The sequence below is a fragment of the Salmo salar genome, chromosome ssa10 (genome assembly GCF_905237065.1).
Source record: "Salmo salar chromosome ssa10, Ssal_v3.1, whole genome shotgun sequence".
NCBI lineage: Eukaryota > Metazoa > Chordata > Actinopteri > Salmoniformes > Salmonidae > Salmo > Salmo salar.
The window spans coordinates 39,335,000-39,478,139 of record NC_059451.1 but is presented as its reverse complement, the minus strand read 5'-3'; the positions used below and the strand labels follow the sequence as shown (position 1 = coordinate 39,478,139).

At 43.8% G+C, this 143,140-nt stretch overlaps 6 protein-coding genes across 22 annotated transcripts in view; 2 read left to right on the top strand and 4 right to left on the bottom strand.

The window, feature by feature from the left end:
• The first annotated feature begins 9,638 nt into the window (after positions 1-9,638).
• ileu (Leukocyte elastase inhibitor) lies at positions 9,639-18,424 on the top strand. Of its 5 annotated transcripts, none has more exons than XM_014123208.2 (7): positions 9,639-9,769; positions 11,173-11,355; positions 12,052-12,189; positions 15,698-15,815; positions 16,116-16,258; positions 16,580-16,747; positions 17,274-18,261. In XM_014123208.2, the coding sequence occupies exons 2-7, from the start codon at positions 11,191-11,193 to the stop codon at positions 17,679-17,681; spliced, it is 1,140 nt and encodes a 379-aa protein (XP_013978683.1). In that variant the 5' UTR covers positions 9,639-9,769; positions 11,173-11,190; the 3' UTR covers positions 17,682-18,261.
• Positions 18,425-50,968: 32,544 nt separating this feature from the next.
• LOC100195912 (elongation factor 1-delta) lies at positions 50,969-69,555 on the bottom strand. Of its 4 annotated transcripts, XM_014123239.2 has the most exons (10): positions 69,107-69,165; positions 68,219-68,248; positions 65,127-66,424; positions 60,829-60,949; positions 60,571-60,642; positions 52,470-52,554; positions 52,284-52,372; positions 51,770-51,973; positions 51,372-51,566; positions 50,969-51,221 (listed from the first exon to the last, which is right to left on the bottom strand). In XM_014123239.2, exons 3-10 carry the CDS (start codon positions 66,422-66,424, stop codon positions 51,183-51,185), a joined length of 2,103 nt encoding a protein of 700 aa, XP_013978714.2. In that variant the 5' UTR covers positions 68,219-68,248; positions 69,107-69,165; the 3' UTR covers positions 50,969-51,182. The 4 variants fall into 4 exon arrangements, with proteins under 4 accessions (XP_013978714.2, XP_013978720.2, XP_013978719.2 ...); XM_014123245.2 differs by lacking the exon at positions 65,127-66,424 and having other exon boundaries at positions 69,107-69,121; XM_014123244.2 differs by lacking the exons at positions 65,127-66,424; positions 68,219-68,248 and having other exon boundaries at positions 69,107-69,555.
• A 244-nt stretch (positions 69,556-69,799) lies between these two features.
• pycr3 (pyrroline-5-carboxylate reductase 3) lies at positions 69,800-77,742 on the bottom strand. 5 transcript variants are annotated; one of them, XM_014123205.2, is made up of 7 exons: positions 77,569-77,742; positions 75,210-75,318; positions 74,778-74,842; positions 74,349-74,528; positions 73,859-74,071; positions 71,970-72,062; positions 69,835-70,304 (listed from the first exon to the last, which is right to left on the bottom strand). In XM_014123205.2, the coding sequence occupies exons 2-7, from the start codon at positions 75,286-75,288 to the stop codon at positions 70,092-70,094; spliced, it is 843 nt and encodes a 280-aa protein (XP_013978680.1). In that variant the 5' UTR covers positions 75,289-75,318; positions 77,569-77,742; the 3' UTR covers positions 69,835-70,091. The 5 variants fall into 5 exon arrangements, with proteins under 5 accessions (NP_001134655.1, XP_013978680.1, XP_013978677.1 ...); XM_014123202.2 differs by lacking the exon at positions 77,569-77,742 and adding an exon at positions 75,813-76,379; NM_001141183.1 differs by lacking the exon at positions 71,970-72,062 and having other exon boundaries at positions 69,800-70,304; positions 77,569-77,591.
• On the top strand, positions 75,519-88,540 carry bmb (brambleberry). 5 transcript variants are annotated; one of them, XM_045687757.1, is made up of 13 exons: positions 75,519-75,783; positions 78,482-78,763; positions 79,142-79,270; positions 79,661-79,846; positions 79,999-80,221; positions 80,967-81,083; positions 83,474-83,653; positions 83,860-84,066; positions 84,223-84,370; positions 84,602-84,663; positions 84,775-84,902; positions 86,269-86,366; positions 87,104-88,540. In XM_045687757.1, exons 1-13 carry the CDS (start codon positions 75,589-75,591, stop codon positions 87,231-87,233), a joined length of 2,085 nt encoding a protein of 694 aa, XP_045543713.1. In that variant the 5' UTR covers positions 75,519-75,588; the 3' UTR covers positions 87,234-88,540. The 5 variants fall into 5 exon arrangements, with proteins under 5 accessions (XP_045543713.1, XP_045543710.1, XP_045543712.1 ...); XM_045687754.1 differs by having other exon boundaries at positions 83,860-84,123; XM_045687756.1 differs by having other exon boundaries at positions 83,857-84,066.
• A 2,010-nt stretch (positions 88,541-90,550) lies between these two features.
• Positions 90,551-99,932, bottom strand: LOC106560379 (GDP-L-fucose synthase). Its single transcript, XM_014123251.2, has 10 exons — positions 99,636-99,932; positions 94,181-94,341; positions 93,862-93,976; positions 93,362-93,490; positions 93,133-93,206; positions 92,749-92,882; positions 92,424-92,555; positions 92,229-92,308; positions 92,003-92,102; positions 90,551-91,788 (listed from the first exon to the last, which is right to left on the bottom strand). The coding sequence occupies exons 2-10, from the start codon at positions 94,339-94,341 to the stop codon at positions 91,733-91,735; spliced, it is 981 nt and encodes a 326-aa protein (XP_013978726.1). The 5' UTR covers positions 99,636-99,932; the 3' UTR covers positions 90,551-91,732.
• A 5,834-nt stretch (positions 99,933-105,766) lies between these two features.
• Positions 105,767-143,140, bottom strand: part of LOC106560380 (rho GTPase-activating protein 39) — a 198,374-nt gene continuing 161,000 nt past the window's right edge. Inside the window, exons 3-15 of one of the 2 annotated variants that reach the window (XM_014123252.2) lie at positions 142,773-143,140; positions 142,101-142,367; positions 141,170-141,934; positions 137,427-137,591; positions 137,031-137,216; positions 136,727-136,753; positions 136,383-136,455; positions 135,966-136,106; positions 129,613-129,686; positions 112,639-112,838; positions 111,642-111,733; positions 109,449-109,618; positions 105,767-109,333 (exon numbers count right to left, since the gene is read on the bottom strand). The exon at positions 142,773-143,140 is cut by the window's right edge and continues 2 nt beyond it. In XM_014123252.2, the coding sequence (XP_013978727.1) occupies positions 109,139-109,333; positions 109,449-109,618; positions 111,642-111,733; positions 112,639-112,838; positions 129,613-129,686; positions 135,966-136,106; positions 136,383-136,455; positions 136,727-136,753; positions 137,031-137,216; positions 137,427-137,591; positions 141,170-141,934; positions 142,101-142,367; positions 142,773-143,140 (2,723 nt within the window). In that variant the 3' untranslated portion in view covers positions 105,767-109,138. The remainder of the gene's footprint in view (positions 109,334-109,448; positions 109,619-111,641; positions 111,734-112,638; positions 112,839-129,612; positions 129,687-135,965; positions 136,107-136,382; positions 136,456-136,726; positions 136,754-137,030; positions 137,217-137,426; positions 137,592-141,169; positions 141,935-142,100; positions 142,368-142,772) is intronic. The other variant, XM_014123253.2, reaches the window with a different exon arrangement.

Below are 143,140 nucleotides of genomic sequence, written 5' to 3'. Positions count from 1 at the left end.
GTCTTCTAAATTCTTTAGAAGTTTAGTCTCAAGAGTCACGTCCTGACCAGTAGAGGGTGTAGTTGGGTCAGGACGTGGCAGAAGCGAGTGTGTGTTTTTGATTGTTTCGTTGATTTTGGCCGTGTGACTTCCAATCAGGCACAGCTGTAGAGGGTTGTGGCTGATTGGGAGTCACACATAAGTTGCCTACGTTTCCTTTGTGTTTCGTGGGTAATTGTTCTTGTCACAGTGGTTGCACCTGACAGGACTGTGTTGGCTGTCAGTTTTCTTGTTTTGTGTAGTTGTAAAGTGTTCGTTTAATTAAATCATGTTGAACACTAACTCCGCCACATTTTGGTCCATTCCTGAAGACAGCTGTTACATCAAGGGCTACAATGTCAGTTGTGTTTCATTTCTCTACAGTACTTTAAATGATACAGGTCATTAGAGAACACTCATTGGAGAGAGTCTTATAACCTTGTTGCCCAGTTCTGAGAGAGCATTTCTTTTTTTTTTAAAGGCATAGAGCAGTCCCACTCCTTGTATTTTTTGTTTATTGGATAGGATAGATAGAGAAATAGTAGGAGGCCAGAATCAAACCCACGCTGCAGCAGTGTGTGTTTCAGAGACAGCAGCTGTCACGTCCTGACCAGTATAGAGTATATTTGGTTATTGTAGTTTGGTCAGGATGTGGCAGAGGGTAGTTGATGTATGTATTATGGGGTTTGTCACTGGTCTATGTCTGTGTTTCTATGTCTAGTTGATTGGGTTTGGACTCTCAATTGAAGGCAGGTGTGTTGAGTTGCCTTTGATTGGGAGTCCTATATAGTAGGGTGTGTTTGTCTTTGTTTTCGTGGGTAGTTGTTTGAGAGCACTGCTTTTTGTTGAGCCTGCTGTCACTGGTTCATGTCGCTAGTTTGTTTATTGTTTTCTTCCGTGGTGTTTGCATTATTTTATAAATAAATATGTTGAGCACGAAACCCGCTGCGCATTGGTCCCTTTCTCTCTACGACGACAAGCGTGACAGCAGCTTAGACCGCTGAACAACCCTAGGCCACAGTAATTCAGTTTATAAGTCAAGACAGGAGGCAGCAGGCGCCACTGAGCCCATCAAGGGGCAGGTCTGGCTGGGGCTGTGTAGCATACAGTTAGTTCAAGCAATTTATAGATCTCCATATTAACTGTATGGTATTCTGGATGCATGTGGAACCTGAGATGGCGTGTTAACTGTCTGCATTGCTGCACTATATAAATCACTGAATTTGAACATTAATGTGTGTGTGTGTGTGTGTGTTTGTCTGTGTGTTGACAGATGAAAGACAGTATAACCTGACACAGTATGCTAGTGGTTGTACTTAATCTTGCCTGGAATCTCCATCAGAAGCAGTAGGACAGATTCCCGTGGGATCAATCAGAAGGTCACAGCTCTGTGTGTGTGTTTTATTTTGTATTTTATATAACCTTTATTTAACTAGGCAAGTCAGTTAAGAACAAATTCTTATTTACAATGACGGCCTACAACGGCCAAACCCTAACCTGGATGACGCTGGGCCAATTGTGCGCCGCCCTATGGGACTCCCAATCACGACCGGTTGTGATACAGCCTGGAATCGAACCAGGCTCTGTAGTGACGCCTCTAGCACTAAGATGCAGTGTGTGTGCGTGTGTGTTGGATACACTGACCTGAGTCTGAGCATGAAAGCTGTCTGACCATCATGGGCAATGTTTTGTGCATGCATGCATGGACTAGGGTTTATATCTTCCACAAATACCAAAATGCAGGGATTTGATATCATCTGTGTTGTGAAACAAGACGTGTTTTGATACCGTCTGTCTGTGGTTAAAGATGCACTCCACGAGCGTAAGAACAACAAATTCGTAACATATAGTACAAATTTGATTTGTACCATATCATACGAAATGGATGATGTAGTACACAATTTGATGACGTAGTACACAAAAAACAGGGACCACTTTTGGCTGGTGAGCACCACTTTCAAAACTACTGGCTGAAATTATACAAAAGTTTGATAGGGCATCTTTAAAGACGTCCTCCTGTGATTTTTGAACTTTTCCTGTTGAAGTGATATCCCAGGGCGGCAGGTAGCTTAGCGGTTAAGTGTGTTCGGCCAGTAATCGAAAGGTCGCTGGTTTAAATCCTCAAGCTGGCAAGGTGGGAAATCTGCTGTTCTGGCCTTGAGTTCTGGCCAGTTCACCCCCAACAACTGCTCCCTGGGTGCTGATGATGTCGATTAAAGCAGACCACCGCACCTCTCTGATTAAGAGGGGTTAAATATGGAAGACACATTTCAGTTGAATGCATTCAGTTGTACAACTAGGTATCCCCTTTCTCTAAATCTAGTAAATTACACACTTTAAAGGGTAGAAAAATATTGCAAACTTCAAGGAGTAGGGCATTCAGTGAGTTGGGAAGTCATGATGTCATCGGCCTCCCCCTTGCTTGAGGAACATCAGAGGAAAGGCCCACCCCCCACTGGTGCTATGTCATGACATACCTGGACCACCTATTGAGATGTGCCTTTGTTAAGTCAGGTGTTAATTGAGGTGAAAAGGAGACTGGCGTGCCACTTTAAGTGAGGTGTTGATTTGCCACAGCATTTGATGCTAATGGTTGATATCACCACTCTTGGTTAGGAAAGGCCTACTAGTCTGCACTGACATCATCCGATATGAACTTCAAATGTAGCCTGTGTGATTCTGTGGTAAAAGAGTGTGTATCGTTTCCACTGAATCCGTTGACTGAGGTCAGACTAAACGTTTTGACGCACGGGCACAGAAATCTGAGTGACACTCCACGGCAGTGGCGCACTAGGTGACAGAAATACACGGCGGTCACTTTGCCACTGCAGGATGAGGTCTCGGGCACCACAGGCACCTGTCTCTGGCTACGTCCCAAATGGCACCCTATTCTCTATATAGTGCACTAATTTTGACCAGGACCCGATGGCACCCTATTTCCTTTATAACTGGTGAAAAGTAGTGCATTGCATAGGGAAAAGGGTGCAATTTGGGACACACATCACTCCTGTCACCAGAGAGACTTCAACAGTTGTATCAAACATGCAGCACCTGTTTCAGTTTCTTGTAAAGAGGACATTCACTTCTACAGACCATTAAAGGGAGATTAATTCCATAAACATTCGGTGAGCTGTAGTGTCCAGTGACCCATCCTGAACTATTCCCCTCAAGCACTATTCAGTAACACACAAATAAGCGCGTACGCAGACACAAACGCAAACACACACACACTTGGTGCAGATAACTTAAACCAGAGAGGTTAAGATTGAGGCTGTAATAACCTACCTGTGGTCTAATATAGATGGCTAGCCTGTCCTTACAGACTGATTTTCAGAACAGGTAAGCTGGCTGTTGGCTTTATCTTAACTCTTTCACTGTTATTCTGGAACAAACTGATCATCATGTACTTGTTTATTCTCTTTCAAGGAAACGTTTTGTTGGTTGTTTGACGTAGTAGGTGTGTTTTCTTCCACTATCTAGCCTACTACCTGATTTAGTCTATTATTCCCTCGCTGTGTGCATCTCAAATGGCACCCTCTTCCCTACATAGTGCACTAGTTTTGACCAGAGTCCTAGGGCCCCTGGTCATAAGTAATACCCTATGTACGGAAGAGGGTGCCATTTGAGACGCAACCTATGTCTCGTGGTGTGTCACAGCATTGTGTCAACTCTACAGCAGCCTGATTGCCAGGCTTTAGGGGATAGAGTCATCTGTAGGCCTTTATTTGTTTAGTCATTTGTGATGGGAGCTTATAAGCATGTGTGAGACACAGATCAGGGTGTCCCTAAACGTCCCCTGTTAGAGGACGTTGGGAGTTAAATAACTAAAACAAGGAAGAATCCCAGGTGCTGTCCACATGACCTTATGATAGGCCTGAATTGTATGCATCTCAGCAGGGTCATGCATAAGCCATAATAACAATGAGGACTGTTTCAAAACGTCAGACACTTTGTGAATGGACATGGGATCGTGTTTATATCCTGATGAATCTTCAGTAGTTTCCTCACCACCATACTAGACTGATCCCAGATCTGTCTGTCATGTCATCTCCTTGTCACTCGTTGTCATGCGTTCAGACATCACAAACAGATCTGGAATCAGGCTATCAACATACACCTATCGGAAGTTGATTTTATCCCCCATTGTGAGTATTATTCCTCCCAATATAACATCCCCAAAATTAATTCAAAGTTTTTAACTTTTGACTGCCATTTTTGCAGTGGTAGTGTAGCTGCTGTTCTTTTCAAAGGACCCTGCCCGAGCTATGTGATGTCTGTAGCACTTATCTTGCTTTTACTCATAGGGTAGTTTGCCAACTTTACTCCAAAGTCTTCCAAATGTCTGAGTTTGACAGGTGTTGCTCGCAGTTTGAGCAAGAAAACAATAACTGATTCGATAAATTGAATGAAGTGCTGCGCATAGACTATATGTATAGGGCCTACATGTATCGACTTTGCGAATTAATTGAAAACCGCAAAATGTATCTTAAAAAAAGATTGCGCCTCTGGAATAACGGACATTCTGGGGTAATAAATACATAGCCAACGTTCTCTAGTAATACTAGTCCCGTGCAAATAGGGATATAGCCTTAATAATAACTCCTGCAGAATTAATAATTTATTTCAGTAAAATTAAACACCAAATGTAGGCAAAATTTGGACTTGGGAACAGGAGTGGAGAAATATGTTTTCTTTATTTCTGCATCTTGAGAGAATTAAATGCTCAGTTAGATACCATCTGTAAAGGTGCTGTCTTCATCATATAAGTATAATAAAAGCTGGTAGTATTTCAAACACATTGGGTCGTTTTCACAGCTTTATTTTTCCTTACAACCGGTCAAAGGTCATTTGGACATTTTGCACAGAAACTCTTTCCCGTTTTTTTGTTGCTTTATTGTATTTTCTCCCCAGTTCCTAAACATCTTTGCTCCACGAAAGATGACAGAGAGAACTTGACTGTCAACTAGATTGAATTATTCATTCTATCGATCTATTACATTATTCTGTTGAGCAAGGGTTTATTTAGTCTTCTAGGGCAACATATAATAACAAAAGAGAAGCTACGTGTATCTAATTCTAGACAAGATGACTAACAAATAACCTACCAAAATGTTGGAAATTATAAGCAGAAACATATCTAAATCAGGCAACAACTAAAAATCCTGAACCCCCTGTCAAAAAATAATTCTGCAGTCTGTGGCCTATAGCGCATTTTATTTGCTGGTTGGGGTTGGGCGTAGGCGTCATATTTTCACTTTATCACAGTGTAGTCGGACGGTTGCAGATGGGTTATTAGCAATTGCGGGCAGGGTGCGGATGAACAAACAGTTGATCCGCGCACCGGTAATGTGGATATGCTGTGCTTTAGTCAGAGGGTTTTGTTAATGTACGCTGTCTGCACAAATTCTAAGAGGAACGCACCTCCTGCCCCTCTAACTGATAAAGGGTAAGGGGATCATGTACAATATTCTGACCATCGTCTTTGAAAGGTATAAAGGACGAACCAGGCCATCTTGACCCAGTAGACTGACAGAGAGGCTCATTCATGCATCATGTCCAACAAGGTGTACCAATACATATCACACTCTGTACAGGACTCCCTCTAGTGGACATGTCCGTGGATACACATCTTGAAATGACACTATAGGGGGTTGTCGTCACAAATATCAAGGAAAGAGATACATTTTCAAGTTAAACACATCTGTCTCTCTATACTGTGTGTGGTATGTGTTTAATAGTCACAGTAAGAAGATGGAATGTGGAATATATCAGAAATTACTGACAGGTTTGGAACATCTTCATTCCAGCTTGATCACTCCACACGCTAGCAAACCACAACTGACATGTTCATGGGTTATGATTGATTTTGTTTGGCCGCCTTTGGCCTGGCCTCCCTTGTCTCTCACTCGTCTCTCTCTCTCTCTCTTCCTCTCTCTCTCTCTCTCTCTCTCTCTCTCTACCTCCCTCCCTCTCTCTCCTCTCCTCCCCTTCTCTATCTCTCTCTCTCTCTTTCTCTCTCTCTCCACCTCCCTCCAAACTTTACCCTCCTCTCCCCCTTCTCTACTGCGTGTCTGTGCTGAGTCCTAATTCCTGAAGAGGGCTGACAGTCTAAAACCGTTTTGGTATATTTTCCTTTGGATCTACAGTGAGACTATTGGAAAGCTCCAGTACTGTGGGAGAGCAAGAGTGACCTCAGCTGAGGGAGAGGCGGGAGAGAGGGAAGGAAATAGAGGAGGGTGGAAAGGGAGGGTGGGGCGAGGCATTGATAGAGAGAATCAGCCATGTTTGTTCTCCATTGGTTGCCATCGGTTACCTCCTTTGGAGTGACTGGTAAGAAAGAAAAGGGTGGAGACCGAAACAGGACAGAGACAGAAACTCACATGCCGCTTATGTGTGGGTGTACAAGGAGACAGGAATGTACTAGAAGGGACAAAAGTCACCTGGCTGTACAGTAATGGTGGGTTCTTTCAAGGTGTGGCTGGCCATGGCGTCTGTCTGTTCTGACTGCTATGAAGTTGTGTATGTGTTAATGATTAAAAAGTCAAGACTACAAAACGTAGAAGCCCACCATTTCACATATGCTGATGTTGAGGTGGTCCTTGAGATAATGAATATAAGGTTGAACATTTTGGAATGTCCCTTTAAAAACTCAACCTGGGTGTCAAGTATTCCCTGGGCCATATTCAGGAAAGAGGCTCCTGTTTGGATAATCTGTATCAGAGACTGAAGAGGAAACAACACATGTCACTCACTCCTTATTTCTGGTTCAATTAACTAAGCAGACCAGACCCAGATGCTAATGCAAGGCAGGTCATCCGTGATACAAGTCAGTATTTTATGTTCATCCACGTCTCAGGATGTTGGGAGATGACATGGAAACCGGGCGACAGTGAGCGCTGTTACCTTCAAGTAGGCTTTGGCTTTGTTAAGGTATTGTGGGCAGGGATGGTTTTTGGGTGTAAGCATCTGCCTCTGGTTACAAAGGTTGCATGTTCTAATCCAGCGATAGAAAGTTATTTTAGATTACCTCAACCATTCAGAGTTGATGCCTAATCTTAAGAATTTGGAGTTACAACCTAAACTTAACCTTGGAAGGAAGGGTAAAGAGAAGTAACCTAACACTTAGAAATTTGACGTTTGGAACACCTTCGAAGGTATTTTGAAATTTGACGTTTGAGAAACATGGATGAAAGTCTAAATCTGAAGTGAGAATGTGAGAGCTTGTTGGCTAATGCATTGGTGCCAATGATTTATGTATACACTGGATGACAGACAAGGGGCGCTGTGTTTTCAAGCCATCGCGCCTCCATCTTGGCACTCCCCCACTATTTGAAAAGGTCTGAGGCTTCAAATACGGCATTTGGCCCCGTCCCACACTTCTGGAAACTTCTTACTCTAATCTAAGTATCTGAATCATGTTCTGTGCATGTGTTATTTTACACACACATTCACATTTCTCTTTTTACTCACCTTCTTCTGAACCCTCAACCAATTTGATCGATATGATGATGTAGCCTATGTCTCTGCCTCATATTTCTGAACAGCTGCGATTTGAACGAACGTTCCAAAAATATATATGAAGGCTCCAACCTTCTCTGTTTGTTGTAATGAATATTGCCGTAACACAAGCAAGACTCAGTCTACACATTGCATTGAGGCAAAACAATTAGGGTTCTGTGTGATGATGTAATCTTTATAGTTATGCTGCCATAAAGTCAGCAGGCTGCCCCGTTTAGCCAATGTTTACAATGATGATGAAAAAATTACCTTAAATCAATATTGACTGCCTGTCTCTGTTTTGCTTGTTTGATATGCTGTGTATGCTACATATGTATGATGTGTAGGCTACCGTACACTACATAACCAAAAGTATGTGGACACCTGCTAGTGGAACATCTCATTCCAAAACCATGGGCATTAATGTGGAGTTGGTCCCCCCTTTGCTGCTATAACAGCATCCACTCTTCTGGGAAGACTTTTCACCTGATGCAGGCCAGTCAAGTTCTTTGACACTGATCTCGACAAACCATTTCTGTATGGAGCTTGCTTTGTGCACAGGGGCATTGTCATGCTGAAACAGGAAAGGGCCTTCCCCAAACTGTTGCCACAAAGTTGGAAGCACAGAATTGTCTAAATGTCATTATTCCTCCTCCTGCATTATTCCTCTTCCCCCAAACCTTACAGTTGGCACTATGCATTCGGGCAGGTAGCGTTCTCCTGGCATCCGCCAAACCCATGTTCGTCCGTCTGACTGCTAGATGGTGAAGTGTGACTCATTACTCCAGAGAAACGCAATTCCACTGCTCCGGAGTCCAATGACGATGAGATTTACACCCCTCCAGCCAACGTTTGGCATTGCGCATGGTGATCTTAGGCTTGTGTGCCTCTGCTCGGCCATGGAAACCCATTTAAAGAAGCTCCCGCCTAACAGTTGTTGTGCTGACGCTGCTTCCAGAGGCAGTTTGGAACTCGGTAGTGAGTGATGCAACCGAGGACAGATTATTTTTACGCACTACCGCTCATTATTCTTAGTGGTGATGGCCTACTTTTTGGACACTTATTGCATGCTTTTTTGGGGGGGGGTTCTATACTATGCCCTATGTACAATTATAGAAATTATACAATTCTATAACATTGACATCCTTGAAAAGTACAATGAAGTGCTTGAATAAGTCCCTGAAAGTACTTGAATTTGACATGCCAATGTCTTTATGAACCCTGCATGAAGATGTCTAGTCCAAGGCCTATGTTGTATAGGTGGAGTTATGGGCCAATTTGCATATATTCACTTTTATTCCTCTAAGTACATCTAGAAATGTATGAAAATCCTTTTCATTTTTGTTTCAAACCATTCTGAAATGTTGATCCCAATGTCACACATTGGCCCCATTATTTATAGATAGATCCATATACATCATTGATTGGTGCCAATGGCAGAGCCACTCGGACTGGAACCTATCCATTTTACGGTCTGAGTGGGACATCTGATTCCACAAATATCATGCAGTGAACAGTAACCTTTTGTGCCTGCGCGTGCTCAAGACAAGAGGTGGGCGTTGGAGAGATTGCACAGGGAGAAATGTTTGGAGAACGGGAGCGATTGGAGAAAAGGAAATAAGGAAGAAAGTGGAGCATATTATGAATAAAAATGGAGTGGGGGATTACACGGGTGTTCTAAAAGATCTGGTGAACGAGAAGATAATGGATAAGACAAAAAGGAGAACAGCAAAAATGGTTGAGGAAATATGGAACGAGGGGTTTCACATAACTTTTGGAAGAACTTGAAGAAATGGAGAGGGATGAGAGTAAAGATGAATTAGATGTGGTGGCAGGTGCAGTGTAGCAGTGTGGAAAGGAAGGTTGGCGTCAACTGCAAAGAGGGATACGTGTTCCAGTAGCTCAGAGTTGGAACCTGACGAGAGTGAGGATGAAGTTCCTGCAGTGAGGACCACCTCGGTCTGAGGATGTAAAGGATGATTCTAGACCAGTTTTTATTTATTTTATTTAACCTTTTCTCCAATTTTATTGTACCATTTCACAAAGAATTTAATGTAGGTAGGCCATGAATGGCCTCACACTCCAGTACAGTAGGTGGCGGTGTATGCACCTTAAATTAGACAGATCCGCCAACAAAATCCCAAAGAAGAAGAAGAAGAAGAAGAAGAAAAGTGGGACCTCTTCATTTATCCATCATCTTTGGCCTATATCTCTGTAGGGTTGATACTCCAGAGGAACACACGTCCAGCAGGTAGTAAGTAGTAGCCTGGTGAGAAATACATGTCATTTGTCGCTAACTGACTTTATCAATAGGCGAACTGACTTCCGCAAAGTTATCATGTAATTCAGGACAAGCCTGTCCAGTCCCCACCTCGAGAACCCATGGGGGGAGTGGGCTGAAGGCCAAGTCCCCACCCGGTTTTATTGCACAAGTAGAGCAGTGAGTATGATAAATAAAAGACGCGCTAAATGATTTGGGATTATGCGGCATATTTACAGCGCTTTTTTGTAGTTATCTCAGGAGGAAGGCGTCGTTGCGGTCTTTACTTCTGTTTTGTTTATCTTTCACTTGAACTGCGCATTTTCGAACTTTTCACACAGAGAGAAGCAGAAGGGTTGGTGTATATACTTTTTTCTAATCCCCAAAAACAACACAAATTGTGTGATTTGAAGGCTGAAGTTTTGCTTTCAGCTGATGAATATATTTTTAGTTACGTTATCCTCTGCTTCCTGATTGCCCCCGACTAGAATAATGTAGGCTATTTATGGATATTTTGCCTGCCGATTGTATATTTTCAATAGCAATTGATATGCGATTAAAGAGTGCCAAATTAAAATTGATGATTACATTCTACCATAGCCATTTCACTATTGCCAATGTCATTGAGTAGGTTAAACAGCGCAAACTAAAGAGAATATGATTAGGAGCAAAACTTTTATTTCCTGTATGAGATGTGATGACAGACACCTCAATATTTAGGTCACTAAAGATGCCGCAAAAAATCTTATTGTCACATTCAAATCAGTGTCCGACTAGTCTGCATATGTCCAGTGGTGGAAAAAGTTCCCAACTGTGATACTTGAGTAAAAGTAAAGATATCTTAATAGAAAATGACTCAAGTTAAAGTAACCCAGTAAAATACTACTTGAGTAAATGTCTAAAAGTATTTGGTTTAAAATATACTTAAGTATCAAATGTAAATGTAATTGCTAAAATATACCTAAGTATCAAAATGTTAAGTATAAATAATGTTTTATTCCTTATATCAAGCAAACCTAATGACACCATTTACTTCTTTTTTATTTATTTACTGATGGCCATGGGCACACTCCAACATTCAGACATCATTTTCAAACGAATCATGTGTTAAGTGTGTCCGCCAGAACAGAGGCAGTAGGGATGACCAGGGATGTTCTGTTGATAAGTGTGTGAATTGGATTATTTTCCTGTCCTGCTAAGCATTCAAAATGTAACGAGTACTTTTGGGTGTCAAGGAAAATGTGTGGAGCAAAAAGTACCCTATTTTCTTAAGGAATGTAAAAGTAGTCAAAAATATAAATACTTCTTACGTAGTTTTTTGGGGTATTTTAAAGTATTTTTACCTAAGTACTTTACACCACTGCATATGTCAAACATTGCTTTCATCCGTTCTCCAGACAGACCAGTCATCAGCCATGGCGTCTCTCAGCAGCTCTAACACAGCCTTTGCCTTGGAGCTGTACCGCACTCTGGGTCAGACCAACACAGGGAATATCTTCATCTCCCCATTCAGTATCAGCTCAGCTCTGGCCATGGTCTACCTGGGGGCTAAAAGAGACACAGCCTCTCAGATGGCAAAGGTAATACACAGAGAAAAACAGACTTTTATATATATATATATATATATATATATATATATATATATATACACACACACCCTTATAGTAGGTAACATGAAGCGTTGTACTCGTTAGGCCTATTCTTCAGACATCTGATAACGTGACAGGGTGTGTGTCTATATGTAGAAGACAAACTGATTAGAGCTGCTCAGCTTGTACTTTAGACTGTAGCACAGCAGTATATACCTCTGGGAACACACAGCAACATAGTAACCATGGAGAGGGCTATAAACCCACAGGTTACTCCCTTTTCTGCACCCCAAATCACACCCTATTCCTTATGTAGTGCACTACTTTTGACCATAGGGCTCTGGGCCCGGTTTCCCAAAAGCATCTTAAGGCTAAGTTCATCATTATAACCATTCTAACAATGAACTTAGCCTTAAGAGGCTTTTGGGAAACTGCCCCTTGTCAAAAGAAGTGCACAATGTAGGAAATAGGGTGCCATTTGGGAGGCACACCCTCAGTCAGTCAGAATCCAAGCAAAGCTGTAAATCCACAGTAGCGTACATGGCATCATGACTGTCTGTTTGTATCTGAAAGGTACTCTGCACTCTTACTTACCTTTTATGTACACAGTCCAAGCTTTATTCATTATCATCACAATTATCATCAATGTCATCATCATTATAATCATCTTTCTGAATTTCCCCCCAGGCTCTGTCATTCAACTTCACCAAAGACATTCACACAGAGTTCCAGACACTCAATGCAGATATCAACTCTCCCTCTGCAACTTACATCCTGAAACTGGCCAACCGTCTGTATGGAGAGAAGACCTGCAACTTCCTGACCGTGAGTTTCACTATAAACTATACTTTTCATGCAAGTAACAGTCCCTTTACATGTGTCCTCTTTCATTTTGCTTCGGTATAGCATTGGACAAAATACCTCCAAATCAGACAATTGCTATTATATTATCAATCAATTAATACATTTTACTATTGATTATAAACTGGATGGTTCGAGCCCTGTTTTCTGATTGTCTGACAGCTGTGGTATTTTAGACCGTATACCACATGTATGACAAAACATTTATTTTTACTGCTCTAATTATGTTGGTAACCATTTATAATAGCAATAAGGCATCTCTACAATCCAAGCTTGATGCCCTCAATCTCACACAAATTATTAATGAACCCACCAGGTACAACCCCAAAGCCGCAAACACTGGCACCCTCATAGATATCATCCTAACCAACGTGCCCTCTAAATACACCTCTGCTGTTTTCAACCAAGATCTCAGCGATCACTGCCTCATTGCCTGCACCCGTAATGGGTCAGCGGTCAAACGACCTCCACTCATCACTGTCAAACGCTCCCTGAAACATTTCAACGAGCAAGCCTTTCTAATCGACCTGACCCTGGTATCCTGGAAGGATATTGACCTCATCCCGTCAGTAGAGGATGCCTGGTTATTTTTTTTAAATGCCTTCCTCTCCATCTTAAATAAGCATGCCCCTTTCAAGAAATGTAGAACCAGGAACAGATATAGCCCTTGGTTCTCCCCAGACCTGACTGCCCTTAACCAACACAAAAATATCCTGTGGCGTTCTGCATTAGCATCGAACTGCCCCCGCGATATGCAACTTTTTAGGGAAGTTAGAAACCAATACACACAGGCAGTTAGAAACGCCAAGGCTAGCTTTTTCAAACAGAAATTCGCTTCGTGCAACTCCAACTCTAAAAAGTTCTGGGACATTGTAAAGTCCATGGAGAATAAGAACACCTCCTCCCAACTGCCCACTGCACTGAGGATAGGAAACTCTGTCACCACCGATAAGCCCACTATAATTGAGAATTTCAATAAGCATTTTTCTACGGCTGGCCATGCTTTCCACCTAACTACCCCTACTGCATTCAACAGCACTGCACCCCCCACAGCTACTCGCCCAAGCCTCCCCCATTTCTCCTTCTCCCAAATCCATTCAGCTGATGTTCTGAAAGAGCTGCAAAATCTGGACCCCTACAAATCAGCTGGGCTTGACAATCTGGACCCTTTCTTTCTAAAATTATCTGCCGAAATTATTGCAACCCCTATTACTAGCCTGTTCAACCTCTCTTTCGTGTCGTCTGAGATTCCCATAGATTGGAAAGCAGCTGCTGTCATCCCCCCTCTTCAAAGGAGGTGACACTCTTGACCCAAATTGCTACAGACCTATATCCATCCTACCCTGCCTTTCTAAGGTCTTCGAAAGCCAAGTCAACAAACAGATTACCGACCATTTCGAATCCCACCGCACCCTCTCCGCTATGCAATCTGGTTTCAGAGCTGGTCATGGGTGCACCTCAGCCATGCTCAAGGTCCTAAACGACATCGTAACCGCCATCGATAAGAAACAATACTGTGCTGCCGTATTCATTGACCTGGCCAAAGCTTTTGACTCTGTTAATCACCACATCCTCATCGGCAGACTCAGTAGCCTTGGTTTCTCAAACGATTGCGTCGCCTGGTTCACCAACTACTTCTCTGACAGAGTTCAGTGTGTCAAATCGGAGGGCCTACTGTCTGGACCTCTGGCAGTCTCTATGGGGGTACCACAGGGTTAAATTCTTGGGCCAACTCTTTTCTCTGTATACATAAATGATGTCGCTCTTGCTGCTGGTGAATCTCTGATCCACCTCTACGCAGACGACACCATTCTGTACACTTCTGGCCCTTCTTTGGACACTGTGTTAACAACCCTCCAGACGAGCGTCAATGCCATTCAACTCTCCTTCCGTGGTCTCCAACTGCTCCTAAACACAAGTAAAACTAAATGCATGCTCTTCAACCGATCGCTGCCTGCACCTGCCCGCCTGTCCAGCATCACTTCTCTGGACGGTTCTAACTTAGAATTTGTGGACAACTACAAATACCTAGGTGTCTGGTTAGACTGTAAACTCTCCTTCCAGACTCACATCAATCATCTCCAATCCAAAGTGAAATCTCGAATTGGCTTCCTATTTCGCAACAAAGCATCCTTCACTCATGCTGCCAAACATACCCTCGTAAAACTGACCATCCTACCATTCCTCGACTTCGGCGATGTCATTTACAAAATAGCTTCCAATACCCTACTCAACAAGCTGGATGCAGTCTATCACAGTGCCATCCATTTTGTCACCAAAGCCCCATATACTACCCACCACTGCGACCTGTATGCTCTCGTTGGCTGGCCTTCACTTCATAATCGTCGCCAAACACATTGGCTCCAGGTCATCTACAAGACCCTGCTAGGTAAAGTCCCCCCTTATCTCCGCTCACTGGTCACCATAGCAGCACCCACCTGTAGCACGCGCTCCAGCAGGTATATCTCTCTGGTCACCCCTAAAGCCAACTCCTCCTTTGGTCGTCTCTCCTTCCAGTTCTCTGCTGCCAATGACTGGAACGAACTACAAAAATCTCTGAAACTGGAAACACTTATCTCCCTCACTAGCTTTAAGCACCAGCTGTCAGAGCAGCTCACAGATCACTGCACCTGTACATAGCCCATCTATAATTTAGCCCAAACTACTACCTCTTCCCCTACTGTATTTATTTATTTTATTTATTTTGCTCCTTTGCACCATATTATTTATATTTTATCTCTGAACTTTCTTCAAACTACAAATCTACCATTCCAGTGTTTTTCTTGCTATACTTTATTTACTTTGCCACCATGGCATTTTTTTGCCTTTACCTCCCTTATCTCACATCATTTGCTCACATTGTATATAGTCTTATTTTTTTTCTACTGCATCATTGATTGTATGTTGTTTTACTCCATGTGTAACTCTGTGTTTTTGTATGTTGTCGAACTGCTTTGCTTTATCTTGGCCAGGTCGCAATTGTAAATGAGAACTTGTTCTCAACTTGCCTACCTGGTTAAATAAAGGTGAAATAAAAATTAAAAAAAATCTCTGGGGTTTGTGGTATATGGCCAAAATACCACGGCCAAGGGAGGTATCCAGACACTTAGCGTTGTGTTGTGCATAAGAACAGCCCTTAGCCGTGATATATTGGCCATATACCCCTCCTCAGGTTTTAATGCTTAATTTACATCTGCATACATGAGGCTAGTTAATCTTATGGAACTGTTTCACTCTGCCATAGGAGTTCTTAGAATCCACCCAGACATCTACTAATCTATACAATCATAATACATTTACAGGCATACAGGGGTAATAATGACATACCCAACGTTCTCTAGTAATACTAGTCCTGTGTGAAAATGGTTTTATTGAGACGGACTGTGCTATTACTGTCTGCTGTCTGAGAATCCACCCAGAAGTTGTACTGTACTTCTCTTTACTTTTATTGAACTGTTTCACTCTGATGTAGGAGTTCTTAGAATCCACCCAGAAGTTCTACCGTGCAGACATGAAGGCAGTGGACTTCCTCAGAGCAGCAGAGGAGACCAGAGGACAGATCAACAGCTGGGTGGAGCAGCAGACAGAAAGTATCATCATTTACTATATCAATCAGTTAACCAATCACATGTATTATCCCAGTTGGGAAATGTGTAGTGCAATACACTGGGGGGGGGGGGGACAACAACAAAAATACAACAACATACACTTAACACACACATTAGATTAAAAAATAGCAACCATCACATCTATAACCAGGCTCGGCTAACATGGAACTGAACATGTGATGAATAAATCTGTCTATGCCTACCGACAGCATTAAAGCCAGATAGGACCTCTGGCTTCAGAGCTGTTTTTGTGTGTGTGTGTGTGTGTGTGTGCTTTTACAGATAAAATCAAAGATCTGCTGAAGCAGGGGACAGTCAGTGGTATGACAAGGCTGGCTCTAGTCAATGCCATCTACTTCAAAGGAAACTGGCTGAACAGATTTGACCAGAAAGACACCAAAGAGATGACCTTCAAACTAAACCAGGTGGATATTGGCAGTAATATTTAGATAGTTATTTATGCTCAGTAATGAAATAATGGAATTATAATATAATGATTTACTATATAATAGGATTATATACTAAACTGCTAGAAGATATGGTGCTATTTAAAACCAAAAAGGGTTCAATGGCTCGCTTCACTTGGGCCTTCTTTTTAGCAGTGGTACAGGCATAAGTTTGACACATTTATGCGTCATCCAATAGACCAAACAAACTTTCAAGTTATACTGTATAGGCCTATTGGGAGTTATATGGTTCAGATTAACTCATTCTCCTTGTCTATAATAATCTGTGATTTTTTTCAGAGTGAGAGCAAGCCAGTTCAGATGATGCACCAGATAAAGAAGTTCCCCTTTAACTACGTCCCAGACTATAACCTCCAGATCGTGGAGCTTCCCTATGTGGACGAGGAGCTCAGTATGTTTGTCCTGCTGCCTGAGGAGGCCACTGACGGATCTAATCCTCTAGTGAAGGTATACTGTACACAGCCTCCTATAACTGCATAGTTGATTGATGCGTGGGGTGTTTGCCTTTCACACTAGCAACCAGGGTTCGCTTCCCTGTCCCTCCGTTCCCTACACTACAAGACATTGGTTTGCTTACCCTGTAAGCAGCCGATGAACAAGGTATGACAGCAATCCATGCTTTGGTTTTGTATCCAAATGCTAACGTTTTAGAATTTGTGGCCCAAAACCAATGCAAGTCAGCATTTGTTGCGCATCATTTGCCACTAGGTGGTATACTTGGGTCAGGCCCGGGTAGGCTGCTGAAAACATGACTACAGTATCATTTATCATCTGATGTATGGACTGTTGGATTCTTTGATGAAAGCAAAGTTTGAAGAACACAATTATTATTTCAATTAAAAATAATTATTTATAACCTTGTCAACATCTTGACTATATTTCTATGCTACTTATTCTATATACTGCTACTATATACTGCTACATGCTACTTATTCTATATACTGACTGTGTTTTAACTCTGTGTACCATTTAGCTGGAGAGCGAGCTGACCATGGAGAAACTGGATGAGTGGACCACCAGGTCCAACATGGACACGGGCACAGACATCATAGTTCATCTGCCCAAGTTCAAACTGGAGGAGGACTACGAGCTGAATGATCCCCTGGTCCAGATGGGCATGAAGGATGTGTTCGTCGGGGGCATGGCCGACCTGTCTGGGATGAATGGGAAGGGGGGGCTCTTCCTGTCTACGGTGGCCCATAAGGCTTTTGTGGAGGTGAATGAGGAGGGGACGGAGGCTGCAGCCGCCACTGCTGGGATGATAGCGTTCTGTATGTTCCGAGAGGAACACTTCATGGCTGACCACCCCTTCCTCTTCTTCATCAGGCACAATAAGACCAAAAGCATCCTCTTCCTTGGGAGGTTCTCCTCTCCTCAGTAGAATAATAGTTAAAACGTGTAGAGGGGATTTAACATAATTTACAACATTTATTTGACAGGGACATTTAACATCAACATTTCTGTAAATGTGCCAGATTTAGCCAGCTAGCTAGTAGCTAGTTCCATCAGCACTTGATTTAATCCACTATAAAACCAAATAAAGGAAAATGTCTAAGTTACTTGTCTGTTTGGACAGTATCATTGTGTGCGACCTTAGTTCCCTTCAACATTGTTATGATTCTGAGATTCAACTAACAAAGTGGTCACCACCCTACTTTTTTTTTCTTTCGGCGGGGGGGTTTAAACAGCTGATAGTAGGGTCTGGAGAAATGTAGTAAAGTAAGTAGCCTTGCACAAGCCTTGACTTCCGGCTCACAGGATCATGAGCCTATCTCCTGTTTCTGTAGCATGAGGCAGCTTGATGTACAAGTCCCCCCACTGGACCGGACCAATGATGTGTATAAACCCTGGATTGCTGATGCTGTGTATTGGCCAATGAGAGGCTTTGAAGCCCCGGTTGGCCATATTGACACTCCTCAGAAGAAGCAGTTACATTAAATCTTGTCTTTGAAACATTTAAATTAAGTATTTTGTTGTTGTTGTGGGGACAGTAACAGAACTTTAAAAAATTATACTTTAATGAAAATGTGTACATTTTTTTATGTTTGTTTAGCTCACATAATATAATAATATAAACAAGATGCATGAAGGTGTCTGTAATAGAATAAACATGTCAAAAACAAATGTAGACATTCATAAATTAATTGTATAGCTTCCAAAATATTTTTTACAATGGGGGGGTGCCAAAATCTAGTGTGTATACATAAATCATTGGACCGGATGCGAGTCTATCGCAGGGCCTTAGCCCCAATCTATTTCCTTAATGCTGAGTGCCAAGTAGAGACGCACCGGGTACCATTTTTACAGTCTTTGGAATGACTTTGCTGGGAATCGATCCCCCAACCTTTCAATCTCAGGGTAGCCACACAAAACACAAGGCCACTGAAATGGTTGAAGGTGAAAAGCTTCAAGTTCCTCTGCGTACACATCCCTGACAATCTGAAATGGTCCACCCACACAGACAGTGTGGCGAAGAAGGTGCAACAGCGCCTCTTCAACCTCAGGAGGCTAAAGAAATTTGGCTTGGCCCCTAAGACCCTCACAAACTTTTACAGATGCCCTATGTCCTGTCTTTGGCATCATTAATTAACCTCTAGGGGCTAGGGGGCAGTATTTTCACGGCCGGATGAAAAACGTACCCAATTTAAACAGGTTACTACTCTGGACCGGAAAATTTAATATGCATATTATTAGTAGATTTGAATAGAAAACACTCTAAAGTTTTTACAACTGTTTGAATGGTGTCTGTGAGTATAACAGAACTCATATGGCAGGCAAAAAACCTGAGAAAAATTGAATCAGGAAGTGGGAGAATTTAGAAATGTAGTTTTTGTTTAGAATCCCTTGGAAAATTACAGTGACATAGGATTTACGTTACACCTCCAAACTCTTCCATTGGCTGTCAACAATCTTTATGAACAGGTTTCAACCGTCATCTGTTACCGGGCAGATCATTTTGGTTCAGTCAATCATTGGCCAGTCTGAGGAGAGGTGTCTTATGATGCGTGTACACGTGACGTCATCGTTTTTATATTTTTCTTCTGGGATGAATAGCTATTGCCCGGTTGTAAAATTATCGCAATTTTACGTTAAAAAATACCCTAAAGGATTGATTGTAAACATCGTTTGACGTGTTTCTACAAACGGTAATGGAACTTTGAACATTTCGTCTATGGATTTGCGTCCACGCCACATGGCATTGTAAAGTGTTCTGCATGGGTCAACAAAACGGACATATTTGGACATAAATGATGGGCTTTGCAGAACAAATGAACATTTCTTGTGGAAGTGGGTGCCCATCTGAGTGCATTCCGCCGAAGATCAGCAAAGGTAAGTAAATATTTCTAACATATTGTTAGAGATTTGTCGACGCCGTGGTTGTAGGCTAACTGTATAGCTTAGCATTGAAGGCTAAGTTCTGTACTCAGAATATTGAACAATGTGATTTTTCCGTAATGTTATTTTGAAATCTGACAAAGTGGTTGCATAAAGGAGTAGATTATCTCTAATTCTTTAAATAATTGTTATAACATTTTTCAACATTTATGAGTTCTTCCATAAATTTAATGTGCCTATTCACCGGCAGTTATGGGGAGAAAACATTTTCTGAACGTCACGCGCCAATGTAAAAATTGGGTTTTTGGATATAAATATAAACTTGATCGAACAAAAAAATGCATGTATTGTCTAACATGATGTCTTAGGAGTGTCATCTGATGAAGATTGTCAAAGGTTAGTGCTTAATTTTAGCTGTATATCTGGTTTTGTGATGGCTATCGTGCTTGGAAAATTGCTTTTTTTTTGCTGAGATGCTATGCTAAAATAATCGAATGTTTTTCTTTCATCGTAAAGCCTTTTTGAAATAAGACAAAGTGATTGGATTAACGAGTAGAGTATCTTTAAAATGCCGTATAATACTTGAATTTTAATTTTGAGATTATTTTGTTTTGAATATCGTGCCGTGCTATCTCACTGGTTGTTGTCCAACCAATCCCGTTAGCGGGATTATATCCTCAAGAGGTTTTAAAAGGAAGACTGCTATTTTATCAAATCAATTCTCTGTAATTATTATTACATGATTAAACTAATCATGTAAATGTAATTAACTAGGAAGTCGGGGCACCAAGGAAAATCTTCAGATTACAAAGTTATAATTTTCCTAATATGACTTTCAGATATTTTAATATCTGATCAATTAGTCTTATAATGAATGAATTATTCTTTACCTCACGTTAGTCTCATTCCAAATGTGGTAAATTGTTGGTTATCTGCACGAACCCAGTCTTCACTATGAATCATCCATACATCAATTGTCTCAATCATTTATTTATTTACTAACTAACTAATCAAAGAAATGCACAAACAAACAAACAAAGTATATATAGTTACAAGGAAATAATAGGGGATGTGCCCTATTGGGCTAAACCGGTATGACGGCTTGGTAGACAATGGGACTGAGAAGGGCGCAAAAGACAAGAGTCACTACACAGTTGATAATTATAATAATTGTAATGCTAATCCTTTGCACATGAACGCTCACTCATTTGGGAATAATTGCAATCAATATATATATTTACACTCAGTGTGTCGTCGTGATCTCTGTTGGAATCGTCCTTTTCTGTTGAAGAGTTCATCCGGGATTCTCTCTGCGTCCCTGGAGTCTTTGGTTAGAATGGATACTTCAGAGTAACATTCAGAAATGTTCTTATAGAATAGCTATTTCAGCGGTTGTCAGTCTTCGCATTCAATGGTATTAAATTCCTAGCTGCAGACTAGTAATTAGTATCGAAGAGTTGCTCTTATTCTGTCGGTATCGATAGTATCAGAGTTTAACCATGTGGTATGGTTAAGAATTCAGCAACGAGGAATGCATGGTCTCTACTCAAACCTTAGCCCTCTCGGTAATCGAGGTAGCTTGGTCTGAAGGGAAATTCCCAAGGTGGGGTTATATCCAGAACAGTAGTAAAGGGCTGTCCCATGACACCAGATCAATGTCTGTGCTTATGGGGTGGGCCTCTGACTTAGTTAAACTCCAAAGGGAATTGGAGCTTCCTTCATTAAACTGTTTAAAATCACATTACATAATTTCACAAATAGTTTCATCTTTACTCATTCATTTTATACAACAATTAGATGCAAGCCTCACAACTGAGACTCTTGTATACACAGAGTTATGGTAATGTGGCTGTATTGTCTCTCATGAGTTTCACAAACATTAAACGAAATGGACCGGTCATAGCTGGATTCTCCCCCGACCGTGTACACATTCTCCAAAGCATGAACATTGTTCAGTTCTCAAGTTCTGTGATGTGGAAGAGGTTCCTTTGTTCTCCTGTGAAACTCTCTCTCTCTATACTGCATGGCCATGTCTCCTCATGGAATTTACGACCTGCAATAACAGAACCTGGGTGGGGGAGACAGAGAGAGAGGGGGGGATGGTAGAGAGAGGGGATGGTACTCGCAATCACCAAAGAAGGCCACGTCATGACAACTATTGAGAGCATCCTGTCGGGCTGTATCACCACCTGGTACGGCAACTGCACCGCCCGCAACAGCAGGTCTCTCCAGAGGGTGGTGCGGTCTGCCCAACACATCACCGGGGGCACACTGCCTGCCCTCCAGGACACCTACAGCACCCGATGTCACAGGAAGGCCAAAAAGATCATCAAAAACATCAACCATCCGAGCCACGGCCTGTTCACCATGCTATCATCCAGAAGGCAAGGTCAGTACAGGTGCATCAAAGCTGGGACTGAGACACTGAAAAACAGCTTCTATCTCAAGGCCATCTGACTGTTAAATAGCCATCACTAGCCGGCCTCCACCCAGTACCCTGCCCTGAACTTAGTCACTGTCACTAGCCGGCTACCACCTGTTTACTCAAGCGTGAACCCCAGAGTCTGCAGCCCTATGTACATAGACATGGAATCACTGGTTCCTTTAATAATGTTTACATCATGTTTTACTCATTTCATGTATACAGTATACTGTATTCTAGTCAAGGCCATCCTATTCAACTATTGCTGAATATACTGTATAATATTCTATCCTACATATCTTACAGATATACTAAATATTCTTTCCACATACTGTCCATAATGTCTATACATTCCATCACGTATATACACTACAGTTAAAAAGTTTGGGGTCACTTAGAAATGTCCTTGTTTTTGAAAGAAAGCTATTTTTTGGTCCATTTACAATAACATCAAATTGATCAGAAATACAGTGTAGACATTGTTCATGTTGTAAATGACTATTGTAGGTGGAAACGGCTGATTCTTTTTTAATGGAATATCTACATAGGCGTACAGAGGCCCATTATCAGCAACCATCACTCCTGTGTTCCAATGACACGTTGTGTTAGCTAATCCAAGTTTATAATTTTAAAAGGCTAATTGATCATTAGAAAACCCTTTTGCAAATATGTTAGCACAGCTGAAAACTGTTGTTCTGATTAAAGAAGCAATAAAACTGGCCTTCTTTAGACTAGTTGAGTATCTGCAGCATCAGCATTTTTGGGTTCGATTACAGGCCAGAAACAAAGACCTTTCTTCTGAAACTCGTCAGTCTATTCTTGTTCTGAGAAATGAAGGCTATTCTGTGAAATTGCCAATAAACTGAAGATCTCGTACAATGCTGTGTACTACTCCCTTCACAGAACAGCGCAAACTGGCTCTAACCAGAATAGAAAGAGGAGTGGGAGGCCCGGTGCACAACTGAGCAAGAGGACATGTACATTGGAATGTCTAGTTTGAGAAACAGACTCCTCACAAGTCCTCAACTGGCAGCTTCATTAAATAGTACCCGCAAAACACCAGTCTCAACGTCAACAGTGAAGAGGCGACTCTGGGATGCTGCCCATATCTCAGACTGGGCAATAAAAAGAAACGATTATGATGGGCAAAATAACACAGACACTGGACAAAGGAAGATTGGAAAAAAGTGGTATGCACAGACGAATCTAAGTTTGAGGTGTTCGGATCACAAAGAAGAACATTTGTGAGACGCAGAACAAATTTAAAGATGCTGGAGGAGTGCTTGTCACCATCTGTCAAGCATGGTGAAGGCAATGTGATGGTCTGGATGTGCTTTGGTGGTGGTAAAGTGGGAGATTTGTACAGGGTAAAAAGGATCTTGAAGAAGGAAGGCTATCACTCCATTTTGCAACGCCATGCCATACCCTGTGGCTTCATTGGAGCCAATTTCTTCCTACAACAGGAAATTACCCAAAGCACAGCTCCAAACTATGCAATAACTATTTATGGAAGAGGCAGTCAGCTGGTATTCTGTCTATAATTGAATGACCAGCACAGTCACCGGATCTCAACCCATTTGAGCTGTTGTGGGAGCAGCTTGACCGTATGGTACGTAAGAAGTTCCCATCAAGCCAATCCAACTTGTGGGATGTGCTTCAGGAAGCATGGGGTGAAATCGCTTCAGATTGTCTCAACAAATTGACAACTAGAATGCCAAAGGTCTGCAAGGCTGTAATTGCTGTAAATGGAGTATTCTTTGATGAAAGCAAAGTTTGAAGAACACAATTATTATTTCAATTAAAAATTATTATTTATAACCTTGTCAACATCTTGACTATATTTCCAATTCATTTTGCAACTCATTATATGTATGTTTTCATGGAAAACAAGGACATTTCTAACTGACCCCAAACTTTTGAACGGTAGCGTATATTTATACTCCGGACTCCGGCATTGTTTGTCCTAATATTTATATATTTCTTAATTCCATTATTTTACTTTTAGATCTGTGTGTATTGTTGTGAATTTATAGATATTACTGCACTGCTGGAGCAAGGAACACAAGCTTTTTGGTACACCCGCAATAACATCTGCTAAATATGTGTATGCGACCAATAACATTTGATTTGATAAATGTAAACACTATCAAATTCATAGACAGACTTACAGATGCAAAAACTGACCATCCATTAGATGAAAATTATTGTTATAACCAACCCAGCAAACATGCCCACATTGGCACAATGCAGGCTAAAATATTGGTCCCATGTGCATTTGCTATTTCATAGGAATGTATTTATAATTAATTTATTACAATTTAATTCAATGCATAAATTCTATAATTTTCAAGCCTTTAAAGGTAATTTGGGAACGTGATACATTGTATCAGAAAGACAACCAAGTTATTACTATCATTCATACATACTGAACAAAAACATAAACGCAACATGTAAAGTGTTGGTCCCATGTTTCATAAGCTTAAATAAAAGATCGCAGAAATTTGGGCCTGGCTCCCCAGTGGGTTGGACTGGCTCCTCAAGTGGATGGGCCTATGCCCTCCCATCCCTCCCAAAAAAAAAATAAAAAAAAAATAAAAAATAAAAAAAATAAAAAAAATTTGATCCCCACCCATGGCTGTGCCGCTGCCCAGTCATGTGAAATCAATAGATTAGGGTCTAATGAATTTATTTCAGTTGACTGATTTCCTTATATGAACTGTATCTCAGTAAAATCTTTGAAACTGTTGCATGTTGCATTTATATTTTTTTTCAGTATATATTTTTTACAAGAGAATCTGTTATGTTTCTCATACAGTACCAGTCAAACGTTTGGACACACCTACTCATTCAAGGGTTTTTCTTGATTTTTAAAATGTTCTACATTGTAGAATAAGAGTGAAGATGTTAAAGCTATGAAATAACACAAATGGAATCATGTAGTAACCAAAAAAGTGTTAAACAAACCAAAATGTGTTTTATATTTGAGATACTTCAAAGTAGCCACCCTTTGCCTTGATGCTTTGCACACTCTTGGCATTCTCTCAACCAGCTGCATGAGGTAGTCACCTGGAATGCATTTCAATTAATAGGTGTGCCTTGTTAAAAGTTAATTTGGGGAATTTCTTTCCTTCTTAATGCGTTTGAGCCAGTCAGTTGGGTTGTGACAAGTTGGGGGAGGTATACAGAAGATAGCCCTATTTGGTAAAATACCAAGTCCATATTATGGCAAGAACAGCTCAAATAATCAAAGGCAAATTACAGTTCAACATTACTTTAAGACATGAAGGTTAGTCAATCTGGAAAATGTCAAGAACTTTGAAAGTTTCTTCAAGTGCAGTCGCAAAAACAATCAAGCGCTATGATGAAACTGGCTCTTATGAGGATCGCCACAGGAAAGGAAGACCCAGAGTTACCGTTGCTGCAGAGGATAAGTTCATTAGAGTTAACTGCACCTCAGATTTCAGCCCAAATAAATGCTTCACAGAGTTCAAGTAACAGACACATCTCAACTTCAACTGTTCAGAGGAGACTGCGTGAATCAGGCCTTCATGGTCAAATTGCTGCAAAGAAACCACTACTAAAGGACATCAATAAGAAGAAGAGACTTTCTTGGGCCAAGAAACACAAGAAATGGACATTAGACCGGTGGAAATCTGTCCTTTGGTCTGATGAGTCCACATTTGAGATTTCTGGTTCCAACCGTCGTGTCTTTGTGAGACACAGAGTAGCTGAACAGATGATCTGCATGTGTGGTTCCCACCATGAAGCATGGAGGAGAAGGTGTGATGGTGCTTTGCTGGTGACACTGTCAGTGATTCAAGGAACACTTAACCAGCATGGTTACCACAGCATTCTGTAGTGATACACCATCCCATCTGGTTTGTGCTTAGTGGAACTATCATTTGTTTTTCAACAGGACAATGACCCAAAACAAGTGCTCATCATATGTGGGAACTCCTTCAAGACTGTTGGAAAAGCATTTCTCATGAAGCTGGTTGAGAGAATGCCACAAGTGTGCAACGCTGTCATCAAGGCAAAGGGTGGCTACTTTGAAGAATCTCAAATCTAAAATATATTATAAACACTTTTTTGGTTACTTCATGATTCCATATGTATTATTTCAATGTTTTGATGTGTTCACTATTATGTAGAAAATAGTAAAAATAAAGAAAAACCCTTGAATGAGTAGGTTTGTCCTAACTTTTGACGTACTGTGTCACATTCATTTATTTAAGTCTTGAGATACTTCATTGGCATTTACAAGAACAATATTTGGGCATCACACAACAGAACACTTAAACTGGAACAACACTGAGTAATGGTTGCAAAGAAATAAATGTGTGCAAACCACCCCCCAAAATATTTGGGGGCTCTAGCTGGGCTTGGTGTGGGCTAGTCTGTGCTGGGCTTGGTGTGGGCTAGTCTGTGCTGGGCTTGGTGTGGGCTAGTCTGTGCTGGGCTTGGTGTGGGCTAGTCTGTGCTGGGCTTGGTGTGGGCTAGCCCCTGTTGGGCTTGGTGTGGGGTCAATCGATGTTGCACAATTAATTAGGGCTTCCTGTAACTGACTGAGGGGAAGGTGTAAGATAACTTTTACGCAAAATGTTACTACTTCTTTGAGTGAGATGTATTCCTTTTTTTGGGGGGGGGCTGGTGTGGGTTAGCTTGTGTTGGTCTGGTGTGGGCTAGCCCCTGTTGGGCTTGGTGTGGGCTAGCCCCTGTTGGACTTGGTGTGGGCTAGCCCCTGTTGGGCTTGGTGTGGGCTAGCCCCTGTTGGGCTTGGTTTGGGCTAGCCCCTGTTGGACTTGGTGTGGGCTAGCCCCTGTTGGGCTTGGTGTGGGCTAGCCCCTGTTGGGCTTGGTGTGGGCTAGCCCCTGTTGGACTTGGTGTGGGCTAGCCCCCGTTGGACTTGGTGTGGGCTAGCCCCCGTTGGACTTGGTGTGGGCTAGCCCCTGTTGGGCTTGGTGTGGGCTAGCCCGTTGGACTTGATGTGGGCTAGCCCCTGTTGGACTTGGTGTGGGCTAGCCCCTGTTGGACTTGGTGTGGGCTAGCCCGTTGGGCTTGGTGTGGGCTAGCCCGTTGGGCTTGGTATGGGCTGGCCTGTGTTGGGCTGGTGTGGGTTAGCTTGTGTTGGTCTGGTGTGGACTAGCCTGTGTTGGTCTGGTGTGGGCTTGCTGTTGTCTAGCCAATGCTGGGCTGGTTTGGGCTTGATGTGGGCCTGCCCATGCCCACCTTTCCAACTGAATACCCACATGGGGCTGCTACTCTCTGTTTATCATATATGCATAGTCACTTTAACTATACATTCATGTACATTCTACCTCAATTAGGCCGACCAACCAGTGCTCCCGCACATTGGGTAACCAGGCTATCTGCATTGTGTCCTGCCACCCACCACCCGCCAACCCCTCTTTTACGCTACTGCTACTCTCTGTTCATCATATATGCATAGTCACTTTAACCATATCTACATGTACATACTACCTCAATCAGCCTGACTAACCGGTGTCTGTATGTAACCTTGCTACTTTTATAGCCTCGCTACTGTATATAGCCTGTCTTTTTACTGTTGTTTTATTTCTTTACTTACCTATTGTTCACCATACACATTTTTTTGCACTATTGGTTAGAGTCTGTAAGTAAGCATTTCACTGTAAGGTCTACACCTGTTGTATTCGGTGCACGTGACAAATACACTTTGATTTGTGTTTGTTTACAATACCGAGAGTCAAAATAAGCTCTTGAGTATAATGTATGAGTTATATTCTTCATGAATCAATATCATTAACTTAAAAGTCCAAAAGTGGATGTAACAATCCTTGATTTCCCCTTTAACACAACCTTCCTACCTATGAAAATAGCCAAACAATGAAGCTTACAACATAATCTCATTAAGGATGTTGTGGTATATCAAGTATCAACCATTTGGATGCATTCAGACTTTGCGTCCTTGACAACAGCTTTGGCCCATTAAGTTCACATACCTCCCTCCAACTACAATACACACAGGATTGATAGTATTCCCCCTATTAAACAATATGTTTGGCTTGGCAAGGACAGCAATGGAGTTGGCAAGACCACAAACAGATATGGGACCAGGCTAGTAATACACAAGCCCCCCCAAAAAATGGTACTGTAACGTATACACTGGGAGTCAGGAAGCAGGTGCAGAAAGTGAGTTTCATAATAAGAATCATGAAGATAAACAAAACAGGAGAAGTGTACAGGACGTGAACAATACCGCCTGATAACTGAGGCTACATAAAGGCAAAGTAATCAAGGTGGTTATGAAGTCCAGGTGTGCGTAACAATGGGGAAGCAGGTGTGCGTGATGATTGCCAGGACCAGTGGTTAGTAAACCAGCAATGTTGAGCGCCGGTGCAGGCATGACAGTACAACCCCACCGACTGACACGTGACTCCAGCCACAGGGCGACGCCGGTCAGGGGGACGACCCCGAGGAGCGGGCCTATCAGCAGAGATGGAAATCCCGGACAATGTTGGGGTCCAGGATGTCGGCCACCGGGACCCAACAGCGCTCCTTTGGACCGTACCCCTCTCAGTCCACCAGGTCCTGGAGCCAACCCCCATGAGGTTCGGAGTCCAGTCGGGACCTGACGGCATAGGCGGTGTTCCCATCGATGTCCAGGGGAGGGGTGTTGCAGTGGACAGCACCAGCCAGGGGACCAGGAACCAAATGGCCTGAGGAGGGAAACATGAAGAGGGTGAGATACGGTGGTTGATGGGGAGTTGCAGTCTGTATGTTACCTCATTGACCCTCCAGGGGACTTTGAAAGGCTCCACAAACTTGGGGCTAAGCTTCCGGCAGGGCAGGAGGAGTGAGAGGTTCCTGGTGAAGAGCCAGACGCAATCACCAGGATGGAACACGGGACACTGCGTTGGTGGTCCAACCTGCTCCTTCTGGAGGTGGACGACATGTTGGAGGCTCACGTGGGCAGTGTTCCAAACCTCTGTGCACCAAACCTCATACACCGTAGGGGCTTCAGTCTGTCTCGGGGTCCATGGGGCCAGCTGATAAGCAGTGAAAGGGAGTTAGCCCGGTGGAGGAGTGAAGGAGGGAGTTCTGGGCGTACTCCACCCAGGGAAGGAACCGGGCCCACTACACCTGCCGTTCCTGACAGTGACTCGTAAGGAACCTCCCCAGCTTCTGGTTGGTCCTCTCCACCTCCCCGTTGGACTGAGGCCGGTACCCGGATGTGAGGATGGCCGTTGCCCCCAGCTTCTCCATGAAGGCTCTCCTGAATTGGGGGCCACAGTCAAATTATGTCCTAGGGAAAGCCATAGTGCCAGAAGACCTCCCGGAACAGTGCCTCAGCGACCTGGAGAGCGGCAGGGAGACCAGAGAGAGGGATAAAACGTCAGGATTTGGAGAATCTTTCCACAACCATAACAGTGGGGGAAGATCAGTGACAAAACCTATGGACAGATTGGACCAAGTGGAAAGAGATTCCCTGCTGGAGCATACCGGCGAGGGTTTGGGCACATACGGAGTAGGAGTTGATGTAGCGGGCGACGTCATGCGTACTTAGTGGAGATGGATTGAATGGTGCAGGTAATACCTGGGTGTCCAGCAGCAAGGGATGTGTGTGCCCAGGTCAACAGCTGATCCCTTACCTCCGTGAGAAAACAGGTGCGCTCTGGAGGGCAGGTAGCAGTTGTGTGTTCCCTCTCCAGAGCCTGCCGGATGTCTACGTCCCAAAGCGCAGAAGGTCAGAATGATGGGCACACTCAGTAGCTCTCCCGAATCATGGAGACGGGACATCGGCTTTGATGTTCTTTGAACTTGGCCGATATAACAGGATGAAGTTGAATCTAGTGAAGAAAAGGGCCCATCTTGCTTGGCGCGGGTTCAGTCGCCTCGCTGTCCATATGTATTCCAGGTTCCAATGGTCAGTGAGTATGAGAAATTAGTCCTTGGCACCCTCCAGCCAGTGTCTCCACTCCTCTAGTGCCAACGTCACTGCCAGGAACTCCAGGTCGCCGACGGCATAGTTCCTCTCTACAGGGGACAGTTTCTTAGAGTAGTATGCACATGGAGGGAGACAGGTGGCACAGGTCTTGAAGAAAACCTTCCTGAGATCCTGGTAAACCTCTGGGATGTCAGGCTGGAGGGCAACTACAGGACTCTCAACCGACGTGGAACCACAGGGTAAGGGAAAGCAGGTCTTCTAACATCCGGGTGCCAAAGTAGTGATTTACATCCTTGACCAGGAGATGGTGGGGTCATGACGTTGGAGCCACGGGAGGCCGAGGATGCCTTAATGATGAGGAAGGGAAGGCTTTCTTGGTGTAGGGGTCCCACAGTGTCAGTCTACGTCCCAAAGCGCAGAAGGTCAGAATGATGGGCACACTCAGTAGCTCTCCCGAATCATGGAGACGGGACATCGGCTTTGATGTTCTTTGAACTTGGCCGATATAACAGGATGAAGTTGAATCTAGTGAAGAAAAGGGCCCATCTTGCTTGGCGCGGGTTCAGTCGCCTCGCTGTCCATATGTATTCCAGGTTCCAATGGTCAGTGAGTATGAGAAATTAGTCCTTGGCACCCTCCAGCCAGTGTCTCCACTCCTCTAGTGCCAACGTCACTGCCAGGAACTCCAGGTCGCCGACGGCATAGTTCCTCTCTACAGGGGACAGTTTCTTAGAGTAGTATGCACATGGAGGGAGACAGGTGGCACAGGTCTTGAAGAAAACCTTCCTGAGATCCTGGTAAACCTCTGGGATGTCAGGCTGGAGGGCAACTACAGGACTCTCAACCGACGTGGAACCACAGGGTAAGGGAAAGCAGGTCTTCTAACATCCGGGTGCCAAAGTAGTGATTTACATCCTTGACCAGGAGATGGTGGGGTCATGACGTTGGAGCCACGGGAGGCCGAGGATGCCTTAATGATGAGGAAGGGAAGGCTTTCTTGGTGTAGGGGTCCCACAGTGAGGGTAAGTGGTGTTGTGTGTGATAGTGCCAGATCCCAATAGTTGATTATCCAAGGTTTGGACCTGAAAAGGAGAGGAGAGCAGGTATAAAGTGGTGTTCAGGGAGGAGGCGAGGGCCTGGTCGATGAAATTAACCCCCGGCACTGGAGTCCACTAGAGCTGTAGAAACACACGAGGGACAACTAGTCAGTGAAATGAAAATCAGGAAGGGTTTGGTGGAAAGTGATGATGGAATACTCACGCCTGCCCTGGGAGAAGGATGATCACAGTGCCGGCTCATTCCATCCGCTGGAGGCTGCCATGGTTCGGAAGGTGAGGGCGTACTCCGCAGCGGTCTAGGCACCCTACTGCAGTTGAGGTAGTCACTCACCTCCCTCTCTGCCCTCTAGTGGATGGTCAAATACCGCCCTGAACCTCTCGTAGGACCTCCGCTCTTCCTCTCCCCCAGACAGCCATAGCCCACTCCAACGCCTGCCCAGTCAGCAGGGAAATTACCGTGGCAACCTTGGACCACTCGGTGGTGGGGATCCCATCTGATGGGCAAAATAGAGGGAGCACTGGGGTAGGAAGCCACGGCATTTGGATGGAGTCCCGTCATACTTGTCTGGGAGGGACAGTCAGGCATCGCTGACCTGGGCGAACTGCTGGATAGGCTGGGGGACTGGCTTGCTGGGACCACTCCTGGTAGGAGGACCTCCGCTAGTTGTAGGTGAATCCTCTCAGGTGGTGTCGAGGCGGTGGTGAACGCCGAGGACCTTATCTATAGCCGTACCCAGTTGTGCTAGGTGATCCTGGTGTTGGCGGAATAGGGGTTCTTGTTTGTCGACCATCTGGGAGATGTCCTTATCTTCTGCTGCTTCCATTTTTTTTAAGAGGCAGTATTCTGTGACGTATACACTGGGAGTCAGGAAGCAGGTTCAAAAGGTGAGTTTAATAATAAGAATCATTAAGATAAACAAAACAGGTGCTGCATACAGAACATGAACAAACCCAATACTGCCTAATGACTGAGGCTACTGTGGGCTATATAAAGGGAGAGTAATCAAGGTGATGATGAGGTCCAGGTGTGTGTAACAATAGGGAGCAGGTGTGCGTAATGATGATTGCCAGGACCAGTGGTTCGTAGACTGGCGACGTCGAGCGGGAGTAGGCGTGACAGGTAGCTGAGGTAGAACACAGCACAACCATATTTTTCCCACATCTCTTATGTCTCCCGCTTATGGGATGGTTGTGTAAGATAGTTACTAAAGGGCTCTACACAGTCTACTCAAACTGCAGAAAAAAATTCAGCCGCATAAAAGTATGTAGAACTAGCTGGAGAGCGACGCAAACGTACCTCAATCGTCTCCGTTTAAGTATACCGTGTAGAGCCCTTTACTAATCACCCAACTAAGCCCACTAACTGGATTGAGTGCATTGTATCAAGGTAAAACATGGACAAACCCAACTTGGCATTTAAATCTTGTCATGGACAGGAACAGGATACTTTTTTGGTGACAATTTTATTGAATGTCCTCCAGCATGTCAAAGACATCAAGTTGACTCATGCAGCTTTAGAGCTTGGGTAGTGATGTAGTAATACAGTTCACTATCCCCATAAGGCATTTAGTAGATACTGTGCGGCTTGGATATTGAATTTCTTTAGTTTGTAAAGTATCTCGCTCAATTCCTTTGTTTGTATTTTCTATTTATTTTTTATTAAGGGAGTGGCAGCCCTCAGGTTCAAGATATGTTGTTATAATTCTACAACCAAAATAATGTTGAAAAATATATGTATGAATTTATATGAATGTCATGATTATTGTACCTGTAACCTTGACCAAAAATGACTAAATAAAACTTGTAATGGTCACATTAAGAACAATGGATCTCAGTTTATTCTCAGTAAAGGTTCATTAATTATGTATTTGCAAGATGATCTGTACAACTATTTGTTTACTTTAAAAAAGGATTTAACCTTTATCTAACTAGGCAAGTCAGTTAAGAACAAATTCTTATTTACAGTGACGGCCAACCCCAGCCAAACCCTAACCAGGATGACGCTGGGTCAATTGTGTGCCGCCCTATTGAATCAGGGTCTGTAGTGACGTCTCTACCACTGAGACGCAGTGCCACTCTGGAGCCCATGAGAATACATGAAGACAATACAGATATGAATCTGATTCTGACTATGTTTTCACTGGGGAGGTGAATACTAAGGGTGGGGTTAGGTTGTGGGTTTAGGCCTCAGGAGAAGAGAAGAAAAAAGGCACCTCCCCTAGCAAAGAAACAGGGCATAGACAATGTAAAGGAAAGGAATGTCCCCCGGCGGCTCTGCTCCTGCCACAAATTCCACCTGAGATTTTGTGGTCTCGGCCAGTCAGCTGGTGCCCTGTCACCCCACACACTGTACATGAGCTCATCATCCAGCCTCGGATTGGCTAAGGACTACTAGCTGGTCTTGTACTGGTCAGCCAGGCCCAATGCATGCTCTTGCACTATCTATACACATTTTATATCCAGGTGAGTCTCATTGAGATGCAATCTCTTTTGCAAGAGAGACCTGGTCCAAGATAACAGCTGTCAATAGCGTTACAAAAGTTACATACAGGAATACACAGTCTGACTGCCAGACAACACATCCGGGATCTATATCTAAGCAAAGAAAGAGCAATGGAAAGGAATGCCCACAGGCTGCTCAGCAACTGCCACAAATTCCACCTGTACTGGCTGTGCATGGAAAAGACTGCCACTCAAAGATTGGCCCCCCAGGCCCTGAGCTGCACAACCAGCCGTTGACCTCCAAGTACACAAAACATTGTCTCTCGAGACATGCAGGCCTATATATAGTGGTCATGTGTGGTGCTCAGTTGGTAGAGCATGGCGCTTGTAACACCTAGGATAGTGGGATTCCTGCTGGGGCCACACATACGAAAAATGTATGCACGCATGACTGTAAGCGCTCTATTTAATTTGTTTTTCGCAGAAGTTCTGCTTTACAGCGTGATTGAAATGTAAAGGCAATGTTCCCACGATAGAGCAGACTACATTCAAGGTCAACGGTGCATACGTACTATATGTCGGCTCAATCGGAAATTAATTAGCATTTCTATCGTGCAATCTGTAACGCTTGTAAGTAAATGTAGATTATCTTTTAACTTCGTCCACAATCCAAATAAATGAATACACACAAATGTTAAAGGAAAAATCCACCCAAAACCACAAATTCCTTTAATTTACTGTGTTAAAAAACACTAATATGACAGAACAATAATTTTTGTGAAGAAATGTTTCATTTTGGCATTAACATAATGTTTGTAGCAACATGGAAAATCATTGTGGAAATCTGTTGCAGCTCAAGTCAACAGAAAATAGCTGCAGTGTATTTGGAAAGTATTTAGACCCCTGACTTTTTCCACATTTTGTTACGTTACATCCTCTAAAATGGATTAAATTACTTTTTCCCTCATCAATCTTGTAATTGGTCCTAGGTGTAGCTGGTGTAGAGAGTCAGGCGCAGGACTGCAGATATGAGTAATCAAAGTACTTTTACTCAAAATGTCAAATATACAAAGTAACAAATACACGCACACCATGACAGACCAAAAATACAACAAACAATCACTCATAAAAAAACATGGGGGAACAGAGGGTTAAATAATGAACCAGTAATTGTGGGATTGAAATCAGGTGTGTAAAACAAAGACAAAACAAATGGAAAATGAAAAGTGGATCGGCGGTGGCTAGAAGGCCGGTGATGTCGACCGCCGAACGCCGCCCGAACAAGGAGAGGGACCGACTTCGGCGGAAGTCGTGACAAATCTACACACAATACCCCATAATGACAAAGCTAAAACAGGTTTTTAGAATTTTTTTGTCATTTATAAAAACAAAAACAAAACAGAAATACCTTATTTACATAAGTATTCAAACCCTTTGCGATGAGACTCGAAATTGGGTTTAGGTGCATCCTGTTTCCATTGATCATCCTTGAGATGTTTTTACAACTTGATTGGACTACACCTGTAGTAGATTAAATTGATTGCACATGATTTGGAAAGGCACACACCTGTCTATATAAGGTCCCACAGTTGACAGTGCATGTCAGAACAAAAACCAAGCCATGAGGTCGAAGGAATTGTCTGTAGAGCTCCGAGACAGGATTGTGTCGAGGCACAGATCTGGAGAAGGATACAAAAACATTTCTGCAGCATTGAAGGTCCTCAAGAACACAGTGGCCTCCATCATTCTTAAATAGAAGTTTGGAACAAGCAAGACTCTTCCAAGAGTTGGCCGCCAGGCCAAACTGAGTAATCGGGGGAGAAGGGCCTTGGTCGGGGAGGTGACCAAGAACCCGATGGTCACTCCGACCGAGCTCCAGAGTTTCTTAGTGGAGATGGGAGAACCTTCCAAAAGGACAACCATCTCTGCAGCGTTCCACCTTCAGGCCTTTAAGGTTGAGTGGCCAGATGCAAAAGGCACATGAAAAGGCACATGACAGCCCACTTGGAGTTTGTCAAAAGGCACCTAAAGGAGTCTCAGACCATGAGAAACAAGATTCTCTGGTCTTATGAAACCAAGATTGATCTCTTTGGCCTGAATGCCAAGCATCACGTCTGGAGGAAACCAGACGTGATGACTAGTCAGGATCGAGAGAAAGATGAACGGCGCAAAGTACAGAGAGATCCTTGATTAAAACCTGCTCAGGACCTCAGACTGGATCCAAGGTTCACCTTCCAACAGGACAAAGACCCTAAGCACACAGCCAAGACAGCGCAGGAGCGGCTTAAAGAAAAGTCTGTACTTGAGTGGCCCAGCCAGAGCCCGGACTTGAACCCGAACAAACATCTCTGGAGAGACCTAAAAATATCTGTGCAGCAACGCTCCCCATCCAACCTGACAGAGCTTGAGAGGATCTGCATAGAAGAATGGGAGGAACTCCCCAAATACAGTGTCATGACTTGCCATCTTGTGGGAAGGCGATGTAGAAAAAATATTCCTGGAGTGATTGATGAATCGTGTGGTGAATGAAGAAAAAGTGAATAGTTTATCTCTTCTTTTGTTTTTTGAAATGGAGTCTCTCCCTACTCAAGTGAAGTTAGGGTATATTGACTACACGGTCAGAGCATTTATACCAAGACCAATGCAGTGTGATCATTGTAAAGCTTTTGGTCATGTTTCAAGTGTTTGCAGAAGGGAGAAGCCGAGTTGGATGCGGCGGAGCAGTTCCTGGGGCTGTGTTAGGTGGTCCTTTGATGTAAGTTTCCTTTAACAAGCAGTCTTCCAGATAGATGACACAGGAACCTTGGTATAAAACTCTTTAGTAATAAAATGCAATTGCAGACAGAGATTCACATACAGAGTATCTCAGTAGTCTATAGTAAAGATCTGTGTGGCGAAACAGGAGACAAAGCTCCTTATACTAGTGGGTGTCGACAACCTACTGTCAATCATACCTTAACATTGTTGCATTGGATTAGACACAAAGTATCTAAGATGAGAAAAACATGTGTAGACCGTGGTTTCTCACTCTGCTATCTCGGTCTTGAGCCTGTGTGACTATCAGCAGGTGCAGACAATTCTCAGCCTGAGAACTAAAGCAGTATATCTCCATTTACCCAGTACTTTTCCATCATTGCTCATTGCAAGCATACAAAGGTTATCACATATATACAGTAGTCATGGCATTGGTGTCTTATCCGGTGTCCTGTGTGAATTTAAGTATGCTCCCTCTAATTCTCCCTCACCCGAGGACCTGAGCCTTGGGACCATGCTTCAGGACTACCTGGCCTGATGACTCCTTGCTGTCCCCAGTCCACTGGGTCGTGCTGCTGCTCCAGTTTCAACTGTTCTGCCTGCGGCTATGCAACCCTGACCTGTTCACCAGATGTGCTACCTTGTCCCGGACCCGCTGTTTTCGATTCTCTCTCTACCGCACATGCTGTCTCTAACTCTGAATGCTCGGCTATGATAAGCCAACTGACATTTACTCCTTAGGTGCTGACCTGTTGCACCCTCTACAACCACTGTGATTATTATTATTTGACCCTGCTGGTCATTTATGAACATTTTAACTTTTTGGCCATGTACTGCTATAATCTCCACCCGGCACAGCCAGAAGAGGACTGGCCACCCCTCATAGCCTGGTTCCTCTCTAGGTTTCTTCCTAGGTTTTGGCCTTTCTAGGGAGTTTTTCCTAGCCACCGTGCTTCTACACCTGCATTGCTTGCTGTTTGGGGTTTTAGGCTGGGTTTCTGTACAGCACTTTGAGATATCAGCTGATGTAAGAAGGGCTATATAAATACATTTGATTTTGATTTAAAGCAACTGTCATGATGTTGCCCTCTTTGAGTACAGGGAGGACAGTTGACCCCCTCCCCCTTGCACCATCCCCCAACCTACCTCCCCCCACCCAGGCCCTGTGTGAAGGGGTGGTACAATTCTAGAGGAGAATCTCCTGCCACATGGCCCGGTAGAGACACAGGAAATTCTTCCAACTCACAGAATTGGGGAACCGAATGACATTTATGTTCTGGAGAAGGAATAAAAGATTGGTGAAGAATCCAGCTCCGAACTGGTCCGCTTGGTACAATTTTGTGATACTCAGAAGAGACAATATAGCCATATTACCATAATACTGTTTATATAATAGCCTCAGCTATGGGACTTGCATCTAAATGGTTGTATAAAATGTATTAATAAGGATAAAGCTATTTGTAATACATTGAGATGCTATGTACTGATGTTAATGTGATAGAATGTATTTCTGTTCAAAGATTAAATCAGTCATCGGCACGCCCTCAGGGACACAGACAGGACCAGGCGTCATGTGACAAGCCTGTTCTATGTTCACATATAAAACCCCACCCTGATTTACTTTCTTCAGACCAGCATACCTCAGAAGAGAGAGCCAAGGTTTGACCATGAAATTCCTCTAATGAAAGTTAACCTATACCATGTGGTTAAACTTTTAGACTATCGAGACCGACAGAATAATAATAAGTCTTTGATACAATTTCTAGCTGCAGACTATTAATTAATATCATTGAACGTGAAGACCCGACGAAATATCATTTCTATAACGACATCAATGAATGTCACTTTGAAAGAACCATTCTAACAGAGAGAGAACGAGAACAAAACTCTCCAACAGAACAGAACTCTCCAACAAGGATCCCGACGACATACTGAGCGTAAATATAAATTGATTGCAATTGTTCCCGAATGAGTGAGCGTTCATGTGCAAAGGATTAGCATATCTATTGTTAATATTAATGAACTCTGTGTGCCTTCTCAGGTGCCCTTTATGACCCTTTGTTTAACAGGCCGCCATGCCTGTTTAGCCCACTAGGGCACATTACTCTACCATTTCTTTGTGATGATAATTACTGTTTGTATGCTTTCTGTGAATTACTTAGTTTAGTAAATAAATGATTTTAAGACAATTGATGTATGGATGACTTTAGTAAAGGCTGGATTCGTGCAGATACAACAATTTACGACGTTTGGAATGAGACTGGACGCGAAGTAAAATACACCATTTAAACCAGAAGATAATCGGCCTATACTATAATATAATATAATATATAGTGTTATAATATAGGAAAGTTATATTAGGAAAATTATAACTTTGTAATCTGAATATTTTCCTTGGTGCCCCGATCTCCTAGTTAACCTGTTAGGGCTAGGGGGCAGTATTTACACGGCCGGATAAAAAACGTACCCGATTTAATCTGGTTATTACTACTGCCCAGAAACTAGAATATGCATATAATTATTGGCTTTGGATAGAAAACACCCTAAAGTTTCTAAAACTGTTTGAATGGTGTCGAATGGTGTCTGTGAGTATAACAGAACTCATATGGCAGGCAAAAACCTGAGAAGATTCTGTACAGGAAGTGCCCTCTCTGACCATTCCTTGGGCTTCTTGACTCTTTTTATTGAAAACTTAGGATCTTTGCTGTAACGTGACACTTCCTACGGCTCCCATAGGCTCTCAGAACCCGGGAAAAAGCTGAATGATGTCGAGGCAGCCCCTGGCTGAAAAACATTAGCGCCTTTGGTAAGTGGTCTATCAGAGGACAATGAGACTGAGGCGCGTGCACGAGGCGACCCCATGTTTTTATTTTCTCTCTCTTTGTACTAAAACACAGATTCCCGGTCGGAATATTATCGCTTTTTTACGAGAAAAATGGCATAAAAATAGATTTTAAACAGCGGTTGACATGCTTCGAAGTACGGTAATGGAATATTTAGAATTTTTTTGTCACGAAACGCGTCGGGCGCGTCACCCTTCTTTACACTTCGGATAGTGTCTTGAACGCACGAACAAAACAGAGGATATTTGAACATAACTATGGATTATTTTGAACCAAACCAACATTTGTTATTGAAGTAGAAGTCCTGGGAGTGCATTCTGACGAAGAACAGCAAAAGTAATAACATTTTTCTTATAGTAAATCTGACTTTGGTGAGGGCTAAACTTGGTGGGTGTCTAAATAGCTAGCCCTGTGATGCCGGGCTATCTACTTAGAATATTGCAAAATGTGCTTTCACCGAAAAGCTATTTTAAAATCGGACATAGCGAGTGCATAGAGGAGTTCTGTATCTATAATTCTTAAAATAATTGTAATGTTTTTTGTGAACGTTTATCGTGAGTAATTTAGTAAATTCACCGTAAATTCACTAGTATGCTAGTTCTGAACGTCACATGCTAATGTAAAAAGGTGGTTTTTGATATAAATATGAACTTGATTGAACAAAACATGCATGTATTGTATAACATAATGTCCTAGGATTGTCATCTGATGAAGATCATCAAAGGTTAGTGCTGCATTTAGCTGTGGTTTGGGTTTATGTGACATTATATGCTAGCTTGAAAAATGGGTGTCTGATTATTTCTGGCTGGGTACTCTGCTGACATAATCTAATGTTTTGCTTTCGTTGTAAAGCCTTTTTGAAATCGGACAGTGTGGTTAGATTAACGAGAGTCTTGTCTTTAAAATGGTGTAAAATAGTCATATGTTTGAGAAATTGAAGTAATAGCATTTCTAAGGTATTTGAATAACGCGCCACAGGATTCCACTGGCTGTTACGTAGGTGGGACGATTTCGTCCCACCTACCCTAGAGAGGTTAATTACAATTAAACGATTAATCAGTTTAATCGCGTGATAATAATTACAGGGCGTTATTTGATAAACATGTCTTCAGTTTAATGGTGCCCCAAAGACACGACACAACACTCGAGTGGTCTAAGAGGAAACATGTACATGTCTAGGAATGGCCTAGTCAAAGCCCAGACCTCAATCCAATTGAGAATCTGTGGTATGAATTAAAGATTGCTATACACCAGCAGAACCCATCCAACTTGAAGGAGCAGGTTTGCATTGAAGAATGGGCAAAAATCCCAGTCGCTAGATGTGCCAAGCTTATAGATGCATACCCCATGAGACTTTTATCTTTTATTTCACCTTTATAAGTTCCTTTCCTGAGGATGACTCACCCCTCACAGTTCTGGGTGACTTTAACCTCCCTACGTCTACCTTTGACTCATTTCTCTCTGCCTCCTTCTTTCCACTCCTCTCCTCTTTTGACCTCACCCTCTCACTGTCCCCCCCTACTCACAAGGCAGGCAATACGCTTGACCTCATCTTCACTCGATGCTGTTCTTCTACTAATCTCACTGCAACTCCCCTCCAAGTCTCCGATCACTACCTTGTATCCTTTTCCCTCTCGCTCTCCTCCAACACTACTCACTCTGCCCCTACTCAGATGGTATTGCGGCGTCGCAACCTTCGCTCTCTCTCTCCTGCTACTCTCTCCTCTTCCATCCTATCATCTCTTCCCTCTGCTCAATCCTTCTCCAACCAATCTCCTGATTCTGCCTCCTCAACCCTCCTCTCCTCCCTTTCTGCATCCTTTGACTCTCTATCTCCCCTATCCTCCCGACCGGCTCGGTCCTCCCCTCCTGCTCCGTGGCTTGACGACTCATTGCGAGCTCACAGAACAGGGCTCCGGGCAGCCGAGCGGAAATGGAGGAAAACTAGCCTCCCTGCGGACCTGGCATCTTTTCACTCCCTCCTCTCTACATTTTCCTCCTCTGTTTCTGCTGCTAAAGCCACTTTCTACCACTCTAACTTCCAAGCATCTGCCTCTAACCCTAGGAAGCTCTTTGCCACCTTCTCCTCCCACCTGAATCCTCCTCCCCCTCCCCCCCCTCCTCCCTCTCTGCGGATGACTTCGTCAACCATTTTGAAAAGAAGGTCGACGACATCCGATCCTCGTTTGTTAAGTCAAACGACACCGCTGGTCCTGCTCACATTGCCCTACCCTATGCTTTGACCTCTTTCTCCCCTCTCTCTCCAGATGAAATCTTGCGTCTTGTGACGGCCGGCCGCACAACAACCTGCCCACTTGACCCTATCCCCTCCTCTCTTCTCCAGACCATTTCCGGAGACCTTCTCCCTTACCTCACCTCGCTCATCAACTCATCCTTGACCGCTGGCTACGTCCCTTCCGTCTTCAAGAGAGCGAGAGTTGCACCCCTTCTCAAAAAACCTACACTCGATCCCTCCGATGTCAACAACTACAGACCAGTATCCCTTCTTTCTTTTCTCTCCAAAACTCTTGAACGTGCTGTCCTTGGCCAGCTCTCCTGCTATCTCTCTCAGAATGACCTTCTTGATCCAAATCAGTCAGGTTTCAAGGCTGGTCATTCAACTGAGACTGCTCTTCTCTGTGTCACGGAGGCTCTCCGCACTGCTAAAGCTAACTCTCTCTCCTCTGCTCTCATCCTTCTAGACCTATCTGCTGCCTTTGATACTGTGAACCATCAGATCCTCCTCTCCACCCTCTCCGAGTTGGGTATCTCCGGTGCGGCTCACTCTTGGATTGCGTCCTACTTGACAGGTCGCTCATACCAGGTGGCGTGGCGAGAATCCGTCTCCTCACCACGTGCTCTCACCACTGGTGTCCCCCAGGGCTCAGTTCTAGGCCCTCTCCTATTCTCACTACACACCAAGTCACTTGGCTCTGTCATATCCTCACATGGTCTCTCCTATCATTGCTACGCAGACGACACACAATTAATCTTCTCCTTTCCCCCTTCTGATAACCAGGTGGCGAATCGCATCTCTGCATGTCTGGCAGACATATCAGTGTGGATGACGGATCACCACCTCAAGCTGAACCTCGGCAAGACGGAGCTGCTCTTCCTCCCGGGGAAGGACTGCCCTTTCCATGATCTCGCCATGACGGTGGACAACTCCATTGTGTCTTCCTCCCAGAGTGCTAAGAGCCTCGGCGTGACCCTGGACAACACCCTGTCATTCTCCGCTAACATCAAGGCGGTGACCCGATCCTGTAGGTTCATGCTATACAACATTCGCAGAGTACGACCCTGCCTTACACAGGAAGCAGTGCAGGTCCTAATCCAGGCACTTGTCATCTCCCGTCTGGATTACTGCAACTCCCTGTTGGCGGCGCTCCCTGCCTGTGCCATTAAAGCCCTACAACTCATCCAGAACGCCGCAGCCCGTCTGGTGTTCAATCTTCTCAAGTTCTCTCACGTCACCCCGCTCCTCTTCCGCACACTCCACTGGCTTCCAGTTGAAGCTCGCATCTGCTACAAGACCATGGTGCTTGCCTACGGAGCTGTGAGGGGAACGGCACCTCCGTACCTTCAGGCTCTGATCAGGCCCTACACCCAAACAAGGGCACTGCGTTCATCCACCTCTGGCCTGCTGGCCCCCCTACCTCTGCGGAAGCACAGTTCCCGCTCAGCCCAGTCAAAACGGTTCCCTGCTCTGGCACCCCATTGGTGGAACAAGCTCCCTCACGACGCCAGGACAGCGGAGTCAATCACCACCTTCCGTAGACACCTGAAACCCCACCTCTTTAAGGAATACCTGGGATAGGATAAAGTAATCCTTCTAACCCACCCCCCCCCCCAAAAAAGATATAGATGTACTATTGTAAAGTGGTTGTTCCACTGGATATCATAAGGTGAATGCACCAATTTGTAAGTCGCTCTGGATAAGAGCGTCTGCTAAATGACGTAAATGTAAATGTAAATTTAACCAGGTAAACTAGTTGAGAACAAGTTTTCAATTACACCTGCGACCTGGGCAAGATAAAGCAAAGCAGTGCGACAGAAACAACAACACAGAGTTACACATGGAATAAACAAGTGCACAGTCAATTACACATAGTAAAAAAGAAAGTCTATATACAGTGTGTGCAAATGGCATGAGGAGGTAAGGCAATAAATAGGCCATAGTAGCAAAGTAATTACAATTTAGCAGATTAACACTGGAGTGATAGATGAGCAGATGATGGTGTGTAAGTAGTGATACTGGTGTGCAAAAGAGCAGCAAAATTAATAAAAACAATATGGGGATGAGGTAGGTAGTTGGGTGGGCTATTTACAGATGGACTATGTACAGCTGCAGTGACCGGTTAGCTGCTCAGATAGCTGATGTTTAAAGTTAGTGAGGGAAATGTAAGTCACCAGCTTCAGCGATTTTTGCAATTCGTTCCAGTCACTGGCAGCGGAGAATTGAAAGGAAAGGAATGGCGGCCAAAGGAGGTGTTGGCTTTGGGGATGACCAGTGAGATATACCTGCTGGAGCGCGTGCTACAGGTAGATGTTGTTATCGTGACCAGTGAGCTGAGATAAGGTGGAGCTTTACCTAGCATAGACTTATAGATGACCTGGAGCCAGTGGGTCTGGCAACAAATATGTGGCGAGGGCCAGCCGACTAGAGCATACAGGTCGCAGTGGTGGGTGGTATAAGGCGCTTTGGTAACAAAACGGATGGCACTGTGATAGACTACATCCAATTTGCTGAGTAGAGTATTGGAAGCTATTTTGTAGATGACATTGCCGAAGTCGAGGATCAGTAGGATAGTCAGTTTTACTAGGGTAAGTTTGGCGGCGTGAGTGAAGGAGGCTTGTTGCGAAATAGAAAGCCGATTCTAGATTTGATTTTGGATTGGAGATGTTTGATATGAGTCTGGAAGGAGAGTTTACAGTCTAGCCAGACACCTAGGTATTTGTAGTTGTCCACGTATTTCTAGGTTAGAACCGTCCAGAGTAGCGATGCTAGTTGGGCGGGCGGGTGCAGGCAGCGAAAGGTTGAAAAGCATGCATTTGGTTTTGCTAGCGTTTAAGAGCAGTTGGAGGCCACGGAAGGAGTGTTGTATGGCATTGAAGCTCGTTTGGAGGTTAGTTAACATAGTGTCCAAAGAAGGGCCAGATGTATACAGAATGGTGTCGTCTGCATAGAGGTGGATCAGTGAATCACCCGCAGCAAGAGCGACATTGTTGATATACAGAGAAAAGAGTCGGCCCGAGAATTGAACCCTGTGGTACCCCCATAGAGACTGCCAGAGGTCCGGACAACAGGCCCTCCGATTTGACACACTGAACTCTGTCTGCAAAGTAGTTGGTGAACCAGGCGAGGCAGTCATTTGAGAAACCAAGGCTATTGAGTCTGCCGATAAGAATACGGTGATTGACAGAGTCGAATTACTTGGCCAGGTCGATGAAGTCAGCAGCACAGTACTGTCTTTTATCGATGGTGATTATGATATCGTTTAGTACCTTGAGCGTGGCTGAGGTGCACCCATGACCAGCTCGGAAACCAGATTGCACAGGGGAGAAGGTACGGTGGGATTCGAAATGGTCAGTGATCTGTTTATTAACTTGGCTTTCAAAGACTTTAGAAAGGCAGGGCAGGATGGATATAGGTCTATAACAGTTTGGGTCTAGAGTGTCACCCCCTTTGAAGAGGGGGATGACCGCGGTAATAGTGGTTGCAACAATGGCGGCAGATAATTTTTGAAAGAGAGGGTCCAGATTGTCTAGCCCAGGTGATTTGTACGGGTCCAGGTTTGGCAGCTCTTTCAGAACATCTGCGATCTGGATTTGGGTAAAGGAGAAGCTGGGGAGGCTCGGGCAAGTAGCTGCGGGGGGTGCGGAGCTGTTGGCCAGGGTTGGGGTAGCCAGGAGGAAAGCATGGCCAGCCGTAGTGAAATGCTTATTGAAATGTTCGATTATCATGGATTTATTGGTGGCGACCGTGTTGCCTAGCCTCAGTGCAGTGGGAAGCTGGGAGGAGGTGCTCTTGTTCTCCATGGACTTTACAGTGTCCCAAAACTTTTTGGAGTTAGAGTTACAGGATGCAAATTTCTGTTTGAAAAAGCTAGCCTCCTGACTGACTGTGTGTATTGGTTCCTGACTTCCCTGAACAGTTGCATATCGCGGGGACTGTTCGATGCTATTGCAGTCCGCCACAGGATGGTTTTGTGCTGGTCAAGGGCAGTCAGGTCTGGAGTGAACCAAGGGCTATATCTGTTCTTAGTTCTACATTTTTTGAAAAGGGCAGGCTTATTTAGGATGGTGAGGAAATTACTTTTAAAGAACGACCAGGCATCCTCGACTGACGGGATGAGGTCAATATCCTTCCAGGATACCCAGGCCAGGTCGATTAGACTTGCAGCTGTAATTGCTGCAAAAGGTGGCTCTACAAAGAAAAGGTGGCTCTACAAAGAATTGACTTTGGGTGGGGTGAATGGTTATGCACGCTCAAGTTTTCAGTTTTTTTGTCTTATTTCTTGTATGTTTCACACACAAAAAACATTTTGCATCTTCAAAGTGGTAGACATGTTGTTTAAATCGACAAAGTTTAAATGATACAAACCCCCCCAAAAATCTATTTTAATTCCAGGTTGTAAGGCAACAAAATAGGAAAAATGCCAAGAGGGGGAATACTTTCACATGCCACTGTATGCAGAATTAAAAGAAGGTGGATTAAGTTAGTTTCCCTATTACGTATGGATTCTATTTTTACCTTGTTTTGGTATCAACCCATCCAGTTGGTGGTGGCAATACACCTTTTTGGAATGTATTCCGCCACAAAACCCACAGAAGAAGAAAGAATTTGGCTACACCATGGAGACCGGGAGAAATTCCTTTTGTCGATCTAGTTGCTCTCGTTCAGACTCACCACAATCCAAAGCCTTCAGTGATTGTGCAGAGGTTCAAGTTTAACTGATATTTTCGGAAAATAGGTCAGTGTGTTGCTGAATTACGTGAACTCTCTGAACATTGTGAATTTGGAGCTATGTTTGAGGACGTGACAGACTAACATATTGGAAATTGATCATAAGAACGCCACAACCACAAATTGTAGAAATAGGGTTTAGACATAATTCTGACTTTGTGCCTGTGGTAACTAGTGACGACCCCAGATCAAGCCAGACTCCTCTGGTATGAAGTAAATCACATCATGTGATCTTCTACTGTAATCTAGTGGACGAACTGGGAATCAGACATGAGATCTGGCCTTCCAAGTGGCGCAGTGGTCTAAGGCACTGCATCGCAGTTGCCAGCTGTGCCACTAGAGATCCTGGTTTGAGTCCAGGCTCTGTCGCAGCCAGTCGCGACCGGGAGACCCATGGGGCGGTGCACAACTGGCCCATTATCGTCCGGGTTAGGGGAGGGTTTGGCCGGCAGGAATGTCCTTGTCCCATCGCACTCTAGCAACTTCTGTGGCGGGCCGAGCGCATGCACGCTGACACGATCGCCAGGTGTACGGTGTTTCCTCTGACACATTGGTGTGGCTGGCTTCCGGGTTAAGCAGGCATTGTGTCAAGAAGCAGTGCGGCTTGGTTGGGTCGTGTTTCGGAGGACATGGCTCTCGATTAAGGAATGGCACATTGGACAGCTTTTGTCAAATTGACATCAAAAGTTGATTTGTTTTTGCATTTTAGGTAACCCTAACCCTTTTCCTAACCTAATCCTCCCTCCTAACCTGCTACCTTAATTTTCCTAACCTGATGTGTAAGTTCTCCTAACCTGCTTTTTTGTTGTTGTACTTTTACCTGTTTTTCTCCCCAATTGGTAGTTACAGTCTTGTCCCATTGCCGCAACTCCCGTACGGACTCAGGAGAGGTTGAGAGCCATGCGTCCTCCAAAACACAACCCTGCCAAGCCGCACTGCTTCTTGACCCAGAAACACTGTCCAGCTGGTGACCAAAGTCAGCCCACCACAAGGAGTCTCTAGAGCATGATGGTACAAGGAAATCCCAGCTGGCCAAACCCTCCCATAACCTGGACATCACTGGGCCAATTGTTCACAGCCTCATGGGTCTCCCCATCACAGCCAGCTGTGACAACACCTGGGATTGAACCCAGGTCTGTAGAGACACCTCAAGCAGCCTCAATGCAGTGCCTTAAACCACTGCGCCACTCAGGAGGCTCTCAAAAATTTACATTTTTGCTGTATCCCTTCTATACAAAACTTTGCACAAGCCCTGTACTTTTAAATTGGCTGTGATCCTATGGGAATTTGCACATGTTTAGAGCGCCACCATTAGGTAAAAGGTATGACTTAATTTATTTTCTGTTATTTAATATATGTATATATATATATATATATAGAGAGAGGAAACACTGTCCAGCTGGCGACCAAAGTCAGCTTGTAGACACCCAGCCCACCTCAAACCAGGAATATATATATATAGTAATTGGTGACATATTCTATTTCAAACCTCTACTTTCAAATCTCACATTCTCCAACATGGGGACAATTTGGGAAACATAGAATGACCAGGTGAATCCAGGTGAAAGCTATGATCCCTTATTGATGCCACTTCAATCAGTATAGATGAAGGGGAGGAAACAGGTTAAAGAAGGATTTTTAAGCCTTGAGATAATTGAGACATGGATTGTTTGTGTGCCATTTAGAGGGTGAATGGGCAAGACAAAATATTTAAGTGCCTTTGAACGGGGTATGGTAGTAGGTGCCAAGCACATCGGTTTGTGTCAAGAACTGCAATGCTGCTGGGTTTTTCACACTCAACAGTGTTTATCAAGAATGGTCCACCACCCAAAGGACATCCAGCCAATGTGACATAATTGTGGGAAGCATTGGAGTCAACATGGGCCAGCATCTCTGTGGGACACTTTCTACACCTTATAGAGTCCATGCTCTGACAAATTGAGGCTGTTCTGAGGGAAAAAGTGGGGGGTGCAACTCAATATTAGGAAGGTGTTCTTAATGTTTTGTATACTCAGTGTATATTATTTAAGCTTTTCTTTGTCTGCTGTTGCTCTGGCTCTGTAATAGTCATGTAGTTGCAGTGGTGTATATTCATAGATGCCAAGGGAATCTGGGCTTCCCCAAATATTTGACCAATAAAAATGTGGAAATAATGTTTCTTTCATCTCTCTCTGTGTTTTCATAATTTTCTGTCAATTCACAATTGGGTAAATCTTAACGGAGAAATCATTTGAGCAAAACAGCACATTAAAATACAATTTATAATACGAACACATTTTCACATATAACACACTATTTGAAACATACATAATATACTAACATAATGACCCAATAAATACTCAATCTAAAATATATTGATTCTATATGTATAGAGAAGACTAGCTATAAACCAACACACAACTTCAACTACAATAACATTTTCAGTAACGGTTACAGAAATATGTTTTACTTGCTATGACTATAATATGTTATTGTTTATCTACCTTAGTTGAAAGCGTTGACTGTAGGTTGGTTTGGATAAAAGCGTCTGCAGAATTACCAAAATGTAAATATAAAAACTAAACTCACAAAGCATGCTGGCTATTATGTTAATTAGCTCCAACCCCAAACAAGAGTCAGTACTGATCATGGGACCCTACCTTACTCTAATGTATTCTACTGTACTGTACTTTACTCTACTGTATTCAATTCTACTGTACTGTGCTCTACTGTATTGTACTGTACTGTACTGTTCAGGCCACATCAGGGCCGGACTAAATCTGAACCAGCTCTAGACGTCTATATTTGGACCAAATGGCTGATCCGGACTGGACATCTGTGGAGGTTGAAATCAAGGCTGGTCCAGACCCTACCATATCTGAACCAAACATAGATGCCTACAAATGGGTCAGATACGGACCAAAAATCTACATCCATGAAATCAAGGCCGGTCCAGACCACACCAAAAAAGGATGGCCGGTCCAGACAGATCGGTAAATGCTTAGTGGGGAACGACAGACCAGGGTCATGGCGTGAAAGGCAAACATCACACTGGACCAATCATTGACGTCTATATTTGGGCCAAATCAAGGCCAGTCTGTACCAGACCAAATCTGAACTAATCAGATTTTTGGGCCATTACATATTTTTTTGTGGCCAGATCAAGGCCGGTCCAGACCTGAGCAAATCTGAAGCAATTATAGACGTCTATGTTAGGACCAACAATAGGCCAGTCGGGACCTGACCTCCGTGGACGTTGAAATTAAGGCTGGCCCGGGTGAAATCTGAAACAAACATAGATGTCTATGCTTGGCCAAAGTCAAGGCCAGTCAAGACCATACGAAATCTGAACCATAAATCTTTTTCATGTGTATTGTATTTTAGAATCAATGTTACATTTTTTCTGACATTTCATATTCAATGTAACCATTTTCTGACATATTTTAGATTCCATTTTCTAACAAAAGTCATACTTGGTAACTTTTGTTCTTAATTCTTGATTTTTTTACTGGTCAGTTGCAGTCTTGTTGGTTCCAGGAGCAAATACTTGTGCATTTTTTGGCTGACAAAAACGGTATTATCCTTTCATTGTCAATGATTAATTAAGTAATCTATATATTAATGATAAGCCACTGTTGTCTTCTTTCGAAATAGTTAAATACAAGTTTTGACTCAAACCACTTCACTGAGCATGTATTGTGTTCAAGGTGATATTGTAATCAACCCCATTTCACATGTTTTCCCCTGCATAGCTAGTATATGGTAATAACAACCTATTCTTTATTTTGCTATGTTTCATAAAATTATATTTCAAAAAAGGCGTCAACACAGTTGACAATGGTCTCTCATCAGTGGGACATGATGGTAGTCACATTCTGTAATCAAGATTTGGTATTTGGTATTTATTTGGATCCACATTAGTCCACATGAAACATGACATATTGCATAGTACAGAACATTATTAGTCAAGGACTGAAATACATACATTTAAAATGTCTCACACAGCCTACATATCAGTACATACACACAATATCTAGGTCTAATACATAGTACTGTGCAAATTACAATACAAGATATATAAAATGGCTGTCTCTCTGCAGTCCACTTTTCTGCAGTAAGATGTTATTTTCCAGTGCATTCAGAAAGTATTCAGACCCCTTTACTTTTTCCACATTTTGTTATGCTACAGCCTTATTCTAAAATGGATTAAATTGTTTTATTCCCTCAATCTACACACAATACCCCTTACTGACAAAGCAAAAACAATTTGGGGGGCAAATGAGAGTTCCACAGGGATGCTGGGCCATGTTGACTCCAATGCTTCACACAGTTGTGTCAAGTTGTCCTTTGGGTGGTGGACCATTCTTGATACACATGGGAAACTGAGCTTGAAAAACTCAGCAGCGTTGCAGTTCTTGAAAAGCAAACCGGTGCACCTGGCCAGCCTCATTATTGCAATAATTAAATCGATATTAAATAAAGATGATTGTTTGAAGAAATGACCAAATCTCTCTCAGTACTGAATTCCCACGACATACTACCATACCCCGTTCAAAAGCACTTCAATCTTTTGTCTTGCCCATACAACCTCTGAATGGGTCACATACACAATCCATCTCAATGGTCTTAAAAATCCTTCTTTAACCTGTCTCTTCCCCTTCATCTACACAGATTGAATTTGATTTCACAGGTGACATCAATAAAGGGACCACACCTTTCATCTATATTCGCCTGGCTAGTCTGTCATAACAGAGCAAGTATTCCTAATGTTTTGTACACTCCAATGTATCTTGCTGCTACCTCATCTAGGGATGGATTTGACCCTTTTATTAACACAAGACAAACCAAACTTTGTCCATGAAGTTTACAATAAATGGTCATTTACAGTGGTTCCCAACCCTTACATGTGTGAATACCCAGAGAGAGAGACAAGAGAGGAGTTCAAGTGCACCAAAATCTCTTTATTATTAACCATGTGACACAAACAGCAGCAATGAATGGACAGGAAACATGACCAAGTAACCAAATGACACTATTCCCTATATAGTGCACTACTTTTGACCAGGGCCTATAGATTTCTGGTCAAAAGTAATGCATGTTATAGAGAATAGGGTGCCATGTGGGACGGGCCCAATGACGAGGAAGAGGGTGGAATCAAATCTTGTTGAAAGCTGCTACATCGACACTCTGGACCTGCAGAACAAGAGAATAGAGAACATTGATCAAGATAAACTACACAACAGTTTCCAACTGTCTCTCATTTGGGTAAGATAACCGTACAAGGACATACAGCATAGTATATTGTCAAAGGTGTGTGTGTGTGTGAATCATGCCTGTACTCACGTAGTCTTCAAACTTGGTGATCTCCTCCTCTAGCAGGTCTGTCCCCACCTTGTTGTCCTCAACAACACACTGGATCTGTAGCTTCCTGATACCATAACCCACTGGAACCAGCTTAGACTGACCCCACAGCAGACCGTCAGCAACAACAGACCTCACACACTCCTCCAGCTTAGCCATGTCTGTTTCATCATCCCACTGAGAGCAAAAGGGAGAGCAAAGAGGGGAAGGTGGAGAGAGAGGGGAGGGAGGCAAGGGGGAATAACATAACCGGAAGACATGAAGAAAGATTTGAATGTCATGAAAACACACTGGAACAAATATTCCATCGTAAATATTTATAAAATATTGTCTACTGATGGAGAGAGCATTAGGAAGAGTGGGTGGGGACTGTGACGTACAGGCTTGACATCTAATAGGATAGAAGACTTTGCGATGAGGGTGGGTTTCTTGGCCTTCTTCTCTGCGTACTCTTTCAGCCTCTGCTCTTTGATTCGCTCGGCCTCCGCATCCTCCTCATCATCACTGCCAAACAGGTCCATATCATCATCATCATCCTCCTCCTCAACTGGAGCACTGGTCGTCTTCAGCTGGACGGATGTGGCCTGAGGAGGAGAGGAGCACACCAATAATATGAGAAAAATATATGCCAGTTAACATTGTGTCCTGCCAGAAAGTACAATGACTCAGTCTGCACTAATAATAGTCCATAGCTACTCGTCTCCTTAGAATGATGCCATCTGTCGGAAGACAATGGCCACTAAGCATATGCTTCTATCCAAAGCAATTTACACTAAAATTAGTGATTGATTACATGTATGTGATCCTTGCGGAAAATGAACCCACGACCTTGTTTTTGCTAGCGCCATGCTCTTCCTAACTCAGCCACACAGGACCAGCGTGAGAGGGACTTACATTTGTACAGGGGGCTGGCGATGGGGATTTCTCCAGGACCGATACCCGACACTCCAACTTAGACAGAGCTGACCGCAGGTCCTCCACCACTGACAGAGACACACACGGGAAAGAGAGTCAGATAGATCACATGGAAGGAAGCATACAAGCACCTCTGAGTAAGATACACAGATGCCACACACACACCTTGGCGCAGACTGTGGTTCTCTAGTTCCAGGATCTTGATCTGTGTGACCAGTTCCCCTTGATCTCCTGTCCCATTAGCTGCACTCTGAACACAAACACACACGTAAGTCAATATGTCACTTTCAGCAGATCACCAGCAACCTCTACTGGCCAAACCCAGGTAACATGATCAGTTAAATCGAAGACAATAGGGTAAACAACAGATCTGTCACATGTTGTGTTCATAAATAAATACAGCTGTTGGCAGAGAGAGAATAGACAATGAATGACAGCTACAATTACAGCTGATGCAATGCTCCTCCCACTCAGGAAGAAAGAGTGTAGAAAGGATGGGCATTGGTAATTTTTTAACTATTCGAATAATATAAAACAACATTTGGATACCCAGATAGTTAACATTTAAAATTTAAAAAAACTACTCGACCAATTAGAAAGACAGAAAATGCCACAAAAGCAGACAGTGTGCTGTTTTCAGACTTTTCTTTAACTGATGCCGTTAGCCTAGCCCTAGGATGATGTTCACCATCATGGAACTGATTCAGTTTTCACTAAAAGTTCTGGTGAGTGTTTTGCATTGATCTGTGTAAGGTCTTGTGGAACCTCCGTTGGTGCGTGCCTGTAGGGTAAATCACCAATTGAAGTGGGGAAAACAGCATACCATTGTCAGGGCTGACTGGAGGGCTAAAAGCACCATGATAGTAAAATGTATTTTCATGTAAAACTCAACCCATAGCCCACAAGATAGAAAATGAGCTTGAAAAGACTTCTAGATAAAGCTTCTTCATTATTTTTAGCTTTTTCATTGGCCTAAAAGTTTTGGGGACAAATGAATACGCTCACAAGTGTTAGAATACAAACGTTCGGATATCCAATTAACATTGCCCATCCCGAGTCTATGGTTTTGGTGATGATCAGAGGAGCTTTCAGTAGACCCTTCTAACATTCTACAGAGAAGGGTCCAAACATAAGAGGTCTGACACTGACCAATCACAACTCCTAAAAAAATATATATAATAAATACACACACGTCCATCTTAGCAACACCCCAGAGGAGGGTGGACAGGGAAGACCATGGAAATGGACAGACAGAGAAAAGCATGTCCATTATACAGGGAGAATAAAGTGGATAGGGGTGAAAGGAGGGTCAGGGTGGCTGACCAGAAAAAGGGTTTGTCTGTGTGTGTGTGTTGTGTGTGACACATTGCTCTCAGTAAGGGGTAGCTAGCTACTGTCACACAGGGTGGGACACTTACAGGATAGTGGTTCTGGGGTTGACCAGAGTCTCTGCTAGGTAACAGTGAATTCTTCAGCTGTAGGGTTGGGAGGGAGGGAAGGAAGGAAGGAAGGAAGGAAGGAAGGAAGGAAGGAAGGAGAGAGCTGAATGAAGTTGAAGGTGCTGAGAGGACAGTGGTTGAAAGGAAACAGAGCTACAGGAGGAATCAGGCAGAGGTATACCCAGGACTGGCCTACAGGAGGGTTCGGGCAGAGGTATACCCAGGACTGGCCTACAGGAGGGTTCGGGCAGAGGTATACCCAGGACTGGCCTACAGGAGGGTTCGGGCAGAGGTATACCCAGGACTGGCCTACAGGAGGGTTCGGGCAGAGGTATACCCAGGACTGGCCTACAGGAGGGTTCGGGCAGAGGTATACCCAGGACTGGTCTACAGGAGGGTTCAGGCAGAGGTATACCCAGGACTGGCCTACAAGAGGGTTCGGGCAGAGGTATACCCAGGACTGGTCTACAGGAGGGTTCGGGCAGAGGTATACCCAGGACTGGCCTACAAGAGGGTTCGGGCAGAGGTATACCCAGGACTGGTCTACAGGAGGGTTCGGGCAGAGGTATACCCAGGACTGGCCTACAGGAGGGTTCGGGCAGAGGTATACCCAGGACTGGTCTACAGGAGGGTTCGGGCAGAGGTATACCCAAGACTGGTGTACACGAGGGTTCAGGCAGAGGTATACCCAGGACTGGTCTACGGGGGAACTGGCAGAGGAATGAAAGGTTAAGTCAGTCACGCAAGAAATCATACAAACAGATATCTTGCTTCAGCAGGTTATACCTGCATAAACCCACACACACCCCTGAGGCTTAAACCAGTGTTATGAGCCACAACATGCTACTCAAACATGCAGGAATGGCTAGGACTGAAATGAACCACAGACAAAAACACTTTAGATGGCTCATGAAATCACACTTTTGGATTTCATGTTAGCTAAACCAGAGCATGAAAATCAAAAACACACCTGTTTGTTCTCTAAGTGCAAGTGATAGGCCTGGGTTGTGTTCACTAGAAACCAAAAGGAAGAAAACCAACTGAAATGGGGCACGATTACCTTAACTTGTCCAATAAGAGACTTGTTTTCATTGCAAAACTATTTACATTGCATGCACTAATGAATACAACCCAGGGTATTCAAGGTTCTTGTCAGTAGCTCAGGGTCAACATAAACACAACTTAGCTGCAGTCAAAACAGAATGTTGCTGTGAAACAGTCTTAGCTGGGTGGTCAGATATGGCCAGTTCAGTAAAGATATCTCCCCCCCACACACACACACACACACACACAGTCAAAAGTCTGAACACACCTACTCATTCAAGGAATTTTCTTTATTTTCTACATTGTAGAATGATAGTGAAGACATCCTTCCCTGTAGCTCAGTTGGTAGAGCATGGTGATTGCAATGCCAGGGTTGTGGGTTCGATTCCCACGGGGGGCCAGCACAGAAAAAAAAATAAAAAATGTATGAAATGAAATGTATGCATTCACTACTGTAAGTCTACTAAAATGTAAATGTACATCAAAACTATTTAATAACACATATGTTTCAAGGTGGGAACCACATACACGGAGATCATCTGTTCACCTACTCTGCATCTCACAAAGACAGTGGTTGGAACCAAAAATCTGAAATTTGGACTCAGAAAGGGACATATTTCCATTGCTTGCATTTCTTGGCCCAAGCAAGTCTCTTCTTCCTAGTAGTGGTTTCTTTGCAGCAATTTGACCATGAAGGCCTGATTCACGCAGTCTCCTCTGAACAGTTGATGTTGAGATGTGTCTGTTACTTGAACTCTGTGAACCATTAATTTGGGCTACAATCTGAGGTGCAGTTAACTCTAATGAACTTATCCTCTGCAGCAGAGGTAACTCTGGGTCTTCCTTCCCTGTGGCAGTCCTCATGAGAGCCAGTTTCATCATAGCGCTTGATGGTTTTTGCGACTGCACTTGAAGAAACTTTCAAGGTTCTTGACATTTTCCGTATTGACTGACCTTCATGTCTTAAAGTAATGATGGACTGTCGTTTCTCTTTGCTTATTTGAGCTGTTCTTGCCATAATATGGACTTGGTCTTTTACCAAATAAGGCCATCTTCTGTATACCACCCCTACCTTGTCACAACACAACTAATTGGCTCAAACGCATTAAGGAAAAAAATTCCACAAATTAACTTAACAAGGCACACCTGTTAATTGAAATGCATTCCAGGTGACTACCTCATGAAGCTGGTTGAGAGAATGCAGAGTGTGCAAAGCTGTCATCGAGGCAAAGGGTGAAGAATCTTTGAAGAATCTCAAATATATTTTGATTTGTTTAACAGTTTTTTGGTTACTACATGATTCCATGTGTTATTTCATAGTTTTGATGTCTTCACTGGTATTCTACAATGTAGAAAATAGTACAAATACAAACCCTTGAACGAGTAGTTGTCCAAACTTCTGACTGGTTCTGTGTGTGTAATATATATTATTGGCTATTTCAGCCAAAACCGTTGGGTGACAGGTGTATAAAATAGAGCACAGCCATGCAATCTCAATAGACACACATTAGCAGTAGAATGGCCTTACTGAAGAGCTCAGTGACTTTCAACGTGGCACCGTCATAGGATGCCAGCCACCCTTCCAACAAGTCAGTTCTTCACATTTCTGCCCTGCTAGAGCTGCCCCGGTCAAGTATAAGGGCTTTTATTGTGAAGTGGAAATGTCTAGGAGCAACAATGGCTCAGCCGCAAAGTGGTAGGCCACTCAAGCTCACAGAACAGGACCGTTTTAGAAAAATAGTCTGTCCTCGGTTACAACACTCACTACAGAGTTCCAAACTACCTCTGAAACAACTGTTCGTTGGGAGCTTCATGAAATGGGTTACCATGGCCAAGCAGCAGCACACAAGCCAAAGATCACCATGTGCAATGCCAAGTGTCAGCTGAAGTGGGGTAAAACTCACTGCCATTGGACTCTGGAGCAGTGGAAACGCATTCTCTGGAGTGATGAATCACGCTTCATCTGGCAGTCTGATGGACGTATCTGGGTTTGGCGGATGCCAGGAGAACGCTACGTGCCCCAATGCATAGTGCCAACTTTGTTGGTTTTTATTTTACACTTCATTTAGTAAATATTTTCTTAACTATTTCTTGAACTGCATTGTTGGTTAAGGGCTTATATGTAAGAATTTTACAGTAAAGTCTACACCTGTTGTATTCGGCGCATGTGGCAAATACAATTTGGTTTGAACTGTAACGTTTGGTGGAGGAGGAATAATGGTCTGGGTTTTTTTATTTTTTTTATTTTCATGGTTCGGGTTAGGCCCCTTAGTTCCAGTGAAGGGAAATCTTAATGCTACAGCATACAATGACATTCTAGATGATTCTGTGCTTCCAACTTTGTGGCAACAGTTTAGGGAAGGCACTTTCCTGTTTCAGCATGACAATGCCCCCGTGCACAAAGCGAGATCCATACAGAAATGGTTTGTTGAGATTTGGATGTAAGAACTTGACTGGCCTGCACAGAGTCCTGACCTCAACCCTATCAAACACCTTTGGGATGAATTGGAACGTTGACTGCGAGCCAGGCCTAATCGCCCAACATCAGTGCCCGACCTCACTAATGCTCTGGTGGTTGACTGGAAGCAAGTCCCAGCAGCAATGTTTCAACATCTAGTGGAAAGCCTTCCTAGAAGAGTGGAGACTGTTATAACAGCCAGCAAAGACGGGACCAACTCCATATTAATGCCCATGATTTTGGAATGAGATGTTCAACGAGCAGGTGTCCACATACATTGGTCATGTGTGTGGGTGGGGTCTTGGACCAGGTAACACACTACAAAAGATGATCTACAGTACCATGCAACCGTTTTAGGCAGGTGTGAAAAGATGCTGTAAAGTAAGAATGCTTTCAAAAATAGACATTAATAGTTTATATTTATCAATTAACAAATTGCAAAGTGAGTGAACGGAAGAAAAATCTACATCAAACCAATATTTGGTGTGACCACCCTTTGCCTTCAAAACAGCATCATTTCTTCTAGGTACACTTGCACACAGTTTTTGAAGGAACTCGGCAGGTAGATTGGCCCAAACATCTTGGAGAACTAACCACAGTTCTTCTGTGGATCTAGGCAGCCTCAGGTGCTCCTCTCTCTTCGTGTAATCCCAGACAGACAGACTCGATGATGTTGAGATCAGGGCTCTGTGGGGGCCGTACTATCACTTCCAGGACTCCTTTTACACTGAAGATAATTCTTAATGACTTTCGCTCTATGTTTGGGGTCGTTGTCATGCTGCAGAATACATTTGGGGCCAATCAGATGCCTCCCTGATGGTATTGCATGACAGATAAGTATCTGCCTGTACTTCTCAGAATTGAGGAGACCATTAATTCTGACCAAATCCCCAACTCCATTTGCAGAAATGCAGCCCCAAACTTGCAAAGAACCTCCACCATGCTTCACTGTTGCCTGCAGACACTCATTCATGTACCGCTATCAGCCCTTCGGCAAACAAACTACCTTCTGCAACAGCCAAATATTTCAAATATTTCAGTCCAGAGCACCTGCTGCCATTTTGCTGCACCCCAGTTCCTGTGTTTTCGTGCACAGTTGAGTCGCTTGGCCTTGTTTCCACGTCGGAGGTATGGCTTTTTGGCCGCAAGTCTGACCAGATTTCTCCGGACAGTAGATGGGTATAACAGGTTCCCACTGTTTTCTGCCAATTCTGAGCTGATGGTACTGCTGGACATCTTCCGATTGCGAAGAGAAGTAAGCTTGATATGTCTTTCATCTGCTGCAGTAAGTTTCCCTTGGCCGACCACTACGCAGTGGGGGTCCTCAACGTTGCCCGTTTCTTTGTGCTTCTTCAAAAGAGCTTGGACAGCACATCTGGAAACCCCTGTCTGTCTTGAAATTTCTGCCAGGGAGAGACCTTGCTGATGCAATATAACTACCTTGTGTCTTGTTGCTGTGCTCAGTCTTGCCATGGTGTATGACTTTTGACAGTAAAAGTATTTGATCCCCTGCTGATTTTGTACGTTTGCCCACTGACAAAGAAATGATAAGTCTATCATTTTAATGGTAGGTTTATTTGAACAGTGAGAGACAGAATAACAACAAAAATATCCAGAAAAACGCATGTCAAAAATGTTATAAATTGATTTGCATTTAATGAAGGAAATAAGTATTTGACCCCCTCTCAATCAGAAAGATTTCTGGCTCCCAGGTGTCTTTTATACAGGTAACGAGCTGAGATTAGGAGCACACTCTTAAAGGGAGTGCTCCTAATCTCAGCTTGTTACCTGTATAAATGACACCTGTCCACAGAAGCAATCAATTAATCAGATTCCAAACTCTCCACCATGGCCAAGACCAAAGAGCTCTCCAAGGATAGCTCTCCAAGGCTCTCAGGGAAAAGATTGTAGACCTACACAAGGCTGGAATGGGCTACAAGACCATCGCCAAGCAGCTTGGTGAGAAGGTGACAACAGTTGGTGCGATTATTCGCAAATAGAAGAAACACAAAAGAACTGTCAATCTCCCTCGGCCTGGGGCTCCATGCAAGATCTCACCTCGTGGAGTTGCAATGATCATGAGAATGGTGAGGAATCAGCTGGGACCATAGTCACCAAGAAAACAATTGGTAACACATTACGCCGTGAAGGACTGAAATCCTGCAGTGCCCGCAAGGTCCCCCTGCTCAAGAAAGCACATATACATGCCCGTCTGAAGTTTGCCAATGAACATCTGAATGATTCAGAGGACAACTGGGTGAAAGTGTTGTGGTCAGATGAGACCAAAATGGAGCTCTTTGGCATCAACTCAACTCGCCGTGTTTGGAGGAGGAGGAATGCTGCCTGTGACCCCAAGAACATCATCCCCACGTCAAACATGGAGGTGGAAACATTATGCTTTGGGCGTGTTTTTCTGCTAAGGGGACAGGACAACTTCACCGCATCAAAGGGACGATGGACGGGGCCATGTACCCTCAAATCAAGGGTACATGGCCAGGGCATTGAAAATGGGTCGTGGATGGGTATTCCAGCATGACAATGACCCAAAACACACGGCTAAGGCAACAAAGGAGTGGCTCAAGAAGAAGCACATTAAGGTCCTGGAGTGGCCTAGCCAGTCTCCAGACCTTAATCCCATAGAAAATCTGTGGAGGGAGCTGAAGGTTCGAGTTGCCAGACGTCAGCCTCGAAACCTTAATGACTTGGAGAAGATCTGCAAAGAGGAGTGGGACAAAATCCCTCCTGAGATGTGTGCAAACCTGGTGGCCAACTACAAGAAACGTCTGACCTCTGTGATTGCCAACAAGGGTTTTGCCACCAAGTACTAAGTCGTGTTTTGCAGAGGGGTCAAATACTTATTTCCCTCATTAAAATGCTAATAATTTGATAACATTTTTGACATGCGTTTTTCTGGATTTGTTTGTTGCTATTCTGTCTCTCACTGTTCAAATAAACCTACCATTAAAATTATAGACTGATCATTTCTTTGTCAGTGGGCGAACGTACAAAATCAGCAGGGGATCAAATACTTTTTTCCCTCACTGTACAAGAATTGATGCTGTTTTGAAGGCAAAGGTTGGTCACACCAAATATGGATTTGATTGAGATTTTTCTTCTGTTCACTCACTTTGCATTTAGTTCATTGCTAAATATAATATATTAACATGTCTATTTTTGAAAGCATTCTTACTTTCCAACATTTTTACATACCTGCCTAAAACCTTTGCACAGTACTGTATATTAAAAGGTGATGATCTTACTTTCACTGCAGCTTTAAAGCAGATGGGGTGTATGAAGGCTCAGATGTGTATTATATTACACTCACTCCTGCTAGGGACTTCTGGATGTTTTCTCTGGCCCGGGCTATGTCCTGCAGGATGCTGTTGGCTCCCAGCTCCTATAGGGTAAAGTACAGGGACCAGGTCAAACACTGATGTACACACACACACACACACACACACACACACACACACACACACACACACACACACACACACACACACACACACACACCAGAGAGGTGGAGACATGTTTGAGGAAGAGACAATTCTCACACACACACAGAGAGAGAGAAACAACTTACTTGTGCTGGGTGTGAGGTGCCATTCATGCGTTCGTAGAAATGTCTCTCTGCCTCATCGTAGCGAAGTTTATCAAACCAGATCTTCTCCTGAGCTAGGTAGTCTACTGCTGCACTCATGGTGCTACAGAGAGGGAGAGGAAGCAGATATGAGAAGAGAGAGGGACAGAAGAGGGAGAAGGAGAAAGGGATCTAATGTTTAGTAATTCAGTGAGTCCATTAGACTGTTTGTATCCCTCTGTTTTAACAATCTGTGTCCCACTACAGACAACCCCCCCCCGCCCATCCTTAGAAGTAAGATAAATTAGGGGCACGACTTTCACTGGGCACTGCATATTTGTCCCCCCAGTTTATCATTGGATTGTGATACAAAAAGCAGCATCGTTGTGCTTTAGGACCATGCAGATGCCTCAGAGCAGTCAGGTAGGCTGTTTGGTGGTTTCAGACGGCTGGATTTAGGACTGTGCAGACACCACAGAGCATGCGAACAGAGGCAGCTGTTGTCTGTGTGTGGTGTGCTTTTTCTCTGGGAGTTGTAAAAGCAAGCAGAGCAGAGCAGAAACTTGCTACTCTTTATTTGATTGATGTAGCTGGCAAAGTAAGTGCTGTTTGACCTAACAAATAATTATTTTCCCAGTGCTGAGATAGTAGTGTAACTGACATGTAACGTTAGCTAATGTTTCATTCCATCTTGACTTAAGATCTGTCTGGAGTGAATGAACTGACGTAAGCTAGCTAGTAGCTACCACAGCCAATTCAACTCAAGCCATCTGTCAGGTAGTGGCTTGCGAAAGTATTCACCCCTCTGGCATTTTTCCTATTTTGTTGCCTTACAACCTGGAATTAAATTAGATTTTTTAGGGGTTTGTATCACTTGATTTACACAACATGCCTACCACTTTGAAGATGTAAACATTTTTTTTTTGTGAAACAAACAAATAAGACAAAAAAAAAAAGACTTAGCGGTGCATAACTATTCACCCCCCACCCAAAGTCAATACTTTGTAGAGAGACTTTTTTGCAGTAATTACAGCTGCAAGTCTCTTGGGGTATGTCTGTAAGCTTGGCACATCTAGCCACTGGGATTTTTGCCCATTCTTCAAGGCAAAACAGCTCCAGCTCCTTCAAGTTGGATGGGTTCCGCTGGTGTACAGCAATCTAAGTCATACCACAGATTCTCAACTGGATTGAGGTCTGGGCTTTGACTAGGCCATTCCAAGACATTTAAATGTTTCCCCTTAAACCACTCAAGTGTTGCTTTAGCAGTATGCTTAGGGTCATTGTCCTGCTGGAAGGTGAACCTCCATCCCAGTCTCAAATCTCTGGAAGACTGAAACAGGTTTCCCTCAAGAATTTCCCTGTATTTAGCACTATCCATCATTCCTTCAATTCTGACCAGTTTCCCAGTGCCTGCCGATGAAAAACATCCCCACAGCATGATGCTGCCACCACCATGCTTCACTGTGGGGATGGTGTTCTCAGCGTGAAGGGTTTACATCAGATACAGCATTTTTTTTTATTACGTTTACATTTTAGTAATTTAGCAGACGCTCTTATCCAGAGCGACTTACAGTAGTGAATACATACATTTAATTTTCATTTCATGCATTTTTTCTTTTTTTCTTTTTTTGTACTGGCCCCCCGTGGGAATCAAACCCACAACCCTGGCGTTGCACACACCATGCTCTACCAACTGAGCCACAGGGAAGGCGTTGATGGCCAAAAAGCTAAATTTTAGTCTCATCTGACCAGAGTACCTTCTTCCATATGTTTGGGGAGTCTCCCACATGCCTTTTAGCAAATACCAGATGTGTTTGCTTATTTTTTATTTAAGCAATGGCTTTTTTAATCTGGCCACTCTTCCGTAAAGCCCAGCTCTGTACAGCTTAAAGTGGTCCTATGGACAGATACTCCAATTTCCACTGTGGAGCTTTGCAGTTCCTTCAAGGTTATCTTTGGTCTCTTTGTTGCCTCTCTGATGAATGCCCTCCTTGCCTGGTCTGTGAGTTTTGGTGGCCGGCCCTCTCTTGGCAGGTTTGTTGTGATGCCATATTCTTTCCATTTTTTTTATAATGGATTTAATGGCGCTTCGTGGGATGTTCAAAGTTTCAGATATTTTTTTATAACCCAAGACTGATCTGTACTTCTCCACAACTTTGTCCCTGACCTGTTTGGAGAGCTCCTTGGTCCTCATGGTGCCGCTTGCTTGGTGGTGCCACTTGCTTAGTGGTGTTGCAGACACTGAGGCCTTTCAGAACAGGTATGTGTATATATATATATATATATATATATATATACACACACACACTGAGATCATGTGACACTTAAATTCCACCTGTGTGCAATCTAACTAATTATGTGACTTCTGAAGGCAATTGGTTGCACCAGATCTTATTTAGTGGCTTCATAGCAAAGGGGGTGAATACATATGCAAGCACCACTTTTTCGTTTTTAATTTGTTGAAACAAGTTATTTTTTCCCTTTCACTTCACCAATTTGGACTATTTTGTGTGTCCATTACATGAAATCCAAATAAAAATCTATTTAAATTACAGGTTGTAACGCAACAAAATAGGAAAAACGTCAAGGGGGATGAATATTTTTGCAAGGCACTGTAGTATCTAACAGCTGTTGTGTGTATGGAAATGTTTTGTAGCCTAAGTTTTGTCCTGTTTCAACAGAAGTAAATTAACTTGGCTTGTTTTCACCTGTTGATGTACCATTACAGCTAGTCAAAAGTTGGCTAACGTTAGATATTATTTTTGCGCCAATCACAGTCAGTATGGCAATAACATTATTCATCTGCCAGTTTCCCTAGCCAATTCCCTACTTTTCACACTGACACTGTATACACAGCTCTACAGGCTTTACTGTCATGATGCACAGTCAGTACACAACACTATGCTCATCATGTCTTAGCAGGATCAGATGGTGACAGGGGTCTCAGCAACCAGGGAAGACCGGTCTGACAGCGCTGAGGTGAACTTTTCCAGATGCAACACTTTATTCTCTATGTGCAGCAAACACTGGACAAGCCTGAAGCTGCAAAGACAACTATTTTAAGGCAAGCTGAAAAACCTCTAAAGTTGATTTCCAAACTGTATTAAGGGTTGATAGAGGCTTTTCCAGATGACACAAAACATGTTAAACAAAAATGTGAGGAAGACCTGGGAGACACTACTGATGAATGGATACAGATGTTTAAATGCCCAGTCATGTTCATATAATCTCAGACATAAATTATTGCCATTTAAGACCATCCATAAAACGTACTATATCCCAGGGTAACTGAATATCATGCACTCAGAAATTGAATTCCTCTGCTGGAGATGTAAAACACAAAAGGGGACATATTTCAATATATTATGTTCTTGTGAAGACTGGCAAAGAGTATGTTCTTTTATCTCAGCATATCTACAGATTCTTCCTGTTTTTGTTTGCTTGGAAATGTTGACACTGGAGACTTATCAGAAGAAACTGTGTAACCTAGCATTCATAGTGGCTAAGAAATGCATTGCCTATAATTGGAAGGGTCGTGAACCATTTAGAAATTACAACACTTGTTGTACATAGTTTCCCCCCCACATTTGGTCTCACATTCATAGAGTTCAATGACTATATCAAGCTTGTGACTCTACAAATTTGTATGATGCATTTTCTGTTTGTTTTGGTTGTGTTTCAGATTTTGTGCCCAATAGAAATGAATGGTAAATAATGTATTGTGTCATTTGAGTCACTTTTATTGTAAATAAAAACAAATGCTTTCAAGCACTTCTACATTAATGTGGATGCTACCAAGATTACAGATAATCCTGAATGAATTGTGAATAATGACGTGTCAGAAAGTTACAGATGCACAAATGTATCATACCCCTAAGACATGCTAACCATTACAATAACAGAGGAGGTTAGCATTTGTGTGGTGGGTATGATATGTGTTTCTATAACTCTCACTCATCATTATTCCTGATTTATTCAGAATTATCCATAATCATAGTAGCATCCACATTCATTTAGAAGTGTTTAGAAACATTCTATTCTTATTTATGTCCCCCCCCCCCACACACACTTCTAAAACCAAAGTTGCGCCCCTGGGATAAATCTTTGATGACCACCAACATTGAGTAAAATAAATAATCATGCAAGTCAAAAATGAAAAGAGTAAAGCAAAAAAAAAAGTGACAAATGAGCAAATAAAAACACAGAAAACAAGTTAAAGAAATCAAAAGGCAATGAAAAGGAGATCGTCAAATGAAGCTGGTTTTGTTTGTGGAGGTCAAGACTCCTGGAATGGGTCATACTTGTCCCTCAGAGGGCCGTTGCATGCGACCGGGAATGCTGGCGATGACGTTGCAAACGCCGCAGTATCTTCTTCCCCAAGAGCCCCCTCCTCTCTGTTGGCTACTGTTGACTCCACAGGTACATTCTGGTGATAACCGTAGAAACGTCTCTCTGCATCCTCGTAGCGACCCCGGTCTAGCCACACCCTCTCACTGTCCGGATGAAGGAAGTAACAGACTCCTCCCACTGACATGGTCACACCTTCCTCATCTGTGACGTCAGCAGGCTCCTCCTCCTCCTGAATGGTGCGCAGAGAGTGATAGACTTCGGCCTTCCCCTGTGAGACCATAGGTGCTTCTTCTAAAACTTCCTCCTCTTCCATAAGACTCTGTGGGTGGTCGCCAATACCCCTGGAGGTTGAGTGAGCGTTAGGGTTGGTACGTGAGGTGGAGGCTCCACCAACCAGGTTGTTGCAGGTATGAAAGCGGTTGTTGCCGTAGAGGCTCTGGTAGAAGGCCGCCTCGGCCCGGTCGTAAAGAGGCTTCTGCAGCCACACGTGCCTCAGCAGCTCCATGGGGAGACAGGGCAGCCCATTCATCAGCTGACCAGGGGCCTGGGCCGAGGTCAGTGGGGAGGCCGCCTGCGGGGTCTGGGCCAGGGACAGGTACCCCTCGTCTGGTGTGGCGGCGCTGTTTGCGGGGAGGGCCGGGAAGTCTGGGGCTGCTGGCTGCAGGGGCTCTGCAAAAACACAACGCTCTTCAGCTACTATGGTTGGAGGGGTGATTGGATGGTTCGGGGCAGGGGGTGAGGGTTGAGGGGAGGTGGGGTGGTTGTCAGCAGCCAGGGCAGAGGGCGAGGGTGAGCTGCTTGGCCGTGTCTTCGCCCCGTTGGCAGAGCGTGCCAACCAGCACTGATACAGACTCTCAGCCTGCTCATACACACCGCGGTCAAACCACACAGATTCACACTCAGACCGCATGCCGAGCAGGACCATGCTGGGGGAGTCAGGGACAGGGGCGTGGCTACTGTCCCCCTGGCCAGGTGGTGGAGGCGGATGCATCTCCACGGCAATGAATGTAGGGTGGTTGTCGGGTTGAGCAGAGCGTTTCCGACGGCGACGGCTCTTCCCACTGCGTTTCCGGTTGCCGTCTCCATTCACGCTGCTGCTCTCTGGGGAGGACAAAGAGATACCACCCCTGTTCCTCTGACCCCCCTCTACTGCCACCTCATTGGTACAGTCCACCTGGCAGCGGTTGGGAGGGAGATCAGGAACAGACTGATCCATTGCTGAACACGGGGGTTTCCACTGAGACAGCATCTTTGATCCGAAGCAGAGAAAAAGGGAGAGAGGGACAGGCTAGAGGGTTAGTGACACAGAGGAGAGAAGTTTAGAGAGACATATAAATTCATCCATTGGACTCTGCCATTTTTGCTTTGTAATGGATCAATCCCAGAATGCATTGAGGCATGCAGGAAGAGAAAGAAGAAGAACAGACAAAGAGCCAGATCCAGCAGACCAAGGTCGGATGAATGATGAACTGAATGATGTTCACTTCACCGGTTGTGTTCGAAGAGCACAAACAGGAGAAAACATCTTCAAAGTGTTCACCAAGTAGTACAGGCTAGCGCCTCCGTTTCACAAGTTTAACTCCTATTTCATGCCTTCTGAACACAAGCCCTCATGTCCAATGTTATATTCTGGAGTTCTTAGAATTCTCATACGTCGGAGGGTAGCCAATAGTAGATGTCTCTGGATAAACAGCCTCTATTCAGGTCCACTTATATTCTTTATATGGCAACCAATAGATGCCATCATGGCCAACTAAAGAACTTGAATCACAAGCAAATGCAAAATAAATAAATAATACAATTATGCATATTCTGCATGCAAACTGAAAAAGTTGCTGCATAACCTTAAAGGGCAGAAAGTAAAATATGATCACTCAGCAAGTTTGGTGAGGGGTGTTGTTGAATGAATGGCGTGATAACAGGAACAGCACTGGAATGATAGATAAGATCTAATGCAGGTAGGACCAACCTCACAATGCTGAGCATCCCAAGTGGCACCCTATTCCCTTTATAATGCATTAAGGCTCTGGTCAAAAGTAGTGTACTATAAAGTACAACTCATACAACTCATCCAGAACGCCGCAGCCCGTCTGGTGTTCAACCTTCCCAAGTTCTCTCACGTCACCCCGCTCCTCCGCTCTCTCCACTGGCTTCCAGTTGAAGCTCGCATCCGCTACAAGACCATGGTGATTGCCTACGGAGCTGTGAAGGGAACGGCACCTCCATACCTTCAGGCTCTGATCAGGCCCTACACCCAAACAAGGGCACTGCGTTCATCCACCACTGGCCTGCTGGCCCCCCTACCTCTGAGGAAGCACAGTTCCCGCTCAGCCCAGTCAAAACTGTTCGCTGCTCTGGCACCCCAATGGTGGACCAAGCTCCCTCACGACGCCAGGACAGCGGAGTCAATCACCACCTTCCGGAGACACCTGAAACCCCATCTCTTTAAGGAATACCTAGGATAGGATAAAGTAATCCTTCTACCCCCCCTTAAAATATTTAGATGCACTATTGTAAAGTGGTTGTTCCACTGGATATCATAAGGTGAATGCACCATTTTGTAAGTCGCTCTGGATAAGAGCGTCTGCTAAATGACTTAAATGTAAAAATGTAATAAAGAGAATAGGGTGAGATTTGGGACGAATCCTGTATGTTCTGTGTACACATCATAGAATCCTAGATTCTATACAGTAGACTACACAACATAGACTGCCACAGCAAAGACTTGAGTTATTAGCAGTCCAGGATGAAGCTGTGGTTTTGATGGCGGGCAAATCATGCATAATTCATACCATAGTGAAACAGGAAACACATTTCCTTATAGCCATCTAGATGTGTTTTTCCCCCAATCGTTTTTTAGTACTACTAATAGAAACAACTTGGCTGTAGTCCTATTAACAATATATATTAGAGATTATTTTTATTGTTAGAATTATTTCACCTTGATAGTTTGGCCGTTAAGAAAATGATTTCCTGCATGATAGGCATGTAAAACACCTTATAGTTGGCCTATATACAAAAAAAATAAACGAATGTAACTCACCTTCCTTGGTGAGTGTGTGAGACCAAACAACTTTCGTGATTAGAATGCGCAACACGTTATTTTCATCCATTCCGCCGCGAGCCATGAACAAAGCAAACAAACATTATAAAACTGCATACCGGCCTACAGGAAAATCAACACCTTGGGAATAGGCTACAGCATAGGCGTGTACAGTAGGCCTAAGTATAAAAGTGTGACAGCCTCAAGAATTGGCTAAACGTGCCTTTGGTTGGGGGGACTATTTTAAGACTGCGTGATTGCAAAGAAAACGTTTATATTTTTGTGTCATTCAATTAATAATCTAATAATTATTATTATTATAATAATAACCTAAACCACATTTTACTAAACGTATGACAAAGACTAATGTAATAGGCTACTCACTTCTCCAATTCTTGAGAGCATATAACAAGGGGACATAGGCATAAGAGGTTGTTATTTGAGACAGTGTTAAAAATCACATTGAAACATTGTATCAACAGCGGTGTTATTCCTTTGATGGCCATGTTACAATGTAACAATTTAACGTCACCGGCTCACTGTCACTGATATAACATACGTCATGTCGACATCTTCCGTCGCTCTCAAGACATCGAGGCAGGTGGTGCCACTTCCAAATGGAAGCCTTTGTAAACTAAAACGTTATAGCCACCCGTCTAGCTTCATTAGCAATGAATTCTCTGAAAAATTACGTATTTTCTGATGTCGGAGAATAGCAGCTTCTGTTGATATTCATATTTAGCCGGTCGGGCCCGGTTTGGACGCTCATGGCTGTCACAACATTTATTTTCTTGACCGTTTACATTAGCTCTCCCTTACACCAAACAATTTGACTAGCGGCTAACATGTTCATTCCCCGGTTGGAAAAGCGAGCTGTCAGTTACTTACTGTTCTGTATTTTGATAGTTAACGGGTCCGGTGTTCCCGATGTGCTTATTCAGTTGGGAGCCGAGAACAGAAAGGGAGAATAGAATAAGCGTAAACCGAAGGGGTGTGGGGGACAAGGGCCCTACTTTTTAAACGCCCGGTTGCTGCACGGTTGATTCACATATATCCTACTGAAAATATTTTAGAATTATAATATTATTTAAGTCTGGAACAGTGTGTAGTCATAATTTACCTTTTATTAATTTGTTCAATCAGTTTTTTCCAGGATTGGTATACTCCCATTCAATACGCACTGCGCTTGCACATGACAGAATAAGGAACTGATGAATAAAACGTAATTTCTTCCGCCAGCAGGGGTCCCTTGATTTCAGACTGGGACCGCTCAAAATCATGTCACACTGATTTTTTTTTGTTTCATATTTGTCTGGAATAAAAAAAATGTGGGATAGTTTTCAAATTAAATAAATAAAATGCAGAAAACCCAAGGAAGGTGAATTGTATGTAACATCTGTAACTTGATAGGCCACACTTTAGAAGAATGGAAATGTACTTTTAGTACATTAATGTACAGTACCACTCAAATACATTGTAAGTAATTTCCAATATCATATTATGTGCAGGCTCTATAAGGACCATCTGAATTAACAGTGTGAATGTACAGCACCTGTTCATAGCCATCAGTTTAGAGCAGATAGGTACAACATTATTTTAATAACAAAAACTGAAAATACCAATAAATTCACTTTAATTCAAATGAACATTGATAAATTATGAAGATAACTGGATTAGCGCTGATTTGACGCATCTTGCTGTATTCTTCATAATCACTATCTGCCCTTGAACAACTCCTCCAGTCAGATTTGTAGTTAGATTAGGCTCTAACCGTAACAAAGTTGAAGACTGAAGTGGTTTCTGTGGGCATTGGGCAGAGAGCAACCAAAAAATTCTACATTTCCTGAATCAGTTACTATGGGCCAAAACGACCTCACTTCCTATTTTCTGTGGCCGTAGGCGCCGACTTCCTGCCCAGCTCCCTGGCCCTCTCAGTAGCAGTCTCCACAGCGGTCATGGTGGCGGCCCTCACACCCCCCTGCTCCATGGCATGAAGCCCGAAGATAGTGGTGCCTCCTGGTGTACACACCTCCGAACGCAGTTGGGCTGGATGCTTCCCTGAGTCCCTCAACAACTGGCCTGCCCCCTAGAACAGAGAAGAACATTACACATGAACAGAGATACAGAAGTACCTGTGCTAATACATTGCTCCAAAAAATAAAGGGAACACTAAAATAACACATCCTAGATCTGAATGAATGAAATAATCTTATTAAATACTTTTTTCTTTACATAGTTGAATGTGCTGACAACAAAATCACACAAAAATAATCAATGGAAATCCAATTTATGGAGGTCTGGATTTGGAGTCACACTCAAAATTAAAGTGGAAAACCACACTACAGGCTGATCCAACTTTGATGTAATGTCCTTAAAACAAGTAAAAATGAGGCTCCGTAGTGTGTGTGGCCTCCACGTGCCTGTATGACCTAACTACAATGCCTGGGCATGCTCCTGATGAGGTGGCGGATGATCTCCTGAGCGATCTCCTCCCAGACCTGGACCAAAGCATCCGCCAACTCCTGGACAGTCTGTGGTGCAATGTGGCGTTGGTGGATGGAGCGAGACATGATGTCCCAGATGTGCTCAATTGGATTCAGGTCTGGGGAACGGGCGGGCCAGTCCATAGCATCAATGCCTTCCTCTTGCAGGAACTGCTGACACACTCCAGCCACATGAGGTCTAGCATTGTCTTGCATTAGGAGGAACCCAGGGCCAACCGCACCAGCATATGGTCTCACAAGGGGTCTGAGGATCTCATCTCGCTACCTAATGGCAGTCAGGCTACCTCTGGCGAGCACATGGAGGGCTGTGCGGCCCCCCAAAGAAATGCCACCCCACACCATGACTGACCCACCGCCAAACCGGTCATGCTGGAGGATGTTGCAGGCAGCAGAACGTTCTCCACGGCGTCTCCAGACTCTGTCACATGTGCTCAGTGTGAACCTGCTTTCATCTGTGAAGAGCACAGGGCGCCAGTGGCGAATTTGCCAATCTTGGTGTTCTCTGGCAAATGCCAAACGTCCTGCACGGTGTTGGGCTGTAAGCACAACCCCCACCTGTGGACGTCGGGCCCTCATACCACCCTCATGGAGTCTGTTTCTGACCGTCTGAGCAGACACATGCACATTTGTGGCCTGCTGGAGGTCATTTTGCAGGGCTCTAGCAGTGCTCCTCCTGCTCCTCCTTGCACAAAGGCAGAGGTAGCGGTCCTGCTGCTGGGTTGTTGCCCTCCTACGGCCTCCTCCACGTCTCCTGATGTACTGGCCTGTCTCCTGGTAGCGCCTCCATGCTCTGGACACTACGCTGACAGACACAGCAAACCTTCTTGCCACAGCTCGCATTGATGTGCCATGCTGGATCAGCTGCACTACCTGAGCCACTTGTGTGGGTTGTAGACTCCATCTCATGCTACCACTAGAGTGAAAGCACCGCCAGCATTCAAAAGTGACCAAAACATCAGCCAGGAAGCATAGGAACTGAGAAGTGGTCTGTGGTCACCACCTGCAGAACCACTCCTTTATTGGGGGTGACTTGCTAATTGCCTATAATTTCCACCTGTTGTTTATTCCATTTGCACAACAGCATGTGAAATTTATTGTCAATCAGTGTTGCTTCCTAAGTGGACAGTTTGATTTCACAGAAGTGTGATTGACTTGGAGTTACATTGTGTTGTTTAAGTGTTCCCTTTATTTTTTTTTGAGCAGTGTATAATACAAATGAGGGCTGCTTTATGAAACCAAAAGCTCACCAATACAGTCTGAGCAGCGATGCTATGGGCCAGAGCACTGGGCATGCCCATCTTCACCGCTCCCTCAGCCAGCGCCTCTGCAAACAGATACACCTGCAGGGCCAATGACTCTCTGTTATAACCAGAACATTACCCCTTTCAGTTTTGTCTTCTCCATCCCATCCTTCTCCCACTCCATCTCTCCTTTCTTTACCTTCATCCCTCTATCCAACTACTTCTCTGACAGAGTTCAGTGTGTCAAATCGGAGGGCCTGTTGTCCGGACCTCTGGCAGTCTATGGGGGTGCCACAGGGTTCAATTCTCAGGCCGACTCTCTTCTCTGTATACATCAATGATGTCGCTCTTGCTGCTGGTGATTCTCTGATCCACCTCTATGCAGACGACACCATTCTGTATTCTTCTGGCCCTTCTTTGGACACTGTGTTAACTAACCTCCAGACGAGCTTCAATGCCATACAACTCTCCTTCCGTGGCCTCCAACTGCTCTTAAATGCAAGTAAAACTAAATGCATGCTCTTCAACCGATCGCTGCCTGCACCTGCCCGCTCATCCAGAATCACTACTCTGGACGGTTCTGACTTAGAATATGTGGACAACTACAAATACCTAGGTGTCTGGCTAGACTGTAAATTCTCCTTCCAGACTCACATTAAGCATCACCAATCCAAAATTAAATCTAGAAATGGCTTCCTATTTCGCAACAAAGCATCCTTCACTCATGCTGCCAAACAGTTTTACCCTCGTAAAACTGACCATCCTACCGATCCTCAACTTCGGCAATGTAATTTACAAATTAGCCTCCAACACTCTACTCAACAAATTGGATGCAGTCTATCACAGTGCCATCCGTTTTGTCATCAAAGCCCCATATACTACCCACCACTGCGACCTGTACGCTCTCGTTGGCTGGCCCTTGCTTCATACTCATCGCTAAACCCACTGGCTCCAGGTCATCTACAAGTCTTTCCTAGGTAAAGCCCCGCCTTATCTCAGCTCACTGGTCGCCATAGCAGCACCCATCCGTAGCACGCGCTCCAGCAGGTATATCTCACTGGTCACCCCCAAAGCCAATTCCTCCTTTGGGCGCCTTTGCTTCCAGTTCTCTGCTGCCAATGACTAGAACGAATTGCAAAAATTACTGAAGCTGGAGACTCATATCTCCCTCACTAACTTTAAGCACCAGCTGTCAGAGCAGCTCACAGATCACTGCACATAGCCCATCTGTAAATAGTCCATCCAACTACCTCATTCCCATACTGTATTTATCTTGCTCCTTTGAACCCCAGTATCTCTACTTGCACATTTATCTTCTGCACATCTATCACTCAAGTGTTAAATTGGTATATTGTAATTACGTCACCACCATGGCCTATTTATTGCCTTACCCCCTTATCCTACCTCATTTGCACACATTGTATATAGACTTTTTCTACTGTATGTTTGTTTATTCCATGTGTTGTTGTATGTGTCAAACTGCTTTGCTTTATCTTGGCCAGGTTGCAGTTGTAAATGAGAACTTGTTCTCAACTAGCCTACCTGTTTAAATAAAGGTGAAATAATATACATTTTAAAAATCCCTACCTACCCTCCATCCTTCTCTTTCCTCCTTGATCCATTTTACATTTACATTTAAGTAGACACTCTTATCCTTAGCGACTAACAATGAGTGAAAATTCAATAGATTAGGCCCTTCAAACTCAACTCTGGACCTTGAAGCCAGTTCCACTGCATTTTTTCCATTGTTGCCCTCCAGTCAGGACTGACTTAGACCTAGGACACCAAGTGTGTGCAATTAATGATCAGGTAGAACAGAAAACCAACAGGCTCTGGAACTCGTAGGGTAAGAGTTGAATATCCTTGGTTAGCCCATCCCTCCTCCTCCCACTCACAAAGGCCACCCCACTGCCACTGAGCCCAGTGTGGATGTCTATCCAGGCCTCGGGCCCCTCCTCCACCAGGCCACAGTGTTGAAGCAGCGAGCGGAGCAGATCCCCGTCCTCCTGTCGCGCCCGTGTCCCCCGCGAGAACAACAGTGCCCCTTGCTGGACCAGACAGGGAAGGTTGGGCATCAGTCTCAAAACCACAGTGTCAAATGGCAGGAGCTGGAGGAGAGGGGGGAGGGAGATGAGAGAAGGAGGGTGACAGGGACAGCGGTGTTCGGATGGATGGAAGAAGAAGAAGAGAAGAAAGAGGGCATGTGACAGAGACCAAAACACAAAATTATACAATTATGGTCTTTTGCTTTATTGCTAAAAATGTTCTTGCCTTTTTCTTGTCTGCAAAGAAAATTGCCAGGCATGTCTATCAGATATCTGATCAACCAATCAAGCAACTCAAGTTACTAAGCAATAGTTTAAAAACCCTCTCATCTGGACTCACCCCCTGAAGCGTTGCCAAGGTTACACCTGCTGCCACGGAAACGATGATGTGTTTCCGGGTGACGCAGTCTGTAATCTCACTGAGAATGGTTGTGACGAGGTGTGGTTTGACCGCCACGAACACCAAGTCACAGCTACTGACCAGCTCTGCATTGGAGTGGGTGACAGCCACCCCCAACTCCTGAAATAAAATGAAAACAGAGGTGAATGGTAGCTCTGCGCATTGAGCATCACACACACACACACACACACACACACACACACACACACACACACACACACACACACACACACACACACACACACACACACACACACACACACACACGTAGAGCAATAGATTCATCAATTCAAATACAGTGATTGACATCGGCTGACAGGGGTGGAGAGAAAATAAGTGTGTGTGGAAAAAAAGAGGAGGAATGTATACCTGAAAGCGACCAAAGTTCCTTGCGGAGGGTGCGCTCACTTTAACATTGGTGGGAGGGACATCTCCTGCAATTAAACATCCTGCAAGTTTTTTGGGGCAAGTAAAGAGTCTCACTCACACACACACCAGGGTTGGGGTCAATTCTAATTGAAGTCAGTTAGTTCAGGAAGTAAACTGAAATTCCAATTCAATATTTGAAAAAAGGGCATCTACTTTCAATGACTTCTCAATTAACTGAAAAGGAGAAGCTATTTATGTAAGAAGTTTTTACAGATTGGAATTTTATATTCAAATCACTTCCTGAATTGACCGACTTCAATTCTAATATACCTCAACCCTGACACACACACACACACTAGATTCCCTTGGCTATCCTGTAGGCCATGTTACCCTGATGAAGACACACACACTATATTCTCCCTGTTGACCTACCAGACTGCAGGACTCCCTTGGCTATCCCGTAGGCCATGTTGCCTGCCCCGATGAAGCCGATTCTCAGGTTAGAGTCCATCTCAGGAGGAGTCTCTGGGTCTGTCTTGATCTGCATGGGGGGCAAAGATAAATCCCTAGTCATACCAATGAACCATAACAGGGGCATCAATGACATGATCGCTTGCGTCTCAAATGGCACACTATAACGTGTACTACTTTAGATATGGGCTCATAGTGGGGTGGCAGGTAGCCTAGCGGTTAAAGTGTTGGGACAGTAAGGTTGCTTGTTTGAATGCCTGTGTGGAAAAAGTGGAAAAATCTGCCATTCTTCCCTTGAGCAAGGCAGTTAACCCCCACAACAAATGCTCCCCGGGTGCTGATGACGTCGATTAAGGCAGCCCCCCGCACCGCTCTGATTCAGAGGGGTTGGGTTAAATGCGGAAGACACATTTCGGTTAAATGCATTCAGGTATCCCCCTTTCCCTTAGGGTTCGGGTCAAAAGTCGTGCACTGCATAGGGGATACAGTGCCAGGGCACAGACAACATAATCATGGGCTTGACATCTGGGCAATGGTAAGAAATCAAATTAGTCCATTGCCTACAATGACATCCACAGTAGAATGATCATGCAACGACTGAGCAGCAGTTGCTTCTTCTTCGGAATCTTCTGTCTCTTCGTCATGCACTGTAGGCTTAGGCCTATTCCGAATACGAACAGGGCCGCTGTTGGTGCCATGCGAGCGGCTCCATGTTTCAGATTCATCCATGATTGATTGCATCGTGGTTGCATATTGTGGGAAACGAGTAAGTTTCACTGTTTGCTGGTTGTTATTCCAGCTATAATACGATGTCTTGAGAACTTTCCACCGGTGCCTTATCTGGTCAATTGATCTGTGATACCCGGCCTGTTTCATTCTCTTCTCTGCTACCTTGAACAATTTCAGGTTTCGAACCTTTCGACCGTCCAAGTGCTTCGCTATGTCCAGCTCCCTTAAAACTTTTAACATATATTCAGTCTCCTCCGAGTCCCAGAAGTATTTTTTCATGGCAGCCATTTTTTTACTAAAAGTTTTTTAGGCTGTGATATGTAGTGATCAAATTATAATATTGATCTGTCCGAATATTCCGAATGGATCTCGATCGGATTATACACATTCCACCTATGCTTTGCTGGGGGCGTCACTAGTTACCAACGCCACAATGTCATAAACCCCGCCTATTTCGAAAATGTATCTTCTTAAAATCAGATTTTAAACCTAACCCTAATCTTAAACACACTAACCTTATGCCTAACCTTAAATTAAGACCAAAAATGTAATTTTTGTTTTAATTAATATTAAAGATATAGGCTGTTGACTTTGTGGCTGTGGTAACTAGTGGAAACACTTTACTGCCGGAACAATAACAAATAAACTTCCGGTTTCAGCCTTCATAATAAAAGCCCTCATAGGCCATAAACCATTATTTTATTAAACGTTTCAATAACACGTTAAGAAAAATGATTTGATAAATACCTATTGGTCAGTATGTTACGATATTGGTATAATAAGAAAAAGATAACAAATGTTAACACACTTTTTATATATATATTTAGACGTCCCTCATTCAGACCTCTTGGTGTAAGAGCTAATCTCCTGATAAATGTATGGCCACATTAGAGATACATATTTCCCACAGATCACACAGACCCACAAAGAATTTGAAAACAACTCAAGCATTGATAAACTCCCATATCTGTTAGGCAAAATACCGCAGTGTGAAATCACAGCAGCAAGATTTGTGGCCACGAGAAAGCGCAACATGAGAAGCACAAACCAATATTTATCTTCCCCTACTATTCGTATGTACATAGCTGATAATACAACTCTTGAAATGTCTAAAACATTTACGAGTGAAATATTTAAGCAATAAGGTACGAGGGTGTGTGGTATATGGCCAATATACCATGGCTAAGGGCAATTCAGGGCTCGAACCACCCAGTTTATAATTACTGTTAAATTATAATCGTTTTTTGTTGTTGTTGCTGATTTGTGTCTTCACTTTTGTTAGTTTATTTCACTCGCTTGGCAATGTAAACACGTTTCCCATGCCAATAAAGCCCCTTTGAATTCAATTGCTAACTAGGTGTTGGACTGACAGACACAGGGCCCGTGGGTTTGAGTCCCAGTCACTTCTGACAGTACTAACACAAATCGTCGGGCTCACACACGTGTGCTTTTCCAACTAGAACCACAACAAGCTGCTAGCTACTACAGCTCAACATTTTAACTAACTAGGTAGCTAGCTAGCATATGATTCAAATTGACGTCACTTTATTTCAGATATATATGCATTATACAGTTGCCTAGTTATGGTTACCTTCAATCAAATCCAGGGATTTTGTAGAGGCTTTGAGCTCAGCTGACACACGAGTCTTCCTGTCTGAGCAAGTTGCTGCACATTATCTGATCTGTATATCATCTCAACTTCAGTTATATGTACCATAAAGGACACATATGATGGAAAGATCTACGAATCTGCCAAAGCTCAAAGGGACAATTGGCCAATCCTGTTCCTGGTTATGTATCTCGTGAGATCCAGAAAGACGCTGATCCGATTGGCTGTTTCATGTACCATTTAAAACAGATGAATGTGGATGGAAGAAATGAAAGGGTTCTCATTCAAATCAGCTGGGTTTGGCTCATCAGAATCAACGAAGGATTGTACCAGCGGAAATCCGACGAAATAACAGAAGTACAAATATATTCTGAGGTAATTTAGCATAACTTTTGAATTTGGTAGTGTGTCATTAAGATTTAGCTTTGCTTCAATGGTTGTTTTTAAGCCAATAGTTTATTTTCATTAAGTAGATTCGGATATAATGAAAATAAAACATGCACACGGTAGTATCGCCTGTTTAGTTCAATGCAATGATTCCAAATTATATTTTACCGTCTGCATGTCCGGCCACACCGCCTGTCACCTGTGCAGTGCAGGTTCAGAGAGGGCGCTGCATCCGACATTATCTTTTGTTTGAGTCGAAGTCGGTCCATAATGAATTGAATAACATATGCCCCCCATAATAAAAAACAGTGGGCTTTGATCCCTGGTTGTCTACGCTGGTTTCTCGCTGAACTAAAGCCTAGGCATTTTAATGGAGAGTTAATGCACTTCTTCAGCTGTCAGGCCTAGCCAATCAATCAAGCGTGTTTTACGCAACTTGTCTGTCACTGACATTGCAAGTTTGAATGTACACATTCAAACTTCATGTGTACATATTCTCCCTGTGTAGGCTACTTTCTCCAGCACTCAGATGGCTCGGCTGGTGATGACCAGTCAGATGGGCCTTAAACTGCTGCTGGTCTGCGTGCTGGCCTCCCAGTGTGGTCCAGTGAGCGGTTTTTTTGACTGGTTGAAGCCGACGCAGCCAGGGGCTCCAGCCCTCGCCCCTTCACTGGACCCTGGACTACCTGAGGGAGATGCCCAACCGTTCGAGATGACGGTAGCCGATGAAAAGTTCCTAGCAGAGGCAAAAAATATGGAGCTCAGCCCGTTGGACAGCTGTCATTACCGGGTAATGTGACGGACAGTATTATTATCTACACAACATTAGTCAGGTCTTCTCGCTTAGATAACAGAATCAGTGTTTCAACCATTATGAATATTGTCTATGAACCCTTGGCTGAGCAGTCAGCATGATGATGCATCCTACTGTTATTCTTTCCCAAAGAAAGCTTGGGCTATATGTCCACATAACAACTATTTATTTCACCAGGCATTGACACTGAAGCATAATGGCTTTATAGGCATGTTCATGGGCATCACAGCACCTCAGAGAAGATGCAAGGCAGATCCACTCATCAGTTTAATGCATTTCTTTAAAACAAACTGACTTCATATTGATCATCCCCTATCATCAGCCAGTAGAAAAAGTCTGTCCCTCTCCCTGCAGGTGATTGCCCAGCTGAAGTCGACCTGCGCTAGCCTATCAGAGGAGCAGCTGGCCAAACTGGGCGTTGTCCTGTTCAACTGCCAGGCAGAGGTGGAGGGGCGTAGGACGTACCCCTGCACTGAGGACATGGTACGCTCCGAGATGTATAATTTGTTCCAGCTAAGAGATCTAGAAACTATTTTTTTTTTTAAATTGTTTTGGGAGTCAAGTTGTTAAAATATTAGAATGTTAATACAGTTCTGTCCTAGTCACTGATGTTAGAGGACTTGGTAGGTTAAAGGCAGAATTGTTAGTGAGTACCATATTTTCCAGTCTGAATCTGGGTCATTTGTATTAGGACATACTGCAGCAAATAGTTTTTAAATGATTTGTAATGGAAAAACAGTTTATTGGAGAACTTCAGGTAGTGCCTCCCGCTTCTGTTTCATTTTGTGCCTGAGCTCGACCCAGTTGGCATGCACAGCACTGAAGCTGATTTCATAGTGTCTCTACAGTATGTTCACCCTCTTCTCCTGCCAGTCCCTAAAGCAGTGCACAGCGGACATGGACTCGGACACGTGGAATGCTTACCACATAGTGAGCAACCGGGCACGCTCCGTGTGTTACGCCACCCGTCAGCAGCACTTCCGCCGCCGGGCCGAGCTCACCGTCAACGCGCTAATCTCTACGGCAACCAGCCAACTGGACGCCATGAAGGACCTGAAGGTCAGTTGTCTTTTTGTCAATCTCTCCCTTGTTCTGTCCCCCCTTCTCACTCTCCTTTTCCCCTTCTATTTCAAAGGGAGAGGTCTGTTTTTCTTTCTCTGTTTTCTGTCATAATATGTGGACTTGAATGTCTCTGCTGTGTTCTACAACAGGAGGGTCAGCTGGAGCTGAAGGATCTGACTTCGGCCTCCCTGGAGAGGCTGCTGGAGGGTCACAGTGCCCTGGTGGTCCAGCAGGGGGCACTGTGGGAGGGCCAGGAGCAGCTGGAGACCTCGCTCTCGTCTAACCTGGAGCGTCTTGGCCAGGAGAAGGCCCTCATTGCCTCCGGACAGGAACTGGTGGCCCAGCTCATCCAGGGAATCACACACAGGATGGGTAAGAGGAGATGCATACACAAACACACACACTGTTTGTTGTTCTCTATTTCACAGCCTTAATCCACAATAATACCGACTACTTTTTATAACTTAACCAAGATAGACCACAGCCTGTCGTTTCCAGCGGAAACAAATGAGTCATAGTGGGCAGAACAAGCAAGGAGGTGAGCAGAGCCAAGCACGAGCTAGCGAGATCCTATTAGCGCATTCTAGCATGCATCTGCATATTTCTGTTAGGGAATGCCTACTCTGAAGTGCGCGTGTGCAATAACTCAATTTGTCTTTGCACTCCTAAACAAGGTGATTTAAAAAATAAACTTTTGCAACGGGTAAAGTCTATAAAACTTAGTCCACTCTGTTCATAACAGATTGTAGTTTTGCGAACAACTGTATTGAGAATGTTTAATCTATGAGAATGTGCAGAATGTCGGCCAAAATCCATCTCGTTCCATCTTCTCCCGCTGCTGGCAAGTGGACGCTTCATCTCACTACCATATTTGGTAGTGAGTGGAAAAGCCAAAACGGTGCTTCATTTATACATCCAGTGAAATATCTGTCTCATTGTTCTATCTGTGATAATAGTCTTGTTCACTCCTAGCACTTTCTCTCTCACATGCTCTTATGGGACATTGCTCTCTTTCTCAACACTGTTAGTGGTCTGTTTTTGCTCTGTGCACTCACTGACTCCTTACAAAAATGCTTGTGAGATCATGTTCACTTCATGTCCCCTACCTCCCTTCTAGAGAATGTTAGTGAGCAGCTAAAGGATCAAGGGTCAGAGGTGCAGGAGGGTCACAAGGCCATTCTGGATGACCTTGCTGAGGTCAGTGGGCGCGCAAAGGACATCTATAGCAAAATAGGTAAGATGCGCATGCACACACCATGCAAAAGCAACGTGTATGTTCATCACACTAACTTGTAATTTGGGGTAAATCTACTGATTCTGGATAAATGCAATGAATGATCTGTATTTGGTTGCAAATGCTACTTATCTAAGTTTTGAGGTCTTTTTAGGACAATTTTATTAACTTGTTAAATACTTTAAACTGCATTCTAATGTTGACTGCTTAAACAAAACGTTATCAAGGGAAGTGCTTTATGCATGCTCAGTTTTTGGGTCTCGGGGGCTGCCTGAGTGGAAATTTCAAATGGAAGTTATGGAACTCCCTCACGTGGTTCCTTTTATGGGGAATAGTCCTCAATGAAACTGACATTAGGCTAAATGTGGAGAATTATACGTTTGCCTCCGTTGGCCATCAAGTAGTCTTAATGTATATGCCATTGTCGGCTGCCATTTGATACAATAATTATGTTGAAATGACTATTACTGGAGTCATTGCAAATACATTTGTGCCACTTGTGTAGCCTATCTGGAGCTGGCAAACCAATTTTAGTAAGTAGCCTAAAACTTCAGTTTATTGTTGTAGCCTTGTGTTATTATGAACATATTAGATTGACAGCAAATCAGATTAGGCTACAGGTAAAATAAACACTGGTTGTTGTTGACATTCATATACATATTATTCATATTTAATTCAGTGATTGTAATTATGACCACATCCTTAGGAGCCTATTCCAGCAGGGTATTGGGGAAACAAGCACCTCTTATTGTGAAATCGCCTTGCTATTCATGTTGAATAAATAAGTCTGGAAATTTGAACTAGGCAGTCTGCTAAATCGTTCAGTTTACATCTTGTCTAGGCTACTGTAGACTAGCCTATCGGGCTATAGGCTCCCTGTCTTTATCTAAGCAAACTATGACAAAATGTAATTACAATCAAAAACTCAAATTTTAGTCTGTAGCCTATGTCTATTGAAATGACAAGTCAATCTCGCAAATGGGCCATTTTTATAACGGATTGTAGTCTTAACATCTGGCACATAATAACAGCACAAATGCCAGAAAATAGGCTAATATTATTTTTATATATGTATATGTATATATATGTATATATATATATATATATATATATATATATATATATTCATCCAAGTGTTTCTTGCTCAGAGATTTCGAAATCCTCTATCCAACTTTCTTCACTCAAACTCTCCTCTCATATTTATCTATAGTTATGCACAAAGGGGATTTATTTACAATTATAAACCTGGTTCGAGCCCTGAATGCTGATTGTCATAAAGCCGTGGTATATCAGGCCATATAGCACGGGTGTGACAAAACATTACTTTATACTGTTCTAATTATGTTGGTAACCAGTTTTATAATTGCAAGAAGGCTATTATACCCGGGGGTTTATGTTATATGGCCAATGTACCACGGCTAACGGCTGTATCCAGGCACGTTGCATTTAAGAACATTGGCCATATACCGTGCCTTATTGCTTAATCATAGCAAACGAGTTAAATCGACATCCATTGATTGAAAAATCTTTTGAGTTTAATAAGAGTGAATTATTTTCTTTTGCCACATTCAAATTCCTTTGTCATAGTTTGCTATTATTTTGAGGAAACCCGAATTAAGCTTCCAACGTCGTTACTATGATATTCCTTAATTTGCTCGATAATGTCATGGAAAAAGGGTTTATTGTATAGATATGGCAACTCAATTGCTGTAAAAAAAAAAACACTTTTTTTTTTTTTTTAGCTTGACCTGGCAACCCTGGATCCCATAGATTATATTAGTATTCTGAGTGATCCACTGTTCGGTGCGGGAGTCTGTGCTTCTTGATTTTTCTCCATGCACTGCTAATCTGATTTTGATTGAATGGCTCTTCCAACTTTCAAGTCACCTGCTCGACGTGGTGAATTCAGGATGTCCAAGTTCCTGGGCTAGTTGATTGGCCATTTCCCTGAGCAGTGGAACTCTCACCGGTACCCCTGGATTCTTGGTTTGGTTGTACCACGGTAGCAGAGCCGCTTCCACATCCCTTGCTTTCTCTATTCTCATTGAGGTCAAGATGGAGAATGTGACTGAATAATTTACTGCACTTAACCTAAATTGCCATTTTCTGTAGTCGCATAAATAATGATTCTGGCGAGTGGGCAACACTAGCAAACAGGAGCTGTCAAATTGTACTTTTGGTTTCAGGGTCTACTTTCAAAAACCAAAAAACGCTGTGTAAATTATTTATGCAGGTTTAAATGACATGATACACTATTGTCTGACAATTTAATTGTTATATTATAGCTAATTTGACATTGTTTATCATTGATGTAGTGAAATTCTGTATCTTTAATTGTATGGATCTGATCATTTGTTTTTCTCCTTGTCTCCATGGGAACGTGATCGCAGACCACAGTATGTCTGGGTTCCTGCAGTATCAGAAACTGACAGCTCAGTACTACATGGATCTCATGGGAAAACTGGAACGCATGAATGGAACCCTGGGAACCATGCTGCGTTACCTTGACAACATGCAGCGTTGTCTAGAAGAGAGGCTTCATATTATCCAGGGTTACCTGGGCTGGGCAGGTAGTGTGTGTGTATATATATATATATATTGACTCATTTTTTTTTAGAATCAGACCAGGTACACAACTTTAGACCACCAGATGCATTTTATTGCAAAGGTCAACAGATATCTTCTTTTGTAGTGAGAAGGAACATTTAATCTTAGTTCTTTCATCAGGTACACACATTTTGCAGTAAATTTCCCTCCCTGTGTTCCTGTCCAGCAGGTCTAAGCCTGGCTGCGGTGTGGACATGTGTGGTGCATGCTGGGTACTTCATGCTGTGTGCGGTGGTACTGACGTTCCTGCGCTGTCCGTCCTTCTCCCGAGCCATGCTGCTCTTCACAGTCCCGCTCAACGCTGTGGCTGAGGTCAACCATCAGCCTGCCCTGGACCTGCCCAGTCTTAGCATGCTGCTGCTCACACTGTCACTCGGTACGGGCAGGGTTTTGTGTGTGTGTTGCTGCCCCTCTCACTGGAAACCACAAAAGGGTGTGTTCTCACCCTATCCCTCATGACTGACTGGGATATTAATAATTAGCCCTCTTATGGGTGATGTGGACTATTGTGATGTCATTACCCTCTCCTCAGGCTACTGGTTGGCGATGCAGGTGTTGTGGGCGTGTTCTCAGATGAGAGGAAAGAAGATCCCCAGGCTGCTCCCCAATCAGAAGACCCTGGAACCAGAAAGCCACCACTACCCCCACTCCTGTGGCCCATCCTCCTCCACCCCCCAGAGGTGAGTGACGGTAGGGTAGCTCCAGAATCGAATTACATTTGACTTCAGATTTGCTAATAAAACATGCATCACAAGATGTGCATTTACCAGAGGGAAAACTCATGAAAGCATAAATGAAAGTACTTATTTTCAAAGTGGCCCTGGACGGTAAAGGGTGGCTACTGCTAATTATGTGAACTGACTAAGTTTGATATAATGTAGCTGATACTTATTTCTTCTCCATACTCTCAGAGATGAGCTGGATGGTCTCATGGAGCCAGGAGACCTGCTGGACCAGGACAGCTTCATGACTGGTGTGTAACACACACTACAAAAGGACCATGTTCTCTTCAGAATTCCTCTCAAAATGAATGGGAAACACTATTCTCTTGGCTCTGTTATTTCATTTTTCTAATCATTTCCAGGTGACCCCTGCATAGCAGCATTGTCTCCCTCCCATGCCCACTACATGGCTGAGGCCAGGTTTGTGCCTGGTATGGGCTCACTGAACCACTCTACTCCCAGGTTCAAGTGTCGGCCTAGTCTCTCTGCGGTGAGCATGAATATAGCAGATTAATGTCCTTAAGGGAGATGGAGGGTATTAGTGTCAAACTCTGATAACCAGTAGGTTTATGTAGATTACTTACTAAATGTAATTCGGTTACTAGTTACCTGGCCAAAATTCTAATCACAAACTTTTGGATTACTCATTGATTGCTTTTACTGATTACTTTTAGGTGACTTCCCCCATAAGGGGCACATGTTAGTAGCTGCCACAGTCATAAAATCTGATTTTTAAACCTAACCTTAACCACACTGCTAACCCCAATGGTTAGGCATTAGGGTATCTATGTGTGGTTAGGGTTAGCTACACATCAGTGCCATTTAAGATTATTTTCTTTTTTTTCATGAGCATGGCCTTATTTCTATTACAGCATGTTGGATGACTTTCTTTCACCCAGTTCAATGTAACAGTGATTGGTTTAGGCTACTACATGATACTCACATTTTCCCTATACCCATCATGAGGTTACTACAACCTAGCCTATGAATGACAGTTTACAATGTAGGTGCACACAGGTCGAGAGATACATCATACTCCGCATGGCTAATAGAACTACAGCGTTAGTAAACCCGCTACAATCATGCAGTAACGTTAGTGTACAGTCAGTAAGCAGTTACCCCAGTGGCAATAAATTAGTCAAACCAGAAGCTTACCTTGACTTGGAAGAGTTCCAGTGTTGTGTTGGCAAGTCATAGCCAGCTAGCTAACATAACATCCTTCTGTTTGAGCAGGGTGTTTCAGTAGGATAAACTAGCTATCTGCATTTACTAGCTAAGTAAGTGAGGGGGAAAAAAAGACACTTAAACTGTTCTCTTTCTCTCTTTGTCAACTACTCATCACATGTTTATGCTCTGCAGTGCTAGCTAGCTGTAGCTTATGCTTTCAGTACTAGATACATTTTCAAATTCTTTGATTGGGTGGGCAACATGTCAGTTCATGGTGCAAGAACTCTGATAGGTTGGAGGATGTCCTACGGAAGTTGTCATAATTACTGTGTAAGTCTATGGAAGGGGTTGAGAACCATGAGCCTCCTAGGTTTTCTATTGAAGTCAATGTACCCAGAGGAGGACAGAAGCTAGCTGTCCTCTGGCTACACCATGGTGCTACCCTAGAGGGCTGTTGAGGCTACTGTAGACCTTTTCAAAATAGTGTTTTTAATCAATTATTTGGTGATGTGATTTATATTAGTATAGTTTTATCTAAAAAGGAAAACTTTATTTTTATGAAATTCACTGAGGATGGTCCTCTGCGGAGCCTTTACTGCTACACATACAGATTATTATTGGCTCTGTCATCAGACATACTGTTTTCAGATTAGTAGTCTATTCTTGACATTTTGTGTTCTGATTGGCAGGCTGTCCTAGGTCTGCCCCAAAGGAACCTGGGAGGAATGATGGATGCAGTGAGCAAATCACAGAGCGCCAGCCCCAACCAATCCCTGGCCAGCAACAGGTTAGCGTTCTAACCAACCTGATACGTTTAGCAGGTTCAAGCATGAACTCTGTTTGCAATGTTTGACTTTTATATAGTGTGACTTAGTAAAACCAACAATGATACGCCGTGTGACACTTTTGCTATGCCACACCTGTACTGTATGTGAATAGCTAGGTGCGTGTGCGCATAGTTTTTATAGGTGTGAGAAGTTGACCTTATCAATTACACTGCCTGGCTTACCTTGCTACAACTAAAGATGATTGTGTCATGTCAGATCACATTATGCCACACCTATGTGATGTTTAGCGGGACCAGGGATTACTTGTGTGCATTGTGAGAATTATGTTTACTTTCTGATTTATTTTAGTACAACCAATGATGACCAATAAAATGACTTTATGCCACACCTCATTCAATGTTTATAGAGGAAGAAATGATTACTACTGTGGCGTTAGCCTTGTACAGATGGTTTGATCACAGAGGTATTTGATACAAGTTAGAATGGTTCTGGAGGTCAATCAACTCCATAGTTCTCACCATTGTGACCAGCACAGGAGGACAGATGGTGTGTTTTTAGACTACATTGCAGTTGGGCTGTGCAGAATCCCTGATCTACAAATCACCTTGTATCTGAAATAACTATTCATTATGTGACCAAGATGACTTCTGCACCTCGCCTTGCTCAAACTGATCCCCCTCAAAAGTGCTTTTTATTTTCCTCCTTTCCCCCTCTCTCTCCTCCTGTCCCCTGGCAGCTCTGTGTCTGGTCGTCAGCTGTGTAATGGCACTACCAGGATGGGACAGCAATGTAAGAAGTGGGCGGTGCTAGGACAGGAGTACTGCCACGTCCATGAGGGTGGCTATACCTCCTACAACCGCCTCTGAACAACACCCTGGCTGTGTTCCAAATTGTACCCTATTCCTAATACAGTGCACTACTTTTGACCAGGGCCATAGGGCTCTTCTCAAAAGTAGTGCATTATGTAGGGAATAGCCTGCCATTTGAATGCACGCCCTGCTACCCCCAACCCCTTCGTCCATCCACCAGGGGCAAGTTCAGTAGGAGAAAACGTTTTGAAACGAGAAATCGTACCAATAAGAACAGATTTTTGTTGCAAAACGTTTTGCTAGTGTACCCAACTGAACAAGACCCTTAACACCCTCCCAGGAAGTATTTGGGCTATTCTCCTATTCTTTTATTTTAAAATTTGTTTAATCAGGCTGTTACCCTAACAGTAAGAGAAACCATGGTATGTCTGTAGTGTCTAAAGCAATGACCAGTTGTCATGTGTATGAACTTTTTTTATGTCTGTGTGGATGAAAGCGCGTTCCTGTGACATCCTGAAGTAGGATACTCCCTGGCTGTAAATGTGAAAGTAATGTGATAAAGCTGATGTTACTGAATTCTACAAGGGTTTATGGAGGCAGGATTGTTTGCTTTTTATCATGATTTATGGACCGTGTGTACAAGATACCGACCAGTCTCTTTTTATTTATTTTTTTTTAAATCTATTTTTTGAATCTTTTTATTTTTTTTAGGGTGTGTAGATTTGTCATTTGCATCCGAGTTATGTAGAGGACAAAGGAGGTGAATTATGACTTTCACTTAAGATGAATTTTCCTTGAGTCATGTATTGATGTCATTGAGAGACTAAGTGAAATTTCGCGTAAATGGAAGTAAAGATTTGCCCGTAAAGCACTAAATTGCACTCATAAATTACTGACTTGACTAACGGTTGGGAATATTATTTGTGCTTTTCTGATCTTAAATGTATTTCATTTTTTTTAAGCTGCCTGTCAAAGGCAAATGTTTTTGTATGAAGGGCATATCTATTGTTTGGATTTTTAAAAATTAATAATAAAATATCAGTAATGCAAAGTTTGTAAACATTTGTGTGAAGGGCATATTTCAAAGTCAATTGGTCGCGCACACCAATACGCAGGTGCAGCGAAATGCTTGTTACTAGCTCCAACAGTGAAGTAGAATGTCTCACAAATAACCAAATTTAAAAAAATGACAGATCAAGTCCAATTAACAATCATGAGTAGATATATGAGTGAGCATGTCAGAATCCAGAATGTATTTTCCATTATGGGCATCTAGATGAAGTATGGAACTAAAATGGGGACAATGGAAACTATGTAAAATGTTTGTCTTAATGGAAATAAAGCAAAGAGGACAATTCAATGATCAGGAGACTAGGGGGTCATTTCCAGGACACAGATTAAGCCTAATCCTGGACTAAAAAGCACTTTCAATTAAGATTCTTTGAGTTTGCCTTTTAGATTAAGCCTAGCCCTGAACTGTCTGGGAGACCAGCCCTAGAATTCATTGTTTGGTGTTCTACACCAGCAAAGGAATGCGTGTTAGTCTGTGTGAACATTCTACTCCTTGCACTCCTATACCATGAGTGTCATATGCCAAACATTTGGCATGACATGGAGTGGACTGATGGCACAAACAGATATAGGACCAGGCTAAATATGACTTGTTGCTCTTTATCTAACAAAAGAGTTGCTGGGCCAGTTAGACTGGCTTGTCAACTAAGTTAGTTCCTATGAGAACACTGTTTAGCCTAGCCTAGTGGAACCAGCCTGATCCCTGTGTTCACCTTTTGTCTTTTCTTTTTTTTCAAGTGAAATAAAAGTCAATGTAGCGTTCAGGCTGGATCCACCACACTACCTTAAACCGTGTGTTAGTCACAATATACCGTGGGCTCTCAATGCATTGTTAGATAATTTACACTTCTGATAAATATGTATTAATTGTAAATATGATGCGTCTCCATAACCTGAGGTGTTTTTCATTAGTGCACATAGTAGCAAACTGGTTCGCAACAAATGTTGGTTTTGCAAATGGACCAATTCAGGGGGGTATTCACTACAAACCGAAACGGAAGCAAATGAAACGGGAACCTACCTGAATTTGTCCATTAGAAACTTGTTTTCATTGCAAAAAGTCTTCAGTGAAATGTTTTGGTAGGTCCCTCCCCATTTTGGTTCTGTTTGCTTCCTAGTGTTTTTATTTTGTTTTAACTTTGTGGACAGGGACAATGTACAAAAAATGTTTGTGAGTCTGATCGCTTTTTTAGACACGGTTTCCTAATCAACACTAAAAGCTAAATAATTTTGAAAACACAAAAACAAATGATGGCATCGACACAGTCAGCAAACTGGCCACACAAAGCTTAAGTAGACTACCACAAAGGGAATCTGAACTCTGTTCGCTAGAAGAGTCCGCTGCTTCAGCCTATGAAAGGTGCCTATTGAATTTCTTTGCAGCCCATACATCATTTCAGATTTTCAAAATTAATCAAATCTAATTTAGTGCAAAAGCATTTTAGAAGCATTGCCTCTATAGCTAATACCGGACAACTATTCATTCTTTATCGCGCAGTTTTCTAAACTCCCGACTCCATTGTTTCTATTTTTGTTATACTTTTGTAATGCTTTTTGTGACGTGGAACATAAATACAGTTAGTCTATCAGCTTGCGTGATCCTCGTAATGTTACGTGGAAAATACAACTGAGATGCAGAATTAAATGTATATCACACTCACACAAATGCGACCAGTTCTTTTTCGTATTTGCAGTTAAATTCTTTCACTGGCAAATGCTAGTGAACTGCTGGCACTTTAGAGCCCACTGAATGTCCGTCTTGTGTTAGCTTGAAACAGTTAGTGTTTATCTTGCCACACACGGAGACGAAAGGGGATTTGTCCATGTGTTTAGGTACAGCTGACAGTCAGCAAACTCAGCCTCACAACAAACAGAAGGTACAGACATGGGGTAGCTACGGCGAATAATGACGTATTCATCTTCATGTCCGTTGACACAAACTCCGTACATGTCTGTGTGTTGCAGCTCGAGAATCGGGATGTTAGATTCTCAGTGGATATTTTTTTAAATTAAAATGTAAAACCCCCTCAAAAATCAGGCCCTATTCATTTCTGCGTACTTTTAACTCGGATCTCGTACATGGACAGAGAATTGCGTAGCTGGTACGCAAAATGCGTGCATGTTGGCAGGTTTGACTGAATGAAGTTACCCCTAGATGCAGATCTGGTTGATTTGACCCACTAATGGTTAGGGTAAGCTGATCCAGGGTCTGAACCCAGGGAAAACTTCACCCCAGAGCCACAAAACACTGTTCTGCACTAAAACAAGACTCAAAGTAGTGCTAAAATGACACCCAGACTCAGTTAAAATAAACATTGATTTATTCTCTCAGCCCACCACTCATCTACATATTGCACCCTTGTATTTAGTAAAGAAAGATATAAAAGAAAATATCCAAAACCACCTGGTATCCTATATGATACAGTAGACACATTGAGTAGTGAACAACCCACTCAAAATGGGAACCCAACAGAATTCACCAAAGCCTTCCTATTGTGGTTAATTTGTGGACAAATCTATTTTGTTGCCATATTGGGTGGACATTGAGGAAATCCTATGGACAAAGAACTAGTCTAAGTCCATTATACCCACTCTATTCCTATGGTGTAGACATGGTTATAGAGGAGATAGGAGTCCTGCTAATCACTCCAGACAAGATAGGTAATAGGGTACCATTTGGGACACATCCTACATCAGGGGTGGGCAATTCCAGTCCCTGAGGGCCTGATTGGTGTCATAGTTTTGCCCCAGCTAACACACCTGACTCCAATAATCACCTAATCATGATCTTCAGTTTAGAATGACATTTGATTAATCAGCTGTGTTTGCTAGAGATGAAGAAAAAGTGTGACACCAATCAGGCCCTGGAGGACTGGAGTTACCCACCCCTGTCCTACGTAGTGCCATAGAGCTCTGGTCAAAAGTAGTGTACTATATAGGGCAGCTATACTCAACAGGTGGACTGCAGGCTGGATCTAGACTCAGAATGGGGTCAATACAGTCAGGATTCAACTCCTGGAGTATCAACAAATAAGATGTGTCGAATTGCAGGAAATTAGCTTTAAAACATCTAATTTCTCTCTGCCAACAAAAGGGGTGTGAACAGTTTGGGTTGGAATGGGTTGAGGATTCATTATAACGCCGATTAATTACAATAGCCAACCAGACCTTCACAAATCGTTTGAATACAACTGATATAGGAATAGGATGCTGTTTGAGTGTTAAAACAGAACGATTAGCCCAGCCTACACTCTACGCATTCTTCATGGAATATCAGCAACATGATCAGGACCACATTACATCAATCTAACAGGACTTCATTTAATGGCAGATAATGTTCTTCATGTATGCTCTGAGTCCTACGTTCTTTGTCAGTTCTAGAACCTTCAACTCCACTCCTCCTGACCCCTCCATCACAGTCCCCTCTTCCTGCTCCTTCCTTCCTAGGACTGGTTTCCTAACAGCCAATCAGAGTTGAGGAATCTTCACTTGCGGGCGGTGTCGTAATTGGCCACGAACCAATCACATGTCTCCTTCAAGGCTGTGCGTGTGATTTGGGGGTTGGGGGGGATAGGAGACTCAGCATCAGAAACCAAACAGCAGACATCTTTATTTGATATGTCAGTGGCGAACATGTATAAAGATGGCAGAATACACATTATTGTTTTTGCACAGTTTTTGGTTAAATGCACAAATAAATCTGCACAATCTACTTTTGGGGTTTTTCAAATTGCTGACGTTGGGAAGGTAGGTACCTTGTTTGAAGGGGGTAAAGGTGAAGTTGGGGCGGTACCGCAGCAGCTTGGCGTTGCTGGCTGTCTTCTTGAACTGACCGTCTGCTTTAGTTGTGTCATACTGAAGGTCAGGGGTTAGGGAATCAAGCACTGAATGAGTGAGTGTGTGAGAGCAAGTGAGTATGAAAGAGAGAGAGGGACTGTGTTTGAGCTGTATATCTGGACATGCACCTAGGTGAAAGGATACAGTCACTTGACCTTTGAACCCCAGTGCCTCGACAACGGCCTCTGCTGCCTCCTTGATGGACACCTCCTCCTCCTCACCAACTAAAATACAGAGAGGGAGAATGAACACTGAAGCCTGAAAATACTGTTGTTAAATGTGTGTGTGAGATCGAGAGTATATATGAGGGAGAGAAAGTGAGAGTATGTGTATGCTCACCAGACAGTATGATGGGGTCCACCTCAGGGTACTCTCTCAGCACCCAGAGGAAGAGACGAGCCAGATCCAATGAGTAGATGAACTGCCTTCTGGGAGTTCCTGAGCCCCACACCACCAATGGACTACCCTCCTCTAACACACACACACACACACACACACACACACACACACACACACACACACACACACACACACACGTAAAGGCCTGTTAGAAGGAATGTGGCTATACCGATCCTTGTAGGGAGGTATACTGTATAGATTAAAACAGTTAGCTGAAGAATAAAGAACTAGAGAGTGATAGTTTAGAGTTGTGTAGTCATCTTACTCTGAGCAATGTAGGCTTTGTGTATGAGGCCTGGAAGTACATGTCCATCCTCGATGTTGAAGTTATCATGAGGGCCAAACACATTGGTCGGTATCACTGCTGTGTAGCACCGCCCACGCTGCTGGTGATACGCCCTGCAAGACAAACACACACCTAACATAATCCACAAACATTGAACACACACACTATTATTGAATATGCACAGATCATGTTGACTCCCTTCTAGAGGTCACTGAGCAGCTGAAGGGTCAAGGGTTCAGGAGGCCCACAAGGCCATTCTGGATGGGCCCGCAGAGGACATCTATAGCAAAATAGTGCACACACACTTCCCTTGTAAAAGAAGACTTCCTGGTTAAATGAAGGTTCAATAAAACACCAACACACCTATTGTGGACATCGATCATTCTCTTAGCATAGGAGTAGCCAAAGTTAGACTCGTGAGGAGGGCCGTTGTGGATCTGCAAGATAATAAGTAAGAGATAGTCAACTACCATCATGTCTACAACACACACACACGCACACACACACACACACACACACACACACACACACACACACACACACACACACACACACACACACACACACACACACACACACACACACACACTACCATGGTCTCATTGATGGGATAGGTGGTCTTATCAGGGAAAATGCAGGTGGAGAGACAGGAGACCACCCTGACAGCATCCACCTGGTGTGCTGCCTGCAGGACGTTGTCATTGATGTAGATGTTGTTCCTCTGGAGAACACACATGGATGGATATGTTGGTAAATAAACATGAACAAAATCACACACATGGATGGATAAGGTTTAACCAGGTTCCCAATTAGCACCCTATGAACTAGTTAGTAATGGACTACCTTTGACCAGGGCCCATAGTGAATAGAGTACCAATTGGGATGAAGCCTGAAATCGGTAAATAAACATTGAGCCCTTTTCCTCTAACATTTTCGAGAAGTGTGCACTTGCACCCTCTCCTTATTAGATTTAAAAACAAAGGATTGGCTGGAGGCAGTTTCCACCATTTTCAAAATAAGGTGACAAATTGAGCAAGTGCACATTTCTGGAGATGCACCCTCTGTCATTACCCCTCCTGAATCCCCTCTTACCCAGAAGTCTAGGTTGGCCCTCATGTTCTTGAAGAGCCCTCCCACCATGGCTGCCAGGTGGATGACGTGGGTGGGCTGGTGCTTCAGAAACACTGCCTGCGTCTCACCCATGTCCCTGAGTGAGCATACACAAACCCACACACACGTCAGCTTGACTTTTCAAACACTCAGAGGCTGCGCTACAACACCACCCACAGTTAGCACTGAACAGGGGAGGGTCAGGTGTGTATGTGTTGCCTGTGTATATACATGTGTGTGCATGCATACCGTGTGTCTGTCTATGTGTGAGTGCGTATGTGTGTGCGCGAGTAGCTCTCACATGAGGTTTGCATCCTTAGATGAGAGGAAGATCCACTCCTCTCCCTCCCTCGCTCCTCCCTCTTCTTTGACCACATGTTCTATGGCCCTGCCCACAAGACCAGTCCCCCCAGTCACCAACACCCGCATAGGACCGCTCTGATCCACCATGCTATCTCCCATCTGCACAGAGGGGGAGGGAAATGGGGGGGGTAAAGAAAGAAAGAAATTGTAGGAGAGAGAAACACAGAAACAAAGAGTGAAAGGCTTACAATCTGCAGGTCATGTGCTCTGAAAGTAGGCTAAAGTTTTACAAAGGATTTCCCCTGAAATGACTGATGAATTCAATGATCAATTAAACACGAGTTACTAACAGAGCTGAAGACTACCTCTTTACAGAGAAAGTAGGCCTAGGTAACATCAACCTATTCTACAGTTTCTCAAAGGATTGGTGTGCGTCACATACTGTACACTAACCAGGACAAGTAGGGAAGAACAATGACTATCCCAGAGCTTTGTAATGACATATTTAATTCCAGTAACCAAGGAATCCAACTCAAGAGGTTGTGGACTGAACAGACAGACATTTCCTGATGTTGCTTTTTACTTGCCTGTGCCATGTGAACATCCCTGTTACCAACTGTCATGACAAATGTTTAGGTTGTCACGAAACAGGTTTCCATCCAACCATTTCATGCAGGTGAATTACCTGATGCATGAAAAATCACGACTGGGTTCATGGAAACAGGAAATGCGAGTACAACTGTATAAATATCGACAGACAATTTGATAGGTTTGGTGTTTTTTTGCATCGGTAAAAATAATTATGCGAGAAATTGCATGGAAACACGTTTACACGCAAATATTGATATAATAATCATCATATCGAATAGAAACTTGAGTCACGCGATGATTTGTTGTGTGGTCCTCCCACTACGACTCGGGAAAGCACACAGTTTATTAAGCTACAGATGAAACTAATTATGATGAAGTTCACAGGGTGGTGAAAGTGCCCAGTGATGAACTCGATGCTCCTTTCAATAAATATTGAGGGTCTTATTATGGTGACATGATAATCGATGCTTGGCTGTCATTTGACAAATAAAAAATTATATTGCTCCTATCAATAAAAAGGTATCTGTGACCAACAGATGCATATCTGTATTCCCAGTCATGTGAAACCCATAGATTAGGGCCTAGTTATTTATTGTAATTGATTTATATGAAATGTTACTCAATACGGTCCCATGTGGCTCAGTTGGTAGTGCATGGCGCTTGCAACACCAGGGCTTTGGGTTCGATTCCCATGAAGGACCAGTAAAAAATGCTTATACAAGTGTAAGCATGTCTGCTAAATTACAAAAAAAATGACAATTATGCATGTTGCGTTTATTTTTGTTCAGTGTAGATCAAAACAAAGTGTGTATATATAAGGAATCTCTTCATTATGTATGGTAAATATTATATACATAAATGCCAGTGGGCAAAATAAACTAAAAATATTTTTTTTGCAAATGCTACATAGTCTGAAAAACGGTAATGCAAAGCGAACCCTAAATGCCTGTGTGTTATTTTTTAAAGTGCAAGTTCAATGGGTTTCCATCACATTTTCAATTCTACTGGTTTTTGTTCTTGGCACGTGCGCACTAGCCAACTGCTCGCAGATACAGTGCGGGTAAACTACCTTCATGACGAGATTATTCAAAAAAAGGTAGAGGTGTGGATCAGAAAACCAGTCAGTGTCTGGTGTGGCCACCATTTGCCACATGCAGCGTGACACATCTCCTTCGCATAGAGTTGATCAGGCTGTTGATTGTGGCCTGTGGAATGTTGTCCCACTCCTCTTCAATGGCTGTGCGAAGTTGCTGGATATTGGCGGGAACTGAAACACACTGTTGTACATGTCGATCCAGAGCACCCCAAACATGCTGAAATCTGAGGCGATGGCGGCATATGAATGGCACAACAATGGGCCTCAGGATCTTGTCACGGTATCTCTGTGGATTAAAATTGCCATTGATAAAATGCAATTGTGTTAGTTGTCCGTAACTTATGCCTGCCCATTCCATAACCCCACAGCTGAACTGCAGTCAGGTCAAGATCCGAGTGAGGACGACGAGCATGCAGATGAGCTTCCCTGTTACAGTTTCTGACAGTTTGTGCAAAAATGATTTAGGTTGTGCAAACCCACAGTTTCATCAGCTGTCTGTGTGGCTGGTCTCAGACGATCCTGCAGGTGAAGAAGCTGGATGTGGAGGTCCTTGGCTGGCGTGGTTACACGTGGTCTGCGGTTGTGAGGCTGGTTGGACATACTGACAAATTCTCCAAAAACTAATGTTGGAGGCTGCTTATGGTAGAGAAATTAACATTAAATTATCTGGCAACAGCTCTTGTGGACATTCCTGCAGTCAGCATACCAATTGCACACTCCCTCAAAACTAGAACATTTGTGGCATTGTGTTGTGTGATAAAACTGCACATTTTAGAGTGACCTTTTGTCCCCAGCATAAGGTGCACCTGTGTAATGATCATGCTGTTTAATCAGCTTCTTGATATGTCACATCTTTCAGGTGGATGGATTATCTTGGCAATGGAGAAATGCTCACTAACTGGGATGTGAACAAATTTGTGCAGCAAATGTGAGATAAGCTTTTTGTGTATATGGAACATCTCTGGGATCTTTTATTTCAGCTCATGAAACATGGGACCAACACTTTACATGTTGCATTTATATTTTTGTTCAGTATAAATCCTGAATAAATGAATTGTAATTCATAAGATATCATACGCAATGGATGATGGACATCCACAAATGAATACATACCATACTAAAGGTAACATATACTAAATGGAGTGTTCTGTATTTACATGTACTATGTCATGTCTACTCAAGTCCAGGTTGGTTGCAGCCGTCAGTGAAAAGCAGTTAATAGGTCTGCCTAGGCCTATCAGAATGTCTCAAAATTCAACCAATTCAATGGTTGCAACAAGGTCATTTTTACTGATCTGTTTGTCAGTGTCAGCTAAGTAGGCTAGAATTTGTGTCATATGAAAAAACATGTTGCTTATCCTCTCCAGTCATATAGAGTGTAGTAGAATTGCATGAAATATGTTTATAAAAGGTGACATTTTTCCCGTGCAACGAAAGGAGAAGAAACGTCTAATTATGGCTATATGTCACTACGTGCTGCGACCTGCATTACTCAGGGTCCGGTTTCCCGATAATGATGGAATTTAGGCTTAAACTACGAGTGTTTTAAACATGCATCTTTCCTACTACGGCTGAAGTTGTAATATGCCCCCCCCCAGAGAACGTTCGATAGGTGCGTCGAGGCATAGTGTCGATTCTAAAGGATCGAAAGAAAGGCAGCGCTGCTCTCGGATCAGATTTCTCCATTCAAATCTTACATTAACATTATAATTATTTCACAATACTGACGACGGATCAGCTCATACAGAGCTATTACCACCTATGGCTGAAAATATTGAGCCGGTTGATTCTAAATAAAATGCACTAAATCCCCGCATCATTAAATATATTGAGACAAATTACAGACAAAATAGAACACAATTGATTTAACATTAAATGTATTTCAATATGATTTAAATTATTATTTTAAATAAGCTAGAGCTTTTCATTACACGTTGAAACTCAGTCTCATACAGAAAAAACTAAACAAAACGAATCTAGGAGGATCTGGCAGTTATTGGGCGATGGTCTTCAACAGCTTTAGAAGATAGGCTGTTTAGAAAGGTAGTAGGCTATCTTGAGCATATAGCCTACTGTATTTATATTTTAATGCAGTCATATCGGTTTCCATTTGAATCATGTTATATACATCGCTTGTTTGTATCAATTGCAAAGACATTGGCAACTTTTTATTTATTGTCAACTTTGTTCGGAAATATCCCAATGCCCCAGGGCAGTGATTGGGGACATTGCCCTGTGTAGGGTGCCGTCTTTCGGATGGGACGTTAAACGGGTGTCCTGACTCTCTGAGGTCATTAAAAATCCCATGTCACTTATCGTAAGAGTAGGGGTGTTAACCCCGGTGTCCTGGCTAAATTCCCAATCTGGCCCTCATACCATCATGGCTACCTAATATATCCCCAGTTTACAATTGGCTCATTCATCCCCCTCCTCTCCCCTGTAACTATTCCCCAGGTCATTGCTGTAAATGAGAACGTGTTCTCAGTCAACTTACCTGGTAAAATAACGGATAAATAAATAAAATAAATCGGCGGTTACGATGAATTTAGCCATAAAATGCTTTTGTGAAACCGGGCCCAAAACGGTCTGTTTTGCTTATGGTGATTGTCATAATTTAAGCTAATAATATAACGCAATGCAATCTACTCACCACATTAAGAATAGTAGCCCATCTGTCATTAGTCTGCAAATGCGATGGATTGATGTTTGCAATCCTACAGGTACAATTTTATGGTGAAAAAAATATCCTGTCGGTATTTGAAATCGGCCTTGTCGGGACTTGATAGCATGTTTTTATGCATGTATTTCATGTTTCACTGTATGCGCCGTTCCATAGGTAAATGAGTCAATTTATGACGAGTTTGAGTAGTGGTTATTGTATATGCTGTTCCACAGACCTTTAAACCTAATCTTGCGGTTATAGGCCTAATTAACGACTGGGGTCATTTGTTTGTTTTTGCTGTTCTCCAAATAGCATGTTTCTAAATCGTGTAGAAATTTAGTAAATAAGCTTCAAATTCCCCCCCAAAAAATTCTCCACACCCCCACTTTGTCATACCCTAGATTTAGCTGAACCGACGCCATTGTCCTGGGATTTTAACCCACTGTCCTGGGATTCTAACCCACTGTCCTGGGATTCTAACCCACTGTCCTGGGATTCGAAACCACTGTCCTGGGATTTGAAACCACTGTCCTGGGATTTTAACCCACTGTCCTGGGATTTGAAACCACTGTCCTGGGATTTTAACCCACTGCCCTGGGATTTGAAACCACTGTCCTGGAATTTTAACCCACTGTCCTGGGATTTGAAACCACTGCCCTGGGATTTGAAACCACTGCCCTGGGATTTGAAACCACTGCCCTGGGATTTGAAACCACTGTCCTAGGATTTGAAACCACTGTCGTTGCAAGCGCTATGCTCCGCTCGGGGCGGCAGTTAGCCTAGTGGTTAGAGCGTTGGACTAATAACCGATAGTTTGCAAGATAGAAATCCCGAGTTGACGAGGTAAAAATCTGTCGTTCTCTCCCTGAACAAGACAGTTAACACAATGTTCCTAATAATTAGTTTTTAACTGACTTGCCTAGTTAAATAAAGGTAAAATTAAAAAAAAGTAGTCTCCAACGTTACCAAAAGAGGATGCTGTTCGCATAGCAAGACTTGTAACAGTACAACTTCAATCAAATTCCTCTTTTAGATAGCACCCTTTATGGGATAAAAACTACGATTTTTAGTTAGCTACAGTTACATAAAAAGTGTTCTGCTTACCAGTTACTCCAGAGCTTGATTCTTCTTCTAGCTAGCTATGTATGAGTTGCTTTATCTTGGCCAGGTCGCAGTTGTAAATGAGAACTTGTTCTCAACTAGCCTACCTGGTTAAATAAAGGTGAAATAAAATAAAATAAATTAAGTCAGAAGCTTATATGACCGGATTCTAGTCCCAATGAATGAAGTGGTTAGGGCGACGACGAAACTATTATGGCGAGTACCGCCTCCAGCTGAACAGGAGGGGAAACACGACCCAGCAAGGAGTAGTGGCGTTACGCAAGTGGAGGCTGATTTTGGGTCAGTTGAGCATTTTCTCCACCAATGGTAAAGGATGACTGGGAGAGGAAGCCGTTCCTAGATCTGTAAATACCCTTCCTAGGGGACATTCACCCCCGTGACAATCGAGTTCTCAGCTCTCAACAAAGGTGCACAGGTTTTAAATATTGGCAGGTTGACATATGACTAACACATAACTGTTTCCTTGTTGAGATTCCATTTCCAATCTTTGGCCCCCTGTTGTTCAGCCTATATATTTTTTATGACCGTCCTTCTTCTGTGTGCCATGGATCCAGATGTTTACTGACAGGTGGTTATCTACATCCATGGAAAGAGTGCTGAGCAAGTGGCTGCCAAGTTAACATCAGTTATGGAGAATGTTTCACAATGGCTCAACAAATCCTGGCTCACTCTAAATGTGGGAAAAACAGTAGCCATGTATTTCTTAATCTATTAAAAAGCAGCAGGTCTACTCCCACATCCTCATACATGGCCAAAAGATCAAAACTGTCTCAGAATTCAAATACCTCGGCATAATCCTTGATCCCAACCTCAATTTAAAAACAAATATGTATATATTTACCAACACAATCAAATGCAGCCTAGCCAACTTCCGGTTAATTAAAAACTCTTTCTCCATCGAGGCTTCCAGAATGTTCTTATATGCTATGGGTTTCTCCCATTTCTTACTGTACCACCAGCTGGTCACAAGCATGTGAGACATCCCTGAAACCTCTCAAATCACTCTATAAAGAAGTTTTGATAATCTTGTACAAAAAACCACGGCACTACCACCACTGCAATATAATACCAAGTTCAACCTGTTTAGTTTCGACAACTTCATTCTGTTAGAAATCTGCCTGGTTTACACGATAACTCACAATCAAGCACCTCCACCTCCGAGTGTCTGGAAACCTCTGCTCCGAGCAAAATAGCAGTGTTCCAAGAACCTCCACCAGGGGGGACTGTAGCATCTCCAGACGGTCCACACCTTTGCACAATCGGCATTCTCATTCAATGCAGCTAAGAAATGGAATGACCCCTCTGCTCGGAAAACATGTAGCAGCTTCCAAGCCTTCTCCACTGAGACTAAAAAGTCCAATCAGCCATGCACGCACTGATTTTAACTTAAAAGGCCATACTGACTTTTAATGCAACAGAAGACACATTAGTACATACACAGGTGTACTTTCAATACGTGCAATAACTGGGCTATACACAATATTTCTTATTTTTTATAGGTATATTACATTGAATCAAATAGCAATGTGTTTCTATGGACAATGTTTTGACTTCTGTGGTGAAACATGTCTCTATGTCCTGATCTCTGTTCTATTCAAAACATTTTTACTGTATGTGCATTATGTTTTTGTGTTTTTGTATAATGTTTCCATCGCTAGAAGTTCCCCTACAGTGCATTCGGAATGTATTCAGACCCCTTGACTTTTTCCACATTTTGTGGATGATCAATGTAAACAATATGCACCTGTGCTCAATTTCGAGTCTCACAGCAAATGGTCTGAATACTTATGTAAATAAGGCATTTCAGTTTTTTATTTTTAATACATTTGCACACACACACAAAACACTGTTTTTGTGTTGTCATTATGGGGTATTGTGTGTAGATTGATGAGGATTTTTTTGTTGTTGCAATTTTAGAATGAGGCTGTAAAGTAAGAAAAAAAAGTCAAGGGGTGTGAATACTTTCCGAATGCACTGTATGTCTAGATGCTTTAGGGACTAGATGGAAATGAGCTATTAACTAAATCTGGTTCAACACATGTTTTCTCAGTGCTCTGAGATTTGTTTTTGATGTCCATTGTCCCAGCCAAGTAAACGTAATAAATAAATAAAAATGACAAAAGAACTGTCCAGATTACCAAATTACAAGTGGATATTTACCACAATTACCACCTGGGCCACCAGTCTTATAATCCTCTATGATCCAGGCCAGTCTGCACTAGAGGACTTTACTCAGGATTCGGGTGGCAACATTCGGTTAAAGCCCCCATGCAGTCTTTGTAAAATAAATCATCACTGTATGTCTAATAAATCAGTATGTGTTAATTTAATGAAAATAACTCCAACATATATTTGTTATCATTAATTTCCATGAGCTTCCTTTGGCCCTTGAAATGCTCAGTCTGATTGTGTGGGAGTTAGGGAACAAATTCGATTTTTTTTTAACTGCACTGCCCCTTTAACTTTCCCCGAAATTCTCAGATTATCCAGAAATGCAGGTAGCAACATTCCCGGAATCAGAAGTGAACAAGCAGGACATCCGGAATCCCCCAACCAGGATTTTAAAAAAACGAAGAAAGTTCCCCGAATTTTGCAACCCTAGACAAATTTATACATGGTGGAATTTATATATTGACATGGGAGACAACTATGAAAATCATGGACTGTCACTGTGTTAGTTAATAAAAGTGTCACACAAACCAGGGATATTTCACATTTGAATAGTTTATTAAACAATGTCCATTTTACTTCCCAAGTCTTCTCTCCAACAGAGTGTGATTGACATACAGTTGATGTTAAAATAGAACATAAAACGTTGAGGAGCAGGGAGGAGGAGGAAGAGGAAGAAGAGGAGGTGAAGAGTACAGAGTACATAGCAGCTGACTCCCACCTTACTTATGTTCAATATCAGTCATTTTAATTACATTAATAATTATAATAACAGTATGGACACTGACTATAAGAAGAACGTGTAGCAACAAATAAAAAATGAGAACCAACAGTAATCATTGAAAACAAAGATATATAAGAGATTTCAAATCACATCTCTTATAAGTGGAAACTTTTTTTAAGCTAAATATTGTAAATCCTTTCTGTAAGTATTTGATGTATATTTTTTCATGTTTTGTTTTTTTAGTAACTTTATGTTTTTAAAAGAGTAGTGACCCAAAGTTCTGCATGCTGATTCGATCGATTTGCTGGGTCAATGCATGACATCACTGCATTCTATTCTATCTACTGTTCCTTCACACACACACACACACACACACACACACACACACACACACACACACACACACACACACACACACACACACACACACACACACACACACACACACACACACACACACACACACGACTAGTTACACCATCATCCTGTCTATGGTATCTTATATTTCTATAGCATCTTTGCTTGGGAAACAACTCCACAGAGCTAAATGTATCAGCGGCCAGAAGTGTTGCAGTTGTCTTGGTAAAGAAACATTTAGTGTACCTCCCAAATGGCACCCTGCTCCCTATATAATGTACTACTTTTGACCAGAGCCCACCAGGTTTATGTCAAAAGTAGTGCTATTTATAAGGAATATGGTGCCATTTGGGACGCACCATTGATCATAGGAAGAGTTGACAATGGCACAAATTTCTGTTGTTTAAATGTTCTTTAGAGAAACACTAAGAAGGCCAATTCACAGATGGAGAAAGAGACCTCTATCAAAAAACTTGACCATCATTGTCTGGCTCACACCCAGAACATAATAATACTAACAAAAAACAACAACACCCTGTTGTTACAATTATTTCCACAGCTGTTTCCATAGTTACGTACTGTACGTGTGATGCTTTATTTACTTGTGTTGTTATGGCAATCTTGTTGTATTTTCCACGTTGGTCTGTACAGTGGTCCAATGTACACGTTGGTCATGTTCTGTGTAGTGTGTGTGTGTGTGTGAGTGTGTATCAGGATGCAGTGGGGTAGGGTGACAGAGGAAACATAACTCTCTCTCTCTCCTTCACTGATCCACTTTATCTCTTTAGATTGAGATGTTTTTTTATTGTCACATACACCCAGTTTAACATAGAAAAGATAATTCTACCACAAATACACACACGCAATATTTGAGTGTGTGAGAGCGCCAAATACACACAAACACACAATATGTGATTGTGTGAAAGCTTCAAGTACACACACACACAATACCTGAGTGTATGAGAGGTTCAAATACACACACACGCAATATGTGATTGTGTGAAAGCTTCAAGTACACACACACACAAACACACAATATGTTAGTGTATGAGGGCTTCAAATACACACACACACACAATATTTTAGTGTATGAGGGCTTCAAATACACACACACACAATATGTTAGTGTATGAGAGATTCCGTGAATGCAAGAGCATGAGAGTCCTTCTGCGAGAATGGTAATTAGGCTAAGGATGGTGTGTGTGTGTGTGTGTGGTCTCAAGGGATGGGAAGTTCACAAGCATCCATTCCTATAAACCTGTCACCAAAAAATGCAACACAAATGAACAGAACTAAAAAACACAGCAGGACTTAACTCTCAGACACACAGAGACACCTACTGTACATATCAGGGTCACATATCAACATGTATGTGCATATGAACATGTGATGTATATGCCCTGTTATATTGAAAACACACACAAGCACATACATGCCTGCACGTACACACACATTAATTCAAAGAAACATAAAGACAATGTGCATCCCAAAAGGCACCCTATTCCCTATATAGTGCACTATCTTTGACAAAAATAAGTGTATTATAAAGGGAATAGGGTGCCATTTGGGAGACAAACGCAGAGATTTTGAACCCTAAAGTATACGGTCTAAGAAGAAGGCATTAAGGACATATTGCTGAAATAAATACAAATAAATTAAATTATATAAAACAGTGGGTTAAAAAACATTAAAACTCTGTTAAATTCAACAAATCATCAATTAATAAAACAAAAAACACATATCTTTAAAAATAATAATCCATACCAAGTCACATCTGCTAATAGAAAAAATACTTTTGTACGGGTCCAAAAGACAGACAGTACTCTGACTACCTGTAGATGGAGACAGACAGGTACATTTGTAAACAACAGACAGAGTAAAAGACATACAGACAGACACACAGACAGAAAGACAGACAGAGGTGGACGGATCTCAATTTAGACATTCAGAAATCATGTCAGTATGAGTGTATGGAGGTGTATGTAGTCTTGAGGATGTGTTGGGGGGTAGGTGAAGAGGGATGAAGAGGGGTGAGGAGAGGTGAGGAGGGGTGAAGCGGGGTGAGGAGGGGTGAAGAGGGGTGAAGAGGGGTGAAGAGGGGTGAGGAGAGGTGAGGAGAGGTGAAGAGGGGTGAGGAGGGGTGAAGAGGGGTGAGGAGGGGTGAAGAGGGGTGAAGAGGGATGAAGAGGGGTGAGGAGGGGTGAAGAGGGGTGAAGAGGGTTGAAGAGGGGTGAAGAGGGATGAAGAGGGGTGAAGAGAGTTGAAGAGGGGTGAAGAGGGATGAAGAGGGGTGAAGAGAGTTGAAGAGGGGTGAAGAGGGGTGAGGAGGGGTGAAGCGGGTTGAAGCGGGGTGAAGAGGGTTGAAGCGGGGTGAAGAGGGATGAAGTGGGGGGAGAGGGTTGAAGCGGGGTGAAGAGGGATGAAGTGGGGTGAAGGGAGTTGAAGTGGGGGAGAGGGTTGAAGAGGGGTGAAGAGGGATGAAGGGGGTGAAGAGAGTTGAAGTGGGGTGAAGAGGGTTGAAGAGGGGTGAGGAGGAATGAAGTGTTGAAGCGTTGAAGAGGGGTGAAGGAATGAAGTGTTGAAGCGTTGAAGAGGGGTGAAGCGGGATGAAGAGGGGTGAAGAGGGGTGAAGAGGGGTGAAGAGGGTTGAAGAGGGGTGAAGAGGGATGAAGAGGGGTGAAGAGAGTTGAAGAGGGGTGAAGAGGGATGAAGAGGGGTGAAGAGAGTTGAAGAGGGGTGAAGAGGGGTGAGGAGGGGTGAAGCGGGTTGAAGCGGGGTGAAGAGGGTTGAAGCGGGGTGAAGAGGGATGAAGTGGGGGGAGAGGGTTGAAGCGGGGTGAAGAGGGATGAAGTGGGGTGAAGGGAGTTGAAGTGGGGGGAGAGGGTTGAAGAGGGGTGAAGAGGGATGAAGGGGGTGAAGAGAGTTGAAGTGGGGTGAAGAGGGTTGAAGAGGGGTGAGGAGGAATGAAGTGTTGAAGCGTTGAAGAGGGGTGAAGGAATGAAGTGTTGAAGCGTTGAAGAGGGGTGAAGCGGGATGAAGAGGGGTGAAGAGGGTTGAAGATGGTTGAAGTGGGGTGAAGAGGGTTGAAGAGGGGTGAAGAGGGATGAGTGAGGAGGGGTGAAGAGGGGTGAGGGGAGGGTGAGGTTGTGTGGTTGTCTGGGGGGTCAGAGGGGTGAAGGGGGCAGAAGTGGCTATGGCCAAGGGGATGAGTGGTAGGGGGTGCAGGGGGTAAATCAGTATTTCTAAAGTCTCACAGGAAGTCCTGTGGCACGGTGTCTGACATCCCTTCCTGTTGCGACAGACAAGGTTGATTGGCAGTGCTGCGGTGATCCCCTCTAAAACCTGCCCTGGATTAGCCCCCGCCGTCCAAAATAACAAAATAAATAACTTTATCGACATCAGTTGGTTGGTGACAACAGTGCAGACAGATAAACGGGGCTTCATGGCAGTTTGACTGTAGCTCTAGGCTTGGAGCTGATAGGTGGACTGACGCCCTCATTTGAGAACTCACAGGGAATCAGGAAGGGGGAAGCAGACGTGATTGGTTTGCATTGGGAGAGAGGCGGGGACTGGGGAGTGGACAGCACCAAAACATGTCGGACAGTGATAGCCGTTTGGGTGGGTAGGGAGTCAAACAGCTGTGTGTGTGTGTGTGCGTTCGACATTGTGTGTATTTATGACAATGTAGACTGAGTATATCTCAATAATGATATAGGTTGATCCCATTGATCTTGTACTGTGTTGGTCAGCCATTTGTCACTCTAAGCATTGCCCTTGTGTATATGGATGTGTACTGTAGAAGTGAGAGTATGTGTGTGTGTGTCAGTAAATGTACATGTGAGAGTATGTCTATGTCTATGTGAGTGAGTGTGTGTGTAACCCTGTACATCAATGTGTGTGAGATGCAAGTCCCTGTGTGTAGAGTGGCGGTTGAGGGGTCAGGCTCAGACTGGGATGAGACTCCGTCTGGGAGATATGGGTCATCCTGGTTTGGGGGACAGTAGTTGAAGTTGGGAGGTTATAGCTGGGTTTAGTGGGCAGTAGTTGAAGTTGGGAGGTTATAGCTGGGTTTAGCAGGCAGTAGTTGAAGTTGGGAGGTTATAGCTGGGTTTAGTGGGCAGTAGTTGGAGTTGGGGGGTTATAGCTGGGTTTAGCGGGCAGTAGTTGAAGTTGGGAGGTTATAGCTGGGTTTAGCGGGCAGTAGTTGAAGTTGGGAGGTTATAGCTGGGTTTAGTGGGCAGTAGTTGGAGTTGGGGGGTTATAGCTGGGTTTAGTGGGCAGTAGTTGAAGTTGGGAGGTTATAGCTGGGTTTAGTGGGCAGTAGTTGAAGTTGGGAGGTTATAGCTGGGTTTAGTGGGCAGTAGTTGAAGTTGGGAGGTTATAGCTGGGTTTAGCAGGCAGTAGTTGAAGTTGGGAGGTTATAGCTGGGTTTAGCGGGCAGTAGTTGAAGTTGGGAGGTTATAGCTGGGTTTAGCGGGCAGTAGTTGAAGTTGGGAGGTTATAGCTGGGTTTAGTGGGCAGTAGTTGGAGTTGGGAGGTTATAGCTGGGTTTAGTGGGCAGTAGTTGGAGTTGGGGGGTTATAGCTGGGTTTAGTGGGCAGTAGTTGAAGTTGGGAGGTTATAGCTGGGTTTAGTGGGCAGTAGTTGAAGTTGGGAGGTTATAGCTGGGTTTAGTGGGCAGTAGTTGAAGTTGGGAGGTTATAGCTGGGTTTAGCAGGCAGTAGTTGAAGTTGGGAGGTTATAGCTGGGTTTAGCGGGCAGTAGTTGAAGTTGGGAGGTTATAGCTGGGTTTAGCGGGCAGTAGTTGAAGTTGGGAGGTTATAGCTGGGTTTAGTGGGCAGTAGTTGGAGTTGGGAGGTTATAGCTGGGTTTAGTGGGCAGTAGTTGGAGTTGGGGGGTTATAGCTGGGTTTAGTGGGCAGTAGTTGAAGTTGGGAGGTTATAGCTGGGTTTAGTGGGCAGTAGTTGAAGTTGGGAGGTTATAGCTGGGTTTAGTGGGCAGTAGTTGGAGTTGGGAGGTTATAGCTGGGTTTAGTGGGCAGTAGTTGAAGTTGGGAGGTTATAGCTGGGTTTAGTGGGCAGTAGTTGAAGTTGGGAGGTTATAGCTGGGTTTAGCAGGCAGTAGTTGAAGTTGGGAGGTTATAGCTGGGTTTAGTGGGCAGTAGTTGAAGTTGGGAGGTTATAGCTGGGTTTAGTGGGCAGTAGTTGAAGTTGGGAGGTTATAGCTGGGTTTAGTGGGCAGTAGTTGAAGTTGGGAGGTTATAGCTGGGTTTAGTGGGCAGTAGTTGAAGTTGGGAGGTTATAGCTGGGTTTAGTGGGCAGTAGTTGAAGTTGGGAGGTTATAGCTGGGTTTAGTGGGCAGTAGTTGAAGTTGGGAGGTTATAGCTGGGTTTAGCGGGCAGTAGTTGGAGTTGGGAGGTTATAGCTGGGTTTAGTGGGCAGTAGTTGGGGGGTGTCCCAACTAGTTGGTTGGGGGTACAGTTATTGTTGGGGGGCTAGACCAGGGTCTGGGGGGCAGGTTGGGACTTGGGAGATTTAGGGGTACAGTCGAAGTTGGGGAGTGTCCTGTGTGGTTGTTTCTGGTTGAGAAGTTAAAAGTGGGCTATAGCAGGGAAGGGGGGTGGGGTCCGATGATGTTGATCTGGGGTACAGGAGCAGGGTTTGGGGGGCTATAGCAGGGAGGTGGGGGTCCCGTGTCATTGCCCTGGGGCACAGGAGCAGGGTTTGGGGGGCTATTTTATTTTATTTTACCTTTATTTAACTAGGCAAGTCAGGTAAGAACAATTTCTTATTTTCAATGACGGCCTAGGAACAGTGGGTTAACTGCCTTGTTCAGTGGCAGAACGACAGATTTGTACCTTGTCAGCTTGGGGATTCGAACTTGCAACCTTTCGGTTACTAGCCCAACGCTCTAACCACTAGGCTACCAGCAGGGAGGTGGGGGTCCTGTGTCGTTGGCCTGGGGTAGGAGCAGGGTTTGGAGGGGCTATAGCAGGGGGGGGGTCCTGTGTCGTTGGCCTGGGGTGATGGAGCAGGGTTTTTGGGGGCTATAGCAGGGAGGTGGGGGTCCTGTGTCGTTGGCCTGGGGTGATGGAGCAGGGTTTGGGGGGGCTATAGCAGGGAGGTGGGGGTCCTGTGTCGTTGGTTGGGGTGATGGAGCAGGGTTTGGGGGGCTATAGCAGGGAGGTGGGGGTCCTGTGTCGTTGGCCTGGGGTGATGGAGCAGGGTTTGGGGGGCTATAGCAGTCTGTCCATGAAGCTAGTGTCGAGGCGCTGGATGAGCACGCGGATGAAGGACATCTCTTTGCGTGTGTTCTCAAAGATGATGCGTGGGTCGTCTGACTGGCAACGCAGGCAGTTAGGGGCCATCACCATAGCCAGGTTGTTCACATCCATCTTAGTGATCACCACGTTGGTTGGCTGGCCAAACACCTGGAGGGAGAAAGAGATGACGATGGGTGTTTGATTGTGTGTGTGTTTGCTACCTATAGGAAGTGGGTGATGTTGAAGTTGATAGTGTGTATTTGGAACAGAGGATGTGTGTTACCTGTAGAAAGCGTATGAGGTAGCAGAGCACCAGTTTGTTGATGTGAGGAAGGCCCATCACTACGTTGACTGCAGCCTCAGGGTCATCATAGTGAGTGATACACTCCTCATAGAACTCATGAGGAATCAACGGCTCCTCCAACTCCCTGTACCACAACTTCAACAGAGAGGCTGGTTGGGTTGTGGGGGGTGGGGTGGGAATAAGGGGAGCAGAGAGGGGGGAGAGAGTAGAATTGGAAAAGGGAGACGGTGAGAAATAGTTATTTTTGGGCTCTAGCTATCTGTACAGTGTAAGTCATTTTTTTACAAATTCATTGACAGTCCAATCAAGAGACAGAAACAGTTGACTGGTCAGACACACAGCCCCCCTCTACACACGGACACTAATGCCTTAATCACACACAGAACAGACCAAAAGAACACCATCGCACTTCTCTGTGTGAGTGTGTGCTCATCCATATCTGTGTTGGTAATAGAGTTGTGACTGATGATGACCTCTGCCAGGATTGCTCCTTCTTTTCTGCTATGAAATCAATTTTATTGTTATTTATAAAAATTGCAGTAGTTTAGCAGCGTGTCAGTGTGTGGTGGGGGGAATGTGTGTGTGTGTGTGCGGGGGGGTGGGTCATCCAATCATGTTGACTTGCTGCTGCAGCTCCTAACATGCTTTGGTGTTGGGGCTATTAATATTCAGAGAGAATTAGAGCACAGCAGAGGGCCTGGGGCTAGGGGAGGGTTGGAGAGAAGGGGGAGGGCCTGGGGCTAGGGGAGGGTTAGAGAGAAGGGGAGGGCCTGGGGCTAGGGGAGGGTTAGAGAGAAGGGGGAGGGCCTGGGGCTAGGGGAGGGTTAGAGAGAAGGGGGAGGGCCTGGGGCTAGGGGAGGGTTAGAGAGAAGGGGGAGGGCCTGGGGCTAGGGGAGGGTTGGAGAGAAGGGGAGGGCCTGGGGCTAGGGGAGGGTTAGAGAGAAGGGGAGGGCCTGGGGCTAGGGGAGGGTTGGAGAGAAGGGGGAGGGCCTGGGGCTAGGGGAGGGTTGGAGAGAAGGGGAGGGCCTGGGGCTAGGGGAGGGTTGGAGAGAAGGGGGAGGGCCTGGGGCTAGGGGGAGGGTTGGAGAGAAGGGGGAGGGCCTGGGGCTAGGGGAGGGTTAGAGAGAAGGGGGAGGGCCTGGGGCTAGGGGAGGGTTAGAGAGAAGGGGGAGGGCCTGGGGCTAGGGGAGGGTTAGAGAGAAGGGGGGAGGGCCTGGGGCTAGGGAGAGGGTTGGAGAGAAGGGGGAGGGCCTGGGGCTAGGGGAGGGTTAGAGAGAAGGGGGAGGGCCTGGGGCTAGGGGAGGGTTGGAGAGAAGGGGGAGGGCCTGGGGCTAGGGGAGGGTTAGAGAGAAGGGGGAGGGCCTGGGGCTAGGGGAGGGTTGGAGAGAAGGGGGAGGGCCTGGGGCTAGGGGAGGGTTAGAGAGAAGGGGGAGGGCCTGGGGCTAGGGGAGGGTTAGAGAGAAGGGGAGGGCCTGGGGCTAGGGGAGGGTTAGAGAGAAGGGGGAGGGCCTGGGGCTAGGGGAGGGTTAGAGAGAAGGGGGAGGGCCTGGGGCTAGGGGAGGGTTAGAGAGAAGGGGGAGGGCCTGGGGCTAGGGGAGGGTTAGAGAGAAGGGGGAGGGCCTGGGGCTAGGGGAGGGTTAGAGAGAAGGGGGAGGGCCTGGGGCTAGGGGAGGGTTAGAGAGAAGGGGGAGGGCCTGGGGCTAGGGGAGGGTTAGAGAGAAGGGGGAGGGCCTGGGGCTAGGGGAGGGTTGGAGAGAAGGGGAAGGGCCTGGGGCTAGGGGAGGGTCGGAGAGAAGGGGGAGGGCCTGGGGCTAGGGGAGGGTTAGAGAGAAGGGGAAGGGCCTGGGGCTAGGGGAGGGTTAGAGAGAAGGGGGAGGGCCTGGGGCTAGGGGAGGGTTAGAGAGAAGGGGAAGGGCCTGGGGCTAGGAGAGGGTCGGAGAGAAGGGGAAGGGCCTGGGGCTAGGAGAGGGTCGGAGAGAAGGGGAAGGGCCTGGGGCTAGGGGAGGGTTGGAGAGAAGGGGAAGGGCCTGGGGCTAGGAGAGGGTCGGAGAGAAGGGGAAGGGCCTGGGGCTAGGATAGGGTGCATAGCCATTACTATGTACCTGTACTCCCCATTTCAAGTGCCACCAGCCATCACTGGTGTACGGTGTGTGTGTACGGTGTGTGTATTACCTGGGATGTGTGGGTCCTCCAGGTCTGTGGGGATCTTCCATTGGTCCACTTGCAGCTTGAGAGCGTTGACCTCATCTATGTCACCTGGAACCCTGTGAGGTCAGGGGTCAGATACACATTATACTCCTCCTTCCTTCCTCACAGCATATTTATCCCTTTACCAATCCCTTTAGCTCATTCATGTATCTCTCTTCCTCTGTCTGGTCTCCATTAAGTACTAAGGCCCAGATTAACAAAATCTTCTTAAGACATTTCTTCTTAACTGAATTATTTCCTTAACTATTTTATTGGTCATATACACGTGTTTAGCAGATGTTATTGCGGGTGTAACAAAATGTTTGATAAGCAAAGTTGCTATTCCTCAAAAAGGTTATTGGAAATGTTCTTGCGCTATTTCTTCTGTTTCTCCTTAAGCAAAAAGTTAAGAAGAAATTAGATTCTTGAAAATAAAGTTGTTGGAAATGATCTTAATTCCAAGATTGCTAAACCATTGTCTTAAACTCTGGGCAGTGAGAGAAAAAGCTCATGAAAGCAATTGAACATGTTAATTCACTCACAAACATCATCTGAAAGTTTCAGTATTGATTATTTTAAACCCAAGAAAATGTTTAGAACAGAATCAGTATGAAATATGCTAACATGATTGCCATTGCTAGCTAGATAGCTAGCTAAAATGGTTGCCTAACAACAAGAAGATATTTGAGAAGTTTGTAAGAAAATCATTACATCTTAAGATATTGTTGAGGAATTGCACTTACGAACTATCTTATGAACTTCTTCTTTTTTTTCTTAAGAAGCTTCTTAAGTTTTTGTGTAAGAAGTGTTTTGTGAATCTGGGCCCAGGACCTTCACTGACAGGCATGTCCCTCCTTCCCTTTACCCCACTTCCACTCCTCCCTCTCGCCCTCCCTACCTCTCTCCCTCCCTCTCTCCCTCCCTCCCTCTCGCCCTCCCTACCTCTCTCCCTAGTGTTAGTGAGTGAGAGGTAGGTACTGACCTGAAGATGCCCTCTATTTGGTCTCCATTAAGACCCAGGACCTCCTCAGAGAGGCGTGTCTGGACCCAGGGCAGCTGGCTGTCGGGGTAACGCTCCTTCTGCAGTGACATCACTTCCTCCAGGGAAGAGCCAAACATGGAGGGGCTGAAGATGGCGTTCCTGGCGTGTTTGATCTCCTCCAGACACGGCTTCTGCAACCCCTGGATTACAACAAAGGCAGATACATCAATCAATCTATCAATCAATCAATCAATCAAATGTATTTTATAAAGCCCTTTTTACTTCAGCAGTTGTCACAAAGTGCTTAAAGTTATCCGGCCTAAATGCCAAAGAGCATGCAATGCAGAGGCAGAAGCAGAGTAGCCTGGAAAAGTTCCCTAGAAGGAAGGAACCTAGAAAGGAACCAGATTCAGAGAGGTGGCTCATCCTTTTCGGGTAGAGATTTTGTTTTTTTCTATAAACTAGGGTACCAGTGAGGATTTCCTACACTGGACATTAAGATACAAAGGGGGAACATAGCTATATTCAATACAATTCACAAGTTGATTTAAAACCTATGTTTAACCCTTTATCATGGTTGGTTTTTCAGCGGCAGGGACTGGGAGACTAGTCAGGATCGAGGCAAAGATGAACGGAGGAAAGTACAGAGAGATCCTTGATGAAAACCTGCTCCAAAGCGCTCAAGACCTCAGACTGGGGAGAAGTTTCACCTTCCAGCAGGACAACGACCCTAAACACACAGCCAAGATAATACAGGAGTTGCTTCGGGACAAGTCTCTGAATGTCCTTGAGTGGCCCAACCAGAACTCGGACTTGAACCCGATCTAACATCTCTGGAGACCTGAAAATAGCTTTGCAGCAACGGTCCCCATCTAACCTGAGAGAGCTTGAGAGGATCTGCAGAGAAGAATGGGAGAAACTCCTCAAATACAGGTGTTGCCAAGCGTGTAGCATCATACCCAACAAGACTCAATGCTGTAATCGCTGCTAAAGGTGTTTCAACAAAGTACTGAGTAAAGGGTCTGAATACTTATGTAAATGTCATATCAGTTATTTATTTTTAATAAATTAACAAAAATGAACTGTTCTGCCATAATATAACACTAGGGCTCTTGAGGCAAAGCCCAAAGTCACACACTATGTTTAGCAACTACGTGTTTACTGAAAAATAATGGTATGACCTTCATAAATGTATCATAAATGAAACTGAAAATAAGTATAAAAATATCTACAAGTTAATAAAAAATATGTTGGATTCAAGTCTCCATCTCAAGCAAAAAGAAAAGTTAAAGAATATGATTAAATCAAACCAAACTGTATTAAAGTGCATTTAAAGTTTGATTTGATTTATTCCTATTCTTTAACTTTTCAATTTTTGGTTGAAATGGAGAGATGAATCAAACATATCAATTATACATTTTAAGGGGAAAAGAGAGCATGGTTAAAGGATGGGGAAAAGTGAAGAGAGAGAGAGGGATAGAAAGTGAGAGAGTTCAGTGGGTTTGCTCTTCCTTCACAAGGGCATAATCAGTACTATTAATCCCCCGGTAGAGGCTCTGCTCTGGGGTTAATACCAGTCAAACACTGTGCCTCAGGCTACAGGCTGCATTCAGGGTGTGTGTATGTGTGAGTCCACCAAGTGACAAACGGTCTCTATTATCACCCTGCAGAGATGCTGGCACATGCTACATGCCTCACACACGCTATGCCAACCACCAGTGCCCGCTATCACAGGCTGACATCACCACGGGTGATAGGAGACAGGAGCACACACACACACACACACACACACACAACAATTAATTACACTACCCACCACTATCAATCCATATTTTCACTCTTTCATTCCCTGTCTATTTGTCTTCCTCCCTCTCCATCCCAGTCAATTCCTCTCCACTGCTCCTTTGCTCTGATCCTCCCTTTATTCCTTGGTCTCACTCTCCATCTGTCTTTCCTCTGTCCCTCATCTGCCCTTTCCTTCATTTCAGCCCTCTTGTCTGTTTCTGCCTCTATAGTGTAGACAGCAGATGACCGCCTCACTGGCCCCCTCCTGTGGTCGGAAAGAGAGAAGCACCATTCCATGACAGGAAGTAGAATTATTGCTCCATGGTCACATTTGGGCCTGTTTGAGAGGATGTAATGTTAGCAAACATTCAAATAGAAATGTATTGTGATATATAACTGATATTATTGTCTGTCAGATAGAATAAAGAATCCTGTCAGCTCTATTCATTCTATTTCAATCTCCAATATTCAAAATATTTCACATGAACTGAGCTAGATGTAGCCCATTGGGCACAAACTGATTAAATCAATGTTGTTTCACTTAATTTGTCAACATATTGTGATGTGGAATCTACCCGGAAAATACATTGAATTAGAAAAAAATCATTAGCGTAAACTATTGTTAAGAGGATAAAATTTCAACCACAGGATTATGTCATCATGGTAACCAACTTTCAAAATAGACAAACCTTGCATAAAATATGTTGAATTTGTACCTTTGAAACAACGTAGGGCAGGGCGGTATACCGTGTTTGACTATATACCGGCATTGATGCACGGACCGGTTTGGGTTTTTACTTTACCTTCTATAACAGTAGTTGAATGTTTGGTTTGTTAAATGTGATACACCATGTGTAATGTGTCAAGATACTCTGAAATGCAGGAGGGGTGAAGTCAGGCGCAGGAGACCAAAGGTACGTGAAACACGTTTAATAGATATCCAGTCCAAAAAAATTCAGAACACAAGGCAAGGAACAAGGAATCCAAAATAGGCAAAATACACCCAAACAAAGTCGGGACACAGCCCAGGGAAACCCGTACTTATGAATAAACAAGGCAGAGAAAACCAATCCCCCAAACCTCACAACCACAAACAATCCCGCACAACCCCAAACCTAGAAAGACAGACTAAATACCCCCACTAACGAACTAACTCAAAACAGGTGCTAACACAAAACAGACATCACCAAATGAAAATGAAAAGGGGATCGGTGGCAGCTAGTAGGCCGGCGACGACGACCGCCGAGCGCCGCCTGAACGGGGAGAGGCGCCACCTTCCGTTGACGTTGTGACATAATGTCCATTTGTATAGTTTACTCCGCTACTTGAGTCATCCCTCTCTGCTCTCTCAATTCAATTCAATTCAATTCAATTCAATTCAAGGGGCTTTATTGGCATGGGAAACATATGTTTACATTGCCAAAGCAAGTGGAGTAGATAATATACAAAAGTGAAATAAACAATAAAAATGAACAGTAAACATTACACTCACAGAAGTTTCAATAGAATAAAGACATTACAAATGTCATATTATGTATATATACAGTGTTGTAACGATGTGGAAATGGTTAAAGTACAAAAGGGAAAATAAATAAGCATAAATATGGGTTGTATTTACAGTGGTGTTCGTTCTTCACTGGTTGACCTTTTCTTGTGGCAACAGGTCACAGGTCTCTCTCTCTCCACACTGCTTTCCACACAGACCTAGTCCCACCCTGTCACTCAAGGAGCGCATTTGTCGATGCTTGACCACGAGACACTTTCGTTCAGTCTATATAGTCAATGTTGATGACAACAATGTTGTTTCCACTTTGATCTAAATATAAATCCACAAGCGTTCTATAATTACAATATTCGTTTGTATTTCTTACATCTGCAAATAGCTAGTTTGTATTTTCTTAGCAAGTTAAGCTAAATCGTGTTAGCCACTAATGCACATCGCTAGTTAGCTTGGCTAGGTAACTAGTTAATAAAAGTAGTGAGTCAGAGCGAAAGTAGCTAGCTAATACAGCCCGATACCAGTGCTGGTGGAGACCTAAATCAGCATGTTGTTTGTGCAACAGTATCTTCTAAATCAAAGAGGAATAGGTGAAGCATGAATACGTTGGCTACATGAATAAAGATTTAATGTAGCCAAAGATTATAGGGTCCCCTAGGAAACACTGAACATCACTTTGGTTTCTGACCTGTCACAATAACTCATCCATGGCATTTTCATTCGTTGTCATGTCAAACAACTGTATTCAAAGTGCCCACTATTATTTATATTCTAACTATAGAATAAGAATAAACATTATATTTCCATGATTCTAAAAGTTCACCAAGTGTTTTGACCTAAATCGCAATTGCAACATTTGGTCAAAAATAAGGTCTAGTTTTTTTGCCCATATCGTGGCAGTGTGGAAATGATCTCAAATGAGTGCAGGAAATGCAGAAATTGATGGAAATGCAGGAAATTATTTTTGGTTGAAGTTGAATTGAACAATAAAACAATGAGAAAGGAGAAAGACCCCTTGAAATAATTTAGAATGTATGTATTGCCACCCTAGGGTCACGCACTACTCATAAAGCAAATGTAGAACTTTTATTAATCAAAAATATAAAATACCGTCAAATACCGTCATACCGTCAAAAAGTAGAAAAATACCATGATATGATATTTTGGCCATATCGCCCAGCCCTAAAACAACGTCAGATCTTCAACATAATATCCACTATAAGAACCGTACCCAATTCTCCACGTTGAATTTACGTGTTGTGCCCAGTGGGAGGCTAGTAGTCTGGTTTACACAGGGATATTAGATGGTCTAGACCAGGTGTACTCAAGTACAATTTGAGAAGGTCCGATCACACAAATTTCCTGGCTGGCAAACGTCCGGATGGATAATGTAATTTATCGGCGTAGTAACAAACACCCATCTTACAACCCATGCGACCCCATGTATTCACACCCCTTGCTGGCGGATAAAAAATGTTGCAGTTTTAAAGCAAATTTCCTGCAATTCTACAAATTTTGCATGGGGCAGAGATTTGTTTTGCTGTTTTAAAGCTAATCTCCTGCAATTTTACGCATTATTCCAAAAATGTATACAGTGCATTCGGAAAGTATTCAGACCCCTTGACTTTTTCCACATTTTGTTACGTTACAGCCTTATTCTAAAATGTATTAAATTGTTTGTTTTCCTCACCAATCTACACACAATACCCCATAATGACAAAGCAAAAACAGGTTTTAGATTTTTTTGCAAATATCTTAAAAAGCAAAACTGAAATATCACATTTACATAAGTATTTAGACCCTTTACTCAGTACTTTGTTGAAGCACCTTTGGCAGCAATTACAACCTCAAGTCTTCTTTGGTGTGATACTACAAGCTTGGCACACCTGTATTTGGGGAGTTTCTCACATTTTTCTTTGCAGATCCTCTCAAGCTCTCTCAGGTTGGATGGGGAGCGTCGCTGCACAGCTATTTTCAGGTCTCTCCAAAGATGTTTATACTGGCTGTGTGCTTAGGGTCATTGTCCTGTTGGAAGGTGAACTTTCACCCCAATCTGAGGTCCTGAGAGCTCTGGAGCAGGTTTCACCAAGGTTCTCTCTGTACTTCGCTCTGTTCATCTTGGGGCGGCAGGTAGCCTAGTTGTTAGAGCATTGGGCCAGCAGTAACTGAAAGGTTGCTGGATTGAATCCCCGTGCTGACAAGGTAAAAATCTGTCGTTCTGGCCCTGAACAAGGCAGTTAACCCACTGTTCCCCGGTAGGCCATCATTGTAAATAAGAATTTGTTCTTAACTGACTTGCCTAGTTAAATAAAGGTAACATAATAATAATATTTCCCTTGATCCTGACTAGTCTCCCAGTCCCTGCTGCTGAAAAATATACCACTGCATGATGCTGCCACCACCATGCTTCACCGTAGGTATGGTGCCAGGTTTCCTCCAGACGTGACGCTTGGCATTCAGGCCAACGAGATCAATCTTGGTTTCATCAGACCAGAGAATCTTGTTTCTCATGGTCTGAGAGTCTTTAAGTGCTTTTTGGCTAACTCCATGCAGGCTGTCATGTGCCTTTTACTGAGGAGTGGCTTCCATCTGGCCACTCTACCATAAAGGTCTGATTGGTGGAGTGCTGCAGAGATGGTTGTCCTTCTGGAAGGTTGTCCAAACTCCACAGAGAAACTCTGGAGCTCTGTCAAAGTGACCATTGGGTTCTTGGTCACCTCCCTGACCAAGACCCGTCTCCCCTGATTTCTCAGTTTGGCCAGGGCCAGCTCTAGGAAGAGTCTTGGTGGTTCCAAACTTCTTCCATTTAAGAATGATGGAGGCAACTGTGTTCTTGGGGAGCTTCAATGCTGCAGACATTTCTGGTACTGTTCCCCAAATCCGTGCCTTGACACAATCCTGTCTCGGAGCTCTACCGACAATTCCTTTGACCTCAAGGCTTGGTTTTTGCTCTGGCATGCACTGTCAATGGGACCTTATATAGACAGGTGTGTGCCTTTCCAAATCATGTGCAATCAATTGAAATTACCACAAGTGGACTCCAATCTAGTTGTAGAAACATCTCAAGGATGATCAATGGAAACAGGATGCACCTGAGCTCAATTTTCGAGTTTCAAAGCAAAGGGTCTGAATACTTATGTAAATAAGGTATTTATGTTTTTTATTTGTAAGGAATTTTCATTATGGGGTATTGTGTGTAGATTGATGGAGAAAAACATTTATTTAATCCATTTTAGAATAAGCCTGGAAAAAGTAAAGGGTTCTGAATACTTTCCAAATGCATTGTATATTATTTTTTCAATATTTTGTTTTGGGGTGGGGGGGCCCTGGTCCGTATTGACCCCGTTCTGGGTCCGGATCCGGCCCGCCAGTTGAGTAAGGGGGGTCTAGACTCTGATGTTGTAGCAGCATTCCCTGCAATGCTGCTGGCTCTGAGGCAACACACCCACGGTGTAGTGTTTGGTACACAGATAGGCATAGAGAGGTGGACATTCAGAGAGTTACTAGGACATAGAGAGAGTTACTAGGACATAGAGAGAGTTACTAGGACATAGAGAAAGTTACTAGGCCGTAGATAGAGTTACTAGGACATTGATAGCGTTACTAGGATGTAGATAGAGTTACTAGGACGTAGATAGAGTTACTAGTATGTTTTTTTTTTGTATTTGTATTTATTATGGATCCCCATTAGCTGCTGCCAAAGCAGCAGCAACTCTTCCTGGGGTCCAGCAAAATTAAGGCAGTTTGTACCATTTTAAAACATTACAATACATTCACAGATTTCATAACACACTGTGTGCCCTCAGGCCCCTACTCCACCACTACCACATATCTACAGTACTAAATCCATGTGTATGTCTAGTGCGTACGTTATCATATGTGTGTGTGTGTGTGTGTGTGTGTGTGTGTGTGTGTGTGTGTGTGCATGTGTCTGTGCCAATGTTTGTGTTGCTTCACAGTTCCTCCTGTTCCATAAGGTATTTTCTTTATCTGTTTTTTAAATCTAATTTTATTGCTTGCATCAGTTACTTGACGAGGAATAGAGTTCCATGTAGTCATGGTTCTACGTAGTACTGTGTTCCTCCAATAGTCTGTTCTGGACTTGGAGACTGTGAAGAGACCTGTTGTGGCATGTCTTCTGGAGTCCGAGCTGTGTGCCAGTAGTTTAGACAGACAGCTCGGTGCATTCAACATGTCAATACTTCTCATAAATAAAAGTAGTGATGAAGTCAATCTCTCATCCACTTTCAGCCAGGAGAGATTGACATGCGTATTATTAAAATTAGCTCTCTGTGTACATCCAAGGACTAGCCGTGCTGCCCTGTTCTGAGCCAATTGCAATTTTCCTAAGTCACTTTTTGTGGCACCTGACCACACGACTGAACAGTAGTCAAGGTGCGACAAAACTAGGGTCTGTATGACCTGCCCTGTTGATAGTGTTGTTAAGATGGCAGAGCATTGCTTTATTATAGACAGACTTCTTCCCATCTTAGCTACTTCTGCATCAATATGTTTTGACCATGACAGTTTACAATCTAGTGTTACTCCAAGCAGTTTAGTCTTCTCAACTTGCTCAATTTCCACATACTTTATTACAAGACTTAGTTGAGGTTTAGGGTTTAGTGAGTGTTTTGTTTCAAATACAATGCTTTAGTTTTAGAAATATTTAGGACTAACTTATTCCTTGCCACCCACTCTGAAACTAACTGCAGCTCTTTGTTAAGTGTTGCAGTCATTTCAGTCATTGTAGTAGCTGACCTGTATAGTGTTGAGTGATCCGCATACATAGAAACTCTGGCTTTACTCAAAGTCAGTGGCATGGCGTTAGTAAAAATTGAAAAAAGCAAGGGGCCTAAACAGCTACCCTGGGGAACTAACTAGATTATAAACTCAGCAAAAAAAGGAATGTCCTCAGACTGTCAACTGCATTTATTTTCAGCAAACTTAACATGTGTAAATATTTGTATGAACATAACAAGATTCAACAACTGAGACAAACTGAACAAGTTCCACAGACATGTGATTAACAGAAATGGAAAACTGTGTCCCTGAACAAAGGGGGGTCAAAATCAAAAGGAACAGTCAGTGTCTGGTGTGGCCACCAGCTGCATTAAGTACTACTGTGCATCTCCTGTGCACCAGATTTACCAGTTCTTGCTGTGAGATGTTACCATACTCTTCCCCCAAGGCACCTGCACGTTCCCTGACATTTCTGGGGGGAATGGCCCTAGCCCTCACCCTCCGATCCAACAGGTCCCAGATCTCAATGGGATTGAGATCCCATTGAGATCCCAAGTGCAGCGTCTGGTTGCTCCTCATTACACACCACAGACCAGCAAATATTCTTTACATCATCAACATATGAATCACTACAAAACTTCCTGAATGACCTCTTATACACTATATTAGGCCCAGCCTTTGGAACTATGGTTTTCCTAGATATGGCTATTATATTGTGATCGCTACATCCTATGGATTTGGATACTGCTTTGAAGCAAATATCTGCAGCGTTAGTAAAAATGTGATCAAAACATGTTGATGATTTAATTCCTGTGCTGTTTGTAACTACCCTGGTAGGTTGACTGACAATCTGATCCAGGTTGCAGGCACTGGTAACAGTTTGAAGTTTTTTCCTGAGTGGGCAGCTTGGTGATAGCCAGTCAATATTTAAATCACCCAGAAAATATACTTCTCTGTTGATATCACATACATTATCAAGCATTTCACACATGTTATCCAGATACTGACTGTTAGCACCTGGTGGTCTTTAGCACCTTCCCACAAGAACGGGCTTTAGGTGAGGCAGATGAACCTGTAGCCATATTACTTCAACAGTATTTAACATTAGATCCTCTCTAAGCTTTACAGGATTGTGGTTCTGAATATAGACAGCAACACCACCTCCGTTGGCATTTCTGTCTTTTCGGTAGATGTTATAACCATCTATTGCTACCACTGTATCATCAAAGGTATTATCTAAGTGAGTTTAGAGATAGTCAGAATATGAATGTCATCTGTTACAAGCAAGTTATTGACTTCATGGACCTTGTTTCTTAGGCTACATATGTTAATATGGGCTATTTTTAGCACTTTTCTGGGTTGCTTGATTGTTTTTAATGCTTTACTGGGAAGCTTATCAGAGGTAGACTTACTCATGTTATTTACATGGGAGTTGATAGTGCAGGGTGAGCTGCATAAAGTGGTCTTCCTACTATTGCACACCGCCTCAGTGCTAACAGTGTAACTCTGGTTTATAGGCTCATGATTACTGCTTACAATAGCTGTAGGATAAACAGATGTATTCGGTGCAATTAGGGGTACATAAATGAAATTACTTACATTGTGTTTGCCAAATGCCCCTAAGATCATGTACATTTGATGCAGCATTATGACGACTCATTGTCACAATGGTAGGGATTAACTGAGTTGGTCTTGGATTATTTACCAGTCATTGTTTCAACGCAGCTTTGAAATGCAGGAGCCAAGATGATTTGGATGGACTCCGTCATTCCTGTAGAGTATCTTCTGTTTCCAGAAGGTGTCAAAGTTATCAATAAAAGTGACTCCAGCAGAGCTACAGTAGTCTTTTAACCAGATGTGTAATGCCAGCAGTCTGCTGAATCTTTCACACCCGCAGCCCCACGATGGTACTGGACCTGAAATTATTGTCCGTTTTTTGTAGTCTTTTAATGCTAAAATCAGTTCTATAAAATACATTTTCAAATGTTCCGAGCTAGCCCTCCTGATGTCGTTTGACCCCACATGGACTACGACAGTGTCAGCTCCCGGCATCTGTGGTAGAACAGTCGGAAGCAGCCTTGTTATGTCCTGTACTTGTGCTCCTGGGTAACACAGGGTTTTTGCCTTGGGGACCGAGATGTTTCTCACCACAGAGCTGCCTATGATGACAGCTGGTGATGTTGAATGGGCCGGTCTCTCAGGCAGCCTCACTGTCTGGTGAGGCTGGGAGCTCTGAGGATTTGAAGCCGAGGTAGAAGCCAACGGAGAGGAAGACAGAGCCGAGGACGAAGACGCAGGTACCTCCGGATCCGATCTTGATTGGGAAGCCACCAAGGACGAAGGCGCCGGAACCTGTGGATCCAGAGAGGCAAAGCTGTTCCTGGTCTGTGTCAGTTCCAGGCTCAACATCTCCATGGAGACCCCCGTTGCCAGAGGACGCTTTCTTCGACTTCCACGGCGAGTGACGTACCTCCATGGCTGGTTGGTTGAGTCGAGATCAGCTCCGTTCTCCAGGGAAGGTGGGACCCCTTCAAGGATGGAACCCTGCCTAGCACCGGCCAGTCGGCTGTGGAGAGCAAAACTTCCACCAGACCAGAGCGGCGTCCGGCTACTGGGGTGGAAGAAAAATAAAAAGTAGGTGGGCGTGGGTTCCCCAGTAGCTATGTAGGTTTGCTACTTGCTTGCTAAGAGTAGCTACTTTGCTCCTGTAGTCCTCCGCAAGCAAGCAGTTGCTACATTGAAAGTCAACGCGGTCCACATTGTCCCGGAACAAAGCAAAGTAAACACAGCTCCTGCAACGTTGGAAACGTTCAATAGCGGCTTCCATTTGAGGCCGCCGAGCCAGCTATGCTAGCTGGGCTTTCGCGTCTCTCCCCCTATATGGACTCGGGCAGGATCCCGGGACAGATAGCAGCGCTCACAGAAACTTAGCCCAACAGAGCCGCAGGATTCAAAATAAAATTAAAAGTATATAAAAACACTGCCAGCTTTTAAACCGAGGTCTTTAGTTCAGATTTCAGTGTTCGACAAACCTCAAAGAGAGGTTTCCAGGGCATTCGAAAGGTCAGATGTCAGAAGGTCTGAGTAGAGATCAGCACTGGACACCACCCACTGGGCAAGACTGCTTGAATCAATGTTGTTTCCATGTCATTTCAACCAAAAAATCTAATGTGATGTAGTTGAATCAATGTGGAAAACTGATTGGATTAGAAAAAAGTTATCAATTTAAGGGAATTGTGTCCTCTTTTCCCTCAACATTTAACTGAAATCCAATGACATGGTGACATTTTTTGTTGATTTCACGTTGAATTCATGTTAGTTGACAACTCAACTAAATGTATATCAAAACTAGACGTTGAACTGAAGTCTGTGCCCAGTGGGCAGTAGAGAGAGGCCGTTATATTACAACCCATTTAAACCAGTGGAGTGGCCTGATAATGATTGGTACTGGTCTAAAACCGGCAGCTAGCTGGGCTTGTATCGATCGGAACTGGTTTAGTGAGTCAGTTAGTCAGATAGTGTTTTTTAGGTCAGGGCGAGGATAGATGAACAACGGAATGGAATGTCCCCCAGGAGGTTGTTTCCATGACACCCAGCCTTCCCTCCTCACCCTCCCAGCCTTACCCCCTTCTCTCTCGCGCACACGCACGTACGCACGTACGTACCCACGCACGCACGCACGCACGCACGCACACACACACACACACACACACAAACAGCTAGAGGGAGATGATTCAAATGAGAGGCTAATGAAATGGAAACACATGAAGTCCTTTGCCACACAAACAGTCAAATACTAAATCAAAGGCTAAATGATGAGACTAATTGGAGATTAGCTTATCCTCTCATTCACCTATTATTATCTGACCCTGCTGGTCATCTATGAACGTTTGAACATCTTGAAGAACAATCTGGCCTTAATGGCCATGTACTCTTATAATCTTCACCCGGCACAGCCAGAAGAGGACTGGCCACCCCTCAGAGCATGGTTCCTCTCTAGGTTTCTTCCTAGGTTCTGCCTTTCTAGGGAGTTTTTCCTAGTTACCGTGCTTCTACATCTGCATTGCTTGTTGTTTGGGGTTTTAGGCTGGGTTTCTGTATAAGCACTTTGTGACATCTGCTGATGTAAAAAGTAGAGGTCAACCGATTAATCGGAATGGCCGATTAATTAGGGCCGATTTCAAGTTTCCATAACAATCGGTAATCGGAATTTTTGGCCACCGATTTGCCGATTTTGTATTATTTTTAAAATTATTATTATTTTCATTTTTTTTACACCTTTATTTAACTAGGCAAGTCAGATTAAGAAAACATTCTTATTTTCAATGACGGCCTAGGAATGGGGGTTAACTGCCTTGTTCTGGGGGGATTCGGGGATGAGTTTTTGCAACCTTCCGGTTACTAGTCCAACGCTCTAACCACCTGCCTTACATTGCACTCCACAAGGAGCCTGCATGGCAGGCTGACTACCTGTTACGTGAGGGCAGCAAGAAGCCAAGGTAAGTTGCTAGCTAGCATTAAACTTATCTTATAAAAAACTATCAATCTTAACATAATCACTAGTTAACTACACATGGTTGATGATATTACTAGTTTATCTAACGTGTCCTGCGTTGCATATAATCAATGCGGTGCCTGTTAATTTCTCATCGAATCACAGCCTACTTTGACAAACAGGTGATTTAACAAGCGCATTTGCGAAAAAAGCACTGTCGTTGCACCAATGTACCTAACGATAAAACATCAATGCCTTTCTTTAAAATCAATACACAAGTATATATTTTTAAACCTGCATATTTAGTTACTATTGCCTGCTAACATGAAATTGTGTCACTGCTCTTGCGTTCATTGCCTGGCTCGTTGCGAACTAATTTGCCAGAATTTTACGTAATTATGACATACCATTGAAGGTTGTGCAATGTAACAGGAATATTTAGACTTAGGGATGCCACCCGTTAGATAAAATACGGAACGGTTCCGTATTTCACTGAAAGAATAAACGTTTTGTTTTCGAGATGATAGTTTCCGGATTCGACCATATTAACTCTTACATCTAGATGTGCCGCTAGCGGAACGCCTCGCCAATATCCAATGATATACAAACTCCTCAAAAATCCCAAAACTTCCATTTTTCAAACATATGACTATTTTACACCATTTTAAAGACAAGACTCTCCTTTATCTAACCACATTGTCCGATTTCAAAAAGGCTTTACAACGAAAGCAAAACATTAGATTATGTCAGGAGAGTACCCAGCCAGAAATAATCACACACCCATTTTTCAAGCTAGCATATAATGTCACAAAAACCAAAACCACAGCTAAATGCAGCACTAACCTTTGATGATCTTCATCAGATGACACTCCTAGGACATTATGTTATACAATACATGCATGTTTTGTTCAATCAAGTTCATATTTATATCAAAAACCAGCTTTTTACATTGGCATGTGACGTTCAGAACTAGCATACCCACCGAAAACTTCCGGTGAATTTACTAAATTACTCACGATAAACGTTCACAAAAAACATAACAATTATTTTAAGAATTATAGATACAGAACTCCTTTATGCAATCGCGGTGTCCGATTTTAAAATAGCTTTTCAGTGAAAGCACATTTTGTAATATTCTGAGTAGATAGCCCGGGCCATCATGGCTAGCTATTTTGACACCCACCAAGTTTGGCACTCACCAAACTCAGATTTACTATAAGAAAAATTGGATTACCTTTGCTGTTCTTCGTCAGAATGCACTCCCAGGACTTCTACTTCAACACCCAATGTTGTTTTGGTTCCAAATAATCCATAGTTATATCCAAATAGCTGTTTTTCTTTTTTTTTTTCTTGCATTCAAGACACTATCCGAAGGGTGACGCGCCGGCGCGTATCGTGACAAAACATTTCTAAATATTCCATTACCGTACTTCGAAGCATGTCAAACGCTGTTTAACCTGTTTGGGCTAGGGGGCAGTATTGAGAATTTTGGAAAAAATATGTGCCCATTTTTAACTGCCTCCTACACCAACTCAGAAGCTAGAATATGCATATTATTGTTCAGGTTTGGATAGAAAACACCCTAAAGTTTCTAAAACTGTTTGAATGGTGTCTGTGAGTATAACAGAACTCCTATGGCAGGCAAAAACCTGACAAGATTTCATGCAGGAAGTGGCCTGTCTGACAAGGAGTCGTGCGTCTTGCATCTGTTTATTGAAGAGTAAGGATCTTAGCTGTAACGTGACAATTCCCAGGGCTCCAATAGGCTCTCAGAACCCGGGAAAATCATGAACGATTACGAGGCAGCCTCAGGCTGAAACAGATTATCGCCTTATCCAAGTGTCCCATTAGGTGACAATGGAATGAGGCGCGTGCGCGATTAGCCCCCCGTGGAGTATTCTCATTAGGCTGTTTAGCTTATTGCAGATTCCCGGTCGGAATGTTATCGCTTTTCTACGAGATAAATTGCATAAAAATTGATTTTAAACAGCGGTTGACATGCTTCGAAGTACGGTAATGGAATATTTAGACATTTTTTGTCACGTTCTGCGCCATGCGCGCGACCGTGGTTTACCATTTCGGATAGTGTCTAGAACGCACGAACAAAACGACGCTATTTGGATATAAAGATGGATTATTTGGGACCAAACCTACATTTGTTATTGAAGTAGAAGTCCTGGGAGTGCATTCTGACGAAGACAACAAAAGGTAATCAAACTTTTATAATAGTAAATCTGATATTGGTGAAGGCTAATCTTGCCGGGTGTCTAAATAGCTAGCCCTTGATGGCTGGGCTATGTACTTAGAATATTACAAAATGTGCTTCCTCCGAAAAGCTATTTTAAAATCGGACATATCGAGTGCATATAGGAGTAATGTATCTATAATTCTTAAAATAATTGTTATGCTTTTTGTGAACGTTTTTACGATTTTCTCGTAAAATAGCGATAATATTCCGACCGGGAGACCTTGTTTTCGTTCAAACACTGAAAATAGAAAATGGAGTCTTCACATGCACGCGTGCGCCCGTGTCATTGTTCTCAGAACGACCACTTTCCAAAAGCCCTACTGTTTTTCGCCCAGGGACTGCAGAGTCATCATTCCCCGTTCTGGCGCCTTCTGAGAGCCTATGGGAGCCTTAGAAAATGTCACGTTACAGCAGAGATCCTCTATTTTCCATAAAGAGGCTATAGAAGGCCAAGAAATGGTCAGAGAGGGCACTTCCTGTATGGAATCTTCTCAGGTTTTGGCCTGCCATATGAGTTATGTTATACTCACAGACACCATTCAAACAGTTTTAGAAACTTTAGGGTGTTTTCTATCCAAATCAAACAATTATATGCATATTCTAGTTTCTGGGCAGGAGTAATAACCAGATTAAATCGGGTACGTTTTTTATCCGGCCGTGAAAATACTGCCCCCTATCCTAAACAGGTTAATGACCTAAGGCTCGTATTTCTGTGTGTTTATTATATTATAATTACGTCTATGATTTGATAGAGCAGTCTGACTGAGCGATGGTAGGCACCAGCAGGCTCGTAAGCGTTCATTCAAACAGCACTTTACTGCGTTTTGCCAGCAGCCCTTCGCAATGCATTGCGCTGTTTATGACTTCAAGCCTGTCAACTCCCAAGATTAGGCTGGTGTAACCGATGTGAAATGGCTAGCTAGTTAGCGGGGTGCGCGCAAATAGCGTTTCAAACGTCACTCGCTCTGAGACTTGGGAGTGGTTGTTCCCCTTGCTCTGCATGGGTAACGCTGCTTCGAGGGTGGCTGTTGTCGATGTGTTCCTGGTTCGAGCCCAGGTAGGAGCGAGGAGAGGGACGGAAGCTATACTGTTGCACTGGCAATACTAAAGTGCCTATAAGAACATCCAATAGTCAAAGGTATATGAAATACAAATGGTATAGAGAGAAATAGTCCTTAAATTCCTATAATAACTACAACCTAAAACTTCTTACCTGGGAATATTGAAGACTCATGTTAAAAGGAACCACCAGCTTTCATATGTTCCCATGTTCTGAGCAAGGCACTTAAACGTTAGCTTTCTTACATGGCACATATTGCACTTTTACTTTCTTCTCCAACACTTTGTTTTTGCATTATTTAAACCAAATTGAACATGTTTCATTATTTATTTGAGGCTAAATTGATTTTATTGATGTATTATATTAAGTTAAAATAAGTGTTCATTCAGTATTGTTGTAATTGTCATTATTACAAATAAATAAATAAGTAAATAAAAATCGGCCGATTAATCGGTATTGGCTTTTGTTGGGCCTTCAATAATCGGTATCGGCGTTGAAAAATCGTAATCGGTCGACCTCTAGTAAAAAGGGCTTCATAAATACATTTGATTGATCTACTTATTAATATTCAGAAAATAAGAACCTAAAGCAATACAAGTCAATGGTGACATACCGTTGAATGTGTGTGTGTGTGTGTGTGTGTGTGTGTGTGTGTGTGTGTGTGTGTGTGTGTGTGTGTGTGTCTGTGTGTGTTGTGTGTAAGTAGCATGTCATTGTGCCCCATATTCCCCTCCCATTCCCATCCCTGGGAGCATTCCGATATGGAATTCTTAATCAGATTGCAGTGGGGTACGCTGTGTTATCAGGGTGTGTATAGTGTGTCTCTGTGTGTGTGTGCGTGTGTATGTGTGTGTCTGTGTGTGGCGTGCATGAGGAGGAGTATTAATTAAGTGGCGTGTGTTGTTGCCGTAGGGATGGCTAGTAGTTAGCTACATAGACCTCGTTACTCCCCTTGGTTACTGTGCTCTCAGCCAATTAACAGCTAGCTAACTAACCCAGCGCTAACTGCGCTACGGCTAACAGGGGAGGAAGACGAGCAGACTTGCCCCCCAGACACAGCCCCGCCAGGTACAGAGACAACAGACAGACATCCCAGGAGTGGAAGATTAGAAAGAAGAGAAAAAAACAGGGAATAACCGAGCACAGACCTTCTTAGCTCCGGTCAGAGCAGCCTTCTGCAGTTTACGGTAACAGTATTTGGCATAGCCGCTGATCGCCACTCCTGGAAGAAATAACACACACACAGAGGTTAGTCGTTAGATCATACAGTAACGTGTTGTAATTACCGAAGAGAAGTGGACTCAAAACACTGGTACAGGAAGGAAACAGAGATAATACACACACACACACAATAGTTCATTACTGGAGGGTAACACTGGTCTAATTCTGGAAACACACCATACTGCTCCAGGCCACTGTCCTCCTGACCCTACAAGAACACACACACACACACACACACACACACACACACACACACACACACACACACACACACACACACACACACACACACACACACACACACACACACACACACACACACACACACACACACACACACACACACACACAATAGTTCATTACTGGAGGGTAACACTGGTCTAATTCTGGAAACACACCATACTGCTCCAGGCCACTGTCCTCCTGACCCTACAAGAACACACACACACACACACAAACACACATACACTGACACACTGTTCAACCATCTAGTTCCTATTGTCTACATAGTTACATACACACAACAGCAGTATTTCACTGAGGTAACAGTCCTAGCAGTTACCAGTTACCCTACACTAATGTAAAAAGACTGAACAATGATGCCCAGGACTCTCCCCTTACAGAGACTGCAGTGCAGAAATATGTAATATGGGTCAGAGAGGAGAGATGGAGGGAGAACCTCCTTTCAATCAGGCAACAAAATGAATAGTAAAATGTAAATGAATTAGTAGACACCCATATGAAAAAATACTATAGTATACTATACTCTAAATACTGTAGTATTACTATATTTATAGTATACTTTTTGCAGAAGTATACTGTAGTATTGACTGTACTGTTTTTGTGGACATCACTATTGTATACTGTAGTAAAGTTTACTATAGTATAAACACTGTAATATTACTATAGCAAAACTATATTATAAACTGGGTGGTTCGAGCCCTGAATGTTAATTAGCTGAAAGCCGTGGTATATTAGACCGTATACCATGGGTGTGACAAAACAATTACTTTTTTTATGCTCTAATTACATTGGTAACCAGTTATAATAGCAATAAGGCAACCTGGGAGTTTGTGATATATGGCCAACATACCACGGCTAAGGGCTGTGTCCAGGCACTCCACATCGTGTCGTGCCCAAGAAAAGCCCTTAACCGTGGTATACTGGCCATATACAACACCCCTTCGTGCCTTATTGCTTAAGAATACACTACCGTTCAAAAGTTTGGGGTCACTTAGACATTTCCTTGTTTTTGAAAGAAAGCACATTTTTTGTCCATTAAAATAACATCAAATTGATCAGAAATACAGTGTAGACATTGTTAATGTTGTAAATGACTATTGTAGCTGGAAACAGCAGATTTTTTATGGAATATCTACATAGGCGTACAGAGGCCCATTATCAGCAACCATCACTCCTGTGTTCCAGTGGCACTTTGTGTTAGCTAATCCAAGTTTATCATTTTAAAGGCTAATTGATCATTAGAAAACCCTTTTGCAATTATGTTAGCACAGCTGAAAATGATTGTTCTGATTAAAGAAGCAATAAAACTGGCCTTCGTTAGACTAGTTGAGTATCTGGAGCATCAGCATTTGTGGGTTCGATTACAGGCTCAAAATGGCCAAAAACTTTCTTCTGAAACTCGTCAGTCTATTCTTGTTATGAGAAATGAAGGCTATTTCATGTGAGAAATTGCCAAGAAACTGAAGATCTCGTACAACGCTGTGTACTACTCCCTTAACAGAACAGTGCAAACTGGCTTAACCAGAATAGAAAGAGGAGTGGGAGGTCCCGGTGCACAACTGAGCAAGAGGACAAGTACATTAGAGTATCTAGTTTGAGAAACAGACTCCTCACAAGTCCTCAACTAGCAGCTTCATTACAGTACCCACAAAACACCAGTCTCAAAATAGTGGAATGCTGAGGTGAAAGGCTCCAATAACAACCCAATCCATGGCCAGTCAGTCACACACACACACACACACACACACACACACACACACACACACACACACACACACACACACACACACACACACACACACACACAGAAAACAGGCCCTAACTGGCAGCTTGGGAAGCCTAAAGGGAAAAACAGACACTAACTGACAGCTTGAGAAGCCTAAAGGGAAAAACAGACACTAACTGACAGCTTGAGAAGCCTAAAGGGAAAAACAGACACTAACTGACAGCTTGAGAAGTCTAAAGGGAAAAACAGACACTAACTGACAGCTTGGGAAGCCTAAAGGGAAAAACAGACACTAACTGACAGCTTGGGAAGCCTAAAGGGAAAAACAGACACTAACTGACAGCTTGAGAAGCCTAAAGGGAAAAACAGACACTAACTGACAGCTTGAGAAGTCTAAAGGGAAAAACAGACACTAACTGACAGCTTGGGAAGCCTAAAGGGAAAAACAGACAGTAACTGACAGCTTGGGAAGCCTAAAGGGAAAAACAGACACTAACTGACAGCTTGGGAAGCCTAAAGGGAAAAACAGACACTAACTGACAGCTTGGTAAGCCTAAAGGGAAAAACAGACACTAACTGACAGCTTGGGAAGCCTAAAGGGAAAAACAGACACTAACTGACAGCTTGAGAAGCCTAAAGGGAAAAACAGACACTAACTGACAGCTTGAGAAGCCTAAAGGGAAAAACAGACACTAACTGACAGCTTGAGAAGCCTAAAGGGAAAAACAGACACTAACTGACAGCTTGGGAAGCCTAAAGGGAAAAACAGACACTAACTGACAGCTTGGGAAGCCTAAAGGGAAAAACAGACACTAACTGACAGCTTGGGAAGCCTAAAGGGAAAAACAGACACTAACTGACAGCTTGAGAAGTCTAAAGGGAAAAACAGACACTAACTGACAGCTTGGGAAGCCTAAAGGGAAAAACAGACACTAACTGACAGCTTGGGAAGCCTAAAGGGAAAAACAGACACTAACTGACAGCTTGAGAAGCCTAAAGGGAAAAACAGACACTAACTGACAGCTTGGGAAGCCTAAAGGGAAAAACAGACACTAACTGACAGCTTGGGAAGCCTAAAGGGAAAAACAGACACTAACTGACAGCTTGGGAAGCCTAAAGGGAAAAACAGACACTAACTGACAGCTTGAGAAGCCTAAAGGGAAAAACAGACACTAACTGACAGCTTGAGAAGTCTAAAGGGAAAAACAGACACGAACTGACAGCTTGGGAAGCCTAAAGGGAAAAACAGACACTAACTGACAGCTTGGGAAGCCTAAAGGGAAAAACAGACACTAACTGACAGCTTGGGAAGCCTAAAGGGAAAAACAGACACTAACTGACAGCTTGGCAAGCCTAAAGGGAAAAACAGACACTAACTGACAGCTTGGGAAGCCTAAAGGGAAAAACAGACACTAACTGACAGCTTGAGAAGCCTAAAGGGAAAAACAGACACTAACTGACAGCTTGAGAAGCCTAAAGGGAAAAACAGACACTAATTGACAGCTTGAGAAGCCTAAAGGGAAAAACAGACACTAACTGACAGCTTGGGAAGCCTAAAGGGAAAAACAGACTAACTGACAGCTTGGGAAGCCTAAAGGGAAAAACAGACACTAACTGACAGCTTGGGAAGCCTAAAGGGAAAAACAGACACTAACTGACAGCTTGAGAAGTCTAAAGGGAAAAACAGACAGTAACTGACAGCTTGGGAAGCCTAAAGGGAAAAACAGACACTAACTGACAGCTTGGGAAGCCTAAAGGGAAAAACAGACACTAACTGACAGCTTGAGAAGTCTAAAGGGAAAAACAGACACTAACCGACAGCTTGGGAAGCCTAAAGGGAAAAACAGACACTAACCGACAGCTTGGGAAGCCTAAAGGGAAAAACAGACACTAACTGACAGCTTGGGAAGCCTAAAGGGAAAAACAGACACTAACTGACAGCTTGGCAAGCCTAAAGGGAAAAACAGACACTAACTGACAGCTTGGGAAGCCTAAAGGGAAAAACAGACACTAACTGACAGCTTGGGAAGCCTAAAGGGAAAAACAGACACTAACTGACAGCTTGAGAAGCCTAAAGGGAAAAACAGACACTAACTGACAGCTTGAGAAGCCTAAAGGGAAAAACAGACACTAATTGACAGCTTGAGAAGCCTAAAGGGAAAAACAGACACTAACTGACAGCTTGGGAAGCCTAAAGGGAAAAAGAGACTAACTGACAGCTTGGGAAGCCTAAAGGGAAAAACAGACACTAACTGACAGCTTGGGAAGCCTAAAGGGAAAAACAGACACTAACTGACAGCTTGAGAAGTCTAAAGGGAAAAACAGACACTAACTGACAGCTTGGGAAGCCTAAAGGGAAAAACAGACACTAACTGACAGCTTGAGAAGTCTAAAGGGAAAAACAGACACTAACTGACAGCTTGGGAAGCCTAAAGGGAAAAACAGACACTAACTGACAGCTTGGGAAGCCTAAAGGGAAAAACAGACACTAACTGACAGCTTGAGAAGTCTAAAGGGAAAAACAGACACTACCCGACAGCTTGGGAAGCCTAAAGGGAAAAACAGACACTAACTGACAGCTTGGGAAGCCTAAAGGGAAAAACAGACACTAACTGACAGCTTGGGAAGCCTAAAGGGAAAAACAGACACTAACCGACAGCTTGGGAAGCCTAAAGGGAAAAACAGACACTAACCGACAGCTTGGGAAGCCTAAAGGGAAAAACAGACACTAACTGACAGCTTGGGAAGCCTAAAGGGAAAAACAGACACTAACTGACAGCTTGGCAAGCCTAAAGGGAAAAACAGACACTAACTGACAGCTTGGGAAGCCTAAAGGGAAAAACAGACACTAACTGACAGCTTGGGAAGCCTAAAGGGAAAAACAGACACTAACTGACAGCTTGAGAAGCCTAAAGGGAAAAACAGACACTAACTGACAGCTTGAGAAGCCTAAAGGGAAAAACAGACACTAATTGACAGCTTGAGAAGCCTAAAGGGAAAAACAGACACTAACTGACAGCTTGGGAAGCCTAAAGGGAAAAAGAGACTAACTGACAGCTTGGGAAGCCTAAAGGGAAAAACAGACACTAACTGACAGCTTGGGAAGCCTAAAGGGAAAAACAGACACTAACTGACAGCTTGAGAAGTCTAAAGGGAAAAACAGACACTAACTGACAGCTTGGGAAGCCTAAAGGGAAAAACAGACACTAACTGACAGCTTGAGAAGTCTAAAGGGAAAAACAGACACTAACTGACAGCTTGGGAAGCCTAAAGGGAAAAACAGACACTAACTGACAGCTTGGGAAGCCTAAAGGGAAAAACAGACACTAACTGACAGCTTGAGAAGTCTAAAGGGAAAAACAGACACTACCCGACAGCTTGGGAAGCCTAAAGGGAAAAACAGACACTAACTGACAGCTTGGGAAGCCTAAAGGGAAAAACAGACACTAACTGACAGCTTGGGAAGCCTAAAGGGAAAAACAGACACTAACCGACAGCTTGGGAAGCCTAAAGGGAAAAACAGACACTAACTGACAGCTTGGGAAGCCTAAAGGGAAAAACAGACACTAACTGACAGCTTGAGAAGCCTAAAGGGAAAAACAGACACTAACTGACAGCTTGGGAAGCCTAAAGGGAAAAACAGACACTAACTGACAGCTTGGGAAGCCTAAAGGGAAAAACAGACACTAACTGACAGCTTGGGAAGCCTAAAGGGAAAAACAGACACTAACTGACAGCTTGGGAAGCCTAAAGGGAAAAACAGACACTAACTGACAGCTTGGGAAGCCTAAAGGGAAAAACAGACACTAACTGACAGCTTGAGAAGTCTAAAGGGAAAAACAGACACTAACTGACAGCTTGGGAAGCCTAAAGGGAAAAACAGACACTAACTGACAGCTTGAGAAGTCTAAAGGGAAAAACAGACACTAACTGACAGCTTGGGAAGCCTAAAGGGAAAAACAGACACTAACTGACAGCTTGGGAAGCCTAAAGGGAAAAACAGACACTAACTGACAGCTTGAGAAGCCTAAAGGGAAAAACAGACACTAACTGACAGCTTGGGAAGCCTAAAGGGAAAAACAGACCCTGCGCAAATGAATGGTAATTAGCAGTGGGTGGCCATCCTGTATCTGACCACCGAAAACCGGCATCATTTTCTATTAATTTCCCAACAATTCCATATGTTAAATCGTCAACTTCGTGGAGGTTAGGTTGGTCTGTGTGCGCCATTAAAATGCATAGCCACAGCCAGCTAGCCACCACACACACATGCACGTAACCACACACATCACACACTATCTGTCATCCCACCTTTAGTATCGTTGACGGGGTCCATGTGTCTGTAGATGTATCCCTCCAGGTAGGAGTGGAAGCGAGGTGTAGGAGGGAAGAAGGCCAGACACACAGCCATGAGCTCCCAGCCCCTCTCCAGACTATCATAACGGAAGTTCTCTGTGAGAAGTAGTGCATGGGGTTAGTGTTCATTTGACTTCAGGTTGACTGCGCATCAAGCCTGTGTCTAATGAATTAATAGATTTGTTAATTATGTGTCCAGTAGTTTACACACTGTTAGTGTTATACAGTGTGTGTGCACGTAGCTGTGTGTGTTCAGGTGTAAAGCTGGCCGTGTGTGTGTGTGTGTGTGTGTGTGTGTGTGTGTGTGTGTGTGTGTGTGTGTGTGTGTGTGTGTGTGTGTGTGTGTGTGTGTGTATGTGTCTGTGTGTGTACCTGTAGTCTGACGACACAGTTGAATGTAGAGTTCATCACGAAGACCCTGGCTGCTCCAACCACGCACTGCCACCTGGGAAGAAAAGAGGGAGGGGTGGAAGAAAGAGAGAAAGGACAGAGAAGGGAGAGAAGGGAATTATTAAAAATCACATATGTTTCCATGATGTGCAGAATTAATAAACTGAAGGAAAATTGAAGCTTAAAAGACATAAATGCATAAAATAACAGAGTAAAAAAGTAGAGAAGTGAGAAGCAACACAGTGAAAGTAGATTCAAAGAGAGACATGAACAAGTAGATAGAAGCAGAGAACGGAGAGAGGGATAATAAATGGGTCTGTGCAGACCTCTAGGGCGATGTTCAGGGGGCCAGTCTTGGCACGAAAGAGAGAGAGAAAGACAGAGAGGAAATGAGGGGGGTGGAATCATTAAGTCATGTTTATTTCCTTGATGCACAAAATCAGAAGCACATAAAATGACACATGGCTGCAGAAGGGGAGACAATGGCTGAGTCCAAAATGGCACCCTTTCCCCTTTTAGTGCATTACTTTTGACCAGGGTCCATAAGGGCTCTGGTCAAAAGTGGTGCACTGTATAGAGAATAGGGTGCCAATTGTGATATGACATAAGGATATCAGAGAGTCTGCAGACCTCCAGGGCGACAGTGAGCGGGTCAGTCTTGGCCCGGCGGTCTCCCATGTAGGTCTGGATGAGTTTAAAGATCTCCACCGCCTCTCTCTTCACCGCACGGTCTGACGTCACGATCATGGGCTTTTTGATTGGCTCACTGCTCCACGCCAGCATGTTGGCTATGGACACCTTACGCCGGAACAGACCCTGAGAAGGAGGAAGAGGAGGAGGGGGAGAGGAAGGAGGAAGGAGAATATTTCGCTTTAGTTATACTAGATATTATATAGATGTGTTTGTGTGAGACAGTGAGTACTGAGAGTGCGCCTGTTCCTGTGTATTTTAAATTGTAAAGCGGCGTGTGTGTCTGTAATGTATCAGTGTGTGTTAAAGTGTAAAGTTAAGTGTGTGTGTGTGTACCTGTGTGTGTTTGTTAAAGTGTTTGGAGGCCCAGTTCTCGATGTCGGTCTCGGAGGACGGCTTCCTCAAGGTGAATTCTGGGAACACTCCACAGCTGGCGCTGGGCATCATGTTCCGAGCATTCCGACTCGCCTCGAACTGAGCACACGCTCCAAGATCCTCCGACTGAGGGAGAGAGGAAGAGAAGGAGAGACAGAGAGAGAGGGAGGGAGAGAGAGAAAGCGAGAGTAAGGTTGAGAGGGAGAGAGAAAGAGAGAGGAAGAGAATGAGAGACAGAGAGAGAGGGAGGGAGAGAGAGAAAGCGAGAGTAAGGTTGAGAGGGAGAGAGAAAGAGAGAGGAAGAGAATGAGAGAGAGAGAGGGAGAGAGAGAAAGCGAGAGTAAGGTTGAGAGGGAGAGAGAAAGAGAGAGGTTGAGAATGAGAGAGAGAGAGAGAGGGAGGGAGAGAGAGAAAGCGAGAGTAAGGTTGAGAGGGAGAGAGAAAGAGAGAGGAAGAGAATGAGAGAGAGAGAGAGAGAGAGGGAGGGAGAGAGAGAAAGCGAGAGTAAGGTTGAGAGGGAGAGAGAAAGAGAGAGGTTGAGAATGAGAGAGAGAGAGGGATAAAGAGAGAGAAACAGTAGCAGTAGATACATGATGTTAAAAGGGAATGCTGTGAGGAAAGAGAGTAGAGGACAGACTGACATCTTTTTTCCCTTTAACATCTCATGTTTTTCTTTCTTTCTCTCTGCTCTGAGTTTGAGTAGCACTGTGTTCCTTGGTAAGCACTTTCAGGCCTGCTATTTTCCACTAACCCCCGCATCTCTCCCTCTCCCTAACTGCCTATCCCCCCCCCCTCTCTCTCTCTCTCTCTCACCCCCCACCAGTCTATCTCTCCCTTCCACCCTATTTCTCTCTGATGGTTGAGATGGGGGCAGATTTCTGTTATGTGAGGGCTAAGTTAAGTGTGTGTATGTGTGTGTGTGTGGGTGTGTTTGTGTGTGTCTTACAATGTGATGGTAGATATAATGAGAGAGAGAGAGAGAGAGCGAGAGAGATGGAGCGAGTTAGAGAAAGGATGGATAATTGGAGGGGTGGAGTGATGGGAAAAAGAGGTACTGTAGGGAGGGTTGCACATATGAAGCAGAATAAATATGGCTTGTAGTTCCCTCCACAGGCTCCCAACCTTCTCTGGCATGGCTCCCATCTCTCTTCACACCTTAAAGAAGTCCTGCTGTCACTCTGTCTCACACATTCAGCAGCACACACAGAGAGGTGTGGGAGCAGTGGGAGCATGTGACGTGTCTCTGTGTGTCTTTGTTTATGGCCTGGTGTGTCAATGCCTTTCTGTGCGTGTGCGTGCGTGCGTGCGTGCGTGCGTGTGTGTGGCCTTCCCTGTGGCACAGTTGGTAGAGCATGGTGTTTGCAATGCCAGCATGGTGTGTGCAACGCCAGGGTTGTGGGTTCGATTCCCAAGGGGGGCCAGTATAAAAAATGCATGAAATGAAATGTATGCATTCACTACTGTAAGTTGCTCTGGATAAGAGCGTCTGCTAAATGACTAAAATGTAAATGTATGTACATGCTCGCGACTAAGTGAGTGTAGGCCTGTCTGGTACAGTGAGTCTAGATCAGTCCTGTAGTCCGGTGATCTGTGCCTTCATTCTAAGTGATGGTACGTGTTGTGTGTGTTGGTTTTTCTACCCTTGTGGGGACCTAAAATCAACAAAAGTCCCCACAAGGATAGTAAAACAAGGAAATACATGGGGACAAAGGCTATTTTTAAACTTAGGGGTTAGGTTTAGGGTTAGGGTTACAATTAGGGTTAGGAGTTAGGTTTAGGATTTGGGTTATTGTAAGGTTATGGTAAACATTTTTCCATCCCACCCTGAACCTAGGGTTAGGGGTTAGGAAAAATAGGTTTTTGAATGGAAAAATGTTTTGGGTCCCCACGAGGATAGAAGAACATAACGCATGTGTGTGTGTGTGTGTGTGTGTGTAGCCTATCTGGTACAGAGTGTCCAGGTAAGTCCCTGTCTAGGTGGCAGTAGGTAAGTGCAATAGCAGCAGTATGGATATTACACAGGGGTTGGAACCGGTTTAGGGAACAGAACAGAAAACTGTACAAATTTTTAATATTCAAGGAACAGAATCAGAACTGGGAACGAAAGTGATCTATACTGTTTCGGAACAGAACCGTTATTTGAAAAGAATTGGAACCGGTTAATAATGTTATTTTACACTCCGGTCCCACAAAAAACGCAACAAAGCGCCTATGCAAAGACATCCGTCTTTCAATCAGAAACTTCATCCAGTGTCTGCCTGCCTTCTGTCTGCCTGCCTTCTGTCTGCCAGCTGAAAATCTTTGCCAGTGTGTGTGCGTGTAGTCTAGCTGCCCCTCCCCCTCCAAAGCATAGCTGTAGGCTACTGACATTAAAAGCGTGATTCAGAAGATAGGGAGAGTGATTTTTAATTAGAGAAGAATGGATTAACTTTTTAAATGCCAGTTAGGTGTACTAGTTATCACATTTTACATTGGATTTATTAACTACAAAAAGGCAAGACGTGTTTTTAATTCTGATACCGCTCTGCACACACAAGCTTGTTAGCTAGCTACCAAGCTTTGGTCTAATGTTAAATCTCTGACGTTCAAAGACATTCACAGTTCCTTCATAGAAGCCACTCCGGAGGCATAATTCTGTGGGCCTAATTCAGATCATGCATGTCAACACAAGATGCCCAGCGCTTCAAGCCAAGCTTCCTCCTCCACCCTCTCTCACATCCCACCCGCAAAATGTCAGTTGTATCTCGCCCCCTACACTTGTCATTCCATCACTCAAACAACTCACTGAGTGTCACAAGCGTTGGAAGGATTAGACCAAGGCGCAGCATGTATAGTGCTCACCTTCATTTATTTTGAGAGAACACATAAATAAAATAACCAAACGACAAACAGTTCCGTAAGGTACACAGACTAATACGGAAAACAACCACCCACAAAACCCAAAGGAAAACAGGCTGCCTAAGTATGGCTTCCAATCAGAGACAACAAAAGACACCTGCCTCTGATTGGAAACCATACTCGGCCAAACCTGGAAAACAAAACATAGAAAATGCAAACTAGAACACATTCCCCCAGAAACAAACAAACCCCAAAACACACAAAACAACCCCCCTGCCACGCCCTGACCATTCTACTATGGCAAAATGACCCTTCTCACTGGTCAGGACGTGCCACTGAGCTTTAGCTTGCCCACTCCCTAGCAAGCTGCTCTATCCACACTGTATACTTGGTGAAGTAAATTAATGTCAAGCTAAATGTAAAAAAAATACAATTTCAGAGGTTTAAAAAGGAACAGAAGGAACAATATAAACCTGGACATTTTTTTGGTTCAAACCAGTTCAGAACTTTATTTACTGGTCAGAACAGTGGAACGGAACGAAAAAATGTATTATTTTGTTCAGAACGAAACGATTGGAAATTAATTTTGGTTCCAACCCCTGGTATTACATAAACCAATCTCACCCCATTAAAATTATGATCTGATTCTGCACATGATAAAACATTCATGGACCTAAGGCAGCTAGGGCGAGGCTCTGTGACAGAGAAGATGAGCTAGAGTTCGCAGTCACACAGTCACATGTGCACACACACACACACACACACACACACACACACACACACGGCGACATAGAATATAAGAGCTAGAGTCTGCACTGCACTGACAGACTGTGTGTGTGTGTGTGTGTGTGTGAGTGTGTGGATACCTGTGAGGGGTGTAGGAAGGGTTCAGGCGAGGCCAGGTTGGTCTGTACAGACAGGCTCTTCTCCAGCAGTGCCTGAGGGAAGCCCAGTCTGTCGAAGGTGCTGCGTTTCCAGTGGTAATGCCCGTGGTGCCCGTCGCTCTGTGTTAACGCCTCGTCCTCGCTAAATGCCCTCACCACTGGGCCTGGCAGGGGCAGGGGCACCGCCCCATCGCTCTCGTACCCGTCTTTAGACCCTCCTCCCTGGTTAGAGCCCCTGGCCGAGCCCCCTTCCCCCGGGGCTGATTCCCAACTGCTCCTCTGTTTCATCACCTGCTGGGCCTCCCACGCCAGCCTGGCCTGGTTCATCACCGCTTCCGACAGGGTCCCCGACATCGGCCCCTCCTCCCAGTCTGCCCCAACACCACCCCCCCCTCCACACCTCCCCAGCTCCTGGGGCAGGGAGGGTTTCCGGGTCTTGCGTTTGCGGTTCCCCCCGGGCGAGAAGCCCCCTCCTCCTGTAGACCCAGAGAGGGAGAGGGAGTGGTGCTGACTGGAGCTCCAGGACATAGAGTCCTCGTAGAGCAACCTCTGGCCTCCGCCCTCGCCCCCCTCCTCGCTCCCGTAGTCCAGCAGCAGCCGGGGGTCCCGTATCAGACTCTGACTGTGTTGGAGGGTGTAGGAGCCTCCGTAGGAGCCCCCATACCCCCCCATGGAGGATGGGGTGGCCGTGGAGGTCCCGTAGTGAAGGAGCCGGTCGGCTGTCTTACAACGTGGGCTGGAGGAGGACTGTTGGAGGAGGGGGAGGAGGAAGAAGATGACTTTATTGTATAATGTACACGAATGTCCAACTGGTGCCAGCAACCCTCCAGTTACCGTCCTACTGTCAGACATGGGATTCGAGCCGGCAACCCTCCGGTGGCTGGCCCATCTCTCTAACCTCTAGACTACCTACCTGTTCCACGTAGACCAGCTGTTTGACATACTCCTTCCCTGCAGGGCTGTACTCCAGACTCTGGGTCTTCTCTGGACACTTCTGTCTGGTCAGCACCAGCTGGCCGTAGGGGGAGTGGCTCTGTTTGGGAGAGTGATAGAGGGGCGTCGCCGAGGAGGGCTTTCCCCGGGCCGGGGACTTCCCTGTGCCATACAGCAAGGAGGAGTCAGAGCCCAGGTGGTGCATCACGTCCGTGGGCGGTTCTTCGTAGATGGGCGGGGGCTGGTACTAGAATAATAAAAAACAATAAGTATCCCAAAAAAGTGTAGAAACTGCACATAGAAAAGACAGGCGACAATCAAATCCTAGAGCAATTAAAATCAATCATAACATGTCCGATCACACAGGGACACTGGGAAAGACACAAAGAGGCAAGTAAAACAGAGTCAATCACAGAGCATACCATAGGTTAGCTGAAAGATCACAGAGCATACCATAGGTTAGCTGAAAGATCACAGAGCATACCATAGGTTAGCTGAAAGATCACAGAGCATACCATAGGTTAGCTGAAAGATCACAGAGCATACCATAGGTTAGCTGAAAGATCACAGAGCATACCATAGGTTAGCTGAAAGAGGTGTGTTTTTACATGTTTTATGAACGTGTTTCTGTAACTGTGTTGGAGTGTCGTACCTCCGAGGGGGGCTCCTCGTAGAGGGGGGGTTCGTAGGTGTAGCGGGGGGAGGGGGGCTGTGAGTCGGCCGAGGGGCGACGGTGTGTCCCGGTACCTCCGCCCCCTAGCTCCGCCCGTTTCAGGAAGGGCGACTGGCGGCGGTCGACGTAGAGGATTGGAGAGCCGTCGGGGCCGGTGTCAGGGGGGGCGGAGCCTCCAGAGGAACGGCGGGTACGGGAGGCGGTGCCGGTGCCAGGTGCGGGGGTGAGGGTAGGGGGGTCGCAGGGGGAGTAACCGTTCCCCTGGTGAGAGAGGAAGCTGGGTTCTCTGTCTGTCACCTTGATCAGCATCCTCTCCTTGGTACCTGTGTTCCATCTGAATGGAGAGG

Excerpts from the sequence above, each read along its gene's own strand:
- LOC100195912 (XM_014123239.2), bottom strand. The coding sequence starts at position 66,424 with ATGCTGTCTCAGTGGAAACCCCCGTGTTCAGCAATGGATCAGTCTGTT. Across the intron at positions 51,974-52,283 it reads CGCCAGCCCCCTGTACAAAT|GCCACATCCGTCCAGCTGAA; the intron begins GTAAGTCCCTCT and ends TCTCCTCCTCAG. Across the intron at positions 51,567-51,769 it reads TCCTATTAGATGTCAAGCCT|TGGGATGATGAAACAGACAT; the intron begins GTACGTCACAGT and ends TTTTGCTCTCAG.
- pycr3 (XM_014123202.2), bottom strand. The coding sequence starts at position 76,265 with ATGGCTGCCATGAAAAAATACTTCTGGGACTCGGAGGAGACTGAATAT. Across the intron at positions 74,843-75,209 it reads CAAGGGAGTCCTGCAGTCTG|GAGATGTCCCTCCCACCAAT; the intron begins GTAGGTCAACAG and ends GTTTAATTGCAG. Across the intron at positions 72,063-73,858 it reads GTGGCAGTGGGGTGGCCTTT|GTGTATCTGTTTGCAGAGGC; the intron begins GTGAGTGGGAGG and ends TTGGCCCTGCAG.
- ileu (XM_014123208.2), top strand. The coding sequence starts at position 11,191 with ATGGCGTCTCTCAGCAGCTCTAACACAGCCTTTGCCTTGGAGCTGTAC. Across the intron at positions 12,190-15,697 it reads AGACCTGCAACTTCCTGACC|GAGTTCTTAGAATCCACCCA; the intron begins GTGAGTTTCACT and ends ACTCTGATGTAG. Across the intron at positions 16,748-17,273 it reads GATCTAATCCTCTAGTGAAG|CTGGAGAGCGAGCTGACCAT; the intron begins GTATACTGTACA and ends TGTACCATTTAG.
- bmb (XM_045687753.1), top strand. The coding sequence starts at position 75,589 with ATGACGTCGATTAAGGCAGCCCCCCGCACCGCTCTGATTCAGAGGGGT. Across the intron at positions 80,222-80,966 it reads GGGAATCACACACAGGATGG|AGAATGTTAGTGAGCAGCTA; the intron begins GTAAGAGGAGAT and ends CCTCCCTTCTAG. Across the intron at positions 84,371-84,601 it reads TCCTCCTCCACCCCCCAGAG|AGATGAGCTGGATGGTCTCA; the intron begins GTGAGTGACGGT and ends CCATACTCTCAG.
- LOC106560379 (XM_014123251.2), bottom strand. The coding sequence starts at position 94,341 with ATGGGAGATAGCATGGTGGATCAGAGCGGTCCTATGCGGGTGTTGGTG. Across the intron at positions 93,977-94,180 it reads TCTAAGGATGCAAACCTCAT|GGACATGGGTGAGACGCAGG; the intron begins GTGAGAGCTACT and ends ATGCTCACTCAG. Across the intron at positions 93,207-93,361 it reads ATCCCATCAATGAGACCATG|ATCCACAACGGCCCTCCTCA; the intron begins GTAGTGTGTGTG and ends ATTATCTTGCAG.